Below are 144,179 nucleotides of genomic sequence, written 5' to 3'. Positions count from 1 at the left end.
TACTAACTACTAACTACTAACTGCTGACTACTAACTACTAACTACTAACTGCTAACTACTAACTATTAACTACTACATACTGACTACTAACTACTAACTACCAACTACTAACTATTAACTACTGACTACTAACTACTAACTACTAACTACTAAATACTAACCACTAACTACTAACTACTAACTACCAACTACTAACTATTAACTACTGACTACTAACTACTAACTACTAACTACTAAATACTAACCACTAACTACTAACTGCTAACTACTAACTACTAACTACTAACTACTACATACTAACTACTAACTACTAAATACTAACTACTGACTACTAACTACTAACTACTAACTACTAACTACTAACTACTAACTACTAACTACTCACTACTAACTACTAACTACTAACTACTAACTACTAACTACTAACTACTAACTACTAACTACTAACTACTGACTAATAACTACTAACTACTAACTACTAACTGCTAACTACTAACTATTAACTACTACATACTGACTACTAACTACTAACTACCAAATACTAACCATTAACTACTGACTACTAACTACTAACTACTAACTACTAAATACTAACCACTAACTACTAACTGCTAACTACTAACTACTAACTACTACATACTAACTACTAACTACTAAATACTAACTTCTGACTACTAACTACTAACTACTAACTACTAACTACTCACTACTAACTACTAACTACTAACTACTAACTACTAACTACTAACTACTAACTACTGACTACTAACTACTAACTACTAACTACTGACTACTAACTACTAACTACTAACTACTAACTAATAACTACTAACTACTAACTACTAACTACTAACTGCTAATTACTAACTATTAACTACTACATACTGACTACTAACTACTAACTACCAACTACTAACTATTAACTACTGACTACTAACTACTAACTACTAACTACTAAATACTAACCACTAACTACTAACTGCTAACTACTAACTACTAACTACTACATACTAACTACTAACTACTAAATACTAACTACTGACTACTAACTACTAACTACTAACTACTAACTACTAACTACTAACTACTAACTACTAACTACTGACTACTAACTACTAACTAATAACTTCTAACTAATAACTACTAACTACTAACTGCTAACTACTAACTACTAACTACTAACCACTAACTACTAACTACTAACTACTAACTACTAACTACTAACTGCTAACTACTAACTATTAACTACTACATACTGACTACTAACTACTAAATACTAACTACTGACTACTAACTACTAACTACTGACTACTAACTACTAACTACTAACTACTAACTACTAACTACTAACTACTAACTACTAACTACTAACTACTAACTACTAACTACTGACTACTAACTACTAACTACTAACTACTGACTACTAACTACTAACTACTAACTACTAACTAATAACTACTAACTACTAACTACTAACTACTAACTACTAACTACTAACTACTAACTGCTAACTACTAACTATTAACTACTACATACTGACTACTAACTACTAAATACTAACTACTGACTACTAACTACTAACTACTGACTACTAACTACTAACTACTAACTACTAACTACTAACTACTAACTACTAACTACTAACTACTAACTACTAACTACTAACTACTGACTACTAACTACTAACTACTAACTACTGACTACTAACTACTAACTACTAACTACTAACTAATATCTACTAACTACTAACTACTAACTACTAACTGCTAACTACTAACTAATAACTACTACATACTGACTACTAACTACTAACTACCAACTACTAACTATTAACTACTGACTACTAACTACTAACTACTAACTACTAAATACTAACCACTAACTACTAACTGCTAACTACTAACTACTAACTACTAACTACTACATACTAACTACTAACTACTAAATACTAACTACTGACTACTAACTACTAACTACTAACTACTAACTACTAACTACTAACTACTAACTACTAACTACTAACTACTAACTACTAACTACTAACTGCTAACTACTAACTATTAACTACTACATACTGACTACTAACTACTAAATACTAACTACTGACTACTAACTACTAACTACTGACTACTAACTACTAACTACTAACTACTAACTACTAACTACTAACTACTAACTACTAACTACTAACTACTAACTACTAACTACTAACTACTAACTACTAACTACTAACTACTGACTACTAACTACTAATTAATAACTTCTAACTAATAACTACTGACTACTAACTGCTAACTACTAACTACTAACTACTAACTACTAACTACTAACTACTAACTACTAACTACTAACTACTAACTACTAACTGCTAACTACTAACTATTAACTACTACATACTGACTACTAACTACTAAATACTAACTACTGACTACTAACTACTAACTACTGACTACTAACTACTAACTACTAACTACTAACTACTAACTACTAACTACTAACTACTAACTACTAACTACTAACTACTAACTACTAACTACTGACTACTAACTACTAACTACTAACTACTGACTACTAACTACTAACTACTAACTACTAACTAATATCTACTAACTACTAACTACTAACTACTAACTGCTAACTACTAACTAATAACTACTACATACTGACTACTAACTACTAACTACCAACTACTAACTATTAACTACTGACTACTAACTACTAACTACTAACTACTAAATACTAACCACTAACTACTAACTGCTAACTACTAACTACTAACTACTAACTACTACATACTAACTACTAACTACTAAATACTAACTACTGACTACTAACTACTAACTACTAACTACTAACTACTAACTACTAACTACTAACTACTCACTACTAACTACTAACTACTAACTACTAACTACTAACTACTAACTACTAACTACTAACTACTGACTAATAACTACTAACTACTAACTACTAACTGCTAACTACTAACTATTAACTACTACATACTGACTACTAACTACTAACTACCAACTACTAACTATTAACTACTGACTACTAACTACTAACTACTAACTACTAAATACTAACCACTAACTACTAACTGCTAACTACTAACTACTAACTACTACATACTAACTACTAACTACTAAATACTAACTTCTGACTACTAACTACTAACTACTAACTACTAACTACTCACTACTAACTACTAACTACTAACTACTAACTACTAACTACTAACTACTAACTACTGACTACTAACTACTAACTACTAACTACTGACTACTAACTACTAACTACTAACTACTAACTAATAACTACTAACTACTAACTACTAACTACTAACTGCTAATTACTAACTATTAACTACTACATACTGACTACTAACTACTAACTACCAACTACTAACTATTAACTACTGACTACTAACTACTAACTACTAACTACTAAATACTAACCACTAACTACTAACTGCTAACTACTAACTACTAACTACTACATACTAACTACTAACTACTAAATACTAACTACTGACTACTAACTACTAACTACTAACTACTAACTACTAACTACTAACTACTAACTACTAACTACTGACTACTAACTACTAACTAATAACTTCTAACTAATAACTACTAACTACTAACTGCTAACTACTAACTACTAACTACTAACCACTAACTACTAACTACTAACTACTAACTACTAACTACTAACTACTAACTACTAACTACTAACTGCTAACTACTAACTATTAACTACTACATACTGACTACTAACTACTAAATACTAACTACTGACTACTAACTACTAACTACTGACTACTAACTACTAACTACTAACTACTAACTACTAACTACTAACTACTAACTACTAACTACTAACTACTGACTACTAACTACTAACTACTAACTACTGACTACTAACTACTAACTACTAACTACTAACTAATAACTACTAACTACTAACTACTAACTACTAACTGCTAACTACTAACTATTAACTACTACATACTGACTACTAACTACTAACTACCAACTACTAACTATTAACTACTGACTCCTAACTACTAACTACTAAATACTAACCACTAACTACTAACTGCTAACTACTAACTACTAACTACTAACTACTACATACTAACTACTAACTACTAAATACTAACTACTGACTACTAACTACTAACTACTAACTACTAACTACTAACTACTAACTACTAACTACTCACTACTAACTACTAACTACTAACTACTAACTACTAACTACTAACTACTAACTACTAAATACAAACTACTGACTACTAACTACTAACTACTAACTGCTGACTACTAACTACTAACTACTAACTGCTAACTACTAACTATTAACTACTACATACTGACTACTAACTACTAACTACCAACTACTAACTATTAACTACTGACTACTAACTACTAACTACTAACTACTAAATACTAACCACTAACTACTAACTACTAACTACCAACTACTAACTATTAACTACTGACTACTAACTACTAACTACTAACTACTAAATACTAACCACTAACTACTAACTGCTAACTACTAACTACTAACTACTAACTACTACATACTAACTACTAACTACTAAATACTAACTACTGACTACTAACTACTAACTACTAACTACTAACTACTAACTACTAACTACTAACTACTCACTACTAACTACTAACTACTAACTACTAACTACTAACTACTAACTACTAACTACTAACTACTAACTACTGACTAATAACTACTAACTACTAACTACTAACTGCTAACTACTAACTATTAACTACTACATACTGACTACTAACTACTAACTACCAAATACTAACCATTAACTACTGACTACTAACTACTAACTACTAACTACTAAATACTAACCACTAACTACTAACTGCTAACTACTAACTACTAACTACTACATACTAACTACTAACTACTAAATACTAACTTCTGACTACTAACTACTAACTACTAACTACTAACTACTCACTACTAACTACTAACTACTAACTACTAACTACTAACTACTAACTACTAACTACTGACTACTAACTACTAACTACTAACTACTGACTACTAACTACTAACTACTAACTACTAACTAATAACTACTAACTACTAACTACTAACTACTAACTGCTAATTACTAACTATTAACTACTACATACTGACTACTAACTACTAACTACCAACTACTAACTATTAACTACTGACTACTAACTACTAACTACTAACTACTAAATACTAACCACTAACTACTAACTGCTAACTACTAACTACTAACTACTACATACTAACTACTAACTACTAAATACTAACTACTGACTACTAACTACTAACTACTAACTACTAACTACTAACTACTAACTACTAACTACTAACTACTGACTACTAACTACTAACTAATAACTTCTAACTAATAACTACTAACTACTAACTGCTAACTACTAACTACTAACTACTAACCACTAACTACTAACTACTAACTACTAACTACTAACTACTAACTGCTAACTACTAACTATTAACTACTACATACTGACTACTAACTACTAAATACTAACTACTGACTACTAACTACTAACTACTGACTACTAACTACTAACTACTAACTACTAACTACTAACTACTAACTACTAACTACTAACTACTAACTACTAACTACTAACTACTGACTACTAACTACTAACTACTAACTACTGACTACTAACTACTAACTACTAACTACTAACTAATAACTACTAACTACTAACTACTAACTACTAACTGCTAACTGCTAACTATTAACTACTACATACTGACTACTAACTACTAACTACCAACTACTAACTATTAACTACTGACTCCTAACTACTAACTACTAAATACTAACCACTAACTACTAACTGCTAACTACTAACTACTAACTACTAACTACTACATACTAACTACTAACTACTAAATACTAACTACTGACTACTAACTACTAACTACTAACTACTAACTACTAACTACTAACTACTAACTACTCACTACTAACTACTAACTACTAACTACTAACTACTAACTACTAACTACTAACTACTAAATACAAACTACTGACTACTAACTACTAACTACTAACTGCTGACTACTAACTACTAACTACTAACTGCTAACTACTAACTATTAACTACTACATACTGACTACTAACTACTAACTACCAACTACTAACTATTAACTACTGACTACTAACTACTAACTACTAACTACTAAATACTAACCACTAACTACTAACTGCTAACTACTAACTACTAACTACTACATACTAACTACTAACTATTAAATACTAACTACTGACTACTAACTACTAACTACTAACTACTAACTACTAACTACTAACTACTAACTACTGACTACTAACTACTAACTAATAACTTCTAACTAATAACTACTAACTACTAACTGCTAACTACTAACTACTAACTACTAACTACTAACTACTAACTACTAACTACTAACTACTAACTACTAACTACTAACTACTAACTGCTAACTACTAACTATTAACTACTACATACTGACTACTAACTACTAAATACTAACTACTGACTACTAACTACTAACTACTGACTACTAACTACTAACTACTAACTACTAACTACTAACTACTAACTACTGACTACTAACTACTAACTACTAACTACTGACTACTAACTACTAACTACTAACTACTAACTAATAACTACTAACTACTAACTACTAACTACTAACTGCTAACTACTAACTATTAACTACTACATACTGACTACTAACTACTAACTACCAACTACTAACTATTAACTACTGACTCCTAACTACTAACTACTAAATACTAACCACTAACTACTAACTGCTAACTACTAACTACTAACTACTAACTACTACATACTAACTACTAACTACTAAATACTAACTACTGACTACTAACTACTAACTACTAACTACTAACTACTAACTACTAACTACTAACTACTCACTACTAACTACTAACTACTAACTACTAACTACTAACTACTAACTACTAACTACTAACTACTAAATACAAACTACTGACTACTAACTACTAACTACTAACTGCTGACTACTAACTACTAACTACTAACTAATAACTACTAACTACTAACTACTAACTACTAACTACTAACTGCTAACTACTAACTATTAACTACTACATACTGACTACTAACTACTAACTACCAACTACTAACTATTAACTACTGACTACTAACTACTAACTACTAACTACTAAATACTAACCACTAACTACTAACTGCTAACTACTAACTACTAACTACTACATAATAACTACTAACTACTAAATACTAACTACTGACTACTAACTACTAACTACTAACTACTAACTACTAACTACTAACTACTAACTACTAACTACTGACTACTAACTACTAAAAACTAATTACTAACTAATAACTTCTAACTAATAACTACTAACTACTAACTGCTAACTACTAACTACTAACTACTAACTACTAACTACTAACTACTAACTACTAACTACTAACTACTAACTACTAAATACTAACCACTAACTACTAACTGCTAACTACTAACTACTAACTACTACATACTAACTACTAACTACTAAATACTAACTACTGACTACTTACTACTAACTACTAACTACTAACTACTAACTACTAACTACTGACTACTAACTACTAACTAATAACTTCTAACTAATAACTACTAACTACTAACTGCTAACTACTAACTACTAACTACTAACTACTAACTACTAACTACTAACTACTAACTACTAACTACTAACTACTAACTACTAACTGCTAACTACTAACTATTAACTACTACATACTGACTACTAACTACTAAATACTAACTACTGACTACTAACTACTAACTACTGACTACTAACTACTAACTACTAACTACTAACTACTAACTACTAACTACTAACTACTAACTACTAACTACTAACTACTAACTACTGACTACTAACTACTAACTACTAACTACTGACTACTAACTACTAACTACTAACTACTAACTAATAACTACTAACTACTAACTACTAACTACTAACTACTAACTACTAACTGCTAACTACTAACTATTAACTACTACATACTGACTACTAACTACTAACTACCAACTACTAACTATTAACTACTGACTACTAACTACTAACTACTAACTACTAAATACTAACCACTAACTACTAACTGCTAACTACTAACTACTAACTACTACATACTAACTACTAACTACTAACTACTAACTATTAACGAGATTCCTACTGTCCCTATCTACTATCCAGCGAAACCACAGCTTTGGGAACGGGCAAAGCTAAATCAGTGGGGAAAGAAGACCCTGTTGAGCTTGACTCTAGACCCTGTTGAGCTTGACTCTAACTACTAACTACTAACTACTAACTAATAACTACTAACTAATAACTACTAACTACTAACTACTAACTGCTAACTACTAACTACTAACTACTAACTACTAACTACTAACTACTAACTACTAACTACTAACTTCTAACGGCTAACTACTAACTATTAACTACTACCTACTGACTACTAACTACTAAATACTAAATACTAACTACTGACTACCAACTACTAACTACTAACAACTGACTACTAACTACTAACTACTAACTACTAACTACTAACTACTAACTACTAACTACTAACTACTGACTACTATCTACTAACTACTAACTACTGACTACTAACTACTAACTACTAACTACTAACTAATAACTACTATCTCCTAACTACTAACTACTAACTACTAAATACTAACCACTAACTACTAACTGCTAACTACTAACTACTAACTACTACATACTAACTACTAACTACTAAATACTAACTACTGACTACTAACTACTAACTACTAACTACTAACTACTAACTACTAACTACTAACTACTAACTACTAACTACTGACTACTAACTACTAACTACTAACTACTAACTAATAACTTCTAACTAATAACTACTAACTACTAACTACTAACTGCTAACTACTAACTACTAACTACTAACTACTAACTACTGACTACTAGCTACTCACTACTAACTACTGACTACTAACTACTAACTACTAACTACTAACTAATAACTACTAACTACTAACTACTAACTACTAACTACTAACTGCTAACTACTAACTATTAACTACTACATACTGACTACTAACTACTAACTACCAACTACTAACTATTAACTACTGACTACTAACTACTAAATACTAACCACTAACTACTAACTACTAACTACTAACTACTAACTACTACATACTAACTACTAACTACTAAATACTAACTACTGACTACTAACTACTAACTACTAACTACTAACTACTAACTACTAACTACTAACTACTAAATACTAACTACTAACTACTAACTACTAACTACTAACTACTAACTACTGACTACTAACTACTAACTACTAACTACTGACTACTAACTACTAACTACTAACTACTAACTAATAACTACTAACTACTAACTACTAATTATTAACTACTACATACTGACTACTAACTACTAACTACCAACTACTAACTATTAACTACTGACTACTAACTACTAACTACCAACTACTAACTATTAACTACTGACTACTAACTACTAACTACTGACTACTAACTACTAACTACTAACTACTAACTACTAACTAATAACTACTAACTACTAACTACTAACTACTAACTACTAACTACTAACTACTAACTACTAACTACTGACTACTAACTACTCACTACTAACTACTGACTACTAACTACTAACTACTAACTACTAACTACTAACTAATAACTACTAACTACTAACTACTAACTACTAACTACTAACTACTAACTGCTAACTACTAACTATTAACTACTACATACTGACTACTAACTACTAACTACCGACTACTAACTACTAACTACTAACTACTAACTAATAACCACTAACTACTAACTACTAACTACTAACTGCTAACTACTAACTATTAACTACTACATACTGACTACTAACTACTAACTACCAACTACTAACTATTAACTACTGACTACTAACTACTAACTACTGACTACTAACTACTAACTACTAACTACTAACTACTAACTACTAACTAATAACTACTAACTACTAACTACTAACTACTAACTACTAACTACCAACTACTAACTATTAACTACTGACTACTAACTACTAACTACTGACTACTAACTACTAACTACTAACTACTAACTACTAACTAATAACTACTAACTACTAACTACTAACTACTAACTACTAACTACTAACTACTAACTACTAACTACTAACTACTGACTACTCACTACTCACTACTAACTACTGACTACTAACTACTAACTACTAACTACTAACTACTAACTAATAACTACTAACTACTAACTACTAACTACTAACTGCTAACTACTAACTATTAACTACTACATACTGACTACTAACTACTAACTACCGACTACTAACTACTAACTACTAACTACTAACTACTAACTACTAACTAATAACTACTAACTACTAACTACTAACTACTAACTGCTAACTACTAACTATTAACTACTACATACTGACTACTAACTACTAAATACTAAATACTAACTACTGACTACTAACTACTAACTACTAACTACTGACTACTAACTACTAACTACTAACTACTGACTACTAACTACTAACTACTAACTACTAACTAATAACTACTAACTACTAACTACTAACTACTAACTGCTAACTACTAACTATTAACTACTACATACTGACTACTAACTACTAAATACTAAATACTAACTACTGACTACTAACTACTAACTACTAACTACTGACTACTAACTAGTAACTACTAACTACTAACTACTAACTACTAACTACTAACTACTAACTACTAACTACTGACTACTAACTACTCACTACTAACTACTGACTACTAACTACTAACTACTAACTACTAACTAATAACTACTAACTACTAACTACTAACTACTAACTGCTAACTACTAACTATTAACTACTACATACTGACTACTAACTACTAACTACCAACTACTAACTATTAACTACTGACTACTAACTACTAACTACTAACTACTAAATACTAACCACTAACTACTAACTGCTAACTACTAACTACTAACTACTACATACTAACTACTAACTACTAAATACTAACTACTGACTACTAACTACTAACTACTCACTACTAACTACTAACTACTAACTACTGACTACTAACTACTGACTACTAACTACTAACTACTAACTACTAACTACTAACTACTAACTACTAACTACTAACTACTAACTACTAACTACTAACTACTAACTACTAACTACTAACTACTAACTACTAACTACTAAATACTAACCACTAACTACTAACTGCTAACTGCTAACTACTAACTACTACATACTAACTACTGACTACTAAATACTAACTACTAACTACTAACTACTAACTACTAAATACTAACTACTGACTACTAACTACTCACTACTAACTACTAACTACTAACTAATAACTACTAACTACTAACTACCAACAACTAACTACTAACTACTAACTAATAACTTCTAACTAATAACTACTAACTACTAACTACTAACTACTAACTACTAACTACTAAATACTAACTACTGACTACTAACTACTCACTACTAACTACTGACTACTAACTACTAACTACTAACTACTAACTAATAACTACTAACTACTAACTACTAACTACTAACTACTAACTACTAACTAATAACTACTGACTACTAACTACTAACTACTAACTACTAACTACTAACTAATAACTACTAACTACTAACTACCAACAACTAACTACTAACTACTAACTAATAACTTCTAACTAATAACTACTAACTACTAACTACTAACTACTAACTACTAACTACTAAATACTAACTACTACATACTAACTACTAACTACTAAATACTAACTACTGACTACTAACTACTAACTACTAACTACTAACTACTAACTACTCACTACTAACTACTAACTACTAACTACTAACTACTAACTACTAACTACTAACTACTAACTACTAACTACTAACTACTAACTACTAACTACTAACTACTAACTACTAACTACTGACTACTAACTACTAACTACTAACTAATAACTACTGACTACTAACTACTAACTACTAACTACTAACTACTAACTAATAACTACTAACTACTAACTACCAACAACTAACTACTAACTACTAACTAATAACTTCTAACTAATAACTACTAACTACTAACTACTAACTACTAACTACTAACTACTAAATACTAACTACTGACTACTAACTACTCACTACTAACTACTGACTACTAACTAATAACTTCTAACTACTGACTACTAACTACTAACTACTAACTACTAACTACTAACTACTAACTACTAACTACTGACTACTAACTACTCACTACTAACTACTGACTACTAACTACTAACTACTAACTACTAACTAATAACTACTAACTACTAACTACTAACTACTAACTGCTAACTACTAACTATTAACTACTACATACTGACTACTAACTACTAACTACCAACTACTAACTATTAACTACTGACTACTAACTACTAACTACTAACTACTAAATACTAACCACTAACTACTAACTGCTAACTACTAACTACTAACTACTACATACTAACTACTAACTACTAAATACTAACTACTGACTACTAACTACTAACTACTCACTACTAACTACTAACTACTAACTACTGACTACTAACTACTAACTACTAACTACTAACTAATAACTTCTAACTAATAACTACTAACTACTAACTACTAACTACTAACTACTAACTACTAAATACTAACCACTAACTACTAACTGCTAACTACTAACTACTAACTACTACATACTAACTACTAACTACTAAATACTAACTACTGACTACTAACTACTAACTACTAACTACTAACTACTAACTACTCACTACTAACTACTAACTACTAACTACTAACTACTAACTACTAACTACTAACTACTAACTACTAACTACTAACTACTAACTACTAACTACTAACTACTAACTACTGACTACTAACTACTAACTACTAACTAATAACTACTGACTACTAACTACTAACTACTAACTACTAACTACTAACTAATAACTACTAACTACTAACTACCAACAACTAACTACTAACTACTAACTAATAACAACTAACTATTAACTACTAACTACTAACTACTAACTACTAACTACTAATTACTAACTACTAACTACTAACTACTTACTACTAACCTCTAACTACTAACTACTAACTACTAACTACTAAATACTAATTACCAACAACTAACTACTAACTACTAACTACTAACTACTAACTACTAACTACTAACTACTAACTACTAACTACTAACTACTAACTACTAACTACTAACTACTAACTACTAACTACTAACTACTAACTACTAACTACTAACTACTAACTACTAACTACTAACTACTAACTACTAAATACTAACCACTAACTACTAACTGCTAACTGCTAACTACTAACTACTACATACTAACTACTGACTACTAAATACTAACTACTAACTACTGACTACTAACTACTAACTACTAACTACTAACTACTAACTACTAACTACTAACTACTAACTACTAACTACTAACTGCTAACTACTAACTATTAACTACTACATACTGACTACTAACTACTAACTACCAACTACTAACTATTAACTACTGACTACTAACTACTAACTACTAACTACTAAATACTAACCACTAACTACTAACTGCTAACTACTAACTACTAACTACTACATACTAACTACTAACTACTAAATACTAACTACTGACTACTAACTACTAACTACTAACTACTAACTACTAACTACTAACTACTAACTACTAACTACTAACTACTAACTACTGACTACTAACTACTAATTACTAACTACTAACTAATAACTTCTAACTAATAACTACTAACTACTAACTGCTAACTACTAACTACTAACTACTAACTACTAACTACTAACTACTAACTACTAACTACTAACTACTAACTACTAACTACTAACTGCTAACTACTAACTATTAACTACTACATACTGACTACTAACTACTAAATACTAACTACTGACTACTAACTACTAACTACTAACTACTAACTACTAACTACTAACTACTAACTACTAACTACTAACTACTAACTACTAACTACTAACTACTAACTACTAACTACTAACTACTAACTACTGACTACTAACTACTAACTACTAACTACTAACTACTAACTACTAACTACTAACTACTAACTACTAACTACTAACTACTAAATACTAACTACTAACGGCTAACTACTAACTATTAACTACTAACTACTGACTACTAACTACTAACTACTAACTACTAAATACTAATTACCAACAACTAACTACTAACTACTAACTGCTAACTACTAACTACTAACTACTAACTACTAACTACTAACTACTAACTACTAACTACTAACTACTAACTACTAACTACTAAATACTAACTACTAACGGCTAACTACTAACTATTAACTACTAACTACTGACTACTAACTACTAACTACTAACTACTAAATACTAATTACCAACAACTAACTACTAACTACTAACTACTAACTACTAACTACTAACTACTAACTACTAACTACTAACTACTAACTACTAACTACTAACTACTAAATACTAACCACTAACTACTAACTGCTAACTGCTAACTACTAACTACTACATACTAACTACTGACTACTAACTACTAACTACTAACTACTGACTACTAACTACTAACTACTAACTACTAACTACTAACTACTAACTACTAACTACTAACTACTAACTACTAACTACTAACTACTAACTACTAACTACTAACTACTAACTACTAACTACTAACTACTAACTACTAACTACTAACTACTAAATACTAACCACTAACTACTAACTGCTAACTACTAACTACTAACTACTACATACTAACTACTAACTACTAAATACTAACTACTGACTACTAACTACTAACTACTAACTACTAACTACTAACTACTAACTACTAACTACTAACTACTAACTACTAACTACTAACTACTAACTACTGACTACTAACTACTAACTACTAACTAATAACTTCTAACTAATAACTACTAACTACTAACTGCTAACTACTAACTACTAACTACTAACTACTAACTACTAACTACTAACTACTAACTACTAACTACTAACTACTAACGGCTAACTACTAACTATTAACTACTAACTACTGACTACTAACTACTAACTACTAACTACTAAATACTAATTACCAACAACTAACTACTAACTACTAACTGCTAACTACAAACTACTAACTATTAACTACTAACTACTAACTACTAACTACTAACTACTAACTACTAACTACTAACTACTAACTACTAACTACTAACTACTAACTACTAACTACTAACTACTAACTACTGACTACTAACTACTAACTACTAACTACTAACTACTAACTACTAACTACTAACTACTAACTACTAACTACTAACTACTAACTACTAACTACTAAATACTAACTACTAACGGCTAACTACTAACTATTAACTACTAACTACTGACTACTAACTACTAACTACTAACTACTAAATACTAATTACCAACAACTAACTACTAACTACTAACTGCTAACTACTAACTACTAACTACTAACTACTAACTACTAACTACTAACTACTAACTACTAACTACTAAATACTAACTACTAACGGCTAACTACTAACTATTAACTACTAACTACTGACTACTAACTACTAACTACTAACTACTAAATACTAATTACCAACAACTAACTACTAACTACTAACTACTAACTACTAACTACTAACTACTAACTACTAACTACTAACTACTAACTACTAACTACTAACTACTAACTACTAACTACTAACTACTAACTACTAACTACTAACTACTAACTACTAACTACTAACTACTAACTACTAACTACAAACTACTAACTACTAACTACTAAATACTAACCACTAACTACTAACTGCTAACTGCTAACTACTAACTACTACATACTAACTACTGACTACTAACTACTAACTACTAACTACTGACTACTAACTACTAACTACTAACTACTAACTAATAACTACTAACTACTAACTACTAACTGCTAACTACTAACTATTAACTACTACATACTGACTACTAACTACTAACTACCAACTACTAACTATTAACTACTGACTACTAACTACTAACTACTAACTACTAAATACTAACCACTAACTACTAACTGCTAACTACTAACTACTAACTACTACATACTAACTACTAACTACTAAATACTAACTACTGACTACTAACTACTAACTACTAACTACTAACTACTAACTACTAACTACTAACTACTAACTACTAACTACTAACTACTAACTACTAACTACTGACTACTAACTACTAACTACTAACTACTAACTAATAACTTCTAACTAATAACTACTAACTACTAACTGCTAACTACTAACTACTAACTACTAACTACTAACTACTAACTACTAACTACTAACTACTAACTGCTAACTACTAACTATTAACTACTACATACTGACTACTAACTACTAAATACTAACTACTGACTACTAACTACTAACTACTAACTACTAACTACTAACTACTAACTACTAACTACTGACTACTAACTACTAACTACTAACTACTAACTAATAACTACTAACTAATAACTACTAACTACTAACTACTAACTGCTAACTACTAACTACTAACTACTAACTACTAACTACTAACTACTAACTACTAACTACTAAATACTAACTACTAACGGCTAACTACTAACTATTAACTACTACCTACTGACTACTAACTACTAAATACTAAATACTAACTACTGACTACTAACTACTAACTACTAACTACTGACTACTAACTACTAACTACTAACTACTAACTACTAACTACTAACTACTAACTACTGACTACTATCTACTAACTACTAACTACTGACTACTAACTACTAACTACTAACTACTAACTAATAACTACTAACTCCTAACTACTAACTACTAACTACTAACTACTAAATACTAACCACTAACTACTAACTGCTAACTACTAACTACTAACTACTACATACTAACTACTAACTACTAAATTCTAACTACTGACTACTAACTACTAACTACTAACTACTAACTACTAACTACTAACTACTAACTACTAACTACTGACTACTAACTACTAACAACTAACTACTAACCACTAACTACTAACTGCTAACTGCTAACTACTAACTACTACATACTAACTACTGACTACTAACTACTAACTACTAAGTACTGACTACTAACTACTAACTACTAACTACTAACTAATAACTACTAACTACTAACTACTAACTACTACATACTAACTACTGACTACTAACTACTAACTACTAACTACTGACTACTAACTACTAACTACTAACTACTAACTAATAACTACTAACTACTAACTACTAACTGCTAACTACTAACTATTAACTACTACATACTGACTACTAACTACTAACTACCAACTACTAACTATTAACTACTGACTACTAACTACTAACTACTAACTACTAAATACTAACCACTAACTACTAACTGCTAACTACTAACTACTAACTACTACATACTAACTACTAACTACTAAATACTAACTACTGACTACTAACTACTAACTACTAACTACTAACTACTAACTACTAACTACTAACTACTAACTACTAACTACTAACTACTAACTACTGACTACTAACTACTAACTACTAACTACTAACTAATAACTTCTAACTAATAACTACTAACTACTAACTGCTAACTACTAACTACTAACTACTAACTACTAACTACTAACTACTAACTACTAACTACTAACTACTAACTACTAACTACTAACTGCTAACTACTAACTTTTAACTACATACTGACTACTAACTACTAAATACTAACTACTGACTACTAACTACTAACTACTAAATACTAACTACTAACTGCTAACTACTAACTACTAACTACTAACTACTAACTACTAACTACTAACTACTAACTACTAAATACTAACTACTAACGGCTAACTACTAACTATTAACTACTACCTACTGACTACTAACTACTAAATACTAAATACTAACTACTGACTACTAACTACTAACTACTAACTACTGACTACTAACTACTAACTACTAACTACTAACTACTAACTACTAACTACTAACTACTGACTACTATCTACTAACTACTAACTACTGACTACTAACTACTAACTACTAACTACTAACTAATAACTACTAACTCCTAACTACTAACTACTAACTACTAACTACTAAATACTAACCACTAACTACTAACTGCTAACTACTAACTACTAACTACTACATACTAACTACTAACTACTAAATTCTAACTACTGACTACTAACTACTAACTACTAACTACTAACTACTAACTACTAACTACTAACTACTAACTACTGACTACTAACTACTAACAACTAACTACTAACCACTAACTACTAACTGCTAACTGCTAACTACTAACTACTACATACTAACTACTGACTTCTAACTACTAACTACTAAGTACTGACTACTAACTACTAACTACTAACTACTAACTAATAACTACTAACTACTAACTACTAACTACTACATACTAACTACTGACTACTAACTACTAACTACTAACTACTGACTACTAACTACTAACTACTAACTACTAACTAATAACTACTAACTACTAACTACTAACTGCTAACTACTAACTATTAACTACTACATACTGACTACTAACTACTAACTACCAACTACTAACTATTAACTACTGACTACTAACTACTAACTACTAACTACTAAATACTAACCACTAACTACTAACTGCTAACTACTAACTACTAACTACTACATACTAACTACTAACTACTAAATACTAACTACTGACTACTAACTACTAACTACTAACTACTAACTACTAACTACTAACTACTAACTACTAACTACTAACTACTAACTACTGACTACTAACTACTAACTACTAACTACTAACTAATAACTTCTAACTAATAACTACTAACTACTAACTGCTAACTACTAACTACTAACTACTAACTACTAACTACTAACTACTAACTACTAACTACTAACTACTAACTACTAACTACTAACTGCTAACTACTAACTTTTAACTACTACATACTGACTACTAACTACTAAATACTAACTACTGACTACTAACTACTAACTACTAACTACTAACTACTAACTACTAACTACTAACTACTAACTACTAACTACTGACTACTAACTACTAACTACTAACTACTAACTAATAACTACTAACTAATAACTACTAACTACTAACTACTAACTGCTAACTACTAACTACTAACTACTAACTACTAACTACTAACTACTAACTACTAACTACTAAATACTAACTACTAACGGCTAACTACTAACTATTAACTACTACCTACTGACTACTAACTACTAAATACTAAATACTAACTACTGACTACTAACTACTAACTACTAACTACTGACTACTAACTACTAACTACTAACTACTAACTACTAACTACTAACTACTAACTACTGACTACTATCTACTAACTACTAACTACTGACTACTAACTACTAACTACTAACTACTAACTAATAACTACTAACTCCTAACTACTAACTACTAACTACTAACTACTAAATACTAACCACTAACTACTAACTGCTAACTACTAACTACTAACTACTACATACTAACTACTAACTACTAAATACTAACTACTGACTACTAACTACTAACTACTAACTACTAACTACTAACTACTAACTACTAACTACTAACTACTAACTACTGACTACTAACTACTAACAACTAACTTCTAACTAATAACTTCTAACTAATAACTACTAACTACTAACTACTAACTGCTAACTACTAACTACTAACTACTAACTACTAACTACTAACTGCTAACTACTAACTTTTAACTACTACATACTGACTACTAACTACTAAATACTAAATACTAACTACTGACTACTAACTACTAACTACTAACTACTAACTACTAACTACTAACTACTGACTACTAACTACTAACTACTAACTACTAACTAATAACTTCTAACTAATAACTACTAACTACTAACTACTAACTGCTAACTACTAACTACTAACTACTAACTACTAACTACTGACTACTAACTACTAACTATTAACTACTACCTACTGACTACTAACTACTAAATACTAAATACTAACTACTGACTACTAACTACTAACTACTAACTACTAACTACTAACTACTGACTACTAACTACTAACTACTAACTACTAACTACTAACTACTAACTACTGACTACTATCTACTAACTACTAACTACTGACTACTAACTACTAACTACTAACTACTAACTAATAACTACTAACTCCTAACTACTAACTACTAACTACTAACTACTAAATACTAACCACTAACTACTAACTGCTAACTACTAACTACTAACTACTAACTACTAACTACTAACTACTGACTACTAACTACTAACAACTAACTACTAACTAATAACTTCTAACTAAAAACTACTAACTACTAACTACTAACTGCTAACTACTAACTACTAACTACTAACTACTAACTACTAACTACTAACTACTAACTGCTAACTACTAACTTTTAACTACCACATACTGACTACTAACTGCTAAATACTAAATACTAACTACTGACTACTAACTACTAACTACTAACTACTGACTACTAACTACTAACTACTAACTACTAACTACTAACTACTAACTACTAACTGCTAACTACTAACTACTAACTACTAACTACTAACTACTAACTACTAACTACTGACTACTAACTACTAACTACTAACTACTAACTAATAACTTCTAACTAATAACTACTAACTACTAACTACTAACTGCTAACTACTAACTACTAACTACTAACTACTAACTACTAACTGCTAACTACTAACTATTAACTACTACATACTGACTACTAACTACTAAATACTAAATACTAACTACTGACTACTAACTACTAACTACTAACTACTAACTACTAACTACTAACTACTGACTACTAACTACTTACTACTAACTACTAACTACTGACTACTAACTACTAACTACTAACTACTAACCACTAACTACTAACTAATATTTACTAACTACTAACTACTAACTACTAACTACTAACTACTAACTACTAACTACTAACTACTAACTACTAACTACTGACTACTAACTACTAACTACTAACTACTAACTACTGACTACTAACTACTAACTACTAACTACTAACTACTAACTAATAACTACTAACTACTAACTACTAACTACTAACTACTAACTGCTAACTACTAACTATTAACTACTACATACTGACTACTAACTACTAACTACCAACTACTATCTATTAACTACTGACTACTAACTACTAACTACTAACTACTAAATACTAACCACTAACTACTAACTGCTAACTAATAACTACTAACTACTACATACTAACTACTAACTACTAAATACTAACTACTGACTACTAACTACTAACTACTAACTACTAACTACTGACTACTAACTACTAACAACTAACTACTAACTACTAACTACTAACTACTAACTTCTAACTACTAACTACTAACTACTGACTACTAACTACTAACTACTAACTACTAACTACTAACTAATAACTACTAACTACTAACTACTAACTACTAACTACTAACTGCTAACTACTAACTATTAACTACTACATACTGACTACTAACTACTAAATACCAACTACTAACTATTAACTACTGACTACTAACTACTAACTACTAACTACTAAATACTAACCACTAACTACTAACTGCTAACTAATAACTACTAACTACTACATACTAACTACTAACTACTAAATACTAACTACTGACTACTAACTACTAACTACTAACTACTAACTACTGACTACTAACTACTAACTACTAACTACTAACTACTAACTACTAACTACTAACTTCTAACTACTAACTACTAACTACTGACTACTAACTACTAACTACTAACTACTAACTACTAACTACTAACTACTAACTACTAACTACTAACTACTAACTAATAACTACTAACTACTAACTACTAACTACTAACTAATAACTACTAACTACTAACTACTAACTACTAACTGCTAACTACTAACTATTAACTACTACATACTGACTACTAATTACTAAATACCAACTACTAACTATTAACTACTGACTACTAACTACTAACTACTAACTACTAAATACTAACCACTAGATACTAACTGCTAACTACTAACTACTAACTACTACATACTAACTACTAACTACTAACTACTAACTACTGACTACTAACTACTAACTACTAACTACTAACTACTAACTACTAACTACTAACTTCTAACTACTAACTACTAACTACTGACTACTAACTACTAACTACTAACTACTAACTACTAACTACTAACTACTAACTACTAACTACTAACTACTAACTAATAACTACTAACTACTAACTACTAACTACTAACTAATAACTACTAACTACTAACTACTAACTACTAACTACTAACTGCTAACTACTAACTATTAACTACTACATACTGACTACTAACTACTAAATACCAACTACTAACTATTAACTACTGACTACTAACTACTAACTACTAACTACTAAATACTAACCACTAGATACTAACTGCTAACTACTAACTACTAACTACTACATACTAACTACTAACTACTAAATACTAACTACTGACTACTAACTACTAACTACTAACTACTAACTACTAACTACTAACTACTAACTACTAACTACTAACTACTAACTACTAACTACTGACTACTAACTACTAACTACTAACTACTAACTAATAACTTCTAACTAATAACTACTAATTACTAACTGCTAACTACTAACTACTAACTACTAACTACTAACTACTAACTACTAACTGCTAACTAGTAACTATTAACTACTACATACTGACTACTAACTACTAAATACTAAATACTAACTACTGACTACTAACTACTAACTACTGACTACTAACTACTAACTACTAACTACTAACTACTAACTACTAACTACTAACTACTAACTACTAATTACTAACTACTGACTACTAACTACTAACTACTGACTACTAACTACTAACTACTAACTACTAACTACTAACTACTAACTACTAACTACTGACTACTAACTACTAACTAATAACTACTAACTACTAACTACTAACTGCTAGCTACTAACTAATAACTACTACATACTGACTACTAACTACTAACTACTACATACTAACTACTAACTACTAAATACTAACTACTGACTACTAGCTACTAACTACTAACTACTAACTACTAACTACTAACTACTAAATACTAAATACTAACTACTGACTACTAACTGCTAACTACTAACTACTAACTACTACATACTAACTACTAACTACTAAATACCAACTACTGACTACTGACTACTAACTACTAACTACTAACTACTAACTACTAACTACTAACTACTAACTACTAACTACTAACTACTAACTACTAACTACTAACTACTGCATACTAACTACTAACTACTAAATACTAACTACTGACTACTAACTACTAACTACTAACTACTAACTACTAAATACTAAATACTAACTACTGACTACTAACTGCTAACTACTAACTATTAACTACTACATACTAACTACTAACTACTAAATACTAACTACTGACTACCAACCACTAACTACTAACTACTAACTACTGACTACTAGCTACTAACTACTAACTAATAACTACTAACTAATAACTACTAACTACTAACTACTAACCGCTAACTACTAACTGCTAACTACTAACTACTAACTACTAACTACTAATTACTAACTACTGACTACTAACTACTAACTACTAACTACTGACTACTAACTACTAACTACTAACTAATAACTACTAACTACTAACTACTAACTACTAACTGCTAACTACTAACTATTAACTACTACATACTGACTACTAACTACTAACTACCAACTACTAACTAATAACTTCTAACTAATAACTACTAACTACTAACTGCTAACTACTATTAACTACTACATACTGACTACTAACTACTAAATACTAAATACTAACTACTGACTACTAACTACTAACTACTAACTACTGACTACTAACTACTAACTACTAACTACTAACTACTAACTACTAACTACTAACTACTAACTACTAACTACTAACTACTAATTACTAACTACTGACTACTAACTACTAACTACTAACTACTGACTACTAACTACTAACTACTAACTACTAACTAATAACTACTAACTACTAACTACTAACTACTAACTGCTAACTACTAACTATTAACTACTACATACTGACTACTAACTACTAACTACCAACTACTAACTAATAACTTCTAACTAATAACTACTAACTACAAACTGCTAACTACTAACTACTAACTTCTAACTACTAACTACTAACTACTAACTACTAACTACTAACTACTAACTACTAACTACTAACTACTAACTGCTAACTACTAACTATTAACTACTACATACTGACTACTAACTACTAAATACTAACTACTAACTGCTAACTACTAACTATTAACTACTACATACTGACTAGTAACTACTAAATACTAAATACTAACTACCGACTACTAACTACTAACTACTAACTACTGACTACTAACTACTAACTACTAACTACTAACTACTAACTACTAACTACTAACTACTAACTACTAACTACTAACTACTAACTACTAACTACTAATTACTAACTACTAACTACTAAATACTAACTACTGACTACTAACTACTAACTACTAACTACTAACTACTAACTACTAACTACTGACTACTAACTACTAACTACTAACTACTAACTAATAACTTCTAACTAATAACTACTAACTACTAACTGCTAACTACTAACTACTAACTACTAACTACTAACTACTAACTACTAACTACTAACTACTAACTACTAACTACTAACTGCTAACTACTAACTATTAACTACTACAAACTGACTACTAACTACTCAATACTAAATACTAACTACTGACTACTAACTACTAACTACTAACTACTGACTACTAACTACTAACTACTAACTACTAACTACTAACTACTAACTACTAACTACTAACTACTAACTACAAACTACTGACTACTAACTACTAACTACTAACTACTAACTAATAACTACTAACTACTAACTACTAACTGCTAACTACTAACTATTAACTACTACATACTGACTACTAACTACTAACTACCAACTACTAACTATTAACTACTGACTACTAACTACTAACTACTAACTACTAACTACTAACTACTAACTACTAACTACTAACTACTACATACTAACTACTAACTACTAAATACTAACTACTGACTACTAACTACTAACTACTAACTACTAACTACTAACTACTAAATACTAAATACTAACTACTGACTACTAACTGCTAACTACTAACTATTAACTACTACATACTAACCACTAACTACTAAATACTAACTACTGACTACTAACTACTAACTACTAACTACTAACTACTAACTACTGACTACTAACTACTAACTACTAACTAATAACTACTAACTAATAACTACTAACTACTAACTACTAACTGCTAACTACTAACTGCTAACTACTAACTATTAACTACTACATACTGACTACTAACTACTAAATACTAAATACTAACTACTGACTACTAACTACTAACTACTAACTACTGACTACTAACTACTAACTACTAACTACTAACTACTAACTACTAACTACTAACTACTAACTACTAACTACTAATTACTAACTACTGACTACTAACTACTAACTACTAACTACTGACTACTAACTACTAACTACTAACTACTAACTACTAACTACTAACTACTAACTACTAACTAATAACTACTAACTGCTAACTACTAACTATTAACTACTACATACTGACTACTAACTACTAACTACCAACTACTAACTATTAACTACTAACTACTAACTACTACATACTAACTACTAACTACTAAATACTAACTACTGACTACTAACTACTAACTACTAACTACTAACTACTAAATACTAAATACTAACTACTGACTACTAACTGCTAACTACTAACTATTAACTACTACTACTACATACTAACCACTAACTACTAAATACTAACTACTGACTACTAACTACTAACTACTAACTACTAACTACTGACTACTAACTACTAACTACTAACTAATAACTACTAACTAATAACTACTAACTACTAACTACTAACTACTAACTGCTAACTACTAACTGCTAACTACTAACTATTAACTACTACATACTGACTACTAACTACTAAATACTAAATACTAACTACTGACTACTAACTACTAACTACTAACTACTGACTACTAACTACTAACTACTCACTACTAACTACTAACTACTAACTACTAACTACTAAATACTAACTACTAACTACTAATTACTAACTACTGACTACTAACTACTAACTACTAACTACTGACTACTAACTACTAACTACTAACTACTAACTAATAACTACTAACTACTAACTACTAACTACTAACTGCTAACTACTAACTATTAACTGCTACATACTGACTACTAACTACTAACTACCAACTACTAACTATTAACTACTGACTACTAACTACTAACTACTGACTACTAACTACTAACTACTAACTACTAACTACTAACTACTAACTACTAACTACTAACTACTAACTACTAACTACTAACTACTAACTACTAACTACTAACTACTAACTACTAACTACTAACTACCGACTACTAACTACTAACTACTAACTACTGACTACTAACTACTAACTACTAACTACTAACTGATAACTACTAACTACTAACTACTCACTACTAACTGCTAACTACTAAATACTGACTACTAACTACTAACAACTAACTACTAACTATTAACTACTACATACTGACTACTAACTACTAAATACGAAATACTAACTACCGACTACTAACTACTAACTACTAACTACTGACTACTAACTACTAACTACTAACTACAAACTATTAACTACTACATACTGACTACTAACTACTAAATACTAAATACTAACTACCGACTACTAACTACTAACTACTAACTACTGACTACTAACTACTAACTCCTAACTACTAACTACTAACTACTAACTACTAACTACTAACTACTAACTACTAATTACTAACTACTAACTACTAAATACTAACTACTGACTACTAACTACTAACTACTAACTACTAACTACTAACTACTAAATACTAACTACTAACTACTAACTACTAACTACTAACTACTAACTACTAACTACTAACTACTAACTACTAACTACTGACTACTAAATACTAACTACTAACTACTAACTAATAACTTCTAACTAATAACTACTAACTACTAACTGCTAACTACTAACTACTAACTACTAACTACTAACTACTAACTACTAACTACTAACTACTAACTACTAACTACTAACTACTAACTACTAACTACTAACTACTAACTACTAACTACTAACTACTAACTACTAACTACTAACTACTAACTGCTAACTACTAACTATTAACTACTACATACTGACTACTAACTACTAAATACTAAATACTAAATACTAACTACTGACTACTAACTACTAACTATTAACTACTGACTACTAACTACTAACTACTAACTACTAACTACTAACTACTAACTACTAACTAATAACTACTAACTACTAACTACTAACTACTAACTGCTAACTACTAACTATTAACTGCTACATACTGACTACTAACTACTAACTACCAACTACTAACTATTAACTACTGACTACTAACTACTAACTACTGACTACTAACTACTAACTACTAACTACTAACTACTAACTACTAACTACTAACTACTAACTACTAACTACTAACTACTAACTACTAACTACTAACTACTAACTACTAACTACTAACTACCGACTACTAACTACTAACTACTAACTACTGACTACTAACTACTAACTACTAACTACTAACTGATAACTACTAACTACTAACTACTCACTACTAACTGCTAACTACTAAATACTGACTACTAACTACTAACAACTAACTACTAACTATTAACTACTACATACTGACTACTAACTACTAAATACGAAATACTAACTACCGACTACTAACTACTAACTACTAACTACTGACTACTAACTACTAACTACTAACTACTAACTATTAACTACTACATACTGACTACTAACTACTAAATACTAAATACTAACTACCGACTACTAACTACTAACTACTAACTACTGACTACTAACTACTAACTCCTAACTACTAACTACTAACTACTAACTACTAACTACTAACTACTAACTACTAATTACTAACTACTAACTACTAAATACTAACTACTGACTACTAACTACTAACTACTAACTACTAACTACTAACTACTAAATACTAACTACTAACTACTAACTACTAAATACTAACTACTAACTACTAACTACTAACTACTAACTACTAACTACTGACTACTAAATACTAACTACTAACTACTAACTAATAACTTCTAACTAATAACTACTAACTACTAACTGCTAACTACTAACTACTAACTACTAACTACTAACTACTAACTACTAACTACTAACTACTAACTACTAACTACTAACTACTAACTACTAACTACTAACTACTAACTACTAACTACTAACTACTAACTACTAACTACTAACTACTAACTGCTAACTACTAACTATTAACTACTACATACTGACTACTAACTACTAAATACTAAATACTAAATACTAACTACTGACTACTAACTACTAACTATTAACTACTGACTACTAACTACTAACTACTAACTACTAACTACTAACTACTAACTACTAACTACTAACTACTGACTACTAACTACTAACTACTAACTACTAACTAATAACTACTAACTACTAACTACCAACTGCTAACTACTAACTATTAACTACTACATACTGACTACTAACTACTAACTACCAACTACTAACTATTAACTACTGACTACTAACTACTAACTACTAACTACTAACTACTTACTACTAACTACTAACTACTAACTACTAACTACTAACTACTACATACTAACTACTAACTACTAAATACTAACTACTGACTACTAACTACTAACTACTAACTACTAACTACTAACTACTAAATACTAAATACTAACTACTGACTACTAACTGCTAACTACTAACTATTAACTACTACATACTGACTACTATCTACTAAATACTAAATACTAACTACTGACTACTAACTACTAACTACTAACTACTGACTACTAACTACTAACTACTAACTACTAACTACTAACTACTAACTACTAACTACTAACTACTAACTACTAACTACTAACTACTAACTACTAATTACTAACTACTGACTACTAACTACTAACTACTAACTACTGACTACTAACTACTAACTACTAACTACTAACTACTAACTACTAACTACTAACTGCTAACTACTAACTATTAACTACTACATACTGACTACTAACTACTAACTACCAACTACTAACTATTAACTACTGACTACTAACTACTAACTACTAACTACTAACTACTAACTACTAACTACTAACTACTAACTACTAGCTATTAACTACTAACTACTAACTACTACATACTAACTACTTTCTACTAAATACTAACTACTGACTACTAACTACTGACTAATAACTACTAACTACTAACTACTAATTACTAACTACTAACTAATAACTACTAACTACTAACTACTAACTACTAACTGCTAACTACTAACTATTAACTACTACATACTGTCTACTAACTACTAACTACCAACTACTAACTATTAACTACTAACTACTAACTACTAACTACTAACTACTAACTACTAACTACTAACTACTGACTACTAACTACTAACTACTAACTACTAACTAATAACTACTAACTACTAACTACTAACTACTAACTGCTAACTACTAACTATTAACTACTACATACTGTCTACTAACTACTAACTACCAACTACTAACTATTAACTACTAACTACTAACTACTAACTACTAACTACTAACTACTAACTACTAACTACTAACTACTAACTACTAACTACTAACTACTAACTACTAACTACTACATACTAACTACTAACTACTAAATACTAACTACTGACTACTAACTACTAACTACTAACTACTAACTACTAACTACTAACTACTAAATACTAAATACTAACTACTGACTACTACCTGCTAACTACTAACTATTAACTACTACATACTAACTACTAACTACTAAATACTAACTACTGACTACTAACTACTAACTACTAACTACTACCTGCTAACTACTAACTGCTAACTACTAACTACTAACTACTAACTACTAACTACTAACTACTAACTGCTAACTACTAACTATTAACTACTACATACTGACTACTAACTACTAAATACTGAATACTAACTACTGACTACTAACTACTAACTACTAACTACTAACTACTAACTACTAACTACTAACTACTAACTACTAACTACTAACTACTAACTACTAACTAATAACTACTAACTAATAACTACTAACTACTAACTACTAACTGCTATCTACTAACTACTAACTACTAACTACTAACTACTAACTACTAACTGCTAACTACTAACTATTAACTACTACATACTGACTACTAACTACTAACTACTAAATACTAACTACTAACTACTAACTGCTAACTACTAACTACTAACTACTAACTACTAACTACTAACTGCTAACTACTAACTATTAACTACTACATACTGACTACTAACTACTAAATACTGAATACTAACTACTGACTACTAACTACTAACTACTAACTACTAACTACTAACTACTAACTACTAACTACTAACTACTAACTACTAACTACTAACTACTAACTAATAACTACTAACTAATAACTACTAACTACTAACTACTAACTGCTATCTACTAACTACTAACTACTAACTACTAACTACTAACTACTAACTACTAACTACTAACTACTAACTACTAACTACTAACTACTAACTATTAACTACTAACTACTAACTACTACATACTAACTATTTTCTACTAAATACTAACTACTGACTACTAACTACTAACTAATAACTACTAACTACTAACTACTAATTACTAACTACTGACTACTAACTACTAACTACTAACTACTGACTACTAACTACTAACTACTAACTACTAACTAATAACTACTAACTACTAACTACTAACTACTAACTGCTAACTACTAACTATTAACTACTACATACTGTCTACTAACTAATAACTACCAACTACTAACTATTAACTACTAACTACTAACTACTAACTACTAACTACTAACTACTAACTACTAACTACTAACTACTAACTACTAACTACTAACTACTAACTACTAACTACTACATACTAACTACTAACTACTAAATACTAACTACTGACTACTAACTACTAACTACTAACTACTAACTACTAACTACTAACTACTAAATACTAAATACTAACTACTGACTACTACCTGCTAACTACTAACTATTAACTACTACATACTAACTACTAACTACTAAATACTAACTACTGACTACTAACTACTAACTACTAACTACTAAATACTAAATACTAACTACTGACTACTACCTGCTAACTACTAACTATTAACTACTACATACTAACTACTAACTACTAAATACTAACTACTGACTACTAACTACTAACTACTAACTACTAACTACTGACTACTAACTACTAACTACTAACTAATAACTACTAACTAATAACTACTAACTAGTAACTACTAACTGCTAACTACTAACTACTAACTACTAACTACTAACTACTAACTACTAACTGCTAACTACTAACTATTAACTACTACATACTGACTACTAACTACTAAATACTGAATACTAACTACTGACTACTAACTACTAACTACTAACTACTAACTACTAACTACTAACTACTAACTACTAACTACTAACTACTAACTACTAACTACTAACTACTAACTACTAACTAATAACTACTAACTAATAACTACTAACTACTAACTACTAACTGCTATCTACTAACTACTAACTACTAACTACTAACTACTAACTACTAACTACTAACTACTAACTACTAACTACTACATACTAACTACTAACTACTAAATACTAACTACTGACTACTAACTACTAACTACTAACTACTAACTACTAACTACTAACTACTAAATACTAAATACTAACTACTGACTACTACCTGCTAACTACTAACTATTAACTACTACATACTAACTACTAACTACTAAATACTAACTACTGACTACTAACTACTAACTACTAACTACTAAATACTAAATACTAACTACTGACTACTACCTGCTAACTACTAACTATTAACTACTACATACTAACTACTAACTACTAAATACTAACTACTGACTACTAACTACTAACTACTAACTACTAACTACTGACTACTAACTACTAACTACTAACTAATAACTACTAACTAATAACTACTAACTAGTAACTACTAACTGCTAACTACTAACTACTAACTACTAACTACTAACTACTAACTACTAACTGCTAACTACTAACTATTAACTACTACATACTGACTACTAACTACTAAATACTGAATACTAACTACTGACTACTAACTACTAACTACTAACTACTAACTACTAACTACTAACTACTAACTACTAACTACTAACTACTAACTACTAACTACTAACTACTAACTACTAACTAATAACTACTAACTAATAACTACTAACTACTAACTACTAACTGCTATCTACTAACTACTAACTACTAACTACTAACTACTAACTACTAACTACTAACTGCTAACTACTAACTATTAACTACTACATACTGACTACTAACTACTAACTACTAAATACTAAATACTAACTACTGACTACTAACTACTAACTACTAACTACTGACTACTAACTACTAACAACTAACTACTAACTACTAACTACTAACTACTAACTACTAACTACTAATTACTAACTACTGACTACTAACTACAAACTACTAACTACTGACTACTAACTACTAACTACTAACTACTAACTAATAACTACTAACTACTAACTACTAACTACTAACTGCTAACTACTAACTATTAACTACTACATACTGACTACTAACTACTAACTACCAACTACTAACTATTAACTACTGACTACTAACTACTAACTACTAACTACTAACTACTAACTACTAACTACTAACAACTAACTACTAACTACTAACTACTACATACTAACTACCAGCTACTAAATACTAACTACTGACTACTAACTACTAACTACTAACTACTAACTACTAACTACTAACTACTGACTACTAACTACTAACTACTAACTAATAACTACTAACTAATAACTACTAACTACTAACTACTAACTGCTAACTACTAACTACTAACTACTAACTACTAACTACTAACTACTAACTGCTAACTACTAACTATTAACTACTACATACTGACTACTAACTACTAAATACTGAATACTAACTACTGACTACTAACTACTAACTACTAACTACTAACTACTAACTACTAACTACTAACTACTAACTACTAACTACTAACTACTAACTACTAACTACTAACTACTAACTAATAACTAATAACTACTAACTAATAACTACTAACTACTAACTACTAACTGCTAACTACTAACTACTAACTACTAACTACTAACTACTAACTGCTAACTACTAGCTTTTAACTACTACATACTGACTACTAACTACTAAATACTGAATACTAACTACTGACTACTAACTACTAACTACTAACTACTAACTACTAACTACTAACTACTAACTACTAACTACTAACTACTAGCTACTAACTACTGACTACTAACTGCTAACTACAAACTATTAACTACTACATACTGACTACTAACTACTAAATACTAAATACTAACTACTGACTACTAACTACTAACTACAAACTACTGACTACTAACTACTAACAACTAACTACTAACTACTAACTACTAACTACTAACTACTAACTACTAATTACTAACTACTGACTACTAACTACTAACTACTAACTACTGACTACTAACTACTAACTACTAACTACTAACTAATAACTACTAACTACTAACTACTAACTACTAACTGCTAACTACTAACTATTAACTACTACATACTGGTTACTAACTACTAACTACCAACTACTAACTATTAACTACTGACTACTAACTACTAACTACTAACTACTAACTACTAACTACTAACTACTAACTACTAACTACTAACTACTAACTACTAACTACTACATACTAACTACCAGCTACTAAATACTAACTACTGACTACTAACTACTAACTACTAACTACTAACTACTAACTACTAACTACTAAATACTAAATACTAACTACTGACTACTAACTGCTAACTACTAACTTTTAACTACTACATACTAACTACTAACTACTAAATACTAACTACTGACTACTAACTACTAACTACTAACTACTAACTACTGACTACTAACTACTAACTACTAACTAATAACTACTAACTAATAACTACTAACTACTAACTACTAACTGCTAACTACTAACTACTAACTACTAACTACTAACTACTAACTACTAACTACTAACTGCTAACTACTAACTATTAACTACTACATACTGACTACTAACTACTAAATACTGAATACTAACTACTGACTACTAACTAGTAACTACTAACTACTGACTACTAACTACTAACTACTAACTACTAACTACTAACTACTAACTACTACATACTAACTACCAGCTACTAAATACTAACTACTGACTACTAACTACTAACTACTAACTACTAACTACTAACTACTAACTACTAAATACTAAATACTAACTACTGACTACTAACTGCTAACTACTAACTTTTAACTACTACATACTAACTACTAACTACTAAATACTAACTACTGACTACTAACTACTAACTACTAACTACTAACTACTGACTACTAACTACTAACTACTAACTAATAACTACTAACTAATAACTACTAACTACTAACTACTAACTGCTAACTACTAACTACTAACTACTAACTACTAACTACTAACTGCTAACTACTAACTATTAACTACTACATACTGACTACTAACTACTAAATACTGAATACTAACTACTGACTACTAACTAGTAACTACTAACTACTGACTACTAACTACTAACTACTAACTACTAACTACTAACTACTAACTACTAACTACTAACTACTGACTACTAACTACTAACTACTAACTACTGACTACTAACTACTAACTACTAACTACTAACTACTAACTAATAACTACTAACTACTAACTACTAACTACTAACTGCTAACTACTAAATACTAACCACTAATTACTAACTGCTAACTACTAACTACTAACTACTACATACTAACTACTAACTACTAAATATTAACTACTGACTACTAACTACTAACTACTAACTACTAACTACTAACTACTAACTGCTAACTAATAACTACTAACTACTAACTACTAACTACTAACTAATAACTACTAACTAATAACTACTAACTACTAACTACTAACTGCTAACTACTAACTACTAACTACTAACTACTAATTACTAACTACTAACTACTAACTGCTAACTACTAACTATTAACTACTACATACTGACTACTAACTACTAACTACTAAATACTAAATACTAACTACTGACTACTAACTACTAACTACTAACTACTGACTACTAACTACTAACTACTAACTACTAACTACTAACTACTAACTACTAACTACTAACTACTAACTACTAACTACTAACTACTAACTACTAACTACTAACTACTAACTACTGACTACTAACTACTAACTACTAACTACTGACTACTAACTACTAACTACTAACTACTAACTACTAACTACTAACTAATAACTACTAACTACTAACTACTAACTACTAACTGCTAACTACTAAATACTAACCACTAATTACTAACTGCTAACTACTAACTACTAACTACTACATACTAACTACTAACTACTAAATATTAACTACTGACTACTAACTACTAACTACTAACTACTAACTACTAACTACTAACTGCTAACTAATAACTACTAACTACTAACTACTAACTACTAACTAATAACTACTAACTAATAACTACTAACTACTAACTACTAACTGCTAACTACTAACTACTAACTACTAACTACTAATTACTAACTACTAACTACTAACTGCTAACTACTAACTATTAACTACTACATACTGACTACTAACTACTAACTACTAAATACTAAATACTAACTACTGACTACTAACTACTAACTACTAAATACTGACTACTAACTACTAACTACTAACTACTAACTACTAACTACTAACTACTAACTACTAACTACTAACTACTAACTACTAACTACTAACTACTAACTACTAACTACTAACTACTGACTACTAACTACTAACTACTAACTACTGACTACTAACTAATAACTACTAACTACTAACTACTAACTACTAACTACTAACTACTAACTACTAACTAATAACTACTAACTACTAACTACTAACTACTAACTGCTAAATACTAACTATTAACTACTACATACTGACTACTAACTATTAACTACCAACTACTAACTACTAACTACTGACTACTAACTACTAACTACTAACTACTAACTACTAACTACTAACTACTAACTACTAACTACTAACTACTAACTACTAACTACTGACTACTAACTACTAACTACTAACTACTGACTACTAACTACTAACTACTAACTACTAACTACTAACTACTAACTACTAACTACTAACTACTAACTAATAACTACTAACTACTAACTACTAACTACTAACTGCTAAATACTAACTATTAACTACTACATACTGACTACTAACTATTAACTACCAACTACTAACTACTAACTACTGACTACTAACTACTAACTACTAACTACTAACTACTAACTACTAACTACTAACTACTAACTACTAACTACTGACTACTGACTACTGACTACTAACTACTAACTACTAACTACTGACTTCTAACTACTAACTACTAACTACTAACTACTAACTACTGACTACTAACTACTAACTACTAACTACTAACTGCTAACTACTAACTATTAACTACTACATATTGTCTACTAACTACTAACTACTGACTACTAACTACTAACTACTAACTACTAACTACTAACTACTAACTACTAAATGCTAAATACCGACTACTAACTACTAACTATTAACTACTACATACTGACTACTAACTACTAACTACCAACTACTAACTACTAACTACTGACTACTAACTACTAACTACTAACTACTAACTACTAACTAATAACTACTAACTACTAATTACTAACTACTAACTGCTAAATACTAACTATTAACTACTACATGCTGACTACTAACTATTAACTACCAACTACTAACTACTAACTACTGACTACTAACTACTAACTACTAACTACTAACTAATAACTACTAACTACTAACTACTAACTACTAACTACTGACTACTGACTACTAACTACTAACTACTAACTACTGACTACTAACTACTAACTACTAACTACTAACTACTAACTACTGACTACTAACTACTAACTACTAACTACTAACTGCTAACTACTAACTATTAACTACTACATACTGTCTACTAACTACTAACTACTGACTACTAACTACTAACTACTAACTACTAACTACTAACTACTAACTACTAAATGCTAAATACTGACTACTAACTACTAACTATTAACTACTATATACTGACTACTAACTACTAACTACCAACTACTAACTACTAACTACTGACTACTAACTACTAACTACTAACTACTAACTACTAACTATTAACTACTAACTACTAACTACTAACTACTAACTTCTAACTACTAACTACTAACTACTAACTACTGACTACTAACTACTAACTACTAACTACTGACTACTAACTACTAACTACTAACTACTAACTACTGACTACTAACTACTAACTACTAACTACTAACTGCTAACTACTAACTATTAACTACTACAAACTGACTACTAACTACTAACTACCAACTACTATCTACTAACTACTGACTACTAACTACTAACTACTAACTACTAACTACTTACTACTAACTACTAACTACTAACTACTAAATACTAAATACTGACTACTAACTACTAACTGCTAACTACTAACTACTGACTACTAACTACTAACTACTAACTAATAACTAATAACTACTAAATACTAACTACTGACTACTAACTACTAACTGCTAACTACTAACTACTAACTACTGACTACTAACTACTAACTACTTACTACTAACTACTAACTACTATTTAATAACTACTAACTACTAACTACTAACTACTAAATACTAACCACTAACTACTAACTGCTAACTACTAACTATTAACTATTACATACTAACTACTAACTACTAACTACTAAATCCTAACTACTGACTACTAACTACTAACTACTAACTACTGACTACTAACTACTAACTACCAACTACTAACTACTAACTACTGACTACTAACTACTAACTGCTAACTACTAACTACAGACGACTAAAAACTAACTACTAACTACTAACTACTAACTACTGACTACTAACTACTAACTACTAACTACTAACTGCTAACTACTGACTACTAACTGCTAACTACTAACTACTGACTACTAACTACTAACTACTAACTAATAACTAATAACTACTAAATACTAACTACTGACTACTAACTACTAACTGCTAACTACTAACTACTGACTACTAACTACTAACTACTTACTACTAGCTACTAACTACTAACTACTAACTACTAAATACTAACCACTAATTACTAACTGCTAACTACTAACTACTAACTACTAACTACTAAATACTAACCACTAATTACTAACTGCTAACTACTAACTACTAACTACTACATACTAACTACTAACTACTAAATATTAACTACTGACTACTAACTACTAACTACTAACTACTAACTACTAACTACTAACTGCTAACTAATAACTACTAACTACTAACTACTAACTACTAACTAATAACTACTAACTAATAACTACTAACTACTAACTACTAACTGCTAACTACTAACTACTAACTACTAACTACTAACTACTAACTACTAATTACTAACTACTAACTACTAACTGCTAACTACTAACTATTAACTACTACATACTGACTACTAACTACTAACTACTAAATACTAAATACTAACTACTGACTACTAACTACTAACTACTAACTACTGACTACTAACTACTAACTACTAACTACTAACTACTAACTACTAACTACTAACTACTAACTACTAACTACTAACTACTAACTGCTAACTAATAACTACTAACTACTAACTACTAACTACTAACTAATAACTACTAACTAATAACTACTAACTACTAACTACTAACTGCTAACTACTAACTACTAACTACTAACTACTAACTACTAACTACTAACTACTAACTCTTAATTACTAACTACTAACTACTAACTGCTAACTACTAACTATTAACTACTACATACTGACTACTAACTACTAACTACTAAATACTAAATACTAACTACTGACTACTAACTACTAACTACCAACTACTGACTACTAACTACTAACTACTAACTACTAACTACTAACTACTAACTACTAACTACTAACTACTAACTACTAAATACTAACCACTAATTACTAACTGCTAACTACTAACTACTAACTACTAACTACTAAATACTAACCACTAATTACTAACTGCTAACTACTAACTACTAACTACTACATACTAACTACTAACTACTAAATATTAACTACTGACTACTAACTACTAACTACTAACTACTAACTACTAACTACTAACTACTAACTGCTAACTAATAACTACTAACTACTAACTACTAACTACTAACTAATAACTACTAACTAATAACTGCTAACTAATAACTACTAACTACTAACTACTAACTACTAACTAATAACTACTAACTAATAACTACTAACTACTAACTACTAACTGCTAACTACTAACTACTAACTACTAACTACTAACTACTAACTACTAACTACTAACTACTAATTACTAACTACTAACTACTAACTGCTAACTACTAACTATTAACTACTACATACTGACTACTAACTACTAACTACTAAATACTAAATACTAACTACTGACTACTAACTACTAACTACCAACTACTGACTACTAACTACTAACTACTAACTACTAACTACTAACTACTAACTACTAACTACTAACTACTAACTACTAAATACTAACCACTAATTACTAACTGCTAACTACTAACTACTAACTACTAACTACTAAATACTAACCACTAATTACTAACTGCTAACTACTAACTACTAACTACTACATACTAACTACTAACTACTAAATATTAACTACTGACTACTAACTACTAACTACTAACTACTAACTACTAACTACTAACTACTAACTGCTAACTAATAACTACTAACTACTAACTACTAACTACTAACTAATAACTACTAACTAATAACTACTAACTACTAACTACTAACTGCTAACTACTAACTAATAACTACTAACTACTAACTAATAACTACTAACTACTAACTACTAACTACTAAATATTAACTACTGACTACTAACTACTAACTACTAACTACTAACTACTAACTACTAACTGCTAACTAATAACTACTAACTACTAACTGCTAACTAATAACTACTAACTACTAACTACTAACTACTAACTAATAACTACTAACTAATAACTACTAACTACTAACTACTAACTGCTAACTACTAACTAATAACTACTAACTACTAACTAATAACTACTACATACTAACTACTAACTACTAAATATTAACTACTGACTACTAACTACTAACTACTAACTACTAACTACTAACTACTAACTACTAACTGCTAACTAATAACTACTAACTACTAACTACTAACTACTAACTAATAACTACTAACTACTAACTACTAACTACTAACTACTAATTACTAACTACTAACTACTAACTGCTAACTACTAACTATTAACTACTACATACTGACTACTAACTACTAACTACTAAATACTAAATACTAACTACTGACTACTAACTACTAACTACTAACTACTGACTACTAACTACTAACTACTAACTACTAACTACTAACTACTAACTACTAACTACTAACTACTAACTACTAACTACTAACTACTGACTACTAACTACTAACTACTAACTACTGACTACTAACTACTAACTACTAACTACTAACTACTAACTACTAACTACTAACTAATAACTACTAACTACTAACTACTAACTACTAACTGCTAAATACTAACTATTAACTACTACATACTGACTACTAACTATTAACTACCAACTACTAACTACTAACTACTGACTACTAACTACTAACTACTAACTACTGACTACTAACTACTAACTACTAACTACTAACTACTAACTACTAACTACTGACTACTGACTACTAGCTACTAACTACTAACTATTAACTACTACAAACTGACTACTAACTACTAACTACCAACTACTATCTACTAACTACTGACTACTAACTACTAACTACTAACTACTAACTACTTACTACTAACTACTAACTACTAACTACTAAATACTAAATACTGACTACTAACTACTAACTGCTAACTACTAACTACTGACTACTAACTACTAACTACTAACTAATAACTAATAACTACTAAATACTAACTACTGACTACTAACTACTAACTGCTAACTACTAACTACTAACTACTGACTACTAACTACTAACTACTTACTACTAACTACTAACTACTATTTAATAACTACTAACTACTAACTACTAACTACTAAATACTAACCACTAACTACTAACTGCTAACTACTAACTATTAACTATTACATACTAACTACTAACTACTAACTACTAAATCCTAACTACTGACTACTAACTACTAACTACTAACTACTGACTACTAACTACTAACTACCAACTACTAACTACTAACTACTGACTACTAACTACTAACTGCTAACTACTAACTACAGACGACTAAAAACTAACTACTAACTACTAACTACTAACTACTGACTACTAACTACTAACTACTAACTACTAACTGCTAACTACTGACTACTAACTGCTAACTACTAACTACTGACTACTAACTACTAACTACTAACTAATAACTAATAACTACTAAATACTAACTACTGACTACTAACTACTAACTGCTAACTACTAACTACTGACTACTAACTACTAACTACTTACTACTAGCTACTAACTACTAACTACTAACTACTAAATACTAACCACTAATTACTAACTGCTAACTACTAACTACTAACTACTAACTACTAAATACTAACCACTAATTACTAACTGCTAACTACTAACTACTAACTACTACATACTAACTACTAACTACTAAATATTAACTACTGACTACTAACTACTAACTACTAACTACTAACTACTAACTACTAACTGCTAACTAATAACTACTAACTACTAACTACTAACTACTAACTAATAACTACTAACTAATAACTACTAACTACTAACTACTAACTGCTAACTACTAACTACTAACTACTAACTACCAACTACTAACTACTAATTACTAACTACTAACTACTAACTGCTAACTACTAACTATTAACTACTACATACTGACTACTAACTACTAACTACTAAATACTAAATACTAACTACTGACTACTAACTACTAACTACTAACTACTGACTACTAACTACTAACTACTAACTACTAACTACTAACTACTAACTACTAACTACTAACTACTAACTACTAACTACTAACTGCTAACTAATAACTACTAACTACTAACTACTAACTACTAACTAATAACTACTAACTAATAACTACTAACTACTAACTACTAACTGCTAACTACTAACTACTAACTACTAACTACTAACTACTAACTACTAACTACTAACTACTAATTACTAACTACTAACTACTAACTGCTAACTACTAACTATTAACTACTACATACTGACTACTAACTACTAACTACTAAATACTAAATACTAACTACTGACTACTAACTACTAACTACCAACTACTGACTACTAACTACTAACTACTAACTACTAACTACTAACTACTAACTACTAACTACTAACTACTAACTACTAAATACTAACCACTAATTACTAACTGCTAACTACTAACTACTAACTACTAACTACTAAATACTAACCACTAATTACTAACTGCTAACTACTAACTACTAACTACTACATACTAACTACTAACTACTAAATATTAACTACTGACTACTAACTACTAACTACTAACTACTAACTACTAACTACTAACTACTAACTGCTAACTAATAACTACTAACTACTAACTACTAACTACTAACTAATAACTACTAACTAATAACTGCTAACTAATAACTACTAACTACTAACTACTAACTACTAACTAATAACTACTAACTAATAACTACTAACTACTAACTACTAACTGCTAACTACTAACTACTAACTACTAACTACTAACTACTAACTACTAACTACTAACTACTAATTACTAACTACTAACTACTAACTGCTAACTACTAACTATTAACTACTACATACTGACTACTAACTACTAACTACTAAATACTAAATACTAACTACTGACTACTAACTACTAACTACCAACTACTGACTACTAACTACTAACTACTAACTACTAACTACTAACTACTAACTACTAACTACTAACTACTAACTACTAAATACTAACCACTAATTACTAACTGCTAACTACTAACTACTAACTACTAACTACTAAATACTAACCACTAATTACTAACTGCTAACTACTAACTACTAACTACTACATACTAACTACTAACTACTAAATATTAACTACTGACTACTAACTACTAACTACTAACTACTAACTACTAACTACTAACTACTAACTGCTAACTAATAACTACTAACTACTAACTACTAACTACTAACTAATAACTACTAACTAATAACTACTAACTACTAACTACTAACTGCTAACTACTAACTAATAACTACTAACTACTAACTAATAACTACTAACTACTAACTACTAACTACTAAATATTAACTACTGACTACTAACTACTAACTACTAACTACTAACTACTAACTACTAACTGCTAACTAATAACTACTAACTACTAACTGCTAACTAATAACTACTAACTACTAACTACTAACTACTAACTAATAACTACTAACTAATAACTACTAACTACTAACTACTAACTGCTAACTACTAACTAATAACTACTAACTACTAACTAATAACTACTACATACTAACTACTAACTACTAAATATTAACTACTGACTACTAACTACTAACTACTAACTACTAACTACTAACTACTAACTACTAACTGCTAACTAATAACTACTAACTACTAACTACTAACTACTAACTAATAACTACTAACTACTAACTACTAACTACTAACTACTAATTACTAACTACTAACTACTAACTGCTAACTACTAACTATTAACTACTACATACTGACTACTAACTACTAACTACTAAATACTAAATACTAACTACTGACTACTAACTACTAACTACTAACTACTGACTACTAACTACTAACTACTAACTACTAACTACTAACTACTAACTACTAACTACTAACTACTAACTACTAACTACTAACTACTGACTACTAACTACTAACTACTAACTACTGACTACTAACTACTAACTACTAACTACTAACTACTAACTACTAACTACTAACTAATAACTAATAACTACTAACTACTAACTACTAACTGCTAAATACTAACTATTAACTACTACATACTGACTACTAACTATTAACTACCAACTACTAACTACTAACTACTGACTACTAACTACTAACTACTAACTACTAACTACTAACTACTAACTACTAACTACTAACTACTAACTACTAACTACTGACTACTGACTACTAGCTACTAACTACTAACTACTGACTACTAACTACTAACTACTAACTACTAACTACTAACTACTGACTACTAACTACTAACTACTAACTACTAACTGCTAACTACTAACTATTAACTACTACATACTGTCTACTAACTACTAACTACTGACTACTAACTACTAACTACTAACTAATAACTAATAACTACTAACTACTAACTACTAACTGCTAAATACTAACTATTAACTACTACATACTGACTACTAACTATTAACTACCAACTACTAACTACTAACTACTGACTACTAACTACTAACTACTAACTACTAACTACTAACTACTAACTACTAACTACTAACTACTAACTACTAACTACTGACTACTGACTACTAGCTACTAACTACTAACTACTGACTACTAACTACTAACTACTAACTACTAACTACTAACTACTGACTACTAACTACTAACTACTAACTACTAACTGCTAACTACTAACTATTAACTACTACATACTGTCTACTAACTACTAACTACTGACTACTAACTACTAACTACTAACTACTAACTACTAACTACTAACTACTAACTACTAACTACTAAATGCTAAATACTGACTACTAACTACTAACTATTAACTACTACATACTGACTACTAACTACTAACTACCAACTACTAACTACTAACTACTGACTACTAACTACTAACTACTAACTACTAACTACTAACTACTAACTACTAACTAATAACTACTAACTACTAACTACTAACTACTAACTGCTAAATACTAACTATTAACTACTACATACTGACTACTAACTATTAACTACCAACTACTAACTACTAACTACTGACTACTAACTACTAACTACTAACTACTAAGTACTAACTACTAACTACTAACTACTAACTACTAACTACTGACTACTGACTACTAACTACTAACTACTAACTACTGACTACTAACTAATAACTACTAACTACTAACTACTAACTACTGACTACTAACTACTAACTACTAACTACTAACTGCTAACTACTAACTATTAACTACTACATACTGACTACTAACTATTAACTACCAACTACTAACTACTAACTACTGACTACTAACTACTAACTACTAACTACTAAGTACTAACTACTAACTACTAACTACTAACTACTAACTACTGACTACTGACTACTAACTACTAACTACTAACTACTGACTACTAACTACTAACTACTAACTACTAACTACTAACTACTGACTACTAACTACTAACTACTAACTACTAAGTACTAACTACTAACTACTAACTACTAACTACTAACTACTGACTACTGACTACTAACTACTAACTACTAACTACTAACTACTAACTACTAACTACTAACTACTAATTACTAACTACTAACTACTAACTGCTAACTACTAACTATTAACTACTACATACTGACTACTAACTACTAACTACTAAATACTAAATACTAACTACTGACTACTAACTACTAACTACTAACTACTGACTACTAACTACTAACTACTAACTACTAACTACTAACTACTAACTACTAACTACTAACTACTAACTACTAACTACTAACTACTAACTACTGACTACTAACTACTAACTACTAACTACTGACTACTAACTACTAACTACTAACTACTAACTACTAACTACTAACTACTAACTAATAACTACTAACTACAAACTACTAACTACTAACTGCTAAATACTAACTATTAACTACTACATACTGACTACTAACTATTAACTACCAACTACTAACTACTAACTACTGACTACTAACTACTAACTACTAACTACTAACTACTAAATACTAACTACTAACTACTAACTACTAACTACTGACTACTGACTACTAACTACTAACTACTAACTACTAACTACTGACTACTAACTACTAACTACTAACTACTAACTACTAACTACTGACTACTAACTATTAACTACTAACTACTAACTGCTAACTACTAACTATTAACAACTACATACTGTCTACTAACTACTAACTACTGACTACTAACTACTAACTACTAACTACTAACTACTAACTACTAACTACTAACTACTAACTACTAACTAATAAATGCTAAATACTGACTACTAACTACTAACTATTAACTACTACATACTGACTACTAACTACTAACTACCAACTACTAACTACTGACTACTAACTACTAACTACTAACTACTAACTACTAACTACTAACTACTAACTAATAACTACTAACTACTAACTACTAACTACTAACTGCTAAATACTAACTATTAACTACTACATACTGACTACTAACTATTAACTACCAACTACTAACTACTAACTACTGACTACTAACTACTAACTACTAACTACTAAGTACTAACTACTAACTACTAACTACTAACTACTAACTACTGACTACTGACTACTAACTACTAACTACTAACTACTGACTACTAACTACTAACTACTACCTACTAACTACTAACTACTGACTACTAACTACTAACTACTAACTACTAACTGCAAACTACTAACTATTAACTACTACATACTGTCTACTAACTACTAACTACTGACTACTAACTACTAACTACTAACTACTAACTACTAACTACTAAATGCTAAATACTGACTACTAACTACTAACTATTAACTACTACATACTGACTACTAACTACTAACTACCAACTACTAACTACTAACTACTGACTACTAACTACTAACTACTAACTACTAACTACTAACTATTAACTACTAACTACTAACTACTAACTACTAACTACTAACTACTAACTACTAACTACTGACTACTAACTACTAACTACTAACTACTAACTACTGACTACTAACTACTAACTACTAACTACTAACTACTAACTGCTAACTACTAATTATTAACTACTACATACTGACTGCTAACTACTAACTACCAGCTACTAACTACTAACTACTGACTACTAACTACTAACTACTAACTACTAACTACTAACTACTAACTACTAACTACTAACTACTAACTACTAAATACTAAATACTGACTACTAACTACTAACTGCTATCTACTAACTACTGACTACTAACTACTAACTACTAACTAATAACTAATAACTACTAAATACTAACTACTGACTACTAACTACTAACTGCTAACTACTAACTACTGACTACTAACTACTAACTACTTAATACTAACTACTAACTACTATTTAATAACTACTAACTACTAACTACTAACTACTAAATACTAACCACTAACTACTAACTGCTAACTACTAACTATTAACCATTACACACTAACTACTAACTACTAACTACTAAATCCTAACTACTGACTACTAACTACTAACTACTAACTACTGACTACTAACTACTAACTACCAACTACTAACTACTAACTACTGACTACTAACTACTAACTGCTAACTACTAACTACAGACGACTAAAAACTAACTACTAACTACTAACTACTAACTACTGACTACTAACTACTAACTACTAACTACTAACTGCTAACTACTGACTACTAACTGCTAACTACTAACTACTGACTACTAACTACTAACTACTAACTAATAACTAATAACTACTAAATACTAACTACTGACTACTAACTACTAACTGCTAACTACTAACTACTGACTACTAACTACTAACTACTTACTACTAACTACTAACTACTAACTAATAACTACTAACTACTAACTACTAAATACTAACCACTAACTACTAACTGCCAACTACTAACTATTAACTATTACATACTAACTACTAACTACTAACTACTAAATACTAACTACTGACTACTAACTACTAACTGCTAACTACTGACTACTAACTACTAACTACCAACTACTAACTACTAACTACTGACTACTAACTACTAACTGCTAACTACTAACTACAGACGACTAAATACTAACTACTAACTACTAACTACTAACTACTGACTACTAACTACTAACTACTAACTACTAACTGCTAACTGCTAACTATTAACTACTACACACTGACTACTAACTACTAACTACCAAATACTAACTACTGACTACTAACTACTAACTACTAACTACTAACTACTAACTACTAACTACTAACTACTAACTACTAACTACTAACTACTAAATACTAAATACTGACTACTAACTACTAACTATTAACTACTACATACTGACTACTAACTACTAACTACCAACTACTAACTACTAACTACTGACTACTAACTACTAACTACTAACTACTAACTACTAACTACTAACTGCTAACTACTAATTATTAACTACTACATACTGACTGCTAACTACTAACTACCAGCTACTAACTACTAACTACTGACTACTAACTACTAACTACTAACTACTAACTACTAACTACTAACTACTAACTACTAACTACTAAATACTAAATACTGACTACTAACTACTAACTGCTATCTACTAACTACTGACTACTAACTACTAACTACTAACTAATAACTAATAACAACTAAATACTAACTACTGACTACTAACTACTAACTGCTAACTACTAACTACTGACTACTAACTACTAACTACTTAATACTAACTACTAACTACTATTTAATAACTACTAACTACTAACTACTAACTACTAAATACTAACCACTAACTACTAACTGCTAACTACTAACTATTAACCATTACACACTAACTACTAACTACTAACTACTAAATCCTAACTACTGACTACTAACTACTAACTACTAACTACTGACTACTAACTACTAACTACCAACTACTAACTACTAACTACTGACTACTAACTACTAACTGCTAACTACTAACTACAGACGACTAAAAACTAACTACTAACTACTAACTACTAACTACTGACTACTAACTACTAACTACTAACTACTAACTGCTAACTACTGACTACTAACTGCTAACTACTAACTACTGACTACTAACTACTAACTACTAACTAATAACTAATAACTACTAAATACTAACTACTGACTACTAACTACTAACTGCTAACTACTAACTACTGACTACTAACTACTAACTACTTACTACTAACTACTAACTACTAACTAATAACTACTAACTACTAACTACTAACTACTAAATACTAACCACTAACTACTAACTGCCAACTACTAACTATTAACTATTACATACTAACTACTAACTACTAACTACTAAATACTAACTACTGACTACTAACTACTAACTGCTAACTACTGACTACTAACTACTAACTACCAACTACTAACTACTAACTACTGACTACTAACTACTAACTGCTAACTACTAACTACAGACGACTAAATACTAACTACTAACTACTAACTACTAACTACTGACTACTAACTACTAACTACTAACTACTAACTACTAACTGCTAACTGCTAACTATTAACTACTACACACTGACTACTAACTACTAACTACCAAATACTAACTACTGACTACTAACTACTAACTACTAACTACTAACTACTAACTACTAACTACTAACTACTAACTACTAACTACTAACTACTAAATACTAAATACTGACTACTAACTACTAACTATTAACTGCTACATACTGACTACTAACTACTAACTACCAACTACTAACTACTAACTACTGACTACTAACTACTAACTACTAACTACTAACTACTAACTACTAACTACTAACTACTAACTACTAACTACTAACTACTAACTACTAACTTATAACTACTAACTACTAACTACTAACTACTAACTGCTAAATACTAACTATTAACTACTACATACTGACTACTAACTAATAACTACCAACTACTAACTACTAACTACTGACTACTAACTACTAACTACTAACTACTAACTACTAACTACTAACTACTAACTACTAACTACTGACTACTGACTACTAACTACTAACTACTAACTACTAAATACTAACCACTAACTACTAACTGCTAACTACTAACTAACAACTATTACATACTAACTACTAACTACTAACTACTAAATCCTAACTACTGACTACTAACTACTAACTACTAACTACTGACTACTAACTACTAACTACCAACTACTAACTACTAACTACTGACTACTAACTACTAACTGCTAACTACTAACTACAGACGACTAAAAACTAACTACTAACTACTAACTACTAACTACTGACTACTAACTACTAACTACTAACTACTAACTGCTAACTACTGACTACTAACTGCTAACTACTAACTACTGACTACTAACTACTAACTACTAACTAATAACTAATAACTACTAAATACTTACTACTGACTACTAACTACTAACTGCTAACTACTAACTACTGACTACTAACTACTAACTACTTACTACTAACTACTAACTACTAACTAATAACTACTAACTACTAACTACTAAAAACTAACCACTAACTACTAACTGCCAACTACTAACTATTAACTATTACATACTAACTACTAACTACTAACTACTAAATACTAACTACTGACTACTAACTACTAACTACTAACTACTGACTACTAACTACTAACTACCAACTACTAACTACTAACTACTGACTACTAACTACTAACTGCTAACTACTAACTACAGACGACTAAATACTAACTACTAGCTACTAACTACTAACTACTGACTACTAACTACTAACTACTAACTACTAACTGCTAACTGCTAACTGTTAACTACTACACACTGACTACTAACTACTAACTACCAAATACTAACTACTGACTACTAACTACTAACTACTAACTACTAACTACTAACTACTAACTACTAACTACTAACTACTAACTACTAACTACTAACTACTAAATACTAAATACTGACTACTAACTACTAACTATTAACTACTACATACTGACTACTAACTAATAACTACCAACTACTAACTACTAACTACTGACTACTAACTACTAACTACTAACTACTAACTACTAACTACTAACTACTAACTACTAACTACTAACTACTAACTACTAACTACTAACTACTAACTGCTAAATACTAACTATTAACTACTACATACTGACTACTAACTAATAACTACCAACTACTAACTACTAACTACTGACTACTAACTACTAACTACTAACTACTAACTACTAACTACTAACTACTAACTACTAACTACTGACTACTGACTACTAACTACTAACTACTAACTACTGACTACTAACTACTAACTACTCACTACTAACTACTAACTACTAACTACTGACTACTAGCTACTAACTACTAACTACTAACTGCTAACTACTAACTATTAACTACTACATACTGACTACTAACTACTAACTACCAACTACTAACTACTAACTACTGACTACTAACTACTAACTACTAACTACTAACTACTAACTACTAAATACTAAATACTGACTACTAACTACTAACTATTAACTACTACATACTGACTACTAACTACTAACTACCAACAACTAACTACTAACTACTGACTACTAACTACTAACTACTAACTATTAACTACTAACTACTAACTACTGACTAATAACTACTAACTACTAACTACTGACTACTAACTACTAACTACTAACTACTAACTACTGACTACTAACTACTAACTACTAACTACTAACTGCTAACAACTAACAACTATTAACTACTACATACTGACTACTAACTACTAACTACCAACTACTAACTACTAACTACTGACTACTAACTACTAACTACTAACTACTAACTACTTACTACTAACTACTAACTACTAACTACTAACTACTAAATACTAAATACTGACTACTAACTACTAACTGCTAACTACTAACTACTGACTACTAACTACTAACTACTAACTAATAACTAATAACTACTAAATACTAACTACTGACTACTAACTACTAACTGCTAACTACTAACTACTGACTACTAACTACTATTTACTTACTACTAACTACTAACTAATAACTACTAACTACTAACTACTAACTACTAAATACTAACCAACAACTACTAACTGCTAACTACTGACTACTAACTACTAACTGCTAACTACTAACTACAGACGACTAAATACTAACTACTAACTACTAACTACTACATACTGACTACTAACTACTAACTACCAACTACTAACTACTAATTACTGACTACTAACTACTAACTACTAACTATTAACTACTAACTACTAACTACTGACTACTGACTACTAACTACTAACTACTGACTACTAACTACTAACTACTAACTACTAACTACTGACTACTAACTACTAACTACTAACTACTAACTGCTAACAACTAACAACTATTAACTACTACATACTGACTACTAACTACTAACTACCAACTACTAACTACTAACTACTGACTACTAACTACTAACTACTAACTACTAACTACTAACTACTTACTACTAACTACTAACTACTAACTACTAACTACTAACTACTAAATACTAAATACTGACTACTAACTACTAACTGCTAACTACTAACTACTGACTACTAACTACTAACTACTAACTAATAACTAATAACTACTAAATACTAACTACTGACTACTAACTACTAACTGCTAACTACTAACAACTGACTACTAACTACTAACTACTTACTACTAACTACTAACTACTAACTAATAACTACTAACTACTAACTACTAACTACTAAATACTAACCACTAACTACTAACTGCTAACTACTGACTACTAACTACTAACTGCTAACTACTAACTACAGACGACTAAATACTAACTACTAACTACTAACTACTAACTACTGACTACTAACTACTAACTACTAACTGCTAACTGCTAACTATTAACTACTACACACTGACTACTAACTACTAACTACCAACTACTAACTACTTACTACTAACTACTAACTACTAACTACTAACTACTAAATACTAACTACTGACTACTAACTACTAACTACTAACTACTGACTACTAACTACTAACTACCAACTACTAACTACTAACTACTGACTACTAACTACTAACTGCTAACTACTAACTACAGACGACTAAATACTAACTACTAACTACTAACTACTAACTACTGACTACTAACTACTAACTACTAACTACTAACTGCTAACTGCTAACTATTAACTACTACACACTGACTACTAACTACTAACTACCAACTACTAACTACTGACTACTAACTACTAACTACTAACTACTAACTACTAACTACTAAATACTAAATACTGACTACTAACTACTAACTATTAACTACTACATACTGACTACTAACTACTAACTACCAACTACTAACTACTAACTACTGACTACTAACTACTAACTACTAACTACTAACTACTAACTACTAACTACTAACTACTAACTACTAACTACTAACTACTAACTTTTGACTACTAACTACTAACTACTAACTACTGACTACTAACTACTAACTACTAACTACTAACTACTAACTACTGACTACTAACTACTAACTACTAACTACTAACTGCTAACTACTAACTATTAACTACTACATACTGACTACTAACTACTAACTACCAACTACTAACTACTAACTACTGACTACTAACTACTAACTACTAACTACTAACTACTAACTACTAACTACTGACTACTAACTACTAACTACTAACTACTAACTGCTAACTACTTACTATTAACTACTACATACTGACTACTAACTACTAACTACCAACTACTAACTACTAACTACTGACTACTAACTACTAACTACTAAATACTAACTACTAACTACTAACTGCTAACTACTAACTACTGACTACTAACTACTAACTACTAACTAATAACTAATAACTACTAAATACTAACTACTGACTACTAACTACTAACTACTAACTACTAACTGCTAACTACTAACTATTAACTACTACATACTGACTACTAACTACTAACTACCAACTACTAACTACTAACTACTGACTACTAACTACTAACTACTAACTACTAACTACTAACTACTAACTACTAACTACTGACTACTAACTACTAACTACTAACTACTAACTGCTAACTACTAACTATTAACTACTACATACTGACTACTAACTACTAACTACCAACTACTAACTACTAACTACTGACTACTAACTACTAACTACTAACTACTAACTACTAACTGCTAAGTACTAACTACTAACTACTAACTACTAACTAATAACTAATAACTACTAAATACTAACTACTGACTACTAACTACTAACTGCTAACTACTAACTACTGACTACTAACTACTAACTACTTACTACTAACTACTAACTACTAACTAATAACTACTAACTACTAACTACTAACTACTAACTACTAAATACTAACCACTAACTACTAACTGCTAACTACTAACTATTAATTACTACATACTAATTACTAACTACTAACTACTGAATACTAACTACTGACCACTAACTACTAACTACTAACTACTAACTACCAACAACTAACTACTAACTACTGACTACTAACTACTAACTACTAAGTACTAACTACTAACTGCTAACTACTAACTACTAACTACTAACTACTAACTAATAACTAATAACTACTAAATACTAACTACTGACTACTAACTACTAACTGCTAACTACTAACTACTGACTACTAACTACTAACTACTTACTACTAACTACTAACTACTAACTAATAACTACTAACTACTAACTACTAACTACTAACTACTAAATACTAACCACTAACTACTAACTGCTAACTACTAACTATTAACTACTACATACTAACTACTAACTACTAACTACTAAATACTAACTACTGACCACTAACTACTAACTACTAACTACTAACTACCAACTACTAACTACTAACTACTGACTACTAACTACTAACTGCTAACTACTAACTACTGACGACTAAATACTAACTACTAACTACTAACTACTAACTACTGACTACTAACTACTAACTACCAACTACTAACTACTAACTACTGACTACTAACTACTAACTGCTAACTACTAACTACTGACTACTAACTACTAACTACTTACTACTAACTACTAACTACTAACTACTAACTAATTACTACTAACTACTAACTACTAACTACTAACTACTAACTACTAACTACTAACTACTAACTGCTAACTACTAACCTTTAACTACTACATACTAACTACTAACTACTAACTACTAAATACTAACTACTGAATACTAACTACTAACTACTAACTACTAACTAATAACTACTGACTACTAACTACTAACTACCAACTACTAACTACTAACTACTGACTACTAACTGCTAACTACTAACTACTAACTACTAACCAATAACTACTAAATACTAACTACTGACTACTAACTACTAACTGCTAACTACTAAATACTGACTGATAACTACTAACTACTTACTACTAACTACTAACCACTAACTACTGACTAATAACTAATAACTACTAACTACTAAATACTAACCAATACTTACTAACTGCTGACTACTAACTATTAACTACTACATACTAACTACTAATTACTAACTACTAAATACTAACTACTGACTACTAACTACTAACTACTAACTACTGACTACCAGCTATTAACTACCAACTACTAACTACTAACTACTGACTACTACCTACTAACTGCTAAATACCAACTACTGACTACTAAATACTAACTAATAACTACTAACTACTAACTACTGACTATTAACTACTAACTACCAAATACTAACTACTAACTACTGACTACTAACTACTAACTGCTAACTACTAACTACTGACTACTAACTACTAACTACTTACTACTATCTTCTAACTACTAACTACTAACTACTAAATACTAACTACTGACTACTAACTACTAACTACTAACTACTAACTACTGACTACTAACTACTAACTACCAACTACTAACTACTAACTACTGACTACTAACTACTAACTGCTAACTACTAACTACTGACTACTAAATACTAACTACTAACTACTACCTACTGACTACTAACTACTAACGACTAACTACTAAATACTGACTACTAACTACTAACTACCAACTACTAACTACTAACTACTGACTACTAACTACTAACTACAAACTACTAACTACTAAATACTAACTACTGACTGCTAACTACTAACTACTTACTACTAACTACTAACCACTAACTACTGACTAATAACTACTAACTACTAACTACTAACTACTAAATACTAACCAATACTTACTAACTGCTAACTACTAACTATTAACTACTACATACTAACTACTAATTACTAACTACTAAATACTAACTACTGACTACTAACTACTAACTACTAACTACTAACTACTGACTACCAGCTACTAACTACCAACTACTAACTACTAACTACTGACTACTACCTACTAACTGCTAACTACTAACTACTGACTACTAAATACTAACTAATAACTACCAAATACTAACTACTGACTATTAACTACTAACTACCAACTACTAACTACTAACTACTGACTGCTAACTACTAACTGCTAACTACTAACTACTGACTACTAACTACTAACTACTTACTACTATCTTCTAACTACTAACTACTAACTATTAACTACTACATACTAATTACTAACTACTAACTACTAAATACTAACTACTGACTACTAACTACTAACTACTAACTACTAACTACTGACTACTAACTACTAACTACCAACTACTAACTACTAACTACTGACTACTAACTACTAACTGCTAACTACTAACTACTGACTACTAAATACTAACTACTAACTACTAACTACTGACTACTAACTACTAACGACTAACTACTAACTACTGACTACTAACTACTAACTACCAACTACTAACTACCAACTACTGACTACTAACTACTAACTGCTAACTACTAACTACTGACGACTAAATACTAACTACTAACTACTAACTACTGACTACTAACTACTAACTACTTACTACTAACTACTAACTACTAACTACTAACTACTAACTACTAACTGCTAACTACTAACTACTATTCACTACTGACTACTAACTACTTACTACCAACTACTAACTACTAACTACTGACTACTAACTACTAACTGCTAACTACTAACTACTTACTACTAACTACTAACTACTAACTACTAACTAATAACTACTAACTACTAACTACTAACTACTAACTACTAACTACTAACTGCTAACTACTAACTACTATTCACTACTGACTACTAACTACTTACTACCAACTACTAACTACTAACTACTGACTACTAACTACTAACTGCTAACTACTAACTACTGACTACTAACTACTAACTACTTACTACTAACTACTAACTACTAACTACTAACTAATAACTACTAACTACTAACTACTAACTACTAACTACTAACTGCTAACTACTAACTATTAACTACTACATACTAACTACTAACTCCTTAACTACTAACTACTGACTACTAACTACTAACTACCAACTACTAACTACTAACTACTGACTACTAACTACTAACTACTAACTACTAACTACTAACTACTAACTACTAACTACTAACTACTAACTAATAACTACTAAATACTAACTACTAACTAATAACCACTAACTACTAACTACTAACTACTAAATACTAACCACTAACTACTAACTGCTAACTACTAACTATTAACTACTACATACTAACTACTAACTACTAAATACTAACTACTGACTACTAACTACTAACTACTAACTACTGACTACTAACTACTAACTACCAACTACTAACTACTAACTACTGACTACTAACTACTAACTACTAACTACTAACTACTAACTAATAACTACTAAATACTAACTACTGACTACTAACTACTAACTACCAACTACTAACTACTAACTACTGACTACTAACTACTAACTGCTAACTACTAACTACTGACTACTAACTACTAACTACTTACTACTAACTACTAACTACTAACTACTAACTACTAACTAATAACTACTAACTACTAACTACTAACTACGAACTACTAACTGCTAACTACTAACTATTAACTACTACATACTAAATACTAACTACTAACTACTAAATACTAACTACTGACTACTAACTACTAACTACTAACTTCTAACTACTGACTACTAACTACTAACTACCAACTACTAACTACTAACTACTGACTACTAACTACTAACTACTCACTACAGACTACTAACTACTAACTGCTAACTACTAACTACTGACTACTAACTACTAACTACTTACTACTAACTACTAACTACTAACTACTAACTAATAGCTACTAACTACTAACTACTAACTACTAACTGCTAACTACTAACTATTAACTACTACATACTAACTACTAACTACTGACTACTAACTACTAACTACCAACTACTAACTACTAACTACTGACTACTAACTACTAACTACTAACTACTAACTACTAACTACTAACTACTAACTACTAACTAATAACTACTAAATACTAACTACTGACTACTAACTACCAACTGCTAACTACTAACTACTGACTACTAACTACTAACTACTTACTACTAACTACTAACTACTAACTAATAACTACTAACTACTAACTACTAAATACTAACCACTAACTACTAACTGCTAACTACTAACTATTAACTACTACATACTAACTACTAAATACTAACTACTAAATACTAACTACTCACTACTGACTACTAACTACTAACTACCAACTACTAACTACTAACTACTGACTACTAACTACTAACTGCTAACTACTAACTACTGACTACTAACTACTAACTACTTACGACTAACTACTAACTACTAACTACTAACTAATAGCTACTAACTACTAACTACTAACTACTAACTACTAACTGCTAACTACTAACTATTAACTACTACATACTAACTACTAAATACTAACTACTAAATACTAACTACTCACTACTGACTACTAACTACTAACTACCAACTACTAACTACTAACTACCAACTACTAACTACTAACTACTGACTACTAACTACTAACTACTAACTACTAACTACTAACTAATAACTACTAAATACTAACTACTGACTACTAACTACTAACTACCAACTACTAACTACTAACTACTGACTACTAACTACTAACTGCTAACTACTAACTACTGACTACTAACTACTAACTACTTACTACTAACTACTAACTACTAACTACTAACTACTAACTAATAACTACTAACTACTAACTACTAACTACGAACTACTAACTGCTAACTACTAACTATTAACTACTACATACTAAATACTAACTACTAACTACTAAATACTAACTACTGACTACTAACTACTAACTACTAACTTCTAACTACTGACTACTAACTACTAACTACCAACTACTAACTACTAACTACTGACTACTAACTACTAACTACTCACTACAGACTACTAACTACTAACTGCTAACTACTAACTACTGACTACTAACTACTAACTACTTACTACTAACTACTAACTACTAACTACTAACTAATAGCTACTAACTACTAACTACTAACTACTAACTGCTAACTACTAACTATTAACTACTACATACTAACTACTAACTACTGACTACTAACTACTAACTACCAACTACTAACTACTAACTACTGACTACTAACTACTAACTACTAACTACTAACTACTAACTACTAACTACTAACTAATAACTACTAAATACTAACTACTGACTACTAACTACCAACTGCTAACTACTAACTACTGACTACTAACTACTAACTACTTACTACTAACTACTAACTACTAACTAATAACTACTAACTACTAACTACTAAATACTAACCACTAACTACTAACTGCTAACTACTAACTATTAACTACTACATACTAACTACTAAATACTAACTACTAAATACTAACTACTCACTACTGACTACTAACTACTAACTACCAACTACTAACTACTAACTACTGACTACTAACTACTAACTGCTAACTACTAACTACTGACTACTAACTACTAACTACTTACGACTAACTACTAACTACTAACTACTAACTAATAGCTACTAACTACTAACTACTAACTACTAACTGCTAACTACTAACTATTAACTACTACATACTAACTACTAACTATTGACTACTAACTACTAACTACCAACTACTAACTACTAACTACTGACTACTAACTACTAACTACTAACTACTATTTACTAACTACTAACTACTAACTAATAACTACTAAATACTAACTACTGACTACTAACTACCAACTGCTAACTACTAACTACTGACTACTAACTACTAACTACTTACTACTAACTACTAACTACTAACTATTAACTACTAACTACTAACTACTAACTACTAAATACTAACCACTAACTACCAACTACTAACTACTAACTACTGACTACTAACTACTAACTGCTAACTACTAACTACTGACTACTAACTACTAACTACTTGATACTAACTACTAACTACTAACTACTAACTACTAACTGCTAACTACTAACTACTGACTACTAACTACTAACTACTTACTACTAACTACTAACTACTAACTACTAACTAATAACTACTAACTACTAACTACTAACTACTAACTACTAACTGCTAACTACTAACTATTAACTACTACATACTAAATACTAACTACTAACTACTAAATACTAACTACTGACTACTAACTACTAACTACTAACTTCTAACTACTGACTACTAACTACTAACTACCAACTACTAACTACTAACTACTGACTACTAACTACTAACTACTCACTACTTACTACTAACTACTAACTACCAACTACTAAATACTAACTACTGACTACTAACTACTAACTGCTAACTACTAACTACTGACTACTAACTACTATCTACTTACTACTAACTACTAACTACTAACTACTAACTAATAGCTACTAACTACTAACTACTAACTACTAACTGCTAACTACTAACTATTAACTACTACATACTAACTACTAACTACTGACTACTAACTACTAACTACCAACTACTAACTACTAACTACTGACTATTAACTACTAACTACTAACTACTAACTACTAACTACTAACTACTAACTAATAACTACTAAATACTAACTACTGACTACTAACTACCAACTGCTAACTACTAACTACTGACTACTAACTACTAACTACTTACTACTAACTACTAACTACTAACTAATAACTACTAACTACTAACTACTAACTACTAAATACTAACCACTAACTACTAACTGCTAACTACTAACTATTAATTACTACATACTAACTACTAAATACTAACAACTAAATACTAACTACTGACTACTAGAAACTAACTACTAACTACTGACTACTGACTATTAACTACTACATACTAACTACTAAATACTAACTACTAAATACTAACTACTGACTACTAGAAACTAACTACTAACTACTAACTACTTACTACCAACTACTAACTACTAACTACTGACTACTAACTACTAACTGCTAACTACTAACTACTGACTACTAACTACTAACTACTTACTACTAACTACTAACTACTAACTACTAACTAATAACTACTAACTACTAACTACTAACTACTAACTACTAACTACTAACTGCTAACTACTAACTATTAACTACTACATACTAACTACTAACTACTAACTACTAAATACTAACTACTGACTACTAACTACTAACTACTAACTACTAACTACTGACTACTAACTACTAACTACCAACTACTAACTACTAACTACTGACTACTAACTACTAACTACTAACTACTAACTACTAACTACTAACTACTAACTACAAACTACTAACTACCAACTGCTAACTACTAACTATTAACTACTACATACTAACTACTAACTACTAACTACTAACTACTAACTACTAACTAATAACTACTAACTAATAACTACTAAATACTAACTACTGACTACTAACTACTGACTACTAACTACTAACTACCAACTACTAACTACTAACTACTGACTACTAACTACTAACTGCTAACTACTAACTGCTAACTACTAACTACTGACTACTAACTACTAACTACCAACTACTAACTACTAACTACTGACTACTAACTACTAACTACTAACTACTAACTACTAACTACTAACTACTAACTACTAACTACTAACTACTAACTACTAACTACCAACTGCTAACTACTAACTATTAACTACTACATACTAACTACTAGCTACTAACTACTAAATACTAACTACTGACTACTAACTACTAACTACTAACTACTAACTACTGACTACTAACTACTAACTACTAACTACTGACAACTAACTACTAACTACTAACTACTAACTACTAACTACTAACTAATAACTACTAAATACTAACTACTGACTACTAACTACTAACTACCAACTACTAACTACTAACTACTGACTACTAACTACTAACTGCTAACTACTAACTACTGACTACTAACTACTAACTACTTACCACTAACTACTAACTACTAACTAATAACTACTAACTACTAACTACTAACTACTAACTACTAACTGCTAACTACTAACTATTAACTACTAACTGCTAACTACTAACTATTAACTACTACATACTAAATACTAACAACTAACTACTAAATACTAACTACTGTCTACTAACTACTAACTACTAACTTCTAACTACTGACTACTAACTACTAACTACCAACTACTAACTACTAACTACTGACTACTAACTACTAACTACTCACTACTGACTACTAACTACTAACTACCAACTACTAACTACTAACTACTGACTACTAACTACTAACTACTAACTACTAACTACTGACTACTAACTACTAACTACTTACTACTAACTACTAACTACTAACTAATAGCTACTAACTACTAACTACTAACTACTAACTGCTAACTACTAACTATTAACTACTACATACTAACTACTAACTACTGACTACTAACTACTAACTACCAACTACTAACTACTAACTACTGACTACTAACTACTAACTACTAACTACTAATTACTAACTACTAACTAATAACTACTAAATACTAACTACTGACTACTAACTACCAATTGCTAACTACTAACTACTGACTACTAACTACTAACTACTTACTACTAACTACTAACTACTTACTACTAACTACTAACTACTAACTAATAACTACTAACTACTAACTACTAACTACTAAATACTAACCACTAACTACTAACTGCTAACTAGAAACTATTAACTACTACATACTAACTACTAAATACTAACTACTAAATACTAACTACTGACTACTAGAAACTAACTACTAACTACTAACTACTGACTACTAACTACTAACTACCAACTACTAACTACTGACTACTAACTACTAACTGCTAACTACTAACTACTGACTACTAAATACTAACTACTAACTACTAACTACTAACTACTAACTACTGACTACTAACTACTAACTACCAACTGATGACTACTAACTACTGACTACTAACTACTAACTGCTAACTACTAACTACTGACTACTAACTACTAACTACTTACTACTAACTACTAACTACTAACTACTAACTACTAACTATTAACTACTACATACTAACTACTAACTACTAACTACTAAATACTAACTACTGACTACTAACTACTAACTACTAACTACTAACTACTGACTACTAACTACTAACTACTTACTACTAACTACTAACTACTAACTAATAACTACTAACTACTAACTACTAACTACTAAATACTAACCACTAACTACTAACTGCTAACTACTAACTATTAACTACTACATACTAACTACTAAATACTAACTACTAAATACTAACTACTGACTACTAGAAACTAACTACTAACTACTAACTACTGACTACTAACTACTAACTACCAACTACTAACTACTGACTACTAACTACTAACTGCTAACTACTAACTACTGACTACTAAATACTAACCACTAACTACTAACTACTAACTACTAACTACTGACTACTAACTACTAACTACCAACTACTGACTACTAACTACTGACTACTAACTACTAACTGCTAACTACTAACTACTGACTACTAACTACTAACTACTTACTACTAACTACTAACTACTAACTACTAACTACTAACTATTAACTACTACATACTAACTACTAACTACTAACTACTAAATACTAACTACTGACTACTAACTACTAACTACTAACTACTAACTACTGACTACTAACTACTAACTACTTACTACTAACTACTAACTACTAACTAATAACTACTAACTACCAACTGATGACTACTAACTACTGACTACTAACTACTAACTGCTAACTACTAACTACTAACTGCTAACTACTAACTACTTACTACTAACTACTAACTACTAACTACTAACTACTAACTATTAACTACTACATACTAACTACTAACTACTAACTACTAAATACTAACTACTGACTACTAACTACTAACTACTAACTACTAACTACTGACTACTAACTACTAACTACTTACTACTAACTACTAACTACTAACTAATAACTACTAACTACTAACTACTAACTACTAACTGCTAACTACTAACTACTGACTACGAACTACTAACTACTTACTACTAACTACTAACTACTAACTACTAACTACTAACTATTAACTACTACATACTAACTACTAACTACTAACTACTAAATACTAACTACTGACTACTAACTACTAACTACTAACTACTAACTACTGACTACTAACTACTAACTACTTACTACTAACTACTAACTACTAACTAATAACTACTAACTACTAACTACTAACTACTAAATACTAACCACTAACTACTAACTGCTAACTACTAACTATTAACTACTACATACTAACTACTAAATACTAACTACTAAATACTAACTACTGACTACTAGAAACTAACTACTAACTACTAACTACTGACTACTAACTACTAACTACCAACTACTAACTACTGACTACTAACTACTAACTGCTAACTACTAACTACTGACTACTAAATACTAACCACTAACTACTAACTACTAACTACTAACTACTGACTACTAACTACTAACTACCAACTACTGACTACTAACTACTGACTACTAACTACTAACTGCTAACTACTAACTACTGACTACTAACTACTAACTACTTACTACTAACTACTAACTACTAACTACTAACTACTAACTATTAACTACTACATACTAACTACTAACTACTAACTACTAAATACTAACTACTGACTACTAACTACTAACTACTAACTACTAACTACTGACTACTAACTACTAACTACTTACTACTAACTACTAACTACTAACTAATAACTACTAACTACTAACTACTAACTACTAAATACTAACCACTAACTACTAACTGCTAACTACTAACTATTAACTACTACATACTAACTACTAAATACTAACTACTAAATACTAACTACTGACTACTAGAAACTAACTACTAACTACTAACTACTGACTACTAACTACTAACTACCAACTACTAACTACTGACTACTAACTACTAACTGCTAACTACTAACTACTGACTACTAAATACTAACTACTAACTACTAACTACTAACTACTAACTACTGACTACTAACTACTAACTACCAACTACTGACTACTAACTACTGACTACTAACTACTAACTGCTAACTACTAACTACTGACTACTAACTACTAACTACTTACTACTAACTACTAACTACTAACTACTAACTACTAACTATTAACTACTACATACTAACTACTAACTACTAACTACTAAATACTAACTACTGACTACTAACTACTAACTACTAACTACTAACTACTGACTACTAACTACTAACTACCAACTACTAACTACTAACTACTGACTACTAACTACTAACTGCTAACTACTAACTACTGACTACTAAATACTAACTACTAACTACTAACTACGAATTACTGACTACTAACTACTAACTACCAACTACTAACTACTAACTACTGACTACTAACTACTAACTGCTAACTACTAAGTACTGACTACTAACTACTTACTACTAACTACTAACTACTAACTACTAACTAATAACTACTAACTACTAACTACTAACTACTAACTAATAACTACTAACTACTAACTACTAACTACTAAATACTAACCACTAACTACTAACTGCTAACTACTAACTATTAACTACTACATACTAACTACTAACTACTAACTACTGAATACTAACTACTGACTACTAGATACTAACTATTAACTACTAACTACTGACTACTAACTACTAACTACCAACTACTAACTACTAACTACTGACTGCTAACTACTAACTGCTAACTACTAACTACTGACTACTAAATACTAACTACTAACTACTAACTACTAACTACTGACTACTAACTACTAACTACCAACTACTGACTACTAACTACTGACTACTAACTACTAACTGCTAACTACTATCTACTGACTACAAACTACTAACTGCTTACTACTAACTACTAACTAGTAACTACTAACTATTAACTACTACATACTAACTACTAACTACTAACTACTAAATACTAACTACTGACTACTAACTACTAACTACTAACTACTAACTACTAACTACTAACTAATAACTACTAAATACTAACTACTGACTACTAACTACCAATTGCTAACTACTAACTACTGACTACTAACTACTAACTACTTACTACTAACTACTAACTACTAACAAATAACTACTAACTACTAACTACTAACTACTAAATACTAACCACTAACTACTAACTGCTAACTACTAACTATTAACTACTATATACTAACTACTAAATACTAACTACTAAATACTAACTACTGACTACTAGAAACTAACTACTAACTACTAACTACTGACTACTAACTACTAACTACCAACTACTAACTACTGACTACTAACTACTAACTGCTAACTACTAACTACTGACTACTAAACACTAACTACTAACTACTAACTACTAACTACTGACTACTAACTACTAACTACCAACTACTGACTACTAACTACTGACTACTAACTACTAACTGCTAACTACTAACTACTGACTACTAACTACTAACTACTTACTACTAACTACTAACTACTAACTACTAACTACAAACTATTAACTACTACATACTAACTACTAACTACTAACTACTAAATACTAACTACTGACTACTAACTACTAACTACTAACTACTAACTACTGACTACTAACTACTAACTACCAACTACTAACTACTAACTACTGACTACTAACTACTAACTGCTAACTACTAAGTACTGACTACTAACTACTTACTACTAACTACTAACTACTAACTACTAACTAATAACTACTAACTACTAACTACTAACTACTAACTAATAACTACTAACTACTAACTACTAACTACTAAATACTAACCACTAACTACTAACTGCTAACTACTAACTATTAACTACTACATACTAACTACTAACTACTAACTACTGAATACTAACTACTGACTACTAGATACTAACTATTAACTACTAACTACTGACTACTAACTACTAACTACCAACTACTAACTACTAACTACTAACTAATAACTACTAACTACTAACTACTAACTACTAAATACTAACCACTAACTACTAACTGCTAACTACTAACTATTAACTACTACATACTAACTACTAACTACTAACTACTGAATACTAACTACTGACTACTAGATACTAACTATTAACTACTAACTACTGACTACTAACTACTAACTACCAACTACTAACTACTAACTACTGACTACTAACTACTAACTACTAACTAATAACTACTAACTACTAACTACTAACTACTAAATACTAACCACTAACTACTAACTGCTAACTACTAACTATTAACTACTACATACTAACTACTAACTACTAACTACTGAATACTAACTACTGACTACTAGATACTAACTATTAACTACTAACTACTGACTACTAACTACTAACTACCAACTACTAACTACTAACTACTGACTACTAACTACTAACTGCTAACTACTAACTACTGACTACTAAATACTAACTACTAACTACTAACTACTAACTACTGACTACTAACTACTAACTACCAACTACTGACTACTAACTACTGACTACTAACTACTAACTGCTAACTACTATCTACTGACTACAAACTACTAACTGCTTACTACTAACTACTAACTAGTAACTACTAACTATTAACTACTACATACTAACTACTAACTACTAACTACTAACTACTAACTACTAACTACTAACTAATAACTACTAAATACTAACTACTGACTACTAACTACCAATTGCTAACTACTAACTACTGACTACTAACTACTAACTACTTACTACTAACTACTAACTACTAACAAATAACTACTAACTACTAACTACTAACTACTAAATACTAACCACTAACTACTAACTGCTAACTACTAACTATTAACTACTACATACTAACTACTAAATACTAACTACTAAATACTAACTACTGACTACTAGAAACTAACTACTAACTACTAACTACTGACTACTAACTACTAACTACCAACTACTAACTACTGACTACTAACTACTAACTGCTAACTACTAACTACTGACTACTAAACACTAACTACTAACTACTAACTACTAACTACTAACTACTGACTACTAACTACTAACTACCAACTACTGACTACTAACTACTGACTACTAACTACTAACTGCTAACTACTAACTACTGACTACTAACTACTAACTACTTACTACTAACTACTAACTACTAACTACTAACTACTAACTATTAACTACTACATACTAACTACTAACTACTAACTACTAAAAACTAACTACTGACTACTAACTACTAACTACTAACTACTAACTACTGACTACTAACTACTAACTACCAACTACTAACTACTAACTACTGACTACTAACTACTAACTGCTAACTACTAAGTACTGACTACTAACTACTTACTACTAACTACTAACTACTAACTACTAACTAATAACTACTAACTACTAACTACTAACTACTAACTAATGACTACTAACTACTAACTACTAACTACTAAATACTAACCACTAACTACTAACTGCTAACTACTAACTATTAACTACTACATACTAACTACTAACTACTAACTACTGAATACTAACTACTGACTACTAGATACTAACTATTAACTACTAACTACTGACTACTAACTACTAACTACCAACTACTAACTACTAACTACTGACTACTAACTACTAACTGCTAACTACTAACTACTGACTACTAAATACTAACTACTAACTACTAACTAGTAACTACTGACTACTGACTACTAACTACTAACTACCAACTACTGACTACTAACTACTGACTACTAACTACTAACTGCTAACTACTAACTACTGACTACTAACTACTAACTACTTACTACTAACTACTAACTACTAACTACTAACTACTAACTATTAACTACTACATACTAACTACTAACTACTAACTACTAAAAACTAACTACTGACTACTAACTACTAACTACTAACTACTAACTACTGACTACTAACTACTAACTACCAACTACTAACTACTAACTACTGACTACTAACTACTAACTGCTAACTACTAAGTACTGACTACTAACTACTTACTACTAACTACTAACTACTAACTACTAACTAATAACTACTAACTACTAACTACTAACTACTAACTAATGACTACTAACTACTAACTACTAACTACTAAATACTAACCACTAACTACTAACTGCTAACTACTAACTATTAACTACTACATACTAACTACTAACTACTAACTACTGAATACTAACTACTGACTACTAGATACTAACTATTAACTACTAACTACTGACTACTAACTACTAACTACCAACTACTAACTACTAACTACTGACTACTAACTACTAACTGCTAACTACTAACTACTGACTACTAAATACTAACTACTAACTACTAACTAGTAACTACTGACTACTAACTACTAACTACCAACTACTGACTACTAACTACTGACTACTAACTACTAACTGCTAACTACTATCTACTGACTACTAACTACTAACTGCTTACTACTAACTACTAACTAGTAACTACTAACTATTAACTACTACATACTAACTACTAACTACTAACTACTAAATACTAACTACTGACTACTAACTACTAACTACTAACTACTAACTACTGACTACTAACTACTAACTACCAACTACTAACTACTAACTACTGACTACTAACTACTAACTGCTAACTACTAACTACTGACTACTAAATACTAACTACTAACTACTAACTACGAACTACTGACTACTAACTACTAACTACCAACTACTAACTACTAACTACTGACTACTAACTACTAACTGCTAACTACTAACTACTGACTACTAACTACTAACTACTAACTACTAACTACTAACTACTAACTAATAACTACTAACTACTAACTACTAACAACTAACTACTAACTACTAACTACTAACTACTAACTACTAACTACTAACTACTAAGTGCTAACTACTAACTATTAACTACTACATACTAACTACTAACTACTAACTACTAAATACTAACTACTGACTACTAACTACTAACTACTAACTACTAACTACTGACTACTAACTACTAACTACTAACTACTAACTACTAACTACTAACTAATAACTACTAACTACTAACTACTAACAACTAACTACTAACTACTAACTACTAACTACTAACTACTAACTACTAACTACTACGTGCTAACTACTAACTATTAACTACTACATACTAACTACTAACTACTAACTACTAAATACTAACTACTGACTACTAACTACTAACTACTAACTACTAACTGCTGACTACTAACTACTAACTACCAACTACTAACTACTAACTACTGACTACTAACTACTAACTACTAACTGCTAACTACTAACTACTAACAACTAATTGCTAACTACTAACTACTGACTACTAACTACTAACTACTTACTACTAACTACTAACTACTAACTACTAACTACTAACTAATAACTACTAACTACTAACTACTGACTACTAACTACTAACTACTAACTACTAACTACTAAATACTAACTGCTAACTACTAACTATTAACTACTACATACTAACTACTAACTACTAACTACTAAATACTACCTACTGACTACTAACTACTAACTACTAACTACTAACTACTAACTACTGACTACTAACTACTAACTACCAACTACAAAATACTAACTACTGACTACTAACTACTAACTGCTGACTACTAACTACTGACTACTGACTATTAACTACTAACTACTTACTACTAACTACTAATTACTAACTACTAACTACTAACTACTAACTAATAACTACTAACTACTAACTACTAACTACTAACTACTAACTAATAACTACTAACTAATAACTACTAACTACTAACTGCTAACTACTAACTACTAACTACTAACTACTAATTACTAAAGCTAACTACTAACTATTAACTACTACATACTGACTACTAACTACTAACTACCAACTACTAACTACTAACTACTGACTACTAACTACTAACTACTAACTACTAACTACTAACTACTAAATACTAACTACTAACTACTAACTGCTAACTACTAACTACTGACTACTAACTACTAATTACTAACTACTAACTACTAACTACTAACTACTAACTGCTGACTACTAACTACTAACTACTAACTACTAACAAATAACTACTAACTACTGACTACTAACTACTAACTACTAACTACTAACTACTAACTACTAACTACTGACTACTAACTACTAACTACTAACTACTAACTACTAACTACTAACTAATGACTACTAACTACTAACTACCAACTACTAACTACTAACTACTGACTACTAACTACTAACTACTAACTACTAAAAACTAACTACTAACTACTAACTGCTAACTACTAGATACTAACTACTAACTACTAACTACTAACTACTAACTACTAACTACTAACTACTAACTGCTAACTACTAACTACTAATTACTAACTGCTAACTACTAACTATTAACTACTACATACTGACTACTAACTACTAACTACCAACTACTAACTACTAACTACTGACTACTAACTACTAACAACTAACTACTAACTACTAAATACTAACTGCTAACTACTAACTGCTAACTACTAACTACTGACTACTAACTACTAACTACTAATTACTAACTACTAACTACTAACTACTAACTACTAACTGCTGACTACTAACTACTAACTACTAACAAATAACTACTAACTACTGACTACTAACTACTAACTACTAACTACTAACTACTAACTACTAACTACTGACTACTAACTACTAACTACTAACTACTAACTACTAACTACTGACTACTAACTACTAACTACCAACTACTAACTACTAACTACTGACTACTAACTACTAACTACTAACTACTAACTACTAAATACTAACTACTAACTACTAACTGCTAACTACTAACTACTAATTACTAACTACTAACTACTAACTATTAACTACTACATACTAACTACTAACTACTAACTACTAACTACTAACTACTAACTACTGACTACTAACTACTAACAACTAACTACTAACTACTGACTACTAACTACTAACTACCAACTACTAACTACTAACTACTGACTACTAACTACTAACTACTAACTACTAACTACTAAATACTAACTACTAACTACTAACTGCTAACTACTAACTACTAACTACTAACTACTAACTACTAACTACTAACTACTAACTACTAACTACTAACTACTAATTACTAACTGCTAACTACTAACTATTAACTACTACATACCGACTACTAACTACTAACTACCAACTACTAACTACTAACTACTGACTACTAACTACTAACTACTAACTACTAACTACTAACTACTAACTACTAACTACTAAATACTAACTACTAACTGCTGACTACTAACTACTAACTACTAACTACTAACTACTAACAAATAACTACTAACTACTGACTACTAACTACTAACTACTAACTACTAACTACTAACTACTAACTACTAACTACTAACTACTAACTACTAACTACTGACTACTAACTACTAACTACCAACTACTAACTACTAACTACTGACTACTAACTACTAACTACTAACTACTAACTACTAAATACTAACTACTAACTACTAACTGCTAACTACTAACTACTAACTACTAACTACTAACTACTAACTACTAACTACTAACTACTAACTACTAACTACCAACTACTAACTACTAACTACTGACTACTAACTACTAACTACTAACTACTAACTACTAAATACTAACTACTAACTACTAACTGCTAACTACTAACTACTAATTACTAACTACTAACTACTAACTATTAACTACTACATACTAACTACTAACTACTAACTACTAACTACTAACTACTAACTACTAAATACTAACTACTAACTACTAACTACTAACTACTAACTACTAAATACTAACTACTAACTACTAACTGCTAACTACTAACTACTAACTACTAACTACTAACTACTAACTACTAACTACTGACTACTAACTACTAACTACCAACTACTAACTACTAACTACTGACTACTAACTACTAACTACTAACTACTAACTACTAAATACTAACTACTAACTACTAACTGCTAACTACTAACTACTAATTACTAACTACTAACTACTAACTATTAACTACTACATACTAACTACTAACTACTAACTACTAACTACTAACTACTAACTACTGACTACTAACTACTAACAACTAACTACTAACTACTGACTACTAACTACTAACTACCAACTACTAACTACTAACTACTGACTACTAACTACTAACTACCAACTACTAACTACTAACTACTGACTACTAACTACTAACTACTAACTACTAACTACTAAATACTAACTACTAACTACTAACTGCTAACTACTAACTACTAATTACTAACTACTAACTACTAACTATTAACTACTACATACTAACTACTAACTACTAACTACTAACTACTAACTACTAACTACTGACTACTAACTACTAACAACTAACTACTAACTACTGACTACTAACTACTAACTACCAACTACTAACTACTAACTACTGACTACTAACTACTAACTACTAACTACTAACTACTAAATACTAACTACTAACTACTAACTGCTAACTACTAACTACTAACTACTAACTACTAACTACTAACTACTAACTACTAACTATTAACTACTACATACTAACTACTAACTACTAACTACTAACTACTAACTACTAACTACTAACTACTAACTACTAACTACTGACTACTAACTACTAACTACCAACTACTAACTACTAACTACTGACTACTAACTACTAACTACTAACTACTAACTACTAAATACTAACTACTAACTACTAACTGCTAACTACTAACTACTAATTACTAACTACTAACTACTAACTATTAACTACTACATACTAACTACTAACTACTAACTACTAACTACTAACTACTAACTACTGACTACTAACTACTAACAACTAACTACTAACTACTGACTACTAACTACTAACTACCAACTACTAACTACTAACTACTGACTACTAACTACTAACTACCAACTACTAACTACTAACTACTGACTACTAACTACTAACTACTAACTACTAACTACTAAATACTAACTACTAACTACTAACTGCTAACTACTAACTACTAACTACTAACTACTAACTACTAACTACTAACTACTAACTACTGACTACTAACTACTAACTACCAACTACTAACTACTAACTACTGACTACTAACTACTAACTACTAACTACTAACTACTAAATACTAACTACTAACTACTAACTGCTAACTACTAACTACTAACTACTAACTACTAACTACTAACTACTAACTACTAACTACTAACTACTAACTACTAACTGCTAACTACTAACTATTAACTACTACATACTGACTACTAACTACTAACTACTGACTACTAACTACTAACTACTAACTACTAACTACTAAATACTAACTACTAACTACTAACTGCTAACTACTAACTACTAACTACTAAATACTAACTACTAACTACTAACTGCTAACTACTAACTACTAATTACTAACTACTAACTACTAACTATTAACTACTGACTACTAACTACTAACTACTAACTACTAACTACTAACTACTAAATACTAACTACTAACTACTAACTGCTAACTACTAACTACTACATACTAACTACTAACTACTAACTACTAACTACTAACTACTAACTACTAACTACTGACTACTAACTACTAACTACCAACTACTAACTACTAACTACTGACTACTAACTACTAACTACTAACTACTAACTACTAAATACTAACTACTAACTACTAACTGCTAACTACTAACTACTAACTACTAACTACTAACTACTAACTACTAACTACTAACTACTAACTACTAACTGCTAACTACTAACTATTAACTACTACATACTGACTACTAACTACTGACTACTGACTACTAACTACTAACTACTAACTACTAACTACTAAATACTAACTACTAACTACTAACTGCTAACTACTAACTACTAACTACTAAATACTAACTACTAACTACTAACTGCTAACTACTAACTACTAATTACTAACTACTAACTACTAACTATTAACTACTACATACTAACTACTAACTACTAACTACTAACTACTAACTACTGACTACTAACTACTAACAACTAACTACTAACTACTGACTACTAACTACTAACTACCAACTACTAACTACTAACTACTGACTACTAACTACTAACTACTAACTACTAACTACTAAATACTAACTACTAACTACTAACTGCTAACTACTAACTACTAACTACTAACTACTAACTACTAACTACTAACTACTAACTACTAACTACTAACTGCTAACTACTAACTACTAATTACTAACTGCTAACTACTAACTATTAACTACTACATACCGACTACTAACTACTAACTACCAACTACTAACTACTAACTACTGACTACTAACTACTAACTACTAACTACTAACTACTAACTACTAACTACTAAATACTAACTACTAACTGCTGACTACTAACTACTAACTACTAACTACTAACTACTAACAAATAACTACTAACTACTGACTACTAACTACTAACTACTAACTACTAACTACTAACTACTAACTACTAACTACTAACTACTAACTACTGACTACTAACTACTAACTACCAACTACTAACTACTAACTACTGACTACTAACTACTAACTACTAACTACTAACTACTAACTACTAAATACTAACTACTAACTGCTAACTGCTAACTACTAACTACTAACTACTAACTACTAACTACTAACTACTAACTACTAACTACTAACTGCTAACTACTAACTATTAACTACTACATACTGACTACTAACTACTAATTACCAACTACTAACTACTAACTACGAACTACTGACTACTAACTACTAACTACCAACTACTAACTACTAACTACTGACTACTAACTACTAACTACTTACTACTAACTACTAACTACGAACTACTAACTACTAACTACTAACTAATAACTACTAACTACTAACTACTAACTACTAACTACTAACTACTAACTATTAACTACTAACTACTAACTACTAACTAATAACTACTAACTACTAACTACTAACTAATAAGTGCTAACTACTAACTATTAACTACTACATACTAACTACTAACTACTAACTACTAAATACTAACTACTGACTACTAACTACTAACTACTAACTACTAACTGCTGACTACTAACTACTAACTACCAACTACTAACTACTAACTACTGACTACTAACTACTAACTGCTAACTACTAACTACTAACTACTAACTACTAACTACTAACTGCTAACTACTAACTACTGACTACTAACTACTAACTACTAACTACTTACTACTAACTACTAACTACTAACTACTAACTAATAACTACTAACTACTAACTACTAACTACTAACTACTAACTACTAACTACTAACTACTAACTACTAACTGCTAACTACTAACTATTAACTACTACATACTACCTACTAACTACTAATACTAAATACTACCTACTGACTACTAACTACTAACTACTAACTACTAACTACTGACTACTAACTACTAACTACCAACTACTAACTACTAACTACTGACTACTAACTACCAACTGCTAACTACTAACTACTGACTACTGACTATTAACTACTAACTACTTACTACTAACTACTAACTACTAACTACCAACTACTAACTGCTAACTACTAATTAATGATTACTAACTACTAACTACTAACTACTAACTACTAACTAATAACTACTAACTAATAACTACTAACTACTAACTGCTAAATACTAACTACTAACTACTAACTACTAACTACTAATTACTAACTGCTAACTACTAAATATTAAATACTACATACTGACTACTAACTACCAACTACTAACTACTAACTACTGACTACTAACTACTAACTACTAACTACTAACTACTAACTACTAACTAATAAATACTAACTACTAACTACTAACTGCTAACTACTAACTACTGACTACTAACTACTATCTACTAACTACTAACTGCTGACTACTAACTACTAACTACTAACTACTAACAAATAACTACTAACTACTGACTACTAACTACTAACTACTAACTACTAACTACTAACTACTGACTAGTAACTACTAACTTCTAACTACTAACTATTAACTACTGACTACTAACTACTAACTACCAACTAATAACTACTAACTACTGACTACTAACTACTAACTACTAACTACTAACTACTAAATACTAACTACTAACTACTAACTGCTAACTACTAACTACTAACTACTAACTACTAACTACTAACTACTAACTACTAACTACTAACTGCTAACTACTAACTACTAATTACTAACTGCTAACTACTTACTATTAACTACTACATACTGACTACTAACTACTAACTACCAACTACTAACTACTAACTACTGACTACTAACTACTAACTACTAACTACTCACTACTAACTACTAAATACTAACTACTAACTACTAACAGCTAACTACTACCTACTGACTACTAACTACTAACTACTAATTACTAACTACTAACTACTAACTACTAACTACTAACTGCTGACTACTAACTACTAACTACTAACTACTAACTACTAACAAATAAATACTAACTACTGACTACTAACTACTAACTACTAACTGCTAACTACTAACTACTAACTACTGACTACTAACTACTAACTACTAACTACTAAATATTAACTACTGACTACTAACTACTAACTACCAACTACTAACTACTAACTACTGACTACTAACTACTAACTACTAACTACTAACTACTAAATACTAATTACTAACTACTAACTGCTAACTACTAACTACTAACTACTAACTACTAAATACTAACTACTAACTACTAACTGCTAACTACTAACTACTAATTACTAACTGCTAACTACTAACTATTAACTACTACATACTGACTACTAACTACTAACTACCAACTACTAACTACTAACTACTGACTACTAACTACTAACTACTAACTACTCACTACTAACTAATAAATACTAACTACTAACTACTAACTGCTAACTACTAACTACTAACTACTAACTACTAACTACTAACTGCTAACTACTAACTACTAATTACTAACTGCTAACTACTAACTATTAACTACTACATACTGACTACTAACTACTAACTACCAACTACTAACTACTAACTACTGACTACTAACTACTAACTACTAACTACTCACTACTAACTACTAACTACTCACTACTAACTACTAAATACTAACTACTAACTACTAACTGCTAACTACTAACTACAAACTACTAACTACTAACTACTAACTACTAACTGCTAACTACTAACTACTAATTACTAACTGCTAACTACTAACTATTAAATACTACATACTGACTACTAACTACTAACTACCAACTACTAACTACTAACTACTGACTACTAACTACTAACTACTAACTACTCACTACTAACTACTAAATACTAACTACTAACTACTAACTACCAACTACTAACTACTAACTACTGACTACTAACTACTAACTACTAACTACTAACTACTAAATACTAACTACTAACTACTAACTACTAATTACTAACTGCTAACTACTAACTATTAAATACTACATACTGACTACTAACTACTAACTACCAACTACTAACTACTAACTACTGACTACTAACTACTAACTACTAACTACTATCTACTAACTACTAAATACTAACTACTAACTACTAACTGCTAACTACTAACTACTGACTACTAACTACTAACTACTAACTACTAACTACTAACTACTAACTGCTGACTACTAACTACTAACTACTAACTACTAACAAATAACTACTAACTACTGACTACTAACTACTAACTACTAACTAATAACTACTGACTACTAACTACTAACTACTAACTGCTAACTATTAACTACTGACTACTAACAACTTACTACCAACTACTAACTACCAACTACTGACTACTAACTACTAACTACTAACTACTAACTACTAAATACTAACTACTAACTACTAACTGCTAACTACTAACTACTAACTACTAACTACTAATTGCTAACTACTAACTACTAACTACTAACTACTAACTACTAACTGCTAACTACTAACTACTAATTACTAACTGCTAACTACTAACTATTAACTACTACATACTGACTACTAACTACTAATTACCAACTACTAACTACTAACTACTGACTACTAACTACTAACTACTAACTACTCACTACTAACTACTAAATACTAACTACTAACTACTAACTGCTAACTACTAACTACTGACTACTAACTACTCACTACTAACTACTAAATACTAACTACTAACTACTAACTGCTAACTACTAACTACTGACTACTAACTACTAACTACTAATTACTAACTACTATCTACTAACTACTAACTACTAACAAATAACTACTAACTACTGACTACTAACTATTAACTACTAACTACTAACTACTAACTACTAACTACTAACTACTGACTACTAACTACTAACTACTAACTACTAACTACTAACTACTAACTACTGACTACTAACTACTAACTACCAACTACTAACTACTAACTACTGACTACTAACTACTAACTACTAACTACTAAATACTAACTACTAACTACTAACTGCTAACTACTAACTACTAACCAATAACTACTAACTACTAACTACTAACTACTAACTACTAACTGCTAACTACTAACTATTAACTACTACATACTGAATACTAACTACCAACTACTAACTACTAACTACTGACTACTAACTACTAACTACTAACTACTAACTACTGGCTACTAAATACTAACTACTGACTACTAACTACTAACTGCTAACTACTAACTACTGACTACTAACTACTAACTACTTACTACTAACTACTAACTACTAACTAATAACTAATAACTACTAACTACTAACTACCAACTACTAACTACTAACTACTAACTACTAACTACTAACTACTAACTTTTAACTACTACATACTAACTACTAACTACTAACTACTATATACTACCTACTGACTACTAACTACTAACTGCTAACTACTAATTACTGACTACTAACTACTAACTACCAACTACTAACTACTATCTACTGACTACTAACTACTAAATGCTAACCACTAACTACTGACTACTAACTACTAACTACTAACTACTATTTGCTGACTACTAACTACTAACTACTAACTACTAACTACTAACTACTAACTACTGACTACTAACTACTAGCTACTAACTATTAGCCACTAAATACTAACTACTGTCTACTAACTACTAACTACTAACTACTATCTACTGACTACTAACTACTAACTACTAACTACTAACTACTAACTACTAACTACTAACTACTAACTGCTAACTACTAACTACTAATTACTAACTGCTAACTACTAACTATTAACTACTACATACTGACTACTAACTACTAACTACCAACTACTAACTACTAACTACTGACTACTAACTACTAACTACTAACTACTCCTTACTAACTACTAAATACTAACTACTAACTACTAACTGCTATCTACTAACTACTGACTACTAACTACTAACTACTAATTACTAACTACTAACTACTAACTACTAACTACTAACTACTAACTGCTGACTACTAACCACTAACTACTAACTACTAACAAATAACTACTAACTACTGACTACTAACTACTAACTACTAACTACTAACTACTAACTACTAACTACTAACTACTGACTACTAACTACTAACTACTAACTACTAACTACTAACTACTGACTACTAACTACTAACTACCAACTACTAACTACTAACTACTGACTACTAACTACTAACTACTAACTACTAAATACTAACTACTAACTACTAACTGCTAACTACTAACTACTAACCAATAACTACTAACTACTAACTACTAACTACTAACTACTAACTGCTAACTACTAACTATTAACTACTACATACTGACTACTAACTACTAACTACCAACTACTAACTACTAACTACTGACTACTAACTACTAACTACTAACTACTAACTACTGGCTACTAAATACTAACTACTGACTACTAACTACTAACTGCTAACTACTAACTACTGACTACTAACTACTAACTACTTACTACTAACTACTAACTACTAACTAATAACTAATAACTACTAACTACTAACTACCAACTACTAACTACTAACTACTAACTACTAACTAATAACTACTAACTATTAACTACTACATACTAACTACTAACTACTAACTACTATATACTACCTACTGACTACTAACTACTAACTGCTAACTACTAATTACTGACTACTAACTACTAACTACCAACTACTAACTACTATCTACTGACTACTAACTACTAAATGCTAACCACTAACTACTGACTACTAACTACTAACTACTAACTACTATCTACTGACTACTAACTACTAAATGCTAACCACTAACTACTGACTACTAACTACTAACAACTATTAACTACTACATACTGACTACTAACTACTAACTACCAACTACTAACTACTAACTACTGACTACTAACTACTAACTACTAACTACTCACTACTAACTACTAAATACTAACTACTAACTACTAACTGCTAACTACTAACTACTGACTACTAACTACTAACTACTAATTACTAACTACTAACTACTAACTACTAACTACTAACTGCTGACTACTAACTACTAACTACTAACTACTAACAAATAACTACTAACTACTGACTACTAACTACTAACTACTAACTACTAACTACTAACTACTAACTACTAACTACTGACTACTAACTACTAACTACTAACTACTAACTACTAACTACTAACTACGAACTACTAACTACTGACTACTAACTACTAACTACCAACTACTAACTACTAACTGCTGACTACTAACTACTAACTACTAACTACTAAATACTAACTACTAACTACTAACTGCTAACTACTAACTACTAACCAATAACTACTAACTGCTAACTACTAACTACTAACTACTAACTACTAACTGCTAACTACTAACTATTAACTACTACATACTGACTACTAACTACTAACTACCAACTACTAACTACTAACTACTGACTACTAACTACTAACTACTAACTACTAACTACTGGCTACTAAATACTAACTACTGACTACTAACTACTAACTGCTAACTACTAACTACTGACTACTAACTACTAACTACTTACTACTAACCACTAACTACTAACTAATAACTAATAATTACTAACTACCAACTACTAACTACTAACTACTAACTACTAACTACTAACTACTAACTACTAACTACTAACTACTAACTACTAACTACTAACTATTAACTACTACATACTAACTACTAACTACTAACTACTATATACTACCTACTGACTACTAACTACTAACTGCTAACTACTAATTACTGACTACTAACTACTAACTACCAACTACTAACTACTATCTACTGACTACTAACTACTAAATGCTAACCACTAACTACTGACAACTAACTACTAACTACTAACTACTATTTGCTGACTACTAACTACTAACTACTAACTACTAACTACTAACTACTAACTACTGACTACTAACTACTAGCTACTAACTATTAGCTACTAAATACTAACTACTGTCTACTAACTACTAACTGCTAACTACTAACTACTGACTACTAACTACTAACTACTAACTACTAAATACTAACTACTAACTGCTAACTACTAACTACTAACTACTAACTACTAACTACTAACTACTAACTACTAACTACTAACTGCTAACAACTAACTATTAACTACTACATACTGACTACTAACTATTAACTACCAACTACTAAATACTAACTACTGACTACTAACTACTAACTACTAACTACTAACTACTAACTGCTAACTACTAACTATTAACTACTACATACTGACTACTAACTACTAACTACCAACTACCAACTACTAACTACTAACTACTGACTACTGACTACTAACTACTAACTACTAACTACTAACTACTGGCTACTAAATACTAACTACTGACTACTAATAACTAACTGCTAACTACTAACTACTGACTACTAACTACGAACTACTTAATACTAACTACTAACTACTAACTAATAACTAATAACTACTAACTACTGACTACCAACTACTAACTACTAACTACTAACTACTAACTACTAACTACTAACTATTAACTACTACATACTAACTACTAACTACTAACTACTATATACTACCTACTGACTACTAACTACTAACTGCAAACTACTAACTTCTGACTACTAACTACTAACTACCAACTACTAACTACTATCTACTGACTACTAACTACTAACTACTAACTACTAACTGCTGACTACTAACTACTAACTACTAACTACTAACTACTAAATACTAACTACTAACTACTAACTGCTAACTACTAACTACTAACTACTAACTACTAACTACTAACTACTAACTACTAACTACTAACTACTAACTACTAACTACTAACTACTAACTACTAACTGCTAACTACTAACTATTAACTACTACATATTGACTACTAACTATTAACTACCAACTACTAACTACTAACTACTGACTACTAACTACTAACTACTAACTACTAACTGCTAACTACTAACTATTAACTACTACATACTGACTACTAACTACTAACTACCAACTACTAACTACTAACTACTGACTACTAACTACTAACTACTAACTACTAACTACTGGCTACTAAATACTAACTACTGACTACTAACTACTAACTGCTAACTACTAACTACTGACTACTAACTACGAACTACTTAATACTAACTACTAACTACTAACTAATAACTAATAACTACTAACTACTAACTACCAACTACTAACTACTAACTACTAACTACTAACTACTAACTACTAACTACTAACTATTAACTACTACATACTAACTACTAACTACTAACTACTATATACTACCTACTGACTACTAACTACTAACTGCAAACTACTAACTACTGACTACTAACTACTAACTACCAACTACTAACTACTATCTACTGACTACTAACTACTAAATGCTAACCACTAACTACTGACTGCTAACTACTAACTACTAACTACTAACTGCTGACTACTAATTACTAACTACTAACTACTAACTACTAACTACTAACTACTAACTACTGACTACTAACTACTAGCTACTAACTACTAGCTACTAAATACTAACTACTGTCTACTAACTACTAGCTACTAACTACTAGCTACTAAATACTAACTACTGTCTACTAACTACTAACTGCTAACTACTAACTACTGACTACTAACTACTAACTACTAACTACTAAATACTAACTACTAACTACTAACTACTAACTAATAACTACTAACTACTAACTGCTAACTACTAACTATTAACTACTACATACTGACTACTAACTATCAACTACCAACTACTAACTACTAACTACTGACTACTAACTACTAACTACTAACTACTAACTACTGGCTACTAAATACTAACTACTGACTACTAACTACTAACTGCTAACTACTAACTACTGACTACTAACTACTAACGACTTACTAATAACTACTAATTACTAACTAATAACTAATAACTACTAACTACTAACTACCAACTACTAACTACTTTCTACTAACTACTAACTACTAACTATTAACTACTACATACTAACTACTAACTACTAACTACTATATACTACCTACTGACTACTAACTACTAACTGCTAACTACTAACTACTGACTACTAACTACTAACTACCAACTACTAACTACTATCTACTGACTACTAACTACTAAATGCTAACTACTAACTACTGACTACTAACTACTAGCTACTAACTACTAGCTACTAAATACTAACTACTGTCTACTAACTACTAACTGCTAACTACTAACTACTGACTACTAACTACTAACTACTAACTACTAAATACTAACTACTAACTACTAACTGCTAACTACTAACTACTAACTACTAACTACTAACTACTAACTACTGACTACTAACTACTGACTGCTAACTACTAACTATTAACTACTACATACTGACTACTAACTATTAACTACCAACTACTAACTACTAACTACTGACTACTAACTACTAACTACTAACTACTAACTACTAACTACTGACTACTAACTACTAGCTACTAACTACTAGCTACTAAATACTAACTACTGTCTACTAACTACTAGCTACTAACTACTAGCTACTAAATACTAACTACTGTCTACTAACTACTAACTGCTAACTACTAACTACTGACTACTAACTACTAACTACTAACTACTAAATACTAACTACTAACTACTAACTACTAACTAATAACTACTAACTACTAACTGCTAACTACTAACTATTAACTACTACATACTGACTACTAACTATCAACTACCAACTACTAACTACTAACTACTGACTACTAACTACTAACTACTAACTACTAACTACTGGCTACTAAATACTAACTACTGACTACTAACTACTAACTGCTAACTACTAACTACTGACTACTAACTACTAACGACTTACTAATAACTACTAATTACTAACTAATAACTAATAACTACTAACTACTAACTACCAACTACTAACTACTTTCTACTAACTACTAACTACTAACTATTAACTACTACATACTAACTACTAACTACTAACTACTATATACTACCTACTGACTACTAACTACTAACTGCTAACTACTAACTACTGACTACTAACTACTAACTACCAACTACTAACTACTATCTACTGACTACTAACTACTAAATGCTAACTACTAACTACTGACTACTAACTACTAGCTACTAACTACTAGCTACTAAATACTAACTACTGTCTACTAACTACTAACTGCTAACTACTAACTACTGACTACTAACTACTAACTACTAACTACTAAATACTAACTACTAACTACTAACTGCTAACTACTAACTACTAACTACTAACTACTAACTACTAACTACTGACTACTAACTACTGACTGCTAACTACTAACTATTAACTACTACATACTGACTACTAACTATTAACTACCAACTACTAACTACTAACTACTGACTACTAACTACTAACTACTAACTACTAACTACTGGCTACTAAATACTAACTACTGACTACTAACTACTAACTGCTAACTACTAACTACTGACTACTAACTACTAACTACTTACTAATAACTACTAACTACTAACTAATAACTAATAACTACTAACTACTAACTACCAACTACTAACTACTAACTACTAACTACTAACCACTAACTACTAACTACTAACTACTAACTATTAATTACTACATACTAACTACTAACTGCTAACTACTAACTACTGACTACTAACTACTAACTACTTACTAATAACTACTAACTACTAACTAATAACTAATAACTACTAACTACTAACTACCAACTACTAACTACTAACTACTAACTACTAACTACTAACTATTAACTACTACATACTAACTACTAACTACTAACTACTATATACTACCTACTGACTACTAACTACTAACTGCAAACTACTAACTACTGACTACTAACTACTAACTACCAACTACTAACTACTATCTACTGACTACTAACTACTAAATGCTAACCACTAACTACTGACTACTAACTACTAACTACTAACTACTAACTGCTGACTACTAATTACTAGCTACTAACTACTAACTACTAACTACTAACTACTGACTACTAACTACTAGCTACTAACTACTAGCTACTAAATACTAACTACTGTCTACTAACTACTAGCTACTAACTACTAGCTACTAAATACTAACTACTGTCTACTAACTACTAACTGCTAACTACTAACTACTGACTACTAACTACTAACTACTAACTACTAAATACTAACTACTAACTACTAACTACTAACTACTAACTACTAACTGCTAACTACTAACTATTAACTACTACATACTGACTACTAACTATCAACTACCAACTACTAACTACTAACTACTGACTACTAACTACTAACTACTAACTACTAACTACTGGCTACTAAATACTAACTACTGACTACTAACTACTAACTGCTAACTACTAACTACTGACTACTAACTACTAACGACTTACTAATAACTACTAACTACTAACTAATAACTAATAACTACTAACTACTAACTACCAACTACTAACTACTAACTACTAACTACTAACTATTAACTACTACATACTAACTACTAACTACTAACTACTATATACTACCTACTGACTACTAACTACTAACTGCTAACTACTAACTACTGACTACTAACTACTAACTACCAACTACTAACTACTATCTACTGACTACTAAATACTAAATGCTAACTACTAACTACTGACTACTAACTACTAGCTACTAACTACTAGCTACTAAATACTAACTACTGTCTACTAACTACTAACTGCTAACTACTAACTACTGACTACTAACTACTAACTACTAACTACTAAATACTAACTACTAACTACTAACTGCTAACTACTAACTACTAACTACTAACTACTAACTACTAACTACTGACTACTAACTACCAACTGCTAACTACTAACTATTAACTACTACATACTGACTACTAACTATTAACTACCAACTACTAACTACTAACTACTGACTACTAACTACTAACTACTAACTACTAACTACTGGCTACTAAATACTAACTACTGACTACTAACTACTAACTGCTAACTACTAACTACTGACTACTAACTATTAACTACTTACTAATAACTACTAACTACTAACTAATAACTAATAACTACTAACTACTAACTACCAACTACTAACTACTAACTACTAACTACTAACTATTAACTACTACATACTAACTACTAACTACTAACTACTATATACTACCTACTGACTACTAACTACTAACTGCTAACTACTAACAACTGACTACTAACTACTAACTACCAACTACTAACTACTATCTACTGACTACTAACTACTAAATGTTAACTACTAACTACTGACTACTAACTACTAACCACTAACTACTAACTGCTGACTACTAACTACTAACTACTAACTACTAACTACTAACTACTAACTACTGACTACTGACTACTAACTACTAGCTACTAACTACTAGCTACTAAATTCTAACTACTGTCTACTAACTACTAACTGCTAACTACTAACTACTGACTACTAACTACTAACTACTTACTACTAACTACTAACTACTAACTAATAACTACTAACTACTAACTACTAACTACTAACTACTAACTACTAACTACTAACTACTACTTACTAACTACTAACTATTAACTACTACATACTAACTACTAACTACTAAATACTACCTAATGACTATTAACTACTAACTACTAACTACTGACTACTAACTACTTACTACCAACTACTAACAACTAACTACTGACTACTAACTACTAACTATTAACTACTACATACTAACTACTAACTACTAAATACTACCTAATGACTAATAACTACTAACTACTAACTACTAACTACTAACTACTAACTACTGACTACTAACTACTAGCTACTAACTACTAGCTACTAAATTCTAACTACTGTCTACTAACTACTAACTGCTAACTACTAACTACTGACTACTAACTACTAACTACTTACTACTAATTACTAACTACTAACTAATAACTACTAACTACTAACTACTAATTACTAACTACTAACTACTAACTACTAACTACTATATACTACCTACTGACTACTAACTACTAACTGCTAACTACTAACTACTGACTACTAACTACTAACTACCAACTACTAACTACTATCTACTGACTACTAACTACTAAATGCTAACCACTAACTACTGACTACTAACTACTAACTACTAACTACTAACTGCTGACTACTAACTACTAACTACTAACTACTAACTACTAACTACTGATTGCTAACTACTAGCTACTAACTACTAGCTACTAAATACTAACTACTGCCTACTAACTACTAACTGCTAACTACTAACTACTGACTACTAACTACTAACTACTCACTACTAAATACTAACTACTAACTACTAACTGCTAACTACTAACTACTAACTACTAACTACTAACTACTAACTACTAACTACTAACTACTAACTGCTAACTACTAACTATTAACTACTACATACTGACTACTAACTATTAACTACCAACTACTAACTACTAACTACTGACTACTAACTACTAACTACTAACTACTAACTACTGGCTACTAAATACTAACTACTGACTACTAACTACTAACTGCTAACTACTAACTACTGACTACTAACTACTAACTAATTACTAATAACTACTAACTACTAACTAATAACTAATAACTACTAACTACTAACTACCAACTACTAACTACTAACTACTAACTACTAACTACTAACTACTAACTACTGACTACTAACTACTAACTACCAACTACTAACTACTATCTACTGACTACTAACTAATAAATGCTAACCACTAACTACTGACTACTAACTACTAACTACTAACTACTAACTGCTGACTACTAACTACTAACTACTAACTACTAACTACTAACTACTGATTGCTAACTACTAGCTACTAACTACTAGCTACTAAATACTAACTACTGCCTACTAACTACTAACTGCTAACTACTAACTACTGACTACTAACTACTAACTACTCACTGCTAAATACTAACTACTAACTACTAACTGCTAACTACTAACTACTAACTACTAACTACTAACTACTAACTACTAACTACTAACTACTAACTGCTAACTACTAACTATTAACTACTACATACTGACTACTAACTATTAACTACCAACTACTAACTACTAACTACTGACTACTAACTACTAACTACTAACTACTAACTACTGGCTACTAAATACTAACTTCTGACTACTAACTACTAACTGCTAACTACTAACTACTGACTACTAACTACTAACTAATTACTAATAACTACTAACTACTAACTAATAACTAATAACTACTAACTACTAACTACCAACTACTAACTACTAACTACTAACTACTAACTACTAACTACTAACTACTAACTACTAACTACTAACTACTAACTACTAACTAATTACTAATAACTACTAACTACTAACTAATAACTAATAACTACTAACTACTAACTACCAACTACTAACTACTAACTACTAACTACTAACTACTAACTACTAACTACTAACTACTAACTACTAACTTCTAACTGCTAACTACTAACCATTAACTACTACATACTGACTACTAACTATTAACTACCAACTACTAACTACTAACTACTAACTACTAACTACTAACTACTAACTGCTAACTACTAACTATTAACTACTACATACTGACTACTAACTAATAACTACCAACTACTAACTACTAACTACTAACTACTGACTGCTAACTACTAGCTACTAAATACTAACTACTGTCTACTAACTACTAACTACTAACTAATAACTAATAACTACTAACTACTAACTACCAACTACTAACTACTTACTAATAACTACAAACTACTAACTAATAACTAATAACTACTAACTACTAACTACCAACTACTAACTACTAACTACTAACTACTAACTATTAACTACTACATACTAACTACTAACTACTAACTACTATATACTACCTACTGACTACTAACTACTAACTGCTAACTACTAACTACTAACTACTAGCTACTAAATACTAACTACTGTCTACTAACTACTAACTACTAACTAATAACTAATAACTACTAACTACTAACTACCAACTACTAACTACTTACTAATAACTACTAACTACTAACTAATAACTAATAACTACTAACTACTAACTACCAACTACTAACTACTAACTAGTAACTACTAACCACTAACTATTAACTACTACATACTAACTACTAACTACTAACTACTATATACTACCTACTGACTACTAACTACTAACTGCTAACTACTAACTACTAACTACTAGCTACTAAATACTAACTACTGTCTACTAACTACTAACTACTAACTAATAACTAATAACTACTAACTACTAACTACCAACTACTAACTGCTTACTAATAACTACTAACTACTAACTAATAACTAATAACTACTAACTACTAACTACCAACTACTAACTACTAACTACTAACTATTAACTACTACATACTAACTACTAACTACTAACTACTATATACTACCTACTGACTACTAACTACTAACTGCTAACTACTAACTACTGACTACTAACTACTAACTACCAACTACTAACTACTATCTACTGACTACTAACTACTAAATGCTAACTACTAACTACTGACTACTAACTACTAACTACTAACTACTAACTGCTGACTACTAACTACTAAGTACTAACTACTAACTACTAACTACTGACTACTGACTACTAACTACTAGCTACTAACTACTAGCTACTAAATTCTAACTACTGTCTACTAACTACTAACTGCTAACTACTAACTACTGACTACTAACTACTAACTACCAACTACTAACTACTATCTACTGACTACTAACTACTAAATGCTAACTACTAAATTCTAACTACTGTCTACTAACTACTAACTGCTAACTACTAACTACTGACTACTAACTACTAACTACTTACTACTAGCTACTAAATTCTAACTACTGTCTACTAACTACTAACTGCTAACTACTAACTACTGTCTACTAACTACTAACTGCTAACTACTAACTACTGACTACTAACTACCAACTACTAACTACTATCTACTGACTACTAACTACTAAATGCTAACTACTAAATTCTAACTACTGTCTACTAACTACTAACTGCTAACTACTAACTACTGACTACTAACTACTAACTACTAACTACTAGCTACTAAATTCTAACTACTGTCTACTAACTACTAACTGCTAACTACTAACTACTGACTACTAACTACTAACTACCAACTACTAACTACTATCTACTGACTACTAACTACTAAATGCTAACTACTAAATTCTAACTACTGTCTACTAACTACTAACTGCTAACTACTAACTACTGACTACTAACTACTAACTACTTACTACTAGCTACTAAATTCTAACTACTGTCTACTAACTACTGACTACTAACTACTAACTACTAACTACTAACTGCTGACTACTAACTACTAACTACTAACTACAAACTACTAACTACTAACTACTGACTACTAACTACTAGCTACTAACTACTAGCTACTAAATTCTAACTACTGTCTACTAACTACTAACTGCTAACTACTAACTACTAACTACTAACTACCAACTACTAACTACTAACTACTAACTACTAACAACTAACTATTAACTACTACATACTAACTACTAACTACTAACTACTATATACTACCTACTGACTACTAACTACTAACTGCTAACTACTAACTACTGACTACTAACTACTAACTACCAACTACTAACTACTATCTACTGACTACTAACTACTAAATGCTAACTGCTAACTACTGACTACTAACTACTAACTACTAACTACTAACTGCTGACTACTAACTACTAACTACTAACTACTAACTGCTAACTACTGACTACTGACTACTAACTACTAGCTACTAACTACTAGCTACTAAATTCTAACTACTGTCTACTAACTGATAACTACTAACTACTGACTACTGACTACTAACTACTAGCTACTAACTACTAGCTACTAAATTCTAACTACTGTCTACTAACTACTAATTGCTAACTACTAACTACTGACTACTAACTACTAGCTACTAACTACTAGCTACTAAATTCTAACTACTGTCTACTAACTACTAACTGTTAACTACTAACTACTGACTACTAACTACTAACTACTTACTACTAACAACTAACTACCAACTACTAACTACTAACTACTAACTACTAACTACTAACTACTAACTACTAACTATTAACTACTACATACTAACTACTAACTACTAAATACTGCCTAATGGCTATTAACTACTAACTACTAACTTACTAACTACTGACTACTAACTACTTACTACCAACTACTAACAACTAACTACTGACTACTAACTACTAACTATTAACTACTACATACTAACTACTAACTACTAAATACTACCTAATGACTAATAACTACTAACTACTAACTACTAACTACTGACTACTAACTACTAGCTACTAACTACTAGCTACTAAATTCTAACTACTGTCTACTAACTACTAACTGCTAACTACTAACTACTGACTACTAACTACTAACTATTTACTACTAATTACTAACTACTAACTAATAACTACTAACTACTAACTACTAACTACTAACTACTAACTACTAACTACTATATACTACCTACTGACTACTAACTACTAACTGCTAACTACTAACTACTGACTACTAACTACTAACTACCAACTACTAACTACTATCTACTGACTACTAACTACTAAATGCTAACCACTAACTACTGACTACTAACTACTAACTACTAACTACTAACTGCTGACTACTAACTACTAACTACTAACTACTAACTACTAACTACTAACTACTGACTGCTAACTACTAGCTACTAACTACTAGCTACTAAATACTAACTACTGTCTACTAACTACTAACTGCTAACTACTAACTACTGACTACTAACTACTAACTACTAACTACTAAAAACTAACTACTAACTACTAACTGCTAACTACTAACTACTAACTACTAACTACTAACTACTAACTACTAACTACTAACTACTAACTACTAACTGCTAACTACTAACTATTAGCTACTACATACTGACTACTAACTATTAACTACCAACTACTAACTACTAACTACTGACTACTAACTACTAACTACTAACTACTAACTACTGGCTACTAAATACTATCTACTGACTACTAACTACTAACTGCTAACTACTAACTACTGACTACTAACTACTAACTAATTACTAATAACTACTAACTACTAACTAATAACTAATAACTACTAACTACTAACTACCAACTACTAACTACTAACTACTAACTACTAACTATTAACTACTACATACTAACTACTAACTACTAACTACCAACTACTAACTACTATCTACTGACTACTAACTACTAAATGCTAACCACTAACTACTGACTACTAACTACTAACTACTAACTACTAACTGCTGACTACTGACAACTAACTACTAACTACTAACTACTAACTACTGGCTACTAAATACTAACTACTGACTACTAACTACTAACTGCTAACTACTAACTACTGACTACTAACTACTAACTAATTACTAATAACTACTAACTACTAATTAATAACTAATAACTACTAACTACTAACTACCAACTACTAACTACTAACTGCTAACTACTAACTATTAGCTACTACATACTGACTACTAACTATTAACTACCAACTACTAACTACTAACTACTAACTGCTAACTACTAACTACTGACTACTAACTACTAACTACCAACTACTAACTACTATCTACTGACTACTAACTACTAAATGCTAACCACTAACTACTGACTACTAACTACTAACTACTAACTACTGGCTACTAAATACTAACTACTTACTACCAACTACTAACAACTAACTACTGACTACTAACTACTAACTATTAACTACTACATACTAACTACTAACTACTAAATACTACCTAATGACTAATAACTACTAACTACTAACAACTAACTACTAACTACTAACTACTGACTACTAACTACTAGCTACTAACTACTAGCTACTAAATTCTAACTACTGTCTACTAACTACTAACTGCTAACTACTAACTACTGACTACTAACTACTAACTATTTACTACTAATTACTAACTACTAACTAATAACTACTAACTACTAACTACTAACTACTAACTACTAACTACTAACTACTAACTACTATATACTACCTACTGACTACTAACTACTAACTGCTAACTACTAACTACTGACTACTAACTACTAACTACCAACTACTAACTACTATCTACTGACTACTAACTACTAAATGCTAACCACTAACTACTGACTACTAACTACTAACTACTAACTACTAACTGCTGACTACTAACTACTAACTACTAACTACTAACTACTAACTACTAACTACTGACTGCTAACTACTAGCTACTAACTACTAGCTACTAAATACTAACTACTGTCTACTAACTACTAACTGCTAACTACTAACTACTGACTACTAACTACTAACTACTAACTACTAAAAACTAACTACTAACTACTAACTGCTAACTACTAACTACTAACTACTAACTACTAACTACTAACTACTAACTACTAACTACTAACTACTAACTGCTAACTACTAACTATTAGCTACTACATACTGACTACTAACTATTAACTACCAACTACTAACTACTAACTACTGACTACTAACTACTAACTACTAACTACTAACTACTGGCTACTAAATACTAACTACTGACTACTAACTACTAACTGCTAACTACTAACTACTGACTACTAACTACTAACTAATTACTAATAACTACTAACTACTAACTAATAACTAATAACTACTAACTACTAACTACCAACTACTAACTACTAACTACTAACTACTAACTATTAACTACTACATACTAACTACTAACTACTAACTACTATATACTACCTACTGACTACTAACTACTAACTGCTAACTACTAACTACTGACTACTAACTACTAACTACTAACTGCTAACTACTAACTACTAACTACTAACTACTAACTACTAACTACTAACTACTAACTACTAACTACTAACTACTAACTACTAACTGCTAACTACTAACTATTAGCTACTACATACTGACTACTAACTATTAACTACCAACTACTAACTACTAACTACTGACTACTAACTACTAACTACTAACTACTAACTACTGGCTACTAAATACTAACTACTGACTACTAACTACTAACTGCTAACTACTAACTACTGACTACTAACTACTAACTAATTACTAATAACTACTAACTACTAACTAATAACTAATAACTACTAACTACTAACTACCAACTACTAACTACTAACTACTAACTACTAACTATTAACTACTACATACTAACTACTAACTACTAACTACTATATACTACCTACTGACTACTAACTACTAACTGCTAACTACTAACTACTGACTACTAACTACTAACTACTAACTGCTAACTACTAACTACTAACTACTAACTACTAACTACTAACTACTAACTACTAACTACTAACTACTAACTACTAACTACTAACTGCTAACTACTAACTATTAGCTACTACATACTGACTACTAACTATTAACTACCAACTACTAACTACTAACTACTGACTACTAACTACTAACTACTAACTACTAACTACTGGCTACTAAATACTAACTACTGACTACTAACTACTAACTGCTAACTACTAACTACTGACTACTAACTACTAACTAATTACTAATAACTACTAACTAATAACTAATAACTACTAACTACTAACTACCAACTACTAACTACTAACTACTAACTACTAACTATTAACTACTACATACTAACTACTAACTACTATATACTACCTACTGACTACTAACTACTAACTGCTAACTACTAACTACTGACTACTAACTACTAACTACCAACTACTAACTACTATCTACTGACTACTAACTACTAACTACTAACTACTGGCTACTAAATACTAACTACTGACTACTAACTACTAACTGCTAACTACTAACTACTGACTACTAACTACTAACTAATTACTAATAACTACTAACTGCTGACTACTAACTACTAACTACTAACTACTAACTACTAACTACTAACTACTAACTACTGACTACTAACTATTAGCTACTAAATACTAGCTACTAAATTCTAACTACTGTCTACTAACTACTAACTGCTAACTACTAACTACTGACTACTAACTACTAACTACTTACTACTAACTACTAACTACTAACTACTAACTACTAACTACTAACTACTAACTACTAACTACTAACTACTAACTACTAACTATTAACTACTACATACTAACTACTAACTACTAAATACTACCTAACGACTAATAACTACTAACTACTAACTACTTACTACTGACTACTAACTACTTACTACCAACTACTAACAACTAACTACTGACTACTAACTACTAACTGCTAATTACTAACTACTGACTATTCACTACTAACTACTTACTACTAACTACTAACTACTAACTACTAACTACTAACTACTAACTACTAACTACTAACTACTAACTACTAACTACTAACTACTAACTACTAACTACTAACTAAAAACTACTAACTACTAACTACTAACTGCTAACTACTAACTAATAATTACTAACTAATAACTACTAACTACTAACTACTAACTGCTAACTACTAACTACTAACTACTAACTACTAACTGCTAACTACTAACTATTAACTACTACATACTGACTGCTAACTACTAACTACCAACTACTAACTACTAACCACTGACTACTAAATACTAACTGCAAACTATTAACTACTGACTACTAACTACTAACTACTAACTACTAACTACTAACTACTAACTACTAACTACTAACTACTAACTACTAACTACTAACTACTAACTACTAACTACTAACTACTAACTACTAACTACTAACTACTAACTACTAACTAATAACTACTAACTACTAACTACTAACTACCAACTACTAACTACTAACTACTAACTACTAACTATTAACTACTACATACTAACTACTAACTACTAACTACTATATACTAACTACTAATTACTAACTACTAACTACTATCTACTAACTGCTGACTACTAACTACTAACTACTAATTACTAACTACTAACTACTAACTACTAACTTCTGACTACTAACTACTGACTACTAACTACTAACTACTATCTACTAACTACTAACTACTGACTACTAACTACTAACTACTAACTGCTAACTACTAACTACTGACTACTAACTACTAACTAATTACTAATAACTACTAACTGCTGACTACTAACTACTAACTACTAACTACTAACTACTAACTACTAACTACTAACTACTGACTACTAACTATTAGCTACTAAATACTAGCTACTAAATTCTAACTACTGTCTACTAACTACTAACTGCTAACTACTAACTACTGACTACTAACTACTAACTACTTACTACTAACTACTAACTACTAATTACTAACTAATAACTACTAACTACTAACTACTAACTGCTAACTACTAACTACTAACTACTAACTACTAACTGCTAACTACTAACTATTAACTACTACATACTGACTGCTAACTACTAACTACCAACTACTAACTACTAACCACTGACTACTAAATACTAACTGCAAACTATTAACTACTGACTACTAACTACTAACTACTAACTACTAACTACTAACTACTAACTACTAACTACTAACTACTAACTACTAACTACTAACTACTAACTACTAACTACTAACTACTAACTACTAACTACTAACTACTAACTACTAACTACTAACTAATAACTACTAACTACTAACTACTAACTACCAACTACTAACTACTAACTACTAACTACTAACTATTAACTACTACATACTAACTACTAACTACTAACTACTATATACTAACTACTAATTACTAACTACTAACTACTATCTACTAACTGCTGACTACTAACTACTAACTACTAATTACTAACTACTAACTACTAACTACTAACTTCTGACTACTAACTACTGACTACTAACTACTAACTACTATCTACTAACTACTAACTACTGACTACTAACTACTAACTACTAACTGCTAACTACTAACTACTGACTACTAACTACTAACTAATTACTAATAACTACTAACTGCTGACTACTAACTACTAACTACTAACTACTAACTACTAACTACTAACTACTAACTACTGACTACTAACTATTAGCTACTAAATACTAGCTACTAAATTCTAACTACTGTCTACTAACTACTAACTGCTAACTACTAACTACTGACTACTAACTACTAACTACTTACTACTAACTACTAACTACTAACTACTAACTACTAACTACTAACTACTAACTACTAACTACTAACTACTAACTACTAACTATTAACTACTACATACTAACTACTAACTACTAAATACTACCTAACGACTAATAACTACTAACTACTAACTACTTACTACTGACTACTAACTACTTACTACCAACTACTAACAACTAACTACTGACTACTAACTACTAACTGCTAATTACTAACTACTGACTATTCACTACTAACTACTTACTACTAACTACTAACTACTAACTACTAACTACTAACTACTAACTACTAACTACTAACTACTAACTACTAACTACTAACTACTAACTACTAACTACTAACTACTAACTAAAAACTACTAACTACTAACTACTAACTGCTAACTACTAACTAATAATTACTAACTAATAACTACTAACTACTAACTACTAACTGCTAACTACTAACTACTAACTACTAACTACTAACTGCTAACTACTAACTATTAACTACTACATACTGACTGCTAACTACTAACTACCAACTACTAACTACTAACCACTGACTACTAAATACTAACTGCAAACTATTAACTACTGACTACTAACTACTAACTACTAACTACTAACTACTAACTACTAACTACTAACTACTAACTACTAACTACTAACTACTAACTACTAACTACTAACTACTAACTACTAACTACTAACTACTAACTACTAACTACTAACTAATAACTACTAACTACTAACTACTAACTACCAACTACTAACTACTAACTACTAACTACTAACTATTAACTACTACATACTAACTACTAACTACTAACTACTATATACTACCTACTGACTACTAACTACTAACTGCTAACTACTAACTACTGACTACTAACTACTAACTACCAACTACTAACTACTATCTACTGACTACTAACTACTAAATGCTAACTACTAACTACTGACTACTAACTACTAACTACTAACTACTAACTGCTGACTACTAACTACTAACTACTAACTACTAACTACTAACTACTAACTACTGACAACTAACTGCTAACTACTAACTAATAATTACTAACTAATAACTACTAACTACTAACTACTAACTGCTAACTACTAACTACTAACTACTAACTACTAACTACTAACTGCTAACTACTAACTATTAACTACTACATACTGACTGCTAACTACTAACTACCAACTACTAACTACTAACCACTGACTACTAAATACTAACTGCAAACTATTAACTACTGACTACTAACTACTAACTACTAACTACTAACTACTAACTACTAACTACTAACTACTAACTACTAACTACTAACTACTAACTACTAACTACTAACTACTAACTACTAACTACTAACTACTAACTACTAACTACTAACTAATAACTACTAACTACTAACTACTAACTACCAACTACTAACTACTAACTACTAACTACTAACTATTAACTACTACATACTAACTACTAACTACTAACTACTATATACTACCTACTGACTACTAACTACTAACTGCTAACTACTAACTACTGACTGCTAACTACTAACTACCAACTACTAACTACTATCTACTGACTACTAACTACTAAATGCTAACTACTAACTACTGACTATTAACTACTAACTACTAACTACTAACTGCTGACTACTAACTACTAACTACTAACTACTAACTACTAACTACTAACTACTGACAACTAACTACTAGCTACTAACTACTAGCTACTAAATTCTAACTACTGTCTACTAACTACTAACTGCTAACTACTAACTACTGACTACTAACTACTAACTACTTACTACTAACTACTTACTACTAACTACTAACTACTAACTAATAACTACTAACTACTAACTACTAACTACTAACTACTAACTACTAACTACTAACTACTAAATACTAACTACTAACTATTAACTACTACATACTAACTACTAACTACTAAATACTACCTAATGACTAATAACTACTAACTACTAAATACTAACTACTGACTACTAACTACTTACTACCAACTACTAACAACTAACTACTGACTACTAACTACTAACTGCTAATTACTAACTACTGACTACTAACTACTAACTACTTACTACTAACTACTAACTACTAACTACTAACTACTAACTAATAACTACTAACTACTAACTAAAAACTACTAACTACTAACTACTAACTGCTAACTACTAACTAATAATTACTAACTAATAACTACTAACTACTAACTGTTAACTACTAACTACTAACTACTAACTACTAACTACTAACTACTAACTGCTAACTACTAACTATTAACTACTACATACTGACTGCTAACTACTAACTACCAACTACTAACTACTAACCCCTGACTACTAAATACTAACTGCTAACTATTAACTACTGACTACTATCTACTAACTACTAACTACTAACTACTAACTACTAACTACTAACTACTAACAACTAACTGCTGACTACTAACTACTAACTACTAACTACTAACTACTAACTACTAACTACTAACTACTAACTAATAACTACTAACTACTAACTACTAACTACCAACTACTAACTACTAACTACTAACTACTAACTATTAACTACTACATACTAACTACTAACTACTAACTACTATATACTACCTAATGACTAATAACTACTAACTACTAACTACTAACTACTGACTACTAACTACTAACTGCTAATTACTAACTACTGACTACTAACTACTAACTACTTACTACTAACTACTAACTACTAACTACTAACTACTAACTACTAACTACTAACTACTAACTACTAACTACTAACTACTAACTAAAAACTACTAACTACTAACTACTAACTGCTAACTACTAACTAATAATTACTAATTAATAACTACTAACTACTAACTACTAACTGCTAACTACTAACTACTAACTACTAAATACTAACTACTAACTGCTAACTACTAATTATTAACTACTACATACTGACTGCTAACTACTAACTACCAACTACTAACTACTAACCACTGACTACTAAATACTAACTGCTAACTATTAACTACTGACTACTATCTACTAACTACTAACTACTAACTACTAACTACTAACTACTAACAACTAACTGCTGACTACTAACTACTAACTACTAACTACTAACTACTAACTACTAACTACTAACTACTAACTACTAACTACTAACTACTAACTACTAACTACTAACTACTAACTACTAACTACTAACTAATAACTACTAACTACTAACTACTAACTACCAACTACTAACTACTAACTACTAACTACTAACTACTAACTACTAACTATTAACTACTACATACTAACTACTAACTACTAACTACTATATACTACCTACTGACTACTAACTACTAACTGCTAACTACTAACTACTGACTACTAACTACTAACTACCAACTACTAACTACTAACTGCTGACTACTAACTACTAACTACTAACTACTAACTACTAACTACTAACTACTAACTACTGACTACTAACTACTAGCTACTAACTACTAGCTACTAAATACTAACTACTGTCTACTAACTACTAACTGCTAACTACTAACTACTGACTTCTAACTACTAACTACTAACTACTAACTACTAACTACTAACTACTAACTACTAACTAATAACTACTAACTACCAACTACTAACTACTAACTACTAACTACTAACTACTAACTACTAACTATTAACTACTACATACTAACTACTAACTACTAAATACTACCTACTGACTACTAACTACTAACTACTAACTACTAACTACTAACTACTAACTACTAACTACTAACTACTAACTACTAACTACTGACTACTAACTATTAACTACCAACTACTAACAACTAACTACTGACTACTAACTACTAACTGCTAACTACTAATTATTAACTACTACATACTGACTGCTATCTACTAACTACCAACTACTAACTACTAACCACTGACTTCTAAATACTAACTGCTAACTATTAACTACTGACTACTAACTACTAACTACTAACTACTGACTACTAACTACTAACTGCTAATTACTAACTACTGACTACTAACTACTAACTACTTACTACTAACTACTAACTACTAACTACTAACTACTAACTACTAACTACTAACTACTAACTACTAACTACTAACTACTAACTAAAAACTACTAACTACTAACTACTAACTGCTAACTACTAACTAATAATTACTAATTAATAACTACTAACTACTAACTACTAACTGCTAACTACTAACTACTAACTACTAAATACTAACTACTAACTGCTAACTACTAATTATTAACTACTACATACTGACTGCTAACTACTAACTACCAACTACTAACTACTAACCACTGACTACTAAATACTAACTGCTAACTATTAACTACTGACTACTATCTACTAACTACTAACTACTAACTACTAACTACTAACTACTAACAACTAACTGCTGACTACTAACTACTAACTACTAACTACTAACTACTAACTACTAACTACTAACTACTAACTACTAACTACTAACTACTAACTACTAACTACTAACTACTAACTACTAACTAATAACTACTAACTACTAACTACTAACTACCAACTACTAACTACTAACTACTAACTACTAACTACTAACTACTAACTATTAACTACTACATACTAACTACTAACTACTAACTACTATATACTACCTACTGACTACTAACTACTAACTGCTAACTACTAACTACTGACTACTAACTACTAACTACCAACTACTAACTACTAACTGCTGACTACTAACTACTAACTACTAACTACTAACTACTAACTACTAACTACTAACTACTAACTACTGACTACTAACTACTAGCTACTAACTACTAGCTACTAAATACTAACTACTGTCTACTAACTACTAACTGCTAACTACTAACTACTGACTTCTAACTACTAACTACTAACTACTAACTACTAACTACTAACTACTAACTACTAACTACTAACTAATAACTACTAACTACCAACTACTAACTACTAACTACTAACTACTAACTACTAACTACTAACTATTAACTACTACATACTAACTACTAACTACTAAATACTACCTACTGACTACTAACTACTAACTACTAACTACTAACTACTAACTACTAACTACTAACTACTAACTACTAACTACTAACTACTGACTACTAACTATTAACTACCAACTACTAACAACTAACTACTGACTACTAACTACTAACTGCTAACTACTAATTATTAACTACTACATACTGACTGCTATCTACTAACTACCAACTACTAACTACTAACCACTGACTTCTAAATACTAACTGCTAACTATTAACTACTGACTACTAACTACTAACTACTAACTACTAACTACTAACTACTAACTACTAACTACTAACTACTAACTACTAACTACTAACTACTAACTACTAACTACTAACTGCTGACTACTAACTACTAACTACTAACTACTAACTACTAACTACTAACTACTAACTACTAACTACTAACTACTAACTACTAACTACTAACTACTAACTACTAACTACTAACTACTAACTACTAACTACTAACTACTAACTACTAACTAATAACTACTAACTACTAACTACTAACCACCAACTATTAACTACTAACTACTAACTACTAACTACTAACTACTAACTACTAACTATTAACTACTACATACTAACTACTAACTACTAACTACTATATACTACCTACTGACTACTAACTACTAACTGCTAACTACTAACTACTGACTACTAACTACTAACTACCAACTACTAACTTTTATCTACTGACTACTAACTACTAAATGCTAACCACTAACTACTGACTACTAACTACTAACTACTAACTACTAACTACTAACTGCTGACTACTAACTACTAACTACTAACTACTAACTACTAACTACTAACTACTAACTACTAACTACTAACTACTGACTACTAACTACTAGCTACTAACTACTAGCTACTAAATTCTAACTACTGTCTACTAAATACTAACTGCTAACTACTAACTACTAACTACTAACTACTAACTACCAACTATTAACTACTAACTACTAACTACTAACTACTAACTATTAACTACTACATACTAACTACTAACTACTAACTACTATATACTACCTACTGACTACTAACTACTAACTGCTAACTACTAACTACTGACTACTAACTACTAACTACCAACTACTAACTACTATCTACTGACTACTAACTACTAAATGCTAACTACTAACTACTGACTACTAACTACTAACTACTGACTACTAACTACTAGCTACTAACTACTAGCTACTAAATTCTAACTACTGTCTACTAACTACTAACTACTAACAACTAACTACTGACTACTAACTACTAACTGCTAACTACTAACTATTAACTACTACATACTGACTGCTAACTACTATCTACCAACTACTAACTACTAACCACTGACTACTAAATACTAACTGCTAACTATTAACTACTGACTACTAACTACTAACTACTAACTACTAACTACTAACTACTAACTACTAACTACTAACTACTAACTACTAACTACTAACTACTAACTACTAACTGCTGACTACTAACTACTAACTGCTAACTACTAACTACTAACTACTAACTACTAACTACTAACTACTAACTACTAACTACTAACTACTAACTAATAACTACTAACTACTAACTACTAACTACCAACTATTAACTACTAACTACTAACTACTAACTACTAACTACTAACTATTAACTACTACATACTAACTAATAACTACTAACTACTATATACTACCTACTGACTACTAACTACTAACTGCTAACTACTAACTACTGACTACTAACTACTAACTACCAACTACTAACTACTATCTACTGACTACTAACTACTAAATGCTAACTACTAACTACTGACTACTAACTACTAACTACTAACTACTAACTACTAACTGCTGACTACTAACTACTAACTACTAACTACTAACTACTAACTACTAACTATTAACTACTGACTACTAACTACTAGCTACTAACTACTAGCTACTAAATTCTAACTACTGTCTACTAACTACTAACTGCTAACTACTAACTACTGACTACTAACTACTAACTACTTACTACTAACTACTAACTACTAACTAATTACTACTAACTACTAACTACTAACTACTAACTACTAACTACTAACTACTAACTACTAACTACTAACTACTAAATACTAACTACTAACTATTAACTACTACAAACTAACTACTAACTACTAAATACTACCTAATGACTAATAACTACTAACTACTAACTACTAACTACTGACTACTAACTACTTACTACCAACTACTAACAACTAACTTCTGACTACTAACTACGAACTACTTACTACTAACTACTAACTACTAACTACTAACTACTAACTAAAAAGTAGAAACTACTAACTGCCAAATACTAACTAATAATTACTAACTAATAACTACTAACTACTAACTACTAACTGCTAACTACTAACTACTAACTACTAACTACTAAGTGCTAACTACTAACTATTAACTACTACATACTGACTGCTAACTACTAACTACCAACTACTAACTACTAACCACTGACTACTAAATACTAACTGCTAACTATTAACTACTGATTACTAACTACTAACTACTAACTACTAACTACTAACTACTAACAACTAACTGCTGACTACTAACTACTAACTACTAACTACTAACTACTAACTACTAACTACTAACTACTAACTACTAACTACTAACTAATAACTACAAACTACTAACTACTAACTACCAACTACTAACTACTAACTACTAACTACTAACTACTAATTATTAACTACTACATACTAACTACTAACTACTAACTACTATATACTACCTACTGAATACTAACTACTAACTGCTAACTACTAACTACTGACTACTTACTACTAACTACCAACTACTAACTACTATCTACTGACTACTAACTACTAAATGCTAACTACTAACTACTGACTACTAACTACTAACTACTAACTACTAACTACTAACTGCTGACTACTAACTACTAACTACTAACTACTAACTACTAACTACTAGCTACTAACTACCGACTACTAACTACTAGCTACTAACTACTAGCTACTAAATACTAACTACTGTCTACTAACTACTAACTGCTAACTACTAACTACTGACTACTAACTACTAACTACTTGCTACTAACTAATAACTACTAACTACCAACTACTAACTACTAACTACTAACTACTAACTACTAACTATTAACTACTACATACTAACTACTAACTACTAAAAACTACCTACTGACTACTAACTACTAACTACTAACTACTAACTACTGACTACTAACTACTAACTACCAACTACTAACAACTAACTACTGACTACTAACTACTAACTGCTAACTACTAACTACTGACTACTAACTACTAACTACTTACTACTAACTACTAACTACTAACTACTAACTACTAACTACTAACTACTAACTAAAAACTACTAACTACTAACTACTAACTACTAACTACTAACTATTAACTACTACATACTAACTACTAACTACTAGAAACTACCTACTGACTACTAACTACTAACTACTAACTACTAACTACTGACTACTAACTACTAACTACCAACTACTAACAACTAACTACTGACTACTAACTACTAACTGCTAACTACTAACTACTGACTACTAACTACTAACTACTGACTACTAACTACTAGCTACTAACTACTAGCTACTAAATACTAACTACTGTCTACTAACTACTAACTGCTAACTACTAACTACTGACTACTAACTACTAACTACTTACTACTAACTACTAACTACTAACTACTAACTAATAACTACTAACTACCAACTACTAACTACTAACTACTAACTACTAACTACTAACTATTAACTACTACATACTAACTACTAACTACTAAAAACTACCTACTGACTACTAACTACTAACTACTAACTACTAACTACTGACTACTAACTACTAACTACCAACTACTAACAACTAACTACTGACTACTAACTACTAACTGCTAACTACTAACTACTGACTACTAACTACTAACTACTTACTACTAACTACTAACTACTAACTACTAACTACTAACTACTAACTAAAAACTACTAACTACTAACTACTAACTACTAACTAAAAATTACTAACTAATAACTACTAACTACTAACTGCTAACTACTAACTACTAACTACTAACTACTAACTGCTAACTACTAACTATTAACTAATACATACTGACTACTAACTACTAACTACCAACTACTAACTGCTAACTACTGACTACTAAATACTAACTGCTAACTATTAACTACTGACTACTAACTACTAACTACTAACTACTAACTGCTGACTACTAACTACTAACTACTAACTACTAACTACTAACTACTAACTACTAACTACTAAATACTAACTAATAACTACTAACTACTAACTACTAACTACTAACTACTAACTACTAACTACTAACTACTAACTATTAACTACTACATACTAACTACTAACTACTAAATACTACCTACTGACTACTAACTACTAACTACTAACTACTAACTAATAACTACTAACTACTAACTACTAACTACTAACTACTAACTACTAACTACTAACTACTAACTACTAACCACTAACTACTAACTACTAACTACTAACTACTAACTATTAACTACTACATACTAACTACTAACTACTAAACACTACCTACTGACTACTAACTACTAACTACTAACTACTAACTACTGACTACTAACAACCAACTACTAACTACTAACTACTGACTACTAACTACTAACTGCTAACTACTCACTACTGACTACTAACTACTAACTACTTACTACTGACTACTAAATACTAACTGCTAACTATTAACTACTGACTACTAACTACTAACTACTAACTACTAACTGCTGACTACTAACTACTAACTACTAACTACTAACTACTAACTATTAAATACTAACTAATAACTACTAACTACTAACTACTAACTACTAACTACTAACTACTAACTACTAACTACTAACTATTAACTACTACATACTAACTATTAACTACTAAATACTACCTACTGACTACTAACTACTAACTACTAACTACTAACTAATAACTACTAACTACTAACTACTAACTACTAACTACTAACTACTAACTACTAACTACTAACTACTAACTACTAACTACTAACTACTAACTATTAACTACTACATACTAACTACTAACTACTAAACACTACCTACTGACTACTAACTACTAACTACTAACTACTAACTACTGACTACTAACAACCAACTACTAACTACTAACTACTGACTACTAACTACTAACTGCTAACTACTCACTACTGACTACTAACTACTAACTACTTACTACTAACTACTAACTACTAACTACTAACTAATAACTACTAACTACTAACTACTAACTACTAACTACTAACTACTAACTACTAACTACTAAATACTACCTACTGACTACTAACTACTAACTACTAACTACTAACTACTGACTACTAACTACCAACAACTAACTACTAACTAGTGACTACTAACTACTAACTGCTAACTACTCACTACTGACTACTAACTACTAACTACTTACTACTAACTACTAACTACTAACTACTAACTACTAACTAATAACTACTAACTACTAACTACTAACTAATAATTACTAACTAATAACTACTAACTACTAACTACTAACTGCTAACTACTCACTACTAACTACTAACTACTATCTACTAACTACTAACTGCTAACTACTAACTATTAGCTACTACATACTGACTACTAACTGCTAACTACCAACTACTAACTACTAACTACTAACTACTGACTACTAACTACTAACTACTAACTACTAACTACTAAATACTAACTACTGACTACTAACTACTAACTGCTAACTACTAACTACTGACTACTAACTACTAATTACTAACTACTAACTACTATCTACTAACTGCTGACTACTAACTACTAACTACTAATTACTAACTACTAACTACTAACTACTAACTTCTGACTACTAACTACTGACTACTAACTACTAACTACTATCTACTAACTACTAACTACTGACTACTAACTACTAACTACTAACTACTAACTACTAACTACTAACTAAAAACTACTAACTAATAACTACTAACTAATAACTGCTGACTACTAACTACTAACTACTAACTACTAACTACTAACTACTAACTACTAACTACTAACTACTAACTACTAACTACTAACTACTAACTACTAACTACTAACTGCTTACTACTAACTATTAACTACTACATACTGACTACTAACTACTAACTACCAACTACTAACTACTAACTACTGACTACTAACTACTAACTACTAACTACTAACTACTAAATACTAACTACTGACTACTAACTACTAACTGCTAACTACTAACTACTGACTACTAACTACTAACTACTAACTACTAACTACTAACTACTAACTACTAACTGCTGACTACTGACTACTAACTACTAACTACTAACTACTAACTACTAACTACTAACTACTGACTACTAACTACTAACTAATAACTACTGACCACTAACAACTAACTACTAACTACTAACTACTAACTACTAACTACTAACTACTAACTATTAACTACTACATACGAACTACTAACTACTAAATACTACCTACTGACTACTAACTGCTAACTACTAACTACTAACTACTGACTACTAACAACCAACTACTAATTACTAACTACTAACTACTAACTACTAACTACTAACTACTAACTACTAACTACTAACTACTAACTACTAACTACTAACTACTAACTACTAACTACTAACTACTAACTGCTTACTACTAACTATTAACTACTACATACTGACTACTAACTACTAACTACCAACTACTAACTACTAACTACTGACTACTAACTACTAACTACTAACTACTAACTACTAAATACTAACTACTGACTACTAACTACTATCTGCTAACTACTAACTACTGACTACTAACTACTAACTACTAACTACTAACTACTAACTACTAACTACTAACTGCTGACTACTGACTACTAACTACTAACTACTAACTACTAACTACTAACTACTAACTACTAACTACTGACTACTAACTACTAACTAATAACTACTGACCACTAACAACTAACTACTAACTACTAACTACTAACTACTAACTACTAACTATTAACTACTACATACGAACTACTAACTACTAAATACTACCTACTGACTACTAACTACTAACTACTAACTACTAACTACTGACTACTAACAACCAACTACTAACTACTAACTACTGACTACTAACTACTAACTGCTAACTACTCACTACTGACTACTAACTACTAACTACTTACTACTAACTACTAACTACTAACTACTAACTTATAACTACTAACTACTAACTACTAACTACTAACTACTAACTACTAACTACTAACTACTAACTACTAAATACTACCTACTGACTACTAACTACTAACTACTAACTACTAACTACTAACTACTGACTACTAACTACCAACAACTAACTACTAACTAGTGACTACTAACTACTAACTGCTAACTACTCACTACTGACTACTAACTACTAACTACTTACTACTAACTACTAACTACTAACTACTAACTACTAACTAATAACTACTAACTACTAACTACTAACTAATAATTACTAACTAATAACTACTAACTACTAACTACTAACTGCTAACTACTCACTACTAACTACTAACAACTATCTACTAACTACTAACTGCTAACTACTAACTATTAGCTACTAAATACTGACTACTAACTACTAACTACCAACTACTAACTACTAACTACTGACTACTAACTACTAACTACTAACTACTAACTACTAAATACTAACTACTGACTACTAACTACTAACTGCTAACTACTAACTACTGACTACTAACTACTAATTACTAACTACTAACTACTATCTACTAATTGCTGACTACTAACTACTAACTACTAATTACTAACTACTAACTACTAACTACTAACTACTAACTACTAAATACTACCTACTGACTACTAACTACTAACTACTAACTACTAACAACTGACTACTAACAACCAACTACTAACTACTAACTACTGACTACTAACTACTAACTGCTAACTACTCACTACTGACTACTAACTACTAACTACTTACTACTAACTACTAACTACTAACTACTAACTACTAAATACTACCTACTGACTACTAACTACTAACTACTAACTAATAACTACTAACTACTGACTACTAACTACCAACAACTAACTACTAACTAGTGACTACTAACTACTAACTGCTAACTACTCACTGCTGACTACTAACTACTAACTACTTACTACTAACTACTAACTAATAACTACTAACTACTGACTACTAACTACCAACAACTAACTACTAACTAGTGACTACTAACTACTAACTGCTAACTACTCACTACTGACTACTAACTACTAACTACTTACTACTAACTACTAACTACTAACTACTAACTACTAACTAATAACTACTAACTACTAACTACTAACTAATAATTACTAACTAATAACTACTAACTACTAACTACTAACTGCTAACTACTCACTACTAACTACTAACAACTATCTACTAACTACTAACTGCTAACTACTAACTATTAGCTACTACATACTGACTACTAACTACTAACTACCAACTACTAACTACTAACTACTGACTACTAACTACTAACTACTAACTACTAACTACTAAATACTAACTACTGACTACTAACTACTAACTGCTAACTACTAACTACTGACTACTAACTACTAATTACTAACTACTAACTACTATCTACTAATTGCTGACTACTAACTACTAACTACTAATTACTAACTACTAACTACTAACTACTAACTACTAACTACTAAATACTACCTACTGACTACTAACTACTAACTACTAACTACTAACTACTAACTACTGACTACTAACTACCAACAACTAACTACTAACTAGTGACTACTAACTACTAACTGCTAACTACTCACTACTGACTACTAACTACTAACTACTTACTACTAACTACTAACTACTAACTACTAACTACTAACTAATAACTACTAACTACTAACTACTAACTAATAATTACTAACTAATAACTACTAACTACTAACTACTAACTGCTAACTACTCACTACTAACTACTAACAACTATCTACTAACTACTAACTGCTAACTACTAACTATTAGCTACTACATACTGACTACTAACTACTAACTACCAACTACTAACTACTAACTACTGACTACTAACTACTAACTACTAACTACTAACTACTAAATACTAACTACTGACTACTAACTACTAACTGCTAACTACTAACTACTGACTACTAACTACTAATTACTAACTACTAACTACTATCTACTAATTGCTGACTACTAACTACTAACTACTAATTACTAACTACTAACTACTAACTACTAACTACTAACTACTAAATACTACCTACTGACTACTAACTACTAACTACTAACTACTAACTACTGACTACTAACAACCAACTACTAACTACTAACTACTGACTACTAACTACTAACTACTAACTACTAACTACTGACTACTAACAACCAACTACTAACTACTAACTACTAACTACTAACTACTAAATACTACCTACTGACTACTAACTACTAACTACTAACTACTAACTACTAACTACTGACTACTAACTACCAACAACTAACTACTAACTAGTGACTACTAACTACTAACTGCTAACTACTCACTACTGACTACTAACTACTAACTACTTACTACTAACTACTAACTACTAACTACTAACTACTAACTAATAACTACTAACTACTAACTAATAATTACTAACTAATAACTACTAACTACTAACTACTAACTGCTAACTACTCACTACTAACTACTAACAACTATCTACTAACTACTAACTGCTAACAACTAACTATTAGCTACTACATACTGACTACTAACTACTAACTACCAACTACTAACTACTAACTACTGACTACTAACTACTAACTACTAACTACTAACTACTAAATACTAAATACTGACTACTAACTACTAACTGCTAACTACTAACTACTGACTACTAACTACTAATTACTAACTACTAACTACTATCTACTAATTGCTGACTACTAACTACTAACTACTAATTACTAACTACTAACTACTAACTACTAACTACTGACTACTAACTACTGACTACTAACTACTAACTACTAACTACTAACTACTAACTACTGACTACTAACTACTAACTACTAACTACTAACTACTAACTACTAACTACTAACTACTAACTAATAATTACTAACTAATAACTACTAACTACTAACTACTAACTGCTAACTACTCACTACTAACTACTAACTACTATCTACTAACTACTAACTGCTAACTACTAACTATTAGCTACTACATACTGACTACTAACTACTAACTACCAACTACTAACTACTAACTACTGACTACTAACTACTAACTACTAACTACTAACTACTAAATACTAACTACTGACTACTAACGACTAACTGCTAACTACTAACTACTGACTACTAACTACTAATTACTAACTACTAACTACTATCTACTAATTGCTGACTACTAACTACTAACTACTAATTACTAACTACTAACTACTAACTACTAACTACTGACTACTAACTACTGACTACTAACTACTAACTACTAACTACTAACTACTAACTACTGACTACTAACTACTAACTACTAACTACTAACTACTAACTACTAACTACTAACTAAAAACTACTAACTAATAACTACTAACTAATAACTCCTAACTACTAACTACTAACTACTAACTACTAACTACTAACTGCTGACTACTGACTACTAACTACTAACTACTAACTACTAACTACTAACTACTGACTACTAACTACTAACTAATAACTACTGACCACTAACAACTAACTACTAACTACTAACTACTAACTACTAACTACTAACTACTAACTATTAACTACTACATACGAACTACTAACTACTAAATACTACCTACTGACTACTAACTACTAACTACTAACTACTAACTACTGACTACTAACAACCAACTACTAACTACTAACTACTGACTACTAACTACTAACTGCTAACTACTCACAACTGACTACTAACTACTAACTACTTACTACTAACTACTAACTACTAACTAATAACTACTAACTACTAACTACTAACTACTAACTACTAACTACTAACTACTAACTACTAACTACTAACTACTAACTACTAACTACTAACTACTAAATACTACCTACTGACTACTAACTACTAACTACTAACTACTAACTACTAACTACTGACTACTAACTACCAACAACTAACTACTAACTAGTGACTACTAACTACTAACTGCTAACTACTCACTACTGACTACTAACTACTAACTACTTACTACTAACTACTAACTACTAACTACTAACTACTAACTAATAACTACTAACTACTAACTACTAACTACTAACTACTAACTACTAACTAATAATTACTAACTAATAACTACTAACTACTAACTACTAACTGCTAACTACTCACTACTAACTACTAACTACTACATACTGACTACTAACTACTAACTACCAACTACTAACTACTAACTACTGACTACTAACTACTAACTACTAACTACTAACTACTAAATACTAACTACTGACTACTAACTACTAACTGCTAACTACTAACTACTGACTACTAACTACTAACTACTAACTACTAACTACTAACTACTAACTACTAACTACTAACTACTAACTACTAACTACTGACTACTAACTACTAACTACTAACTACTAACTACTAAATACTAACTACTGACTACTAACTACTAACTGCTAACTACTAACTACTGACTACTAACTACTAACTACTAACTACTAACTACTAACTACTAACTACTAACTGCTAACTACTAACTATTAACTACTACATACTGACTACTAACTACTAACTACCAACTACTAACTACTAACTACTGACTACTAACTACTAACTACTAACTACTAACTTCTAAATACTAACTACTGACTACTAACTACTAACTGCTAACTACTAACTACTGACTACTAACTACTAACTACTAACTACTAACTACTAACTACTAACTACTGACTACTAACTACTAACTGCTGACTACTGACTACTAACTACTAACTACTAACTACTAACTACTAACTACTGACTACTAACTACTAACTAATAACTACTGACCACTAACAACTAACTACTAACTACTAACTACTAACTACTGACTACTAACTACTGACTACTAACTACTAACTACTAACTACTAACTACTAACTACTAACTACTAACTGCTAACTACTAACTATTAACTACTACATACTGACTACTAACTACTAACTACCAACTACTAACTACTAACTACTGACTACTAACTACTAACTACTAACTACTAACTACTAAATACTAACTACTGACTACTGACTACTAACTACTAACTACTAACTACTAACTACTAAATACTAACTACTGACTACTAACTACTAACTGCTAACTACTAACTACTGACTACTAACTACTAACTACTAACTACTAACTACTAACTACTGACTACTAACAACCAACTACTAACTACTATCTACTGACTACTAACTACTAACTTCTAACTACTCACTACTGACTTCTAACTACTAACTACTTACTACTAACTACTAACTACTAACTACTAACTAATAACTACTAACTACTAACTACTAACTACTAACTACTAACTACTAACTACTAACTACTAACTACTAAATACTACCTACTGACTACTAACTACTAACTACTAACTACTAACTACTGACTACTAACTACCAACAACTAACTACTAACTAGTGACTACTAACTACTAACTGCTAACTACTCACTACTGACTACTAACTACTAACTACTTACTACTAACTACTAACTACTAACTACTAACTAATAACTACTAACTACTAACTACTTACTAATAATTACTAACTAGTAACTACTAACTACTAACTACTAACTGCTAACTACTCACTACTAACTACTAACTACTATCTACTAACTACTAACTGCTAACTACTAACTATTAGCTACTACATACTGACTACTAACTACTAACTACCAACTACTAACTACTAACTACTGACTACTAACTACTAACTACTAACTACTAACTACTAAATACTAACTACTGACTACTAACTACTAACTGCTAACTACTAACTACTGACCACTAACAACTAACTACTAACTACTGACTACTAACAACCAACTACTAACTACTATCTACTGACTACTAACTACTAACTTCTAACTACTCACTACTGACTTCTAACTACTAACTACTTACTACTAACTACTAACTACTAACTACTAACTAATAACTACTAACTACTTACTACTAACTACTAACTACTAACTACTAACTAATAACTACTAACTACTAACTACTAACTACTAACTACTAACTACTAACTACTAACTACTAACTACTAAATACTACCTACTGACTACTAACTACTAACTACTAACTACTAACTACTGACTACTAACTACCAACAACTAACTACTAACTAGTGACTACTAACTACTAACTGCTAACTACTCACTACTGACTACTAACTACTAACTACTTACTACTAACTACTAACTACTAACTACTAACTAATAACTACTAACTACTAACTACTTACTAATAATTACTAACTAGTAACTACTAACTACTAACTACTAACTGCTAACTACTCACTACTAACTACTAACTACTATCTACTAACTACTAACTGCTAACTACTAACTATTAGCTACTACATACTGACTACTAACTACTAACTACCAACTACTAACTACTAACTACTGACTACTAACTACTAACTACTAACTACTAACTACTAAATACTAACTACTGACTACTAACTACTAACTGCTAACTACTAACTACTGACCACTAACAACTAACTACTAACTACTAACTACTAACTACTAACTACTAACTATTAACTACTACATACGAACTACTAACTACTAAATACTACCTACTGACTACTAACTACTAACTACTAACTACTAACTACTGACTACTAACAACCAACTACTAACTACTAACTACTGACTACTAACTACTAACTTCTAACTACTCACTGCTGACTACTAACTACTAACTACTTACTACTAACTACTAACTATTAACTACTAACTAATAACTACTAACTACTAACTACTAACTACTAACTACTAACTACTAACTACTAAATACTACCTACTGACTACTAACTACTAACTACTAACTACTAACTACTGACTACTGACTACCAACAACTAACTACTAACTAGTGACTACTAACTACTAACTGCTAACTACTCACTACTGACTACTAACTACTAACTACTTACTACTAACTACTAACTACTAACTACTAACTAATAACTACTAACTACTAACTACTAACTAATAATTACTAACTAATAACTACTAACTACTAACTACTAACTGCTAACTACTCACTACTAACTACTAACTACTAACTACTAACTACTAACTACTAACTACTAAATACTACCTACTGACTACTAACTACTAACTACTAACTACTAACTACTGACTACTGACTACCAACAACTAACTACTAACTAGTGACTACTAACTACTAACTGCTAACTACTCACTACTGACTACTAACTACTAACTACTTACTACTAACTACTAACTACTAACTACTAACTAATAACTACTAACTACTAACTACTAACTAATAATTACTAACTAATAACTACTAACTACTAACTACTAACTGCTAACTACTCACTACTAACTACTAACTACTATCTACTAACTACTAACTGCTAACTACTAACTATTAGCTACTACATACTGACTACTAACTACTAACTACCAACTACTAACTACTAACTACTGACTACTAACTACTAACTACTAACTACTAACTACTAAATACTAACTACTGACTACTAACTACTAACTGCTAACTACTAACTACTGACTACTAACTACTAATTACTAACTACTAACTACTATCTACTAATTGCTGACTACTAACTACTAACTACTAATTACTAACTACTAACTACTAACTACTAACTACTGACTACTAACTACTGACTACTAACTACTAACTACTAACTACTAACTACTAACTACTAACTACTGACTACTAACTACTAACTACTAACTACTAACTACTAACTACTAACTACTAACTACTAACTACTAACTAAAAACTACTAACTAATAACTACTAACTAATAACTACTAACTACTAACTACTAACTACTAACTACTAACTACTAACTGCTGACTACTGACTACTAACTACTAACTACTAACTACTAACTACTAACTACTAACTACTGACTACTAACTACTAACTAATAACTACTGACCACTAACAACTAACTACTAACTACTAACTACTAACTACTAACTACTAACTACTAACTACTAACTATTAACTACTACATACGAACTACTAACTACTAAATACTACCTACTGACTACTAACTACTAACTACTAACTACTAACTACTGACTACTAACAACCAACTGCTAACTACTTACTACTGACTACTAACTACTAACTGCTAACTACTCACTACTGACTACTAACTGCTAACTACTTACTTCTAACTACTAACTACTAACTACTAACTAATAACTACTAACTACTAACTACTAACTACTAACTACTAACTACTAACTACTAACTACTAACTACTAACTACTAACTACTAAATACTACCTACTGACTACTAACTACTAACTACTAACTACTAACTACTGACTACTAACTACCAACAACTAACTACTAACTAGTGACTACTAACTACTAAATGCTAACTACTCACTACTGACTACTAACTACTAACTACTTACTACTAACTACTAACTACTAACTACTAATTACTAACTACTAACTAATAACTACTAACTACTAACTACTAACTACTAACTACTAACTACTAACTACTAACTAATAATTACTTACTAATAACTACTAACTACTAACTACTAACTGCTAACTACTCACTACTAACTACTAACTACTACATACTGACTACTGACTACTAACTACTAACTGCTAACTACTAACTACTGACTACTAACTACTAACTACTAACTACTAACTACTAACTACTAACTACTAAATACTACCTACTGACTACTAACTACTAACTACTAACTACTAACTACTGACTACTAACTACCAACAACTAACTACTAACTAGTGACTACTAACTACTAAATGCTAACTACTCACTACTGACTACTAACTACTAACTACTTACTACTAACTACTAACTACTAACTACTAATTACTAACTACTAACTAATAACTACTAACTACTAACTACTAACTACTAACTACTAACTAATAATTACTAACTAATAACTACTAACTACTAACTACTAACTGCTAACTACTCACTACTAACTACTAACTACTACATACTGACTACTAAAAACTAACTACCAACTACTAACTACTAACTACTGACTACTAACTACTAACTACTAACTACTAAATACTAACTACTGACTACTAACTACTAACTGCTAACTACTAACTACTGACTACTAATTACTAACTACTAACTACTAACTACTAACTGCTAACTACTAACTATTAACTACTACATACTGACTACTAACTACTAACTACCAACTACTAACTACTAACTACTGACTACTAACTACTAACTACTAACTACTAACTACTAAATACTAACTACTGACCACTAACTACTAACTGCTAACTACTAACTACTGACTACTAACTACTAACTACTAACTACTAACTACTAACTACTAACTACTAACTACTAACTACTAACTACTAACTACTAACTAATAACTACTAACTACTAACTACTAACTACTAACTACTAACTAATAATTACTAACTAATAACTACTAACTACTAACTACTAACTGCTAACTACTCACTACTAACTACTAACTACTACATACTGACTACTAACTACTAACTACCAACTACTAACTACTAACTACTGACTACTAACTACTAACTACTAACTACTAACTACTAAATACTAACTACTGACTACTAACTACTAACTGCTAACTACTAACTACTGACTACTAACTACTAACTACTAACTACTAACTACTAACTACTAACTGCTAACTACTAACTATTAACTACTACATACTGACTACTAACTACTAACTACCAACTACTAACTACTAACTACTGACTACTAACTACTAACTACTAACTACTAAATACTAACTACTGACTACTAACTACTAACTGCTAACTACTAACTACTGACTACTTACTACTAACTACTAACTACTAACTACTAACTACTAACTACTAACCACTAACTACTAACTGCTGACTACTGACTACTAACTACTAACTACTAACTACTAACTACTAACTACTAACTACTAACTACTAACTACTGACTACTAACTACTAACTAATAACTACTGACCACTAACAACTAACTACTAACTACTAACTACTAACTACTAACTATTAACTACTACATACGAACTACTAACTACTAAATACTACCTACTGACTACTAACTACTAACTACTAACTACTAACTACTGACTACTAACAACCAACTACTAACTACTAACTACTGACTACTAACTACTAACTTCTAACTACTCACTACTGACTACTAACTACTAACTACTTACTACTAACTGCTAACTACTAACTACTAACTAATAACTACTAACTACTAACTACTAACTACTAACTACTAACTACTAACTACTAACTACTAACTACTAACTACTAACTACTAACTACTAAATACTACCTACTGACTACTAACTACTAACTACTAACTACTGACTACTGACTACTAACTACCAACAACTAACTACTAACTAGTGACTACTAACTACTAACTGCTAACTACTCACTACTGACTACTAACTACTAACTACTTACTACTAACTACTAACTACTAACTGCTAACTACTAACTAATAACTACTAACTACTAACTACTAAGTAATTATTACTAACTAATAACTACTAACTACTAACTACTAACTGCTAACTACTCACTACTAACTACTAACTACTATCTACTAACTACTAACTGCTAACTACTAACTATTAGCTACTACATACTGACTACTAACTAACTACCAACTACTAACTACTAACTACTGACTACTAACTACTAACTACTAACTACTAACTACTGAATACTAACTACTGACTACTAACTACTAACTGCTAACTACTAACTACTGACTACTAACTACTAATTACTAACTACTAACTACTATCTACTAATTGCTGACTACTAACTACTAACTACTAATTACTAACTACTAACTACTAACTACTGACTACTAACTACTGACTACTAACTACTAACTACTAACTACTAACTACTAACTACTGACTACTAACTACTAACTACTAACTACTAACTACTAACTACTAACTACTAACTAAAAACTACTAACTAATAACTACTAACTAATAACTACTAACTACTAACTACTAACTACTGACTACTAATTACTAACTACTAACTACTAACTACTAAATACTAACTACTGACCACTAACTACTAACTGCTAACTACTAACTACTGACTACTAACTACTAACTACTAACTACTAACTACTAACTACTAACTACTAACTACTACCTACTAACTACTAACTACTAACTACTAACTACTAACTAATAACTACTAACTACTAACTACTAACTACTAACTACTAACTAATAATTACTAACTAATAACTACTAACTACTAACTACTAACTGCTAACTACTCACTACTAACTACTAACTACTACATACTGACTACTAACTACTAACTACCAACTACTAACTACTAACTACTGACTACTAACTACTAACTACTAACTACTAACTACTAAATACTAACTACTGACTACTAACTACTAACTGCTAACTACTAACTACTGACTACTAACTACTAACTACTAACTACTAACTACTAACTACTAACTGCTAACTACTAACTATTAAATACTACATACTGACTACTAACTACTAACTACCAACTACTAACTACTAACTACTGACTACTAACTACTAACTACTAACTACTAAATACTAACTACTGACTACTAACTACTAACTGCTAACTACTAACTACTGACTACTTACTACTAACTACTAACTACTAACTACTAACTACTAACTACTAACTACTAACTACTAACTGCTGACTACTGACTACTAACTACTAACTACTAACTACTAACTACTAACTACTAACTACTAACTACTGACTACTAACTACTAACTAATAACTACTGACCACTAACAACCAACTACTAACTACTAACTACTAACTACTAACTATTAACTACTACATACGAACTACTAACTACTAAATACTACCTACTGACTACTAACTACTAACTACTAACTACTAACTACTGACTACTAACAACCAACTACTAACTATTAACTACTGACTACTAACTACTAACTTCTAACTACTCACTACTGACTACTAACTACTAACTACTTACTACTAACTGCTAACTACTAACTACTAACTAATAACTACTAACTACTAACTACTAACTACTAACTACTAACTACTAACTACTAACTACTAACTACTAACTACTAAATACTACCTACTGACTACTAACTACTAACTACTAACTACTGACTACTGACTACTAACTACCAACAACTAACTACTAACTAGTGACTACTAACTACTAACTGCTAACTACTCACTACTGACTACTAACTACTAACTACTTACTACTAACTACTAACTACTAACTGCTAACTACTAACTAATAACTACTAACTACTAACTACTAAGTAATTATTACTAACTAATAACTACTAACTACTAACTACTAACTGCTAACTACTCACTGCTAACTACTAACTACTATCTACTAACTACTAACTGCTAACTACTAACTATTAGCTACTACATACTGACTACTAACTAACTACCAACTACTAACTACTAACTACTGACTACTAACTACTAACTACTAACTACTAACTACTAAATACTAACTACTGACTACTAACTACTAACTGCTAACTACTAACTACTGACTACTAACTACTAATTACTAACTACTAACTACTATCTACTAATTGCTGACTACTAACTACTAACTACTAATTACTAACTACTAACTACTAACTACTGACTACTAACTACTGACTACTAACTACTAACTACTAACTACTAACTACTAACTACTGACTACTAACTACTAACTACTAACTACTAACTACTAACTACTAACTACTAACTAAAAACTACTAACTAATAACTACTAACTAATAACTACTAACTACTAACTACTAACTACTGACTACTAATTACTAACTACTAACTACTAACTACTAAATACTAACTACTGACTACTAACTACTAACTGCTAACTACTAACTACTGACTACTAACTACTAATTACTAACTACTAACTACTATCTACTAATTGCTGACTACTAACTACTAACTACTAATTACTAACTACTAACTACTAACTACTGACTACTAACTACTGACTACTAACTACTAACTACTAACTACTAACTACTAACTACTGACTACTAAATACTAACTACTAACTACTAACTGCTAACTACTAACTACTAACTAAAAACTACTAACTAATAACTACTAACTAATAACTACTAACTACTAACTACTAACTACTAACTACTAACTGCTGACTACTGACTACCAACTACTAACTACTAACTACTAACTACTAACTACTAACTACTAACTACTGACTACTAACTACTAACTAATAACTACTGACCACTAACAACTAACTACTAACTACTAACTACTGACTACTGACTACTAACTACTAACTATTAACTACTACATACGAACTACTAACTACTAAATACTACCTACTGACTACTAACTACTAACTACTAACTACTAACTACTGACTACTAACAACCAACTACTAACTACTAACTACTGACTACTAACTACTAACTGCTAACTACTCACTACTGACTACTAACTACTAACTACTTACTACTAACTACTAACTACTAACTACTAACTAATAACTACTAACTACTAACTACTAACTACTAACTACTAACTACTAACTACTAACTACTACTATTTACCAACTACTAACTACTAACTACTAAATACTTCCTACTGACTACTAACTACTAACTACTAACTACTAACTACTGACTACTAACTACCAACAACTAACTACTAACTAGTGACTACTAACTACTAACTGCTAACTACTCACTACTGACTACTAACTACTAACTACTTACTACTAACTACTAACTACTAACTACTAACTACTAACTAATAACTAGTAACTACTAACTACTAACTAATAATTACTAACTAATAACTACTAACTACTAACTACTAACTGCTAACTACTCACTACTAACAACTAACTACTATCTACTAACTACTAACTGCTAACTACTAACTATTAGCTACTACATACTGACAACTAACTACTAACTACCAACTACTAACTACTAACTACTGACTACTAACTACTAACTACTAACTACTAACTACTAAATACTAACTACTGACTACTAACTACTAACTGCTAACTACTAAATACTAACTACTGACTACTAACTACTAATTACTAACTACTAACTACTATCTACTAACTGCTGACTACTAACTACTAATTACTAACTACTAACTACTAACTACTGACTACTAACTACTGACTACTAACTACTAACTACTAACTACTAACTACTAACTACTGACTACTAACTACTAACTACTAACTACTAACTACTAACTACTAACTACTAACTAAAAACTACTAACTAATAACTACTAACTAATAACTACTAACTACTAACTACTAACTACTGACTACTAATTACTAACTACTAACTACTAACTACTAAATACTAACTACTGACTACTAACTACTAACTGCTAACTACTAACTACTGACTACTAACTACTAATTACTAACTACTAACTACTATCTACTAATTGCTGACTACTAACTACTAACTACTAATTACTAACTACTAACTACTAACTACTGACTACTAACTACTGACTACTAACTACTAACTACTAACTACTAACTACTAACTACTGACTACTAACTACTAACTACTAACTACTAACTACTAACTACTAACTACTAACTAAAAACTACTAACTAATAACTACTAACTAATAACTACTAACTACTAACTACTAACTACTGACTACTAATTACTAACTACTAACTACTAACTACTAAATACTAACTACTGACTACTAACTACTAACTGCTAACTACTAACTACTGACTACTAACTACTAATTACTAACTACTAACTACTATCTACTAATTGCTGACTACTAACTACTAACTACTAATTACTAACTACTAACTACTAACTACTGACTACTAACTACTGACTACTAACTACTAACTACTAACTACTAACTACTAACTACTGACTACTAAATACTAACTACTAACTACTAACTGCTAACTACTAACTACTAACTAAAAACTACTAACTAATAACTACTAACTAATAACTACTAACTACTAACTACTAACTACTAACTACTAACTGCTGACTACTGACTACCAACTACTAACTACTAACTACTAACTACTAACTACTAACTACTAACTACTGACTACTAACTACTAACTAATAACTACTGACCACTAACAACTAACTACTAACTACTAACTACTGACTACTGACTACTAACTACTAACTATTAACTACTACATACGAACTACTAACTACTAAATACTACCTACTGACTACTAACTACTAACTACTAACTACTAACTACTGACTACTAACAACCAACTACTAACTACTAACTACTGACTACTAACTACTAACTGCTAACTACTCACTACTGACTACCAACTACTAACTACTTACTACTAACTACTAACTACTAACTACTAACTAATAACTACTAACTACTAACTACTAACTACTAACTACTAACTACTAACTACTAACTACTACTATTTACCAACTACTAACTACTAACTACTAAATACTTCCTACTGACTACTAACTACTAACTACTAACTACTAACTACTGACTACTAACTACCAACAACTAACTACTAACTAGTGACTACTAACTACTAACTGCTAACTACTCACTACTGACTACTAACTACTAACTACTTACTACTAACTACTAACTACTAACTACTAACTACTAACTAATAACTAGTAACTACTAACTACTAACTAATAATTACTAACTAATAACTACTAACTACTAACTACTAACTGCTAACTACTCACTACTAACAACTAACTACTATCTACTAACTACTAACTGCTAACTACTAACTATTAGCTACTACATACTGACAACTAACTACTAACTACCAACTACTAACTACTAACTACTGACTACTAACTACTAACTACTAACTACTAACTACTAAATACTAACTACTGACTACTAACTACTAACTGCTAACTACTAAATACTAACTACTGACTACTAACTACTAATTACTAACTACTAACTACTATCTACTAACTGCTGACTACTAACTACTAACTACTAATTACTAACTACTAACTACTAACTACTAACTACTAAATACTAACTACTGACTACTAACTACTAATTACTAACTACTAACTACTATCTACTAACTGCTGACTACTAACTACTAACTACTAATTACTAACTACTAACTACTAACTACTAACTACTGACTACTAACTACTGACTACTAACTACTAACTACTAACTACTAACTACTAACTACTGACTACTAACTACTAACTACTAACTACTAACTACTAACTACTAACTACTAACTAAAAACTACTAACTAATAACTACTAACTAATAACTACTAACTACTAACTACTAACTACTAACTACTAACTGCTGACTACTAACTACTAACTACTAACTACTAACTACTAACTACTAACTACTAACTACTAACTACTAACTACTAACTACTAACTACTAACTACTAACTACTAACTACTAACTACTAACTACTAACTGCTAACTACTAACTATTAACTACTACATACTGACTACTAACTACTAACTACCAACTACTAACTACTAACTACTGACTACTGACTACTAACTACTAACTACTAACTACTAAATACTAACTACTGACTACTAACTACTAACTGCTAACTACTAACTACTGACTACTAACTACTAACTACTAACTACTAACTACTAACTACTAACTACTAACTACTAACTACTAACTACTAACTGCTGACTACTGACTACTAACTACTAACTACTAACTACTAACTACTAACTACTAACTACTGACTACTAACTACTAACTACTAACTACTAAATACTAACTACTGACTACTAACTACTAACTGCTAACTACTAACTACTGACTACTAACTACTAATTACTAACTACTAACTACTATCTACTAATTGCTGACTACTAACTACTAACTACTAATTACTAAATACTAACTACTAACTACTGACTACTAACTACTGAGTACTAAATACTAACTACTAACTACTAACTACTAACTACTGACTACTAACTACTAACTACTAACTACTAACTACTAACTACTAACTACTAACTACTAACTATTAACTAAAAACTACTAACTAATAACTACTAACTAATAACTACTAACTACTAACTACTAACTACTAACTACTAACTACTAACTGCTGACTACTGACTACTAACTACTAACTACTAACTACTAACTACTAACTACTAACTACTGACTACTAACTACTAACTAATAACTACTGACCACTAACAACTAACTACTAACTACTAACTACTAACTACTAACTACTAACTATTAACTACTACATACGAACTACTAACTACTAAATACTACCTACTGACTACTAACTACTAACTACTAACTACTAACTACTGACTACTAACAACCAACTACTAACTACTAACTACTGACTACTAACTACTAACTGCTAACTACTCACTACTGACTACTAACTACTAACTACTTACTACTAACTACTAACTACTAACTACTAACTAATAACTACTAACTACTAACTACTAACTACTAACTACTAACTACTAACTACTAACTACTAAATACTTCGTACTGACTACTAACTACTAACTACTAACTACTAACTACTGACTACTATCTACCAACAACTAACTACTAACTAGTGACTACTAACTACTAACTGCTAACTACTCACTACTGACTACTAACTACTAACTACTTACTACTATCTACTAACTACTAACTACTAACTAATAACTACTAACTACTAACTACTAACTAATAATTACTAACTAATAACTACTAACTACTAACTACTAACTGCTAACTACTCACTACTAACTACTAACTACTATCTACTAACTACTAACTGCTAACTACTAACTATTAGCTACTACATACTGACTACTAACTACTAACTACCAACTACTAACTACTAACTACTGACTACTAACTACTAACTACTAACTACTAACTACTAAATACTAACTACTGACTACTAACTACTAACTGCTAACTACTAACTACTGACTACTAACTACTAAATACTAACTACTAACTACTATCTACTAACTGCTGACTACTAACTATTAACTACTAATTACTAACTACTAACTACTAACTACTAACTACTGACTACTAACTACTGACTACTAACTACTAACTACTAACTACTAACTACTAACTACTGACTACTAACTACTAACTACTAACTACTAACTACTAACTACTAACTACTAACTACTAACTAAAAACTACTAACTAATAACTACTAACTAATAACTACTAACTACTAACTACTAACTACTAACTACTAACTGCTGACTACTAACTACTAACTACTAACTACTAACTACTAACTACTAACTACTAACTACTAACTACTAACTACTAACTACTAACTACTAACTACTAACTACTAACTGCTAACTACTAACTATTAACTACTACATACTGACTACTAACTACTAACTACCAACTACTAACTACTAACTACTGACTACTGACTACTAACTACTAACTACTAACTACTAAATACTAACTACTGACTACTAACTACTAACTGCTAACTACTAACTACTGACTACTAACTACTAACTACTAACTACTAACTACTAACTACTAACTACTAACTACTAACTACTAACTACTAACTACTAACTACTAACTGCTGACTACTGACTACTAACTACTAACTACTAACTACTAACTACTGACTACTAACTACTAACTAATAACTACTGACCACTAACAACTAACTACTAACTACTAACTACTAACTACTATTTACTTACTACGAACTACTAACTAATAACTACTGACCACTAACAACTAACTACTAACTACTAACTACTAACTACTAACTACTAACTATTAACTACTACATACGAACTACTAACTACTAAATACTACCTACTGACTACTAACTACTAACTACTAACTACTATCTACTGACTACTAACAACCAACTACTAACTACTAACTACTGACTACTAACTACTAACTGCTAACTACTCACTACTGACTACTAACTACTAACTACTTACTACTAACTACTAACTACTAACTACTAACTAATAACTACTAACTACAAACTACTAACTACTAACTACTAACTACTAACTACTAACTACTAACTACTAACTACTAACTACTAACTACTAACTACTAAATACTTCCTACTGACTACTAACTTCTAACTACTAACTACTAACTACTGACTACTAACTACTAACTACTTACTACTAACTACTAACTACTAACTACTAACTACTAACTACTAACTACTAACTACTAACTACTAACTAATAATTACTAACTAATAACTACTAACTACTAACTACTAACTGCTAACTACTCACTACTAACTACTAACTACTATCTACTAACTACTAACTGCTAACTAATAACTATTAGCTACTACATACTGACTACTAACTACTAACTACCAACTACTAACTACTAACTACTGACTACTAACTACTAACTACTAACTACTAAATACTAACTACTGACTACTAACTACTAACTGCTAACTACTAACTACTGACTACTAACTACTAAATACTAATCACTAACTACTATCTACTAACTGCTGACTACTAACTACTAACTACTAGTTACTAACTACTAACTACTAACTAATAACTACTGACTACTAACTACTGACTACTAACTACTAACTACTAACTACTAACTACTAACTAATGACTACTAACTACTAACTACTAACTACTAACTACTAACTACTAACTACTAACTACTAACTACTAACTAAAAACTACTAACTAATAACTACTAACTAATAACTACTAACTACTAACTACTAACTACTAACTGCTGACTACTAACTACTAACTACTAACTACTAACTACTAACTACTAACTACTAACTACTAACTACTAACTACTAACTACTAACTACTAACTACTAACTACTAACTACTAACTACTAACTGCTAAATACTAACTGCTAACTACTAACTATTAACATACTGACTACTAACTACTAACTACCAACTACTAACTACTAACTACTGACTACTGACTACTAACTGCTAACTACTAACTACTGACTACTAACTACTAACTACTAACTACTAACTACTAACTACTAACTACTAACTACTGACTACTAACTACTAACTACTTACTACTAACTACTAACTACTAACTACTAACTAATAACTACTAACTAATAACTACTAACTAATAATTACTAACTAATAACTACTAACTACTAACTACTAACTGCTAACTACTCACTACTAACTACTAACTACTATCTACTAACTACTAACTGCTAACTAATAACTATTAGCTACTACATACTGACTACTAACTACTAACTACCAACTACTAACTACTAACTACTGACTACTAACTACTAACTACTAACTACTAAATACTAACTACTGACTACTAACTACTAACTGCTAACTACTAACTACTGACTACTAACTACTAAATACTAATCACTAACTACTATCTACTAACTGCTGACTACTAACTACTAACTACTAGTTACTAACTACTAACTACTAACTAATAACTACTGACTACTAACTACTGACTACTAACTACTAACTACTAACTACTAACTACTAACTAATGACTACTAACTACTAACTACTAACTACTAACTACTAACTACTAACTACTAACTACTAACTACTAACTAAAAACTACTAACTAATAACTACTAACTAATAACTACTAACTACTAACTACTAACTACTAACTGCTGACTACTAACTACTAACTACTAACTACTAACTACTAACTACTAACTACTAACTACTAACTACTAACTACTAACTACTAACTACTAACTACTAACTACTAACTACTAACTACTAACTGCTAAATACTAACTGCTAACTACTAACTATTAACATACTGACTACTAACTACTAACTACCAACTACTAACTACTAACTACTGACTACTGACTACTAACTGCTAACTACTAACTACTGACTACTAACTACTAACTACTAACTACTAACTACTAACTACTAACTACTAACTACTGACTACTAACTACTAACTACTTACTACTAACTACTAACTACTAACTACTAACTAATAACTACTAACTAATAACTACTAACTAATAATTACTAACTAATAACTACTAACTACTAACTACTAACTGCTAACTACTCACTACTAACTACTAACTACTATCTACTAACTACTAACTGCTAACTAATAACTATTAGCTACTACATACTGACTACTAACTACTAACTACCAACTACTAACTACTAACTACTGACTACTAACTACTAACTACTAACTACTAAATACTAACTACTGACTACTAACTACTAACTGCTAACTACTAACTACTGACTACTAACTACTAAATACTAATCACTAACTACTATCTACTAACTGCTGACTACTAACTACTAACTACTAGTTACTAACTACTAACTACTAACTAATAACTACTGACTACTAACTACTGACTACTAACTACTAACTACTAACTACTAACTACTAACTAATGACTACTAACTACTAACTACTAACTACTAACTACTAACTACTAACTACTAACTACTAACTACTAACTAAAAACTACTAACTAATAACTACTAACTAATAACTACTAACTACTAACTACTAACTACTAACTGCTGACTACTAACTACTAACTACTAACTACTAACTACTAACTACTAACTAATAACTACTAACTACTAACTACTAACTACTAACTACTAACTACTAACTACTAACTACTAACTACTAACTACTAACTACTAACTGCTAACTACTAACTATTAACATACTGACTACTAACTACTAACTACCAACTACTAACTACTAACTACTGACTACTGACTACTAACTGCTAACTACTAACTACTGACTACTAACTACTAACTACTAACTACTAACTACTAACTACTAACTACTAACTACTAACTACTAACTACTAACTACTAACTACTAACTACTAACTGCTGACTACTGACTACTAACTACTAACTACTAACTACTAACTACTAACTACTGACTACTAACTAATAATTACTAACTAATAACTACTAACTACTAACTACTAACTGCTAACTACTCACTACTAACTACTAACTACTATCTACTAACTACTAACTGCTAACTACTAACTATTAGCTACTACATACTGACTACTAACTACTAACTACCAACTACTAACTACTAACTACTGACTACTAACTACTAACTACTAACTACTAAATACTAACTACTGACTACTAACTACTAACTGCTAACTACTAACTACTGACTACTAACTACTAAATACTAACTACTAACTACTATCTACTAACTGCTGACTACTAACTACTAACTACTAGTTACTAACTACTAACTACTAACTAATAACTACTGACTACTAACTACTGACTACTAACTACTAACTACTAACTACTAACTACTAACTACTGACTACTAACTACTAACTACTAACTACTAACTACTAACTACTAACTACTAACTACTAACTACTAACTAAAAACTACTAACTAATAACTACTAACTAATAACTACTAACTACTAACTACTAACTACTAACTGCTGACTACTAACTACTAACTACTAACTACTAACTACTAACTACTAACTACTAACTACTAACTACTAACTACTAACTACTAACTACTAACTACTAACTACTAACTACTAACTACTAACTACTAACTACTAACTACTAACTGCTAACTACTAACTATTAACATACTGACTACTAACTACTAACTACCAACTACTAACTACTAACTACTGACTACTGACTACTAACTGCTAACTACTAACTACTGACTACTAACTACTAACTACTAACTACTAACTACTAACTACTAACTACTAACTACTAACTACTAACTACTAACTACTAACTGCTGACTACTGACTACTAACTACTAACTACTAACTACTAACTACTAACTACTGACTACTAACTACTAACTAATAACTACTGACCACTAACAACTAACTACTAACTACTAACTACTAACTACTAACTACTAACTACTAACTACTAACTACTAACTACGAACTACTAACTACTAACTACTAACTACTAGCTACTAACTACTAACTACTGACTACTAACTACTAACTACTAACTACTAACTACTAGCTACTAAATACTAACTACCGACTACTAACTACTAACTGCTAACTACTAACTACTGACTACTAACTACTAACTACTTACTACTAACTACTAACTACTAACTACTAACTACTAACTAATAACTACTAACTACTAACTACTAACTACTAACTACTAACTACTTACTACTAACTACTAACTACTAACTACTAACTACTAACTATTAACTACTACATACTAACTACTAACTACTAAATACTACCTACTGACTACTAACTACTAACTACTAACTACTAACTACTAACTACTAACTACTAACTACTAACTGCTAACTACTAACTATTAACTACTACATACTGACTACTAACTACTAACTACCAACTACTAACTACTAACTACTGACTACTGACTACTAACTACTAACTACTAACTACTAAATACTAACTACTGACTACTAACTACTAACTGCTAACTACTAACTACTGACTACTAACTACTAACTACTAACTACTAACTACTAACTACTAACTACTAACTACTAACTACTAACTGCTAACTACTAACTATTAACTACTACATACTGACTACTAACTACTAACTACCAACTACTAACTACTAACTACTGACTACTGACTACTAACTACTAACTACTAACTACTAAATACTAACTAATGACTACTAACTACTAACTGCTAACTACTAACTACTGACTACTAACTACTAACTACTAACTACTAACTACTAACTACTAACTACTAACTACTAACTACTAACTGCTAACTACTAACTATTAACTACTACATACTGACTACTAACTACTAACTACCAACTACTAACTACTAACTACTGACTACTGACTACTAACTACTAACTACTAACTACTAAATACTAACTAATGACTACTAACTACTAACTACTAACTACTAACTGCTGACTACTGACTACTAACTACTAACTACTAACTACTAACTACTAACTACTAACTACTAACTACTGACTACTAACTACTAACTAATAACTACTGACCACTAACAACTAACTACTAACTACTAACTGCTAACTACTAACTATTAACTACTACATACTGACTACTAACTACTAACTACCAACTACTAACTACTAACTACTGACTACTGACTACTAACTACTAACTACTAACTACTAAATACTAACTAATGACTACTAACTACTAACTGCTAACTACTAACTACTGACTACTAACTACTAACTACTAACTACTAACTACTAACTACCAACTACTAACTACTAACTACTGACTACTGACTACTAACTGCTAATTACTAACTACTGACTACTAACTACTAACTACTAACTACTAACTACTAACTACTAACTACTAACTACTAACTACTAACTACTAACTACTAACTACTAACTACTAACTGCTGACTACTGACTACTAACTACTAACTACTAACTACTAACTACTAACTACTGACTACTAACTACTAACTAATAACTACTGACCACTAACAACTAACTACTAACTACTAACTACTAACTACTAACTACTAACTACGAACTACTAACTACTAACTACTAACTACTAGCTACTAACTACTAACTACTGACTACTAACTACTAACTACTAACTACTAACTACTAGCTACTAAATACTAACTACCGACTACTAACTACTAACTGCTAACTACTAACTACTGACTACTAACTACTAACTACTTACTACTAACTACTAACTACTAACTACTAACTACTAACTAATAACTACTAACTACTAACTACTAACTACTAACTACTAACTACTTACTACTAACTACTAACTACTAACTACTAACTACTAACTACTAACTATTAACTACTACATACTAACTACTAACTACTAAATACTACCTACTGACTACTAACTACTAACTACTAACTACTAACTACTAACTACTAACTACTAACTACTAACTGCTAACTACTAACTATTAACTACTACATACTGACTACTAACTACTAACTACCAACTACTAACTACTAACTACTGACTACTGACTACTAACTACTAACTACTAACTACTAAATACTAACTACTGACTACTAACTACTAACTGCTAACTACTAACTACTGACTACTAACTACTAACTACTAACTACTAACTACTAACTACTAACTACTAACTACTAACTACTAACTACTAACTGCTAACTACTAACTATTAACTACTACATACTGACTACTAACTACTAACTACCAACTACTAACTACTAACTACTGACTACTGACTACTAACTACTAACTACTAACTACTAAATACTAACTAATGACTACTAACTACTAACTGCTAACTACTAACTACTGACTACTAACTACTAACTACTAACTACTAACTACTAACTACTAACTACTAACTACTAACTACTAACTACTAACTACTAACTACTAACTGCTGACTACTGACTACTAACTACTAACTACTAACTACTGACTACTAACTACTAACTACTAACTACTAACTACTAACTACTAACTACTAACTACTAACTACTAACTACTAACTACTAACTACTAACTGCTGACTACTGACTACTAACTACTAACTACTAACTACTAACTACTAACTACTGACTACTAACTACTAACTAATAACTACTGACCACTAACAACTAACTACTAACTACTAACTACTAACTACTAACTACTAACTACGAACTACTAACTACTAACTACTAACTACTAGCTACTAACTACTAACTACTGACTACTAACTACTAACTACTAACTACTAACTACTAGCTACTAAATACTAACTACCGACTACTAACTACTAACTGCTAACTACTAACTACTGACTACTAACTACTAACTACTTACTACTAACTACTAACTACTAACTACTAACTACTAACTAATAACTACTAACTACTAACTACTAACTACTAACTACTAACTACTTACTACTAACTACTAACTACTAACTACTAACTACTAACTACTAACTATTAACTACTACATACTAACTACTAACTACTAAATACTACCTACTGACTACTAACTACTAACTACTAACTACTAACTACTAACTACTAACTACTAACTACTAACTGCTAACTACTAACTATTAACTACTACATACTGACTACTAACTACTAACTACCAACTACTAACTACTAACTACTGACTACTGACTACTAACTACTAACTACTAACTACTAAATACTAACTACTGACTACTAACTACTAACTGCTAACTACTAACTACTGACTACTAACTACTAACTACTAACTACTAACTACTAACTACTAACTACTAACTACTAACTACTAACTACTAACTGCTAACTACTAACTATTAACTACTACATACTGACTACTAACTACTAACTACCAACTACTAACTACTAACTACTGACTACTGACTACTAACTACTAACTACTAACTACTAAATACTAACTAATGACTACTAACTACTAACTGCTAACTACTAACTACTGACTACTAACTACTAACTACTAACTACTAACTACTAACTACTAACTACTAACTACTAACTACTAACTACTAACTACTAACTACTAACTGCTGACTACTGACTACTAACTACTAACTACTAACTACTAACTACTAACTACTAACTACTAACTACTGACTACTAACTACTAACTAATAACTACTGACCACTAACAACTAACTACTAACTACTAACTACTAACTACTAACTACTAACTACTAACTACTAACTACGAACTACTAACTACTAACTACTAACTACTAGCTACTAACTACTGACTACTGACTACTAACTACTAACTACTAACTACTAACTACTAGCTACTAAATACTAACTACTGACTACTAACTACTAACTGCTAACTACTAACTACTGACTACTAACTACTAACTACTTACTACTAACTACTAACTACTAACTACTAACTAATAACTACTAACTACTAACTACTAACTACTAACTACTAACTACTAACTACTAACTACTAACTACTAACTACTTACTACTAACTACTAACTACTAACTACTAACTACTAACTATTAACTACTACATACTAACTACTAACTACTAAATACTACCTACTGACTACTAACTCCTAACTACCAACTACTAACTACTAACTACTGACTACTAACTACTAAATGCTAACTACTAACTACTGACTACTAACTATTAACTACTAACTACTAACTGCTGACTACTAACTACTAACTACTAACTACTAACTACTGAATACTAACTACTAACTACTAACTACTAACCACTAGCTACTAAATACTAACTACTGACTACTAACTACTAACTGCTAACTACTAACTACTGACTACTAACTACTAAGTACTTACTACTAACTACTAACTACTAACTACTAACTAATAACTACTAACTACTAACTACTAACTACTAACTATTAACTACTACATACTGACTACTAACTACTAACTACCAACTACTAACTACTAACTACTGACTACTGACTACTAACTACTAACTACTAACTACTAAATACTAACTACTGACTACTAACTACTAACTGCTAACTACTAACTACTGACTACTAACTACTAACTACTAACTACTAACTACTAACTACTAACTACTAACTACTAACTACTAACTACTAACTACTAACTGCTGACTACTGACTACTAACTACTAACTACTAACTACTAACTACTAACTACTAACTACTAATTACTGACTACTAACTACTAACTAATAACTACTGACCACTAACAACTAACTACTAACTACTAACTACTAACTACTAACTACTAACTACTAACTACTAACTACTAACTACGAACTACTAACTACTAACTACTAACTACTAGCTACTAACTACTGACTACTGACTACTAACTACTAACTACTAACTACTAACTACTAGCTACTAAATACTAACTACTGACTACTAACTACTAACTGCTAACTACTAACTCCTGACTACTAACTACTAACTACTTACTATTAACTACTAACTACTAACTACTAACTACTAACTAATAACTACTAACTACTAACTACTAACTACTAACTACTAACTACTAACTACTTACTACTAACTACTAACTACTAACTACTAACTACTAACTATTAACTACTACATACTAACTACTAACTACTAAATACTACCTACTGACTACTAACTACTAACTACTAACTACTAACTACTGACTACTAACTCCTAACTACCAACTACTAACTACTAACTACTGACTACTAACTACTAAATGCTAACTACTAACTACTGACTACTAACTATTAACTACTAACTACTAACTACTAACTGCTGACTACTAACTACTAACTACTAACTACTAACTACTGAATACTAACTACTAACTACTAACTACTAACCACTAGCTACTAAATACTAACTACTGACTACTAACTACTAACTGCTAACTACTAACTACTGACTACTAACTACTAAGTACTTACTACTAACTGCTAACTACTAACTACTAACTACTAACTACTAACTACTAACTACTAACTACTAACTACTAACTATTAACTACTACACACTAACTACTAACTACTAAATAATACCTACTGACTACTAACTACTAACTAATAACTACTAACTACTAACTACTAACTACTAACTACGAACTACTAACTACTAACTACTAACTACTAGCTACTAACTACTAACTACTGACTACTAACTACTAACTACTAACTAATAACTACTAACTACTAACTACTAACTACTAACTACTAACTACTAACTACTAACTGCTAACTACTAACTACTAACTACTAACTACTAACTACTAGCTACTAAATACTAACTACTGACTACTAACTACTAACTGCTAACTACTAACTACTGACTACTAACTACTAACTACTAACTAATAACTACTAACTACTAACTAGTAACTACTAACTACTAACTACTAACTACTAACTACTAACTACTAACTACTAACTACTAACTACCGACTACTAACTACTTACTACTAACTACTAACTACTAGCTACTAAATACTAACTACTGACTACTAACTACTAACTACTAACTACTGACTACTAACTACTAAATGCTAACTACTAACTACTGACTACTAACTACTAACTACTAAATACTAACTACTAACTGCTGACTACTAACTACTAACTACTAACTACTAACTACTAACTACCGACTACTAACTACTTACTACTAACTACTAACTACTAACTACCGACTACTAACTACTTACTACTAACTACTAACTACTGGCTACTAAATACTAACTACTGACTACTGACTACTAACTGCTAACTACTACCTACTGACTACTAACTACTAACTACTAACTACTAACTACTGACTACTAACTCCTAACTACCAACTACTAACTACTAACTACTGACTACTAACTACTAAATGCTAACTACTAACTACTGACTACTAACTATTAACTACTAACTACTAACTACTAACTGCTGACTACTAACTACTAACTACTAACTACTAACTACTGAATACTAACTACTAACTACTAACTACTAACCACTAGCTACTAAATACTAACTACTGACTACTAACTACTAACTGCTAACTACTAACTACTGACTACTAACTACTAAGTACTTACTACTAACTGCTAACTACTAACTACTAACTACTAACTACTAACTACTAACTACTAACTACTAACTACTAACTATTAACTACTACACACTAACTACTAACTACTAAATAATACCTACTGACTACTAACTACTAACTAATAACTACTAACTACTAACTACTAACTACTAACTACGAACTACTAACTACTAACTACTAACTACTAGCTACTAACTACTAACTACTGACTACTAACTACTAACTACTAACTAATAACTACTAACTACTAACTACTAACTACTAACTACTAACTACTAACTACTAACTGCTAACTACTAACTACTAACTACTAACTACTAACTACTAGCTACTAAATACTAACTACTGACTACTAACTACTAACTGCTAACTACTAACTACTGACTACTAACTACTAACTACTAACTAATAACTACTAACTACTAACTAGTAACTACTAACTACTAACTACTAACTACTAACTACTAACTACTAACTACTAACTACTAACTACCGACTACTAACTACTTACTACTAACTACTAACTACTAGCTACTAAATACTAACTACTGACTACTAACTACTAACTACTAACTACTGACTACTAACTACTAAATGCTAACTACTAACTACTGACTACTAACTACTAACTACTAAATACTAACTACTAACTGCTGACTACTAACTACTAACTACTAACTACTAACTACTAACTACCGACTACTAACTACTTACTACTAACTACTAACTACTGGCTACTAAATACTAACTACTGACTACTGACTACTAACTGCTAACTACTAACTAATGACTACTAACTACTAACTACTTACTACTAACTACTAACTACTAACTACTAACTACTAACTACTAACTACTAACTACTAACTACTAAATAATACCTACTGACTACTAACTACTAAATAATAACTACTGACTACTAACAACTAACTACTAACTACTAACTACTAACTACTAACTACGAACTACTAACTACTAACTACTAACTACTAGCTACTAACTACTAACTACTAACTACTAACTACTAACTACTAACTATTAACTACTACATACTAACTACTAACTACTAACTGCTAAATACTACCTACTGACTACTAACTACTAACTACTAACTACTAACTACTGACTACTAACTACTAACTACTAACTACTAACTACTAGCTACTAAATACTAACTACTGACTACTAACTACTAAATGCTAACTACTAACTACTGACTACTAACTACTAACTACTTACTACTAACTACTAACTAATAACTACTAACTAATAACTACTAACTACTAACTACTAACTACTAACTACTAACTACTAACTACTAACTACTAACTACTAACTACTAACTACTAACTAC

The sequence above is a fragment of the Convolutriloba macropyga genome, chromosome 2 (assembly GCF_964194025.1).
Source record: "Convolutriloba macropyga chromosome 2, txConMacr16.3, whole genome shotgun sequence".
NCBI lineage: Eukaryota > Metazoa > Xenacoelomorpha > Acoela > Convolutidae > Convolutriloba > Convolutriloba macropyga.
This window is presented reverse-complemented; position numbering follows the sequence as displayed.